This window comes from Melopsittacus undulatus, chromosome 7 (genome assembly GCF_012275295.1).
Source record: "Melopsittacus undulatus isolate bMelUnd1 chromosome 7, bMelUnd1.mat.Z, whole genome shotgun sequence".
Taxonomy (NCBI): domain Eukaryota; kingdom Metazoa; phylum Chordata; class Aves; order Psittaciformes; family Psittaculidae; genus Melopsittacus; species Melopsittacus undulatus.
In genome coordinates, this window is record NC_047533.1 from 72,776,343 (window position 1) to 72,913,954 (window position 137,612).

At 51.8% G+C, this 137,612-nt stretch overlaps 7 protein-coding genes across 7 annotated transcripts in view; all 7 read left to right on the top strand.

Annotated features, from left to right (window-relative positions):
- The first annotated feature begins 27,646 nt into the window (after positions 1 to 27,646).
- Positions 27,647 to 29,777, top strand: LOC101869726 (lung adenoma susceptibility protein 2 homolog). Its single transcript, XM_034064512.1, has 6 exons — positions 27,647 to 27,884; positions 28,057 to 28,254; positions 28,875 to 29,001; positions 29,220 to 29,322; positions 29,522 to 29,614; positions 29,748 to 29,777. The coding sequence occupies exons 1-6, from the start codon at positions 27,647 to 27,649 to the stop codon at positions 29,775 to 29,777; spliced, it is 789 nt and encodes a 262-aa protein (XP_033920403.1).
- Positions 29,778 to 46,086: 16,309 nt separating this feature from the next.
- On the top strand, positions 46,087 to 59,634 carry LOC117436455 (hydrocephalus-inducing protein homolog). Its single transcript, XM_034064513.1, has 11 exons — positions 46,087 to 46,266; positions 47,401 to 47,520; positions 48,130 to 48,264; positions 48,815 to 49,014; positions 50,758 to 50,882; positions 52,354 to 52,555; positions 54,051 to 54,222; positions 57,221 to 57,320; positions 58,405 to 58,523; positions 58,890 to 59,042; positions 59,620 to 59,634. Exons 1-11 carry the CDS (start codon positions 46,087 to 46,089, stop codon positions 59,632 to 59,634), a joined length of 1,521 nt encoding a protein of 506 aa, XP_033920404.1.
- Positions 59,635 to 60,008: 374 nt separating this feature from the next.
- Positions 60,009 to 67,679, top strand: LOC117436456 (hydrocephalus-inducing protein homolog). Its single transcript, XM_034064514.1, has 13 exons — positions 60,009 to 60,055; positions 60,885 to 61,062; positions 61,547 to 61,677; positions 62,417 to 62,550; positions 63,340 to 63,476; positions 64,325 to 64,452; positions 64,540 to 64,731; positions 65,127 to 65,276; positions 65,995 to 66,222; positions 66,492 to 66,602; positions 66,768 to 66,926; positions 67,496 to 67,626; positions 67,667 to 67,679. Exons 1-13 carry the CDS (start codon positions 60,053 to 60,055, stop codon positions 67,677 to 67,679), a joined length of 1,695 nt encoding a protein of 564 aa, XP_033920405.1. The 5' UTR covers positions 60,009 to 60,052.
- A 407-nt stretch (positions 67,680 to 68,086) lies between these two features.
- On the top strand, positions 68,087 to 73,232 carry LOC117436457 (hydrocephalus-inducing protein-like). Its single transcript, XM_034064515.1, has 8 exons — positions 68,087 to 68,174; positions 68,871 to 69,083; positions 70,419 to 70,582; positions 70,840 to 70,990; positions 71,237 to 71,467; positions 72,084 to 72,308; positions 72,774 to 72,925; positions 73,019 to 73,232. Exons 2-8 carry the CDS (start codon positions 69,057 to 69,059, stop codon positions 73,230 to 73,232), a joined length of 1,164 nt encoding a protein of 387 aa, XP_033920406.1. The 5' UTR covers positions 68,087 to 68,174; positions 68,871 to 69,056.
- An 18,311-nt stretch (positions 73,233 to 91,543) lies between these two features.
- LOC117436458 (olfactory receptor 14C36-like) lies at positions 91,544 to 92,476 on the top strand. The gene has a single exon (XM_034064516.1). The coding sequence runs from the start codon at positions 91,553 to 91,555 to the stop codon at positions 92,474 to 92,476; it is 924 nt and encodes a 307-aa protein (XP_033920407.1). The 5' UTR covers positions 91,544 to 91,552.
- A 2,316-nt stretch (positions 92,477 to 94,792) lies between these two features.
- LOC117436459 (hydrocephalus-inducing protein homolog) lies at positions 94,793 to 131,920 on the top strand. The gene is made up of 15 exons (XM_034064517.1): positions 94,793 to 94,871; positions 111,994 to 112,214; positions 113,283 to 113,402; positions 117,240 to 117,374; positions 117,924 to 118,123; positions 119,868 to 119,992; positions 121,463 to 121,664; positions 123,156 to 123,327; positions 126,861 to 126,960; positions 128,042 to 128,115; positions 128,527 to 128,679; positions 129,553 to 129,690; positions 130,519 to 130,696; positions 131,179 to 131,309; positions 131,819 to 131,920. The coding sequence occupies exons 1-15, from the start codon at positions 94,793 to 94,795 to the stop codon at positions 131,918 to 131,920; spliced, it is 2,130 nt and encodes a 709-aa protein (XP_033920408.1).
- Positions 131,921 to 136,170: 4,250 nt separating this feature from the next.
- LOC117436460 (hydrocephalus-inducing protein-like) overlaps positions 136,171 to 137,612 on the top strand; it is a 6,676-nt gene continuing 5,234 nt past the window's right edge. Inside the window, exons 1-4 of the mRNA XM_034064519.1 lie at positions 136,171 to 136,217; positions 136,383 to 136,541; positions 137,111 to 137,391; positions 137,568 to 137,612. The exon at positions 137,568 to 137,612 is cut by the window's right edge and continues 175 nt beyond it. Of these exons, the coding sequence (XP_033920410.1) occupies positions 136,212 to 136,217; positions 136,383 to 136,541; positions 137,111 to 137,391; positions 137,568 to 137,612 (491 nt within the window). The 5' untranslated portion in view covers positions 136,171 to 136,211. The remainder of the gene's footprint in view (positions 136,218 to 136,382; positions 136,542 to 137,110; positions 137,392 to 137,567) is intronic.

A 137,612-nucleotide genomic window follows, 5' to 3' on the forward strand; every position in this document is an offset into this window, starting at 1 on the left:
GTGTATATTTGTGGATATTCCAGAAGATGGGGGGCGAAGGGCAGCAAGCCTTCGCTCACATGAATACCCCTTAGATAATTGGAGAGATTTCCCTGGAACCCTAGGGAAAGATAAGCAAAAAAAAATGATAGAATATTGTACTAAGATATGGGGAGGGAAGACGGGTCCCCAGTAGAGGTCCCAGTCCCGGGGGCCCAGGTAGAGGTCCCCGGAGTAAGACAATGGGTTCAGAGTAAGAGTCGTAATTATAACCCAGAAAAGGATCCAAGGAGAGATCCTAAGAATAAAGCAGGGAGCAGCCCACCGGATGCACCACCGGACGGTCCCCTGGGGTTAATGATAAAGTACTGGGACATTCAGACCGTCCCAGGAAGGAAAAAAGAGTAAGGAAAAAAATGGTCCATTACTGTATGAAAGTATGGGCAAAAGAAAAAAAATTCGACCCGATATTTGGGTCCGCAAGACACAGTGGGTGTCTTGTACAAAAAGGTTTTATGCACAAGAGGCAGCGGGTGTCCTATGGTTTTACAATCACAGGAGGCAGTGGGCATCTTGTGGTTAGGGTCCTGCAAGACACAGTGGGTGTCTCGTAGAAAAAGTTTTGGTTTTTAGGCAGCAGACATCTGATGGTCTGAATCCTGCAAGATACAGTGGGTGTCTTGCAGAAAAGGTTTTGAGGATTTCAAAGGTATGTGCTGCATGAAAGTAATCTGACCATTCTGAATCAATCCATACTAAGCTGGGAAGACTGCAGGAGAATATGCAAAAGCTTAAAATTGTTGGAAGTGGATTGGATAAGGAGTTACTGGATGGTTCAGAGATATACCTAACCAAGGCCTTCTCCAGGTAACATGGATAGGTCTGTCATAAATAATAGAATAAAGAATTTACTCACTTTATAGAAAAAAGGGGGAACTGATACACGGGTAACCAATGTATAGGGAGGTAATACAGAGAAATCGTATAAGGGAGTTAAAAGAATTCCTATGCTTAAACAAAAGTATTGTCTGTCCTAAATACCTGCCATTGCCATCTTGCCAGGCATTGATGCTGCTGGAGGGGAAGAAGCAGATGCTAATTCTACTGACAAAAGCAGATGAAAGGTCCTGCTGATAAGCCAGGGAGAGGCAGACTGGGCGATCAAGCCTTAAGACCATGACAAAAGCACAAATGTTTGGTCCTATTAATAAGCGGCAGGAGAAGCAGACTGGCGCCGACTAACCCTAAGGCCATGTCTGAAGATTAAAAGGTGTAAAGGTTAAGAAGAGGGAGACTCATTTACTTCATCCTGAAACCCCTGCCCATGACCAGAAGGGGCACTGCGCAAGTGCAAAGGACCTTCTGGCTCATTATAATACGAAGCGGGGATAGATAATACATATGTATAGGCGGATCGGGTGAGCCCGGGTTTTCGCTATATCCCAAGTTTTGGGAGCCAGGACGGACTGCTAGGGGGGGGCAGGTGAAGGGTAAGCGAACCCACCAAGGTTTCTGCTGTATCTCAGATTCTGAGAACCGTGAGGAGAGTAAGCGGAACCATAGTGTGAGTGGGGGATCCCATGTGTAACTTTGTGTTTCTGTGTGACTGAGACGTAGCATAGCTACGAAGCGAGTGTGGAGTCCCAGTCCGCGGTTCCGTGTCTCCGTGAGGAGAGCGGCCGGAGACGGACGAAGCATCTATATTTTTTTGCACCTGTGTGTCCTGTCTAGTGAGCGGGGGCCTGGCTGCCCCTCCTGCTGTCCTGTCTGTGTAACCCTGTGTGTGTCCTGTCTGTGAGCAGCTTAGAAAAGGCGGAAGGGGGAGTGTCCGGCTGCCCCTCTGGCTGCTTTTTTTTTATCCTGTGCATCTTCTGTGTGTGTAGAGCCATTAAATTATAGATACCCAATCGGTAATTCTCTGAGAACAGAAATAAAAATGATTATTTGGTGGAAAAAGCCACAAAAGTTCTGGAGGGTAAAAAAGGAAAACTGGGAAAATATTTGTAAAAAAAAAAAAAGTATCAAAGAAAATTTGAAGAGGCATGATTGTAAAGGAAATTTTGCTGTAACCGAAACTATGATCTAACAACATGGGAGCTGATCTTCAGAACCCAGAGATATTATTGTACTGACCCCCTTAACAATATCATACAACTTGTGTGTAGGTGCTCTCATTTTTATAAGTGCATTTGCAGAGCACTGGGGATGAGAAGCTATAGAGATCTAGAAAAGATTGGCTGAAATGGGAGCCGGTCAGACAAGGAAATTCTGAAGAAAAGCCCATTGGGTTTACATTTTGGCACATTGGAAAGAACTGAGAGGGTCTTCTGGGGCCTCTGTAAACAAGAAAACGTTGGTAAAATATTGTAACCAATGCTGACCTTCATACACTTTAGAAGATCAGGAAAATGACCTAAAATGGAACTTTGAATTATTATACATTTTTATAATTAATGTTGTTTTTGAGGTGATAAGGAAAATGGAATGAAGTAATGTATGCAGATGTGACAGAGTGCAAAATTAATATACCTCTTCCTGATCCCTTAATTTTGGCTTTGGAAAAGGACAGGAAAAAACTAAAAGCTAAAGAGATGTTGTTTAAATTGTGATACTGGGGAAAAGATGTTAAGAAGTTAAGATGTTAGAAGGAGAGAGCTCGAGCAGCTCCTGTGTTTGAGCATGGATGGGTGGCCGGGATAGGCAAACAAATGGAAACAGACATGTTGATAGATGGGACTGAAGGGCTGTTGGATAAATGTGGACTGGGAGTAAAGGAGGAAACATGGAAAGTGGATAAAAAGAAAGCGGTTGCTTTAAAACTGGTGGAGAAGGAATGTTGAACAGAGGTGGGGGAGTAGGCTCTTCTGTGGAACCGGATCTGTGTGTGTGCTATGAGGAATCTGGACCCTGGAAGTGAGACTGCCCTGGAGGGGAGTGCCATGGGGGCGGCTGCAGTGAATGAATTAGAACTAGAATTACATAAAAGCTGGAAAGAAGAGAGTTTATCCCCTCGTTGGGAGGGACCATTTCTTGTTCTTTTAACTACAGAAACGGCGATAAGAGCTGCTGAAAAAAAGGTGGACACATGCGTCTCGAGTAAAGGACCCTAAAGGAATGGAAAGTTGTGACTGAACCCAGAGACGCCAAGCTGACCCTCTAGAGGACTTGGATAAGTAACTGAGAGAATTCATATTGACATCCTGTAAATCTGATATGAGAACATGAAGATATAGTTGAAATTATTTTAAGAAACCATAGGATAAGGGCCAGTATTAGTCCATGTCCTCCTATATGCAAACACTGCCAATTTGTATATTAGACCTAAGTGTCCCAATTGTTTTGAAGCATATTATTACTCATAGGAGAGACCATGAACAATTTTTGAGAAATCAATTACAGTTCTTTTTGCATTCGGTGTGAAATTACCACTTCGTTGGAACAGTTGTTGTGGGTCAAATACTACTGTCATAGTAGCCAACGGGGATATACCTTTAACCTACCAGAGAGGGCAAGACCGGAGGGAGTCGGTGCTGCAGCTGAAAAGGTCTGCCGAGGGCTGCAACCCCTGGGGCTGTGACCGCTGAGCACTATGATCCTGACCGGACCTCTTTTGGTGTCGGTTTCTGATAGGAACCATATGGGAAGATGCGGTGGCTTTTAAAAAACATTCACAACAACTATAGTTGAATGTATTACCACAACTAGATGAAGGAGAATAACCTCTAAAAACCTTGGTATATCACACTGTTTATGAATGCAAAGGACAAAGATAGGCAGTTGCATATATAATCAAACCCAGTATGAATTGTGTCAGGAAAAACAAGCAAAACTGTGTGTTATGATCCAAAGGAACTTCCAACCTTGTATTGGGGTAGAAATGAGAACAAATTCAGAAGGAAGGGAAATTAATTGGAACAAGTGAAGTTATAACCAATTTGAGTACCTCACTGCCAATGATTTTTGATGCATATGATATTATAGATGAGGAATTTAGATACTAATTGTGGAAGTCTAGAATGGAGGCAGTACTACAGTAGCCAACCAAAATATATTTGCCCAGGTGGATACCAATGTCATATAAATCCTGATTATGTACTTAATCAAACAGCTAGGTATCAGTCAATCACACCTCTGTGGAAGAAAAGGATGGTCTTGTGTATGCTGGGATACTGCAGGCTAGGGATGTGATTATCAATGTAAGACTTTACAAGCTTCAATAGCAAGAATGCAAACAAACAATAAACTGTACAACCCGTGTCTGCAATCCAATAAATTTAACTCTCATAGATTTGAAAAAAAAAAAAAAAAAAAAAAAAAATGGAAACAGAAGCAAGTAACTAAAATTGGACTTAAAATATATGGAACTGGGGAAGACCCAGCTGTGATTATTAGTATTAAGATCAAAAAACTGGAGTCCAATATGAAATTCTCACAGTTGCTAAAAAATCTCCTTGTAAATCTTGCTGAAAATATATCTAAAGCATTGAATGTAACTAACTGCTATGTTTGTAGGGGAACTAACCATGGGAAAGAGATGGGCCTGGGAGGTAATGGAGAGTAATATAAGCGACCCTACAATCTGGAAAAAATCGAAAAGGAAACAAAAGGAGACAACAATGGATCTTGCAAACTGGTATAATCGGAAAAAGTTGCTGGCAAAATTTAGAAAATGGTGTAAAACCAATAGGAAATTTACTTTGTGAAGGGGGGTTATATGTGGAAGAGAGCAAAGAAAGACTGGGGAAGATGGGGAAATCCCATAGAAATAAATCACCAATTCAGTAACTGGACTAATGAAACTAACATACCAAACAGTTGGCCTACTCCAAATGGATATTATTGAATCTGTGGTAAAATAACTTTTGCATTTTACCCCAAAATTGGACAGGTTCATGTATATTAGGAATGATCAGACCTAATTTCTTCTTATTAAGGAGAAAACAATATAAAAGAGAGTTACAAAATGGAAAGACAATGAGTGGCCACCTGAATGAATAATCTATTATGATTTGGCAACTTGGGCAGAAGATGCATCCTGGGGATACAGAACTCCTATATGTATGTTGAATAGAATTATAAGGTCACAAACTGTGGTAGAAAATAGTAGTAAATTAAAACAGAAAATGTATTAGGATTAATTGCAAAGCAAAATACTAAAATGAAAACTGCAATATATCAGAATCGCGTGGTTTTAGATGACCTGTTGGCTCAAGAAGGAGTGGTCTGTGGAAAATTTAATCTTAGTGATTGCTGTTTAGGATTAGATCTATTGTTCTTAAAAGAAGGAGGGTTATGTGTTGCTCTCAATGAAGAATGTTGTTCTTTGCTGACCATACTGGAGTAGTCCAGGACACCATGTCTGAACTCCGGAAAAGGTTAGATCAACGTAAAAAAGATCGTGAGGTGGGCAGGTCATGGTATGAAAACTGGTTTAATGTTTCACCTTGGCTAACCACTTTGTTGTTTGCTTTAGCAGGACCGCTTATTATATTGATTTGGGACTTATATTTGGGCCTTGTATATTACGCTATATTTTACGCTTTATTAGAGAACGATTTGACATAGCTAAGAGGATGAAGATTGTTGTGAATGTATTATGCCACATAGGGGCTACACTGATTGTAATTGTGAGATATTACCCTGTGAGTGTTCTGATAATGTTGGAATTGTGGAAAAAGGTTTATTTGCAATGCCGAGAATGAAAGCAGCATCTAATAACAATAATAGGATAAAAAGAAAAAAGGGGGGATTGTGAAAAAACTAACGAATAAGGTATTGTTTATTAAGATATATGTTAGGTATATATATGTTTAAACCCAATATAAAGGTTAGGCAACAGAAGATATGAAATTGCTTATGCACACAGTTAATGGACACAGCTTATGCAAGATATGATAACCGCAATCGCTTACACCAATTAAACCACAATCGCTTACACCAATTAAACCACAATCGCTTACACCAATTAAACCAGAAACCGTTTATGCAAACATAAGATGACCACAAGGTGTTACAGAAACTGGCTTGCAAGATGTTCCAGGAACTGGCAGAAATAAGACAAACCACTCCATATAAGGACATATAAATGAAGGGTCAACTATGGGACAAAGGAGGAAGACTTCTTACTTCAGCCTCACTGACCACCGGGAGGCAGAAGTCGACCCCCTAGCAACAGCTGAAGCATGCGCAGAGTACCTCAACTACGTCATGAACACGGAAGTAAAAGATGTATAGGGGGGGGCTGTTTGAACTGCTCAGTACGGCAGTAGGCGGAGCGCAGACTCCCCTGCCGTCCAGCGCTGGCTTTGCTCATATTCTACTTGCTATAATTAATAAAATTCTAATCGGATTATGACCTGTTGTGGTCTCTATTTATAACACTTTGAACACATCCCTCCCATAAGACCCTCAGTCATATTAGAGGTGTCCTGAGCCCCAGCAGGTCTGAGGTGCCCCAAGCCTCTGACTTCCCTGAGATTGGCTGTGGATTGGCCTGGGTTTCACTGCTCTCTTCTCCCCCACCCTCCTGCAGCCCTGATGTGGAGTTCTGTGGCTACTGCATCACACACCCCTCTGAAAGCAAGATCAGCTTCTGGATCCAGACCAGAGGTATGGGGTGTGCATTGCTTTCATGTTCAGAAGCCCTTCTTTTGTGGAATCCCCTCTGCTCATGTCAGGTTCCACCACGAGTCATTTCAATAAAGAAACACCACTCTTCTCCTTCTTCTCTGCAGGCACGGTACTGTAGTGCTGGGGTAAGGTAGATTCTGCTGTGTCCAGGCAGAGGTGATGGGTGGCTTCATCTGCCCCTAAATCAGCAGCAGTTTTGGAAAGCCAACCCCGAGTGTGCTGACATACAGAGCTGCAAGGAGATCATTTGCTTCTGCTTCTTCTTGCTTGTCTGGCAGCTTTGGTCATCAGGCTGTGAACCAAAGCTCTCTTGAAAAGTCTGTGCTGTCTTTTGACTTGCCTCCAGAGGGGTCTGTGTTCCCTGTTAATAGGCAGCACTGACAACTCTGAGCCTCAGGCCATCACTCCCTCCTCCCAGCACACCAGCCCCTTCAGCTCAGTCCACTGCAATCCATGTGCTGAGGCTGTTTCTTGCCAAGGGAACCCCTTCCCTGTGGGGGCTACCTGCAGGCTTGGCTCTGCCCTTCCTGCACCATAGCCTGGGCCTGAGCTCAGCTCTCAGGGTGCTGATGGTGAGCTGGTAGGAGGGAAGTGTGTGGCGTGTGCCTGGTGTAAGAGCCTGTTCCCATCATGGGGGAACAACCGCACTGCCCAGAGCGCTGAGGGAGAGAGCCACCAACCCCTTTGGACACCACTGACCATCTTCTTTCCCAAAGGGACCCTTCCTGCTGTTGAGCCATATGGGTGTTTGCTGACATGTACTCAACACCTTTGAGGTGAGACTGTTCCTGAAGAGTTCAGGGGCTTTTCTGTCTCTTGGTCTCAGAGGTGAGAGGAAGGAGCTGACAGCTGTGTTGTAGGCATGAAGAACCTACAGTTATCTCAGCCTTTCTCTGCCTGACCTGCAGCATGGCCTGGCTTCCTGTTCCTTGGAGTGAATGTAAAGCTCTATCACTTCTGAAGGTACCTGGAGCTCTGTCAGAGCTGCTCAGGATCCTCTGCACTGGACAGAGGAGCCACAGCACAGAGCAGAGTGGTGGCATGGGGTGTACGAGCCGCTCAGGTGTGTGCTGTTAACATTTGTTCTTTGTTCTTGCTTGCAGAGGAGTGTGAAGGAGCACAGGGCCCATATTTTCACCCTGCCTGACAAACCATCCACATGCATTCATCTGTATTGAGACGGAGACAAGCTGGCACTGCAGCTGATATGAGTCACTGCTGGTAAGAGTTACGGAGAGGTTTGATCTCTGCACATCTAACAGATAAAAATGATCAGGTTTTAAAAACACACGTTGTACTTTGCTGGCCTTGCCTCTGTGGTGATTGGGAAGTGCTGGTCCTGCACAGCTACCCTGTTTGCCTGTGTGTCTCCTGGGGCTTCATGCTTGGTGCTGCAGCGATGGGTGGTTAAGGATAGATTCTGCTGCAGAATGTTGATAATAGGGACAGATAAGTGGGAGAAAAGAAGCGGAGGGGACACACTCATAGGTGAGAAAAGAATAAGGATGTCCTCCTTGGACATCTTCCTGCCACCCAAAAGCAGGCTGATACTTGTTAGGAATAGAAATGGAAGGACCTAGGCAAAGAGGTAGGGTTCAAGTCTCTTGCCTTAGTGAAGCAGTTAAACTGATAACAGATTTCAGGGGTTTAACTGAAGTTCTGCCCAAAGTTCTCGAGCCTTCAGTAAAGGAGTGAATTTAATACTGAATTGTTCCCAGTGTGATTTGACAGCATCATGTGGCACATTGGTGATGAGTTGCTGCAGCATTTTCAAAGGAAGTTCAGGAATAAAAGATCCTATTTTTTGTGCTATTTCTCTCTGCAGTAAGCAGCAAGAAACCTCCTCTTTGTCCACTCCTACGAGGAGCAAGTTTGATCCTTTCTAGAGCGGTTCTCATTGAGATGATCTTTGTGTGAAATTTTCTCGCTGCCTCTTCCTCAGTGTCCCCTTGCAGCCGATGTGAGCTGTGCTTCACAATGTGCTGCAGGCGGGGAGCAGCAGCAGGAGTCCTGCAAGGCAGGAGCAGTGGTTGGTGGGCTTTGAGGAGCAGTCATGTCCCAAGCAGAAGGGGTGCGCGTTGAGAACGGGTAAGGGGAAAGGACCGTGAAAAGCTGAGGCTGAGTGAGCAAGAATGGTCAGGCCACGATGCTCTCCAGGGGTAGTGGATCGGCTCCTGACGTTTCAGGCAGGTCCCAGTGCATAAAGGAAGAGTTTCCCTGGGACTTGACTGAGTGGCCACTCCTCAGGCAGCTGCAGCAGCTGATAGAGGTGGATTAAAACCTGCTCGTCCCAGTACACGAGCAATTTTGGGTTAGGGTTAGCATTAAGGATAGGGGTTAAGTTTAGGGTTAGTGTTAGAGTTAGTGTTAAGGTTAGGGGCTTTAGAGTTAGGTTTAGGTTTAGGGTTTGGGTTAGGTGGTAGGGCTACGGTCAGGGGTAGCTTTAGCTTTAGGCTTAGGGGTAATGTTTAGTGCTCGGGCACTAAAGGGCAGGGATTGGGTTAGTGTTAGGTTTAGTCTCAGGGGTTCGGGTTATGTTTAGTGTTCTGGTTAGGATTAAGTTTAGGAGTTAGGGATAGGCTTAGGGGTTTGGGTTAAGGTTAGAATTAGGGATTAGGTTTTCGTTTAGGTTGAGTTTTATGGTTAGGTGTAGAGTGAGTTTTAGGATTAGAGGTTTCAGTTAGGTTTAGTGGTGAGGTTTTAAAGTTTGGCTGCTCCATTGTACCCAGTTTTCACCCCCATGGTGGCACTTGGTGATGGGGCAGCCAACCTGGCCCTGCCTGTTCACTGTCATCTGATCTCAGAGCTGCCCCCAGAGCATCCCCAGGGGCTCCCTGCTGCCTGGGCCTGGCCTGGGCTGAGCTGGGCTGGAGACTCCCCATGGCAAACACCGACTCAATACAAACCCCAGTGTGTCCATGGGACAGCCAACAGAAGGCTTCCAGCTCTCAAAACTCAGGTCCTGCCCTCACAAGCCAAAACCTGAATCAGCTCCCAGCCTCCATCAACTCAGCTTGGTTATCAGATGGGTCATTGCTTCTCCTTCAGCTTTTGCTCTGCAAGTAAGCTTCTTGACACCCAGTAAGCATGGCACAGCTGGTGGAAACACCAAGCAGTGCATTCCACCCACTTACACCTTGGTCTCATGTACTAACCCAGCCCTGGCAGCGGGATCTACGAGCTTTGTTTCATTTCTCACATCACAAGATGAGGAATGGGGAAGCAGGAAGAACCATGCCAGTTAAGTGGTTTCCAGCAAGGCACTTCTGTAAAGCAGTTTTAACACAGTACAACTGTGATCATGAAATTCGTCTCCGTGACCAAAGTGTTTGGTGGTTGTGCGTTAAGCAGCAGCTACTTGGCCATAGACAGAGCAGAATCCAAACAGCTCCAGAAGTACCATGCTTTTAGTATTACTGTAGGGAAGACCCAGAAGCAGTTTCTGTCTCTCCACTGTCCTTTCCAGCACGTTTCTGCAGTCCTGCAATGAAATTGCCACTGCTCAAAGCAGAAGCAAAGTGGAGGAAAACCAGTGAAATAATAATAATAAAGAGCAATAATAATAATAATAATAACTGTTGTTTGACCAGACAGCTGTGTTTGAACAGAAGCAAGTACCCACAAGCAGAGGGTGCTGGAAAGCAGCACCCTGTGCCCTGGCCCAGCAATCAAACACGGGGAAGGCAGATGTGAACACAGACTGTTTATTTGAAGTGGGGACATAAAAAGGGGATGGGGGTGTGGTGGGAGGTGGGAATTACATATTGACAGTTAAAAAATAGTAAAATGGTAGTAAAATTATGGTAAAAACGTCTTTAATTGTTACAACAACAGGGGTAGAAAAATGTGTAACAAAACCCCAATAAATATAAATAACAATAAACCAACAAAACAACTACAGTTGAACAACAAAAGAACAATATTAGAACAGGTGAAGAACAAACATAGAACAATAAAATCTCCAACGGATCTTCACAGCCGCGGACGTTTTGCTGCTGCTGGCCCAAAAGGCCACTCGGTGTCAGAGCGCTCCTCCTCCTTGGGGAAGAACAAAACCCAAAGAGGACAGGGTGAGTCACCCCCACGTCCATCCCCATTTAGAAGCGAGGAGCTGCTGGAACAGCTCAGCTGTAAACCCAAAGTGTTATTCCATGAAAGAACATTGAAGTATTTGTGGTTTGTCTGTAAATTCAGACTCCACAGAGTTTGGTTCACCCCATGCCGCCCTGGGCGCTGCCACCCAGCACGGTTTCTTGCTGGTGGCAGAGAAGGGGCCTGATCCCATCACTGTGGTCCCGCCTTGGGGCTGCTCTGGACCAGGAGCCCCGCAGCTGGGGGGCCAGCAGCACTGCCATTTACTGATGGGAATGATGGATGCCTGCCTTTAGCTGCTTGAGAGTTCCCTGGGTCCTGGATCTTGCCTGCGTCCAAGAGGCAGGGCTGGATGAACCTGCAAGCACAAAGGTTTGCTCAGGTCTCTGCAGCCGTACTCTGAGCTGGCACCAGGGCTACCACAATCCCTATCCCAGGGGGAATGGAAGGTTTGACATCCCCAGAGCCCAGCAGCCACCACCCCAGCCGGCTCCTACAGCACAGCCTGGCCCTTCCGCCATCCCCCAGCCCAAGGGGACAACACAACCCCTCAGCTCCTCAAGGCTGAAGCACCAACTCCCTCCCTACCAGGGGAAGCGATGCCTTCTGCAAGGCCTGAGGGGAGCTGCCCAAAGAAGGGTGCAGGAGTTCCAGGAAACCAACACACCATGACCAGGCTCAGCCAAGGAGGAAGAGCCTGGCCTTAGGGAGCTGGCAGCACCCACAGGAGCCGATGCATCCACTGCATCCAGAGGTGGCAAGCATTTCGGATTCCCCTCCACCCTCCGGGGCTGGGGACTGGGGCAGCGAGTGAGGGAAGAACCTTCCCTTGGCATGGCAAGGCTCTGCACAGCCCCAGCACCAGCCCCTCAGGGCTGCTGAGCCCAGGCAGCTCAGCCAGGTCTGGCAGGAAAGCTGCTGCCTAAATCTAAGCCTGCCCTTCAGCCCCGCAGAAGCCCCGTCCGCCCCGACTCACCTCCCAGCATGGGCGCGCTCCCACGTCTGGGCTGGCTGCTGTCAGGAAGGCTGCTGGGGCTGGGATCGGCTTGCCCAGAAACCACCCATGCTGTGGTCGCAGACGCTGCCCATGTGCGGCTGGTACCCGAGGAGCCCTGGGCGATGGCTGTGCCCAGGGACGTACCTTCCCCACTGGTGCTGGGGACCTCATCTGCTGGGAGGGAGCACGAAATCAGGACCCCCAACTTGCTGGATGGGACTGTCCCTTAGCAGAGCCTCCCAGCATGAACAGCTCTGGCCCTGGGGAACCCTGCACATCACCCTGGGCACTGCGGGGCACGAGGTCTCCTGCCCAAGCCTTCACCAGGCTCGAGGAGTTTCTGAGCCGAGGACCAGGCAGCACCGGCCCAGGAGCTTCCTCAGCCTTCACTGCACGGACACCCCCCCTGCCCTGGCAGCCCCCACCATGGCTGCCTCCTCCTTGCCATGCCCTTTACATTCCCACTCTACCCTTACCCTCCTTTTGCCCCAGCAGTCGGCACAACCGCTGCTGCGCTGCCTTCCTCTCCTCCTCTATGATCTCCACCGTGATGGGGTAGCCAGGGTCAGGCCCCGGGGGCTGCCAAGAGAGAGCAGGAGCTTAGTTCCTTCTCAGGGAAGCCGGCAGAGCCGCTCTGAAGGATGTGTGGAAGCAGCTGGTGCCAGAGCCGGGAAGCCGTGGTTCTGCCACAGCCACCGCAGAGCTCTGGTTCCCATTCGTTTTGGCCCCCAGCTTGGTGCTGAGGGCACGGCACCCTTGCCCAGCCAGTACCTGCTCCAGCAGTGGGCAGCACAGTCACGCACAGCCACCACACACTGGGCAAGGGAGAGCATCACTTCCCACTCAGCCAAGGATGAGAGCTCCTGCCCCAAGGCAGCAGGTCAGCCTGCCCCCAGCCCTGCACAAATTGCACTGGGCACATTCTGTCCCCAGACGAGGGCAAAAGAGCCTGCAAGGCAGCGACGTACCAGCACCAGTGGTTCATTATCCCAAGGCACCAGCAGGCAGATGCTCCTTCTGCGTGGCATTCCGTTTCCCAGCGATGGTGGTGGGCTCGGGGACTGCTGCCGCTTCTGCTCAGCCCTCTCGACAGCTACAGGAGGAGACAAGTCAGCTCAGCTCCCAGCAGGGGTGTTTGGCCTGTACCAAGGGGGCTCTCCCTTCTCACTCCACTCTGGATGCCCATCTCGGAGGGCAGAGCCAGGGACATGGCCTTAAGCCATGGACAAGGCTGCGATGCCCTGGGACAGCAGCTGGCCACAAGAGATCCACGGGGAAGCTGTCACAAGAGCCCCTTGGGGCTCCACGGGCCAGCGGCCCCATCCCACCTCCACAGACACTCCTTGCCTGCTGCCCATTGAACCACAAACCACACAAACTGCCAGATGTGGCCACATCTCGCACTGTGCCACAGGACCCTATCCATGGTGGGCACACGGGAGAAAACGCCACTGCCTCAGCACCAGCATGTTCCTGGTTTGCAGGGGACACCTCAAGCTCACCCCACCTGCAGACCTGAGCTACCTCGTGTCTTGCAGCTGGCCCGCACCAGTGGCCCACCCAACCCTGGCACAGAGCTGGGCCCCACCTACACTCACCTTCCTCCATCTGCACAGCCCCGGCCGCTGCCAGTGGCGGCAGCTCCATCCTCGCACCTCCTGTTCCCTGCACAAGCCAGAGAGAGCCAGTTAGGGTCGGCCCCTGCCCTGGGAGCAGGACGAGACCCAACACGCCAAGGACTCCCACAAGCATCCCTGCTGTGTTTCTTTGCTGTCTTTGCCAAAGAGCAGAGCTCAGGACAACAGCCTTGAGTCACCGCAGCAGCCTGAGCGTGGCTCCAGGCAGAGGAGCTGCTCCGCTCCCCTCCCCAGGGCCCCGGCTCGGGCAGCTCAGGGCAGCAGCAGGGATCCCGGCTGGGAGCCGCTGCTCCTCACAGAGCCCTGGTCGCACCCCCCCCCGTCCTGCTCTTCCACAGCACCGCAGGGGAACAAGGCTGCAGGGACGCTCATCAGCACAACACCAGGGCTTCCCCACAGCTGGGTGACCCAGCAGCCATGGCTCAGGGGCCTGGAGTGTCCCGGCTCCGGTGGAGAGCACGACTTGGCTACTGGGATGGCTGGGAAGGTGAACGCTTTCTTCCCGGCTGGCACCGACAAGTGGGTGCTTGCTGGATGAGCAGTACATTACCTTCCTGTTCACTCTGGCACCTCACAGCACACTCCTCTGCAGGACTGTGGGGACACCCCCACACGCATCCGCTTCTGGAACACAGGAAGAGACCAGCAGTAACTGATTTGGTCCTGGGGAGCACAGCCTCCTGTTCTCCTCATCACTGGGGAGTAAATCCCATCTCCCAGGCACTGGCTACCCAGCCCAGAGCCTCTCTTGCTTCAGTGCTGCTCAAACCCCCTCCAGAACGTCCATGGAGGGCAAGGTCTGAGCACCCCAAACTGGATCCACTCTGGGAGCAAGCGGCCCCCAGGCTCTTCATGACCGAGGCGATGGGGAAGGAGGATGCTGCTGGCCCAGACACAGCAAACCCTTCCCTCCTGACCCACCCTGGAGAAAACCTTTCCCTGCACAGCTGTACAGCTCCATTAGGCACAACTACATCCCCCTCTCACACCTGCAAGCCCAGCCCAGGATGTGAGCAGTGCTCTATCCCAGCTCAGCAGGTGCGTCCAAGTGGGAACCCAGGGCTCCCAGGCGCTGCTGCCTCCGGCTGAACAGCTGTCAGCACAGCCAAGAGATTTTGTCTTCCCCTTTTCCCTGGATGTGTCCCCCCCGCAGAGGGCAGAGTGGGGAGAAGCCAAGAGCTGCGCGCTGGGCTGCGGAGCGGGGCTGGGCCCATGGCGAGCCCCTGGGCATCTGACTGTCCCAGCGTACCGGCGGCACAACGGTGCTGGGGCTGCAGTGCGGCGGCAGCGGGAACCGGCGGCACACGGTCGGTGGCGGCTCTGCGGGGACACAACGGTCAGCGCCACCGTTAGCGGCGGGAGGATCCGATCCCGCGCTCCCCCCGCGCTCCCTCAAGGCAGCAGTGGCTGCACCGGGTGCTCTCAGCACAGGGGGTGCCTGCGGCCGAGCCTCCATTAGAGTCCATGGGGGCAGGAGCCGTGCGGGCCGGCAGGACCGTATCGCACACCAGGACCCCACTGCGCCCTGCAGTGATCCCAGCAGCACCACGCAGGGCAGCACCACAGGCAGAGCTATGGGCCCAGCACCGCCATAGCAGCGCCACCCATGTCCTTATCCTGCCCATATCCCTGTGCCACCAGCATCCCTGACAACCAGTGTCCCTGTTCCACCTGCATTCCTGACAACCCGTGCCCCTGTGCCACTCATGTCCCAGACAACCGGTATCCCTGTGCCACCTGTGTTCTTATCCCACCTGTGTTCCTCTGCCACCTGCATTCCAGACAACCAGTGTCCCTGTGCCACCTGTGTCCTTATCCCACTTGTGCCACTGTTCCACCTGTGTCCCTGTTCCACCTACATCCCTGACAACCAGTGTCCCTGTTCCACCTGAGTCCTTATCCCACCTGTGTCCCTGTTCCACCTGTGTCCTTACCCCACCTGTGTCCCTGTTCCACCTACATCCCTGACAACCCGTGCCCCTGTGCCACCTGTGTTCTTATCCCACCTGTGTCCCTGTGCCACCTGTGTCCCTGTTCCATCTGTGTCCTTCTCCCACCTGTGTCCCTGTTCCACCTACATCCCTGACAACCAGTGTCCCTGTGCCACCTGTGTCCTTATCCCACCAGTGTCCCTGCTCCACCCGTGTCCTTATCCCACCCCCATCCTCCCCCTCTCTCACCCGAGGCAGTTGCCGTGGGTCGGGGCGCTGTCCCTGAGCCCGACTCCTGTGGCCGGGCAGCCGATCCCGGCCCTGCTGAAGCTCAGGCGCCGGCGGACCCGGGCCCATGGAGGTGGGAAGCGGGCACTGAGGCTCGGCCGGCAGGGGGTTGGGAGAAGTCGGGGAGGGCGCTGGGGGGGCACGAACCGTGCGGGAGGGCGCCGGGCCGGAGGGCGCCTGGCGGGCGTGCGGGACCGCAGCACAAACCAGGCCCCCCCCCCCGCGCCCAGCGCCGCTCCCAGCAGCGATCCCTGCCCCAGGCAGCTCAGCAGCACTGCCAGCGCCAGGGGCAGCGCCACGGGCTCGGCAGCGCCATCGCTTCCGACCGCAGCGGCAACGGCCACCGGCCCGGAACGCGGGACCTCGGCACCCGCCGCCTTCTCCAGCTCGTGGCCCTGTTCCACCGCACCCCCGTTCCAGCCGCTGCTACTGACAGCCCTGGGCCACCCGCGGCCCTGACCCCCACTGGCCCTGGGCCACCCCTGTCCTTAGCCCACCCTCGCCTCTGTGCCTGCAGCTGCCACAGCCCTGCTGGGCCCTACCAGGCAGGCACCACGGCAGGGACCGTGACATGGACCCCACAGAGCACCATTCCCCTGAGCATCTCCCTGCCCATCACCCCCACGGGCCAGCTCAGGGGCACCCGACTTCCCGGGAGGGAGGGGGGGCACACAGGGAATCGCGCGTGGGAAATACGAATTCACTTCTCTGAACAAGATAACAAGGTTTTAGTAAGGGACAAAGTCAATAAGGCAAAAGCAAACAGCGCTGGGTGCGTGACTGTAGCCAGAGGCGCAAGTGATCAGTATTTGTTACAGGTTTATATGCTTTCACAATTCCATCAGTCACAGACATATTCATAATCCCTGCATATAGGCAGGGAACATTATCATTAAGTCCAGTAGTTTAGTATCATAAGTCTCCTCCCCTTGACATGTGCACACTGCTCTTCAATGATTGTGGGCAGGGGTCTTGAGGATGAAGTAAGGCGTCTTCCTCATGTGAGTAGGGGTCTTCAAGATGAAGTAAGCAGTCTTCCTCACAGTGTATTTTTCACCTTTGGCACAGTCGGACGCCCCAGTCATCACACAACTCGCTAACACCAGCCAGATCTGTAATGATTCTGATAACTAACACAGATTTAAAACACTGTGACCTTCCTGCAATACTTATAGCAGGACGGGCAGACAAGGAGCATCCCAAGGGAGCAGATGGTTGGGAGGCTGTCTCTGAACTAACTGGTAAGCACAAGGATGGTGTGAAATAACTCCTCCATGTCTAGTAGGGTCACTAAATCTTGTTATCCCACCACAGATTTACAACACAAACATTGTTCTTTACAACTAAAGACACTTTAGAGGACCAGTGTGAAACAGTTCACTCACCTTTACTGGGGCCACTAAATTCCACAGGCTAACAACATAAACATTGTTCTCTTTCTACAACCTAAGTTGAGCTACAAAGTACTTTAACTCTATATTTTACAGGCACTAGCTTTTCTTCTACCAAGCATGCAAACCCCCCCCCCTTCTTCTTTTTAACTTTACCGATTCTTCTACTATACGACTCCGGTTTGCTCATCTTATGTCTTTATTGAGCTTTGGTTTTGTTGCTATAAACTTGTATGGTTATATCCACATAACCACACCTATGATTTGCGAACGCCAATACATAGATGTGTTTATCACAGTACGGGTTCTCTGTGCGGTTTGTTTGGGGATTCTCGGTTCGTGTTTTCTTTCCGGGTTTCTCTTCTCTCCTCTCCTTCTTTGGCCCATGCCCCTTCCCTCCGTCTGGGTTCGGAACCCGCGGCAGGGAGCACAGTGGCAGCGAGGGAAGCTGTGCCCCGTAGGGACATTCCCTCTGCCGCCTGATTGCGCAGCCGCGGCCCTCTCAGACAGACATGGTGCCTCTATGGTGCCTCTATGGCATCTAGATGGAGTCTCTATGGTGTCTCTATGGTGCCTTTATGGTATCTCTATGGTGCCTCTATGGTGTCTGTATGGTGCCTCTATGGTGTCTCTATGGTGTCTCTTTGGTGCCTCTATGGTACCTCTATGGTGTCTCTATGGTGCCTCTATGGTGCCTCTATGGTGTCTCTATGGTGTCTCTATGGTATCTCTGTGGTGCCTCTATGGTGTCTCTATGGTGTCTCTCTGGTGCCTCTATGGTGCCTCTATGGTGTCTCTATGGTGTCTCTATGGTATCTCTGTGCTGCCTCTATGGTGTCTCTATGGTGTCTATATGGGGTCTCTATGGTGTCTCTATGGTGTCTCTATGTTGTCACTATTGTATCTCTATGGTGTCTCTGTAGTGTCACTATGGTGTCTCTATGGTGCCTCTATGGTGTCTCTATGGGGTCTCTATCTTGTCACTATTGTATCTCTATGGTGTCTCTATGGTATCTCTATGGTGTCTCTGTGGTGTCAATATGGTGTCTCTATGGTGCCTCTATGGGGTCTCTATGTTGTCACTATTGTACCTCTATGGTGTCGCTATGGTATCTCTATGGTGTCTCTGTGGTGTCTCTATGGTACCTCTATGGTTCCTATATGGTGTCCCTATGGTGTCTGTATGGTGTCTGTATGGTGTCTCTATGGTATCTCTAGTGGTGCCTCTATGGTGTCTCTATGGTGTCACTGTGGTATCACTATGGTGTCTCTATGGTGCCTCTATGGTGTCTCTATAGGGTCTCTATGGGGTCTCTATGGGGTCTCTATGTTGTCACTATTGTATCTCTATGGTGTCTCTATGGTATATCTATGGTGTCTCTGTGGTGTCTCTATGGTACCTCTATGGTTCCTATATGGTGTCCCTATGGTGTCTGTATGGTGCCTCTATGGTATCTCTATGGTGCCTCTATGGTGTCTCTATGGTGCATCTACGGTGCCTCTATGGTGTCTCCATGGGGTCTCTATGGGGTTTCTATCGTGTCACTATGGTATCTCTCTATGATATCTCTATGGTATCTCTATGGTGCCTCTATGGTATCTCTATGATGCCTCTATGATGTCTATATGGTATCTCTATAGTGCCTCTATGGTGTCTCTATGGTGCATCTACGGTGCCTCTATGGTGTCTCCATGGGGTCTCTATGGGGTCTCTATGGTGTCACTATGGTATCTCTCTATGATATCTCTATGGTATCTCTCTATGTTGTCTCTATGGTGTCTCTATGGTTTTTTTATGCTGTCTCTATGCAGTCTCTCTGGTGTCTCTATGGTGCCTCTGTGGTGGCTCGATGGTATCTCTATGGTGCTTCTATGGTGTTTCTATGGTGTCCCTATGGTGTCTCTATGGTGTCTCTATGGTGCCTCTACGGTGTCTCTATGGTGCCTCTATGGTACCTCTACGGTGTCTCTATGGTGTCTATATGGTGACTCTATGGTGCCTCTATGTTGTCTCTAAGGTGTCACTATGGTATCTCTATGGTGTCTCTGTGGTATCTCTATGATGTCTCTATGGTGTCTCTACGGGGTCTCTATAGGTTGTCTATGGTGTCAATATTGTATGTCTATGGTGTCTCTATGGCGTCTCTATAGTATCTCTATGGAGTTTTTATGGTGTCTCTATGGTATTTCTAAGGTGTCTCTATGGTATATCTCTATGATGTCTCTATGTTATCTCAATGGTGTCTCTATGGCATCTCTATGGTGTCTCTAAGGTGGCTCTAAGGGGTACCTATGGTATCTCTATGGTGTACCTAAGGTATCTCTATGGTGTCTCTATGGTGTCTCTGTGTTGTCTCTATGGGGTATATATGGGGTATCTATGGGGTCTCTATGTTGTCACTATTGTATATCTATGGTGTCTCTATGGCATCTCTCTATGCTGTCTCTATGTTATCTCTATGGTGTCTCTATGTTATCTATATGGTGTCTCTATGATACCTCTATGGTGTCTCTATGGGGCCTCTATGGTGCCTCTATGGTGTCTCTATGGTGTCTCTATTGGGTCTCTATGGTACCTCCATGTTGTCCCCATGCTGCCTCTATGGTGTCTCTATGGTGTCTCTATGGTGCCTCTATGGTGTCTCTATGGTGCCTCTATGGTGCCTCTATTGTGCCTCTATGGTGTCTCTATGGTGCCTCTATGGTATCTCTATGGTGTCTCTATGGAATTTCTCTATGGTGTCTCTATGGTATGTCTATGGTGTCTCTATGGTATCTCTATGGTGTCTCTATGGTGCCTGTACGGGGCCTCTATGTTGCCTCTATGGTGCCTCTATGGTGTCAGTATGGTATATCTATCGTGTCTCTATGGTATCTCTATTGTGTCTCCATGGGGTCTCTATTGTGTCATTATTGTATATCTATGGTATCTCTCTATAGTGTCCCTGTGGTATCACTATGGTGTTTCTATGGTGTCTCTATGGTATCCCTCTATGGTGTCTCTATAGTATCTGTATGGTGTCTCTATGCTGCCTCTATTCTATATGGTTCCTCTATGGTGTCTCTCTTGCGTCACTATGGTATCTCTATGGTGTCTCTATGGTATCTGTATGGTGTCTCTATGGTGCCTCTATTCTATATGGTTCCTCAATGGTGTCTCTATTGCGTCACTATGGTATCTCTATGGTGTCTCTTTGGTATCTCTATGGTGTCTCTATGGTCTCTCTGTGTTGTCTCTATGGGGTCTCTATTGGGTATCTATGGTGTCTCTATGGTGTCTCTATGGTGTGTCTATGTTATCTCTCTATGGTTTCTCTATGGTATCTTTATGGTGTCTCTATGGAATCTCTATGGTGCTTTTATCGTGTCTCCATGCTGTCCCTATAGTACCTCTATGGTGTCTCTATGGTGTCTCTATGGTATGTGTATGGAGTCTCTATGCTGTCTCTATGGTGACTCTATGGTCCTTCTATGGTGTCTCTATAGCGTCACTATTTTGTCTCCATGGTGTCTCTATGGTATCTCTATGGTGTCTCCATGGTGTCTCTATAGTGTCTCTACGGTGTCTCTATGTGTTGTAGATTCTGTCACATTTGTATATCTATGGTGTCTATATGGTGTCTCTATGGTATCTCTATGGTGTCTCTATGGTGTCTCTATGGTATCTCTCTATGGTGTCTCTATCGTATATCTATGGTGTCTCTATGGTGTCTCTATGGTATCTCTATGGTGTCTCTATGGTGTCTCTGTGTTGTCTCTATGGGGTCTCTATGGGGTCTCTATGGTGCCTCGATTGTGTCTCTATGGTGTTTCTATGGTATCTCTATAGCGTCTCTATGGTGCCTCTATGGTGTCTCTATGGTGTCTCTATGGTGCCTCTATAGTGTCTCTATGGTGTCTCCATGGTGTCTCTATGGTGCCTCTATGGTGTCTCCATGGTGTCTCTATGGTGCCTCTATGGTATCTCTCATTGGTGCCTCTATGGTGTCTCTATGGTGCCTCAACGGTGCCTGCGTGGTGTCTCTATGGTGTCACTATGGTATCTCTATGTGTCTCTATGGTACCTCTATGGTACCTCTATGGTGTCTCTATAGTGTCCCTATGGGGTCTCTATGGGGTATCTATGGTGTCTCTATTGTTCCTCTATGGTGTCTCTATGGTGTATCTATAGTGCCTCTACGGTGTCTCTATGGTGACTCTATGGTGCCTCTATGTTGTATCTATGGTGTCACTATGGTATCTCTATGGTGTCTCTGTGGTATCTCTATTGTGTCTCTATGGTGTCTCTATGGTGCCTCTATGGGATCTCTATGGTGTCTCTATGGGGACTCTATGGGTTGTCTATTGTGTCACTATTTTATATCTATGGTGTCTCTATGGTGTCTCTGTGGTGTCTCTATGGTACCTCTCTATGGTGTCTCTGTGGTGTCTCTCTGTTTTCTCTATGTTATGTCTATGGTGTCTCTATGGTAACTGTATGGTATCTCTATGGCGTCTCTACGGTGTCACTATTGTATATCTATGGTGCCTCTATGGTGTCCCTGTGTTGGCTCTATTGGGTCTCTATGGTGTCTCTATGGCATCTCTCTATGGTGCCTCTATGGTATTTCTATGGTGTCTCTATTGTATCTCTCTATGTTGCCTCTATGGTATCTCTATGGTGTCTCTATGTTATCTCTCCATGGTGTCTCAATGGTATCTCTATGGTGTCTCTATGGTGCCTCTATGGTGTCTCTATGGTGTCTCGGTGTTGTCTCTATTGGGTCTCTATGGTATCTCCATGGTGTCTCTATGGTATCTCTATGATGTCTCTCTGGTGCCTCTACGGTGCCTCTATGATGTCTCTATGGTGTCAGTATGGTATCTCTATGGTGTCTCTATGGTGCCTCGATGACGTCTCTATGGTGTCTCTATGGTGTCTCTATGGTATCTCTATGGTGTCTCTATGGTGCCTCTATGGTGCCTGTATGGTGCCTCTATGGTGTCACTATGGTGTCTCTATGGTATCTCTATGGTGTCTCTATGGTGCCTCTATTGTGCCTGTTTAGTGCCTCTATGGTGTCACAATGGTATCTCTATGGTGTCTCTATGGTATGTCTATGGTGTCTCTATGCAGTCTCTATGGGGTCTCTATGGTCTCTCTATGGTGTCTCTATGGTATCTCTATGGTGTCACTATCGTATATCTATGGTGTCTGTATGGTGTCTCAATTGTTTCTATATGGGGTCTCTATAGTGTCTCTATGGTATCTCTATGGTGTCTCTCAGGTGCCTCTACGGTGCCTCTCTGATGTCTCTATGGTGTCAGTATGGTATCTCTATGGTGTGTCTATGGCATCTCTATGGTGTCTCTATGGTGTCTCTATAGTGTGTCTATGGTATCTCTATGGTATATCGATGGTGTCTCTATGGTGCCTCTATGATGTCTCTATGGTGCCTCGATTGTGTCTCTATGGTGTTTCTATGGTATCTCTATAGTGTCTCTATGGTGCCTCTATGGTGTCTCTATGGTGTCATTATGGTATCTCTATGGTGTCAGTATGGTATCTCTATGGTGTCTCTATGGTATCTCCATGGTGTCTCCATGGGGTCTCTATGGTGCCTCTATGGTGTCTCTATGGTGCCTCTATGGTGCCTCTATGGTGTCTTTATGCTGTCTCTATGGTATCTCTCATTGGTGCCTCTATGGTGTCTCTATGGTGCCTCTACGGTGCCTGCGTGGTGTCTCTATGGTGTCACTATGGTATCTCTATGTGTCTCTATGGTACCTCTATGGTGTCTCTATAGTGTCTCTATGGGGTCTCTATGGGGTATCTATGGTGTCTCTATTGTGCCTCTACGGTGTCTCTACGGTGACTCTATGGTGCCTCTATGTTGTATCTATGGTGTCAGTATGGTATCTCTATGGTGTCTCTGTGGTATCTCTATTGTGTCTCTATGGTGTCTCTATGGTGCCTCTATGGGATCTCTATGGTGTCTCTATGGGGACTCTATGGGTTGTCTATTGTGTCACTATTTTATATCTATGGTGTCTCTATGGTGTCTCTGTGGTGTCTCTATGGTACCTCTCTATGGTGTCTCTGTGGTGTCTCTCTGTTTTCTCTATGTTATGTCTATGGTGTCTCTATGGTAACTGTATGGTATCTCTATGGCGTCTCTACGGTGTCACTATTGTATATCTATGGTGCCTCTATGGTGTCTCTGTGTTGGCTCTATTGGGTCTCTATGGTGTCTCTATGGCATCTCTCTATGATGCCTCTATGGTATCTCTATGGTGTCTCTATTGTATCTCTCTATGGTGTCTCTATGGTATCTCTATGGTGTCTCTATGTTATCTCTCCATGGTGTCTCAATGGTATCTCTATGGTTTCTCTATGATACCTCCATGGTGTCTCTATGGTACCTCTATGGTGCCTCTATGGTGTCTCTATGGTGTCTCGGTGGTGTCTCTATTGGGTCTATATGGTATCTCCATTGTGTCTCTATGGTGCCTCTATGGTGTCTCTATGGTATCTCTATGATGTCTCTCTGGTGCCTCTACGGTGCCTCTATGATGTCTTTATGGTGTCAGTATGGTATCTCTATGGTGTCTCTATGGTGCCTCGATGACGTGTCTATGGTGTCTCTATGGTATCTCTATGGTGTCTCTATGGTGCCTCTATGGTGCCTCTATGGTGCCTCTATGGTGCCTCTATTGTGTCACTATGGAATCTCTATGGTGTCCCTATTGTGTCTCTATGGTGCCTGTTTGGTGCCTCTATGGTGTCACTATGGTATCTCTATGGTGTCTCTATGGTATGTCTATGGTTTCTCTATGCAGTCTCTATGGGGTCTCTATGGTCTCTCTATGGTGTCTCTATGGTATCTCTATGGTGTCACTATTGTATATCTATGGTGTCTGTATGGTGTCTCAATTGTGTCTATATGGGGTCTCTATAGTGTCTCTATGGTATCTCTATGGTGTCTCTCAGGTGCCTCTACGGTGCCTGTATGATGTCTCTATGGTGTCAGTATTGTATCTCTATGGTGTGTCTATGGTATCTCTATGGTGTCTTTATGGTGTCTCTATAGTGTGTCTATTGTATCTCTATGGTATATTGATGGAGTCTCTATGGTGCCTCTATGATGTCTCTATGGTGTCAGTATGGTATGTCTATGGTGTCTCTATGGTGCCTCGATTCTGTCTCTATGGTGTTTCTATGGTATCTGTATAGTGTCTCTATGGTGTCTTTATGGTATCTCTATGGTGTCTCCATGGGGTCTCTATGGTATCACTATGGTATATCTATGGTGTCCCTATTGTGTCTCTATAGTGTCTCTATGGTATCTCTCTATGGTGTCTCTATAGTGTCTCTATGGTACCTCTATGGTATATCGATGGTGTCCCTATGGTGCCTCTATGGTGCCTCTATGATTTCTCTATGGTGTCAGTATGGTATCTCTATAGTGTCTCTATGGTGCCTCTATGGTGTCTCTATTGTGTCTCCATGGTGTCTCTATGGTGCCTCTATGGTGTCTTTATGCTGTCTCTATGGTATCTCTCTATGGTGCCTCCATGGTGTCTCTATGGTACCTCTACGGTGCCTGCGTGGTGTCTCTATGGTGTCACTATGGTATCTCTATGTGTCTCTATATCTCTATGGTGTCTCTATAGTGTCTCCATGGGGTCTCTATGGGGTATCTATAGTGTCTCTATGGTGTCTCTATGTAGTCTCTATGGTGTCACTATGGTGTCTCTATTGTGCCTATATGGTGTCTGTATGGTGTATCTATGGTGCCTCTACGGTGTCTCTACGGAGTCTCTATGTTGAATCTATGGTGCCTCTATGTTGTTTCTAAGGTGTCACTATGGTATCTCTATGGTGTCTCTGTGGTATCTCTATTGTGTCTCTATGGTTTCTCTATGGTGCCTCTATGGGATCTCTATGGTGTCTCTATGGGGTCTCTATGGGTTTCCTATTGTGTCACTATTGTATATCTATGGTGTCTCTATGCCGTCTCTATAGAATCTCTATGGTGTATTTATGGTGTCTCTATGGTATCTCTCTATGGTGTCTCTATGTTATCTCTAAGGTGTCTCTATGGTATATCTCTATGATGTCACTATGGTGTCTCTATTGTGTCTCTATGGTATCTCTATGGTGCCTCTATGGTATCTCTATGGTGTCTCTATGGTGTCTCTATGGTGTCTTTCTGGTGTCACTGTGGTATCTCTATGGTGTCTCTATGATGTCTTTATGTTATCTCTCTATGGTGTCCTATGGTATGTCTATGGTGCCTCTACGGTGCCTCCATGGTATCTCTCTATGATGTCTCTATGGTATCTCTATGGTGTCTTTATGGTGTCTCTATTGTGTCTCTATGGGGTCTCTATGGGGTGTCTATGGTGTCACTATTGTATATATATTGTGCCTCTATGGTGTCTCTATGTTATCTCTATGGTGTCTCTATGATGTCTTTATGGTTTTTCTTTGGGGTCTGTATGGTGTCTCCATGGTGTTTTTATTGAGTCTCTATGGGGTCTCTATGGTGTCTCTATGGGGCCTTTGTGGTGCATCTATGGTATCTCTATGGTGTCTTTATGATGTCTTTATGGTGTCCCTATGTGGTCTGTATGGTGTCTCTATGGTGATTCTATGGGGTCTCTATGGTGTCTCTATGGGGTCTTTGTCGTGTCTCTATGTTGTCTCTATGGGATCTCTATGGGGTCTCTATGGGGTCACTATTGTATATCTATGGTGCCTCTATCGTGTCTCTATGGTATCTCTATTTTGTCTCTATGGTGCCTCTATGGTATCTCTATGGTGTCTCTGTGCTGCCTCTATGGTGTCTCTATGGTGTCTCTATGGTATCTCTATTGTGTCTCTATGGTGTCTCTATGGTGTCACTGTGGTGCATCTATGGTATCTCTCTATGATGTCTCTATGGTATCTCTATGGTATCTCTATGGTGTCTCTATGGTGCCTCTATGGTATCTCTATGGTTCCTATATGTTGTTTCTATCGTATCTCTATGGTGTCTCTATGGTGCCTCTATGGTGTTTGTATGGTGTCATTATGGTATCTCTATGGTGTCAGTATTATATATCTATGGCGCCTCTATGGTGCCTCTATGGTATCTCTATGGTGTCACTTTTGTATATCTATGGTGTCTCTAAGGTGTCTCTATGCTATCTCTATGGGTCCTCTATGGTGTCTCTATGGTACCTCTATGGTGTCTCTATGGTATCTCTATGGTGTCTCTATGGGGTGTCTACGGGGTCTTTATGGTGTCTCTGTGGGGTCTCTGATATCTCTATGTTGTCTCTATGTTATCTCTACGGTGTCTCTATGGTGCCTCTATGTTGTCTTTATGGTATCTCTCTATGGTGTCTCTCTATGATGTCTCTATGGTATCTCTATGGTGTCTTTATGGTGTCTCTATTGTGTCTCTATAGGGTCTCTATGGGTTCTCTACGGTGTCACTATTGTATATCTATGGTGCCTCTATGGTCTCTCTATGGTATCTCTATGGTGTCACTATGGTATCTCTCTATGGTGTCTCTATGGTTTCTCTATTTTTTCTCTATGGTGCCTCTATTGTATCTCTTTGGTGTCTCTATGTTGTCTCTCTGGTGTCTTTGTGGTGTCTCTATGGGGTCTCTATGGGGTCTTTATGGTGTCTCTATGGTATGTCTATGGTGTCTCTATGGAGCCTCTATGGTATCTCTACGGTGTCTGTATGGTGTCTCTATGGTGTCTCAATAGTGTCTCCATCCTGTCTCTATGGTATCTCTATGGTGTCTCTATGGTCTCTCTATGGGGTCACTATGGTGTTACTATTGTGTCTCTATGGTGACTCTATGGTGTCTCTATTGTGTCTCTATTGTGTCTGTCTATGGTGTCTCTATGGTATTTCTATGGTGTCTCTCTGGTGCATGTATGGTGCCTCTATGATGTCCCGCGGGGCATGCTGGGAGTTGTAGGCGCAGCATTGTGCGGCACCGGTGAGGACTACAACTCCCAGCATGCCCTGCACGGCACCATTTTGTGGCAGAGTGCGGCCCTTTCAAACGGGCTCGGAGGGCAGAGGGTGATGGTGTGGGGCTGAGGGGGAGGATGTGGAGCTGAGGGTGCTATGGGGCAGACAGAGATGATGTGGGGCTGATGGTGCTATGGGGCTGATGTCAGGCTGGTGGGGTTGTTGTGAGAATGAGGGTGTTGCTATGGGGTTGATGGGGATGTGGGGCTGAGGGTGCTATGGGGCTGAGGGGGATGATGTGGGGCTGAGGGTGCTATGGGCCTGATGGGGATGATGTGGGGCTGAGAGGTGCTATGGGGTGATGGGGATGATGTGGGGCTGAGGGTGCTATGGGGCAGATGGAGATGATGTGGGGCTGATGGTTCTATGGGGCTGATGTCAGGCTGGTGGGGTTGATGTGAGAATGAGGGTGTTGCTATGGGGTTGATGGGGATGTGGGGCTGAGGGTGCTATGGGGCTGATGGGGATGCTGTGAGGCTGATGGTGATGCTGTGGGGCTGAGGGTGCTGAGCACCCTCTCTTGTACCCCCTCCCCCATTCCCGCTGTTATTCCCAATCCCATCATTCCTTGCCCCATGCTTCTCTTTGGGGCACCCATCCTGCCTCACGCAATAGATGCTGAGCAACCCCATTGGTGCCCATCATTCCCTGCAGCTGCACCAGGACCATTCCCACCTGGATAATGGCCGGAAAACCGGGATCAGCGCCCGCATCCCCGCTCTCCTCCCTCCTCGCTCCCTGCAATTCCCAACCCTATCCCATCCTTTACGGGCAGCGTTCCTACAGCTTCGCATCCGAAGCCTTGGACACCTACATTGAGGACTTCGACCGGAGCCAAGCAGATCCCTATGGAAGCTGCATCCATGGGAGCGTTCCCAAGGAAATCCGGCTTCCCAAGCACTGTGCCAAGGGAAAACACGGTAGGAAAGGATCCTTTTCCCCCCTTCTTTTCCCATTATTTTCCACATTCTTTTCCCATTCTTTTCCCATTCTTTTTCCCCCTTTTCCTCCCCTTCTCCCTCTTCTTCTCCTTCTTTTCCCCCCTTTATCCTTGTATTGGACTCATCCATGGATTATTCCTTTGTTTTCCAGGCCTGGAATCTTTCCCTTCAACAACAAGCTTGGAATTCTTCCCTTCCTTGTATGGGGGATCCCAGGATCCCGACTCCATCAGCCTGACAACAGAGGAGCTTTTAGCCGTTCCCCCCGATGGATCCCAGCCTTTTCCCCATCCCATTCCATCCAATCCTAGGAATCCAAGGGGAGAATCCCTAAAAACCTCCCCTCCGCGTTTGGGAAGCGCTTGGAATTCTCATAGGAATCCAGGCAGGAAAACACTGCCCAATGTCTCCAAAGGAAGCCCAAACCCTATGGAAAGGTTTTCCAGCACTTTTCCTTGTGGGAATGAACCCAGATGGCTCACAAACCACAGTGGATCCAGGATGAGTGGCATTCCCACTTTTCCCTGTCCGATGTGGCTCCGGAATTCCAACCTCTTCCGTGACCCAGCTCCGAATGGGATCAACCAAAGCCAAGCTTCCTCATCCCAGATCTGGAAAACAGGACCTCCCCATCCAGACAATTCCCACTTTTCCCTACCTTTTTCCTTGCATTCAAGAGGTGATAACGGGGAAGGAAGCTGCTGCTCTGACTTTACACATGGATGTATCCCAATGGATAACTCCTCTTCGGACCACGCTAAGGGAGGTACCTATGGATTCCATGGCTTTTCCATAGCAAACCAAGGGGAACACGACCTCTAATAGGGAAAAGCAGCAATTCCCACTTATTCCCATTCCCCAAACTCCTCAATACCTACTAAAAGAGTAGTTTGGGGCCTCCTTGTCTTACACCTCGTAGTAGTTTTCCATATGGATAATATGGATAACATGGATGCTCTTCTGTTTCAGAGCATCAGCTCCTCACCTTGGAGGCCATTCCAGAGGCTTGGAGCAGGGATGGAATCAGTACGGAAAGGGGCAGTATTCCTGCCACAACGGAGATCTTGGGATCATGGGAAGAGGCTCCGAGTGCTTTGTAAGGAACCAGAATCCCCCTTTCCCACCTGGAATGTTCCAATAGTCTCCCCCTTGGAGTATGGATTACGATGTGGGATGCACAGAAGCAATGGGATTCTTCCCAATGGATGCTCCGAGGGGAAACTGTGGGGCTCCCATCCTGCTGCTCTCTGCATCCCAAAGCCATTTCCAAAGGTCCTAAACCTCTTCCTTCTTCCCCATTCCATGTTCCTGGAGCGACCCCGTTGCATGTTGGGAGGCTATGGATGCTCCTCTGGCATTCCCAAAGGCAAACCTGATCCCTAAATTCCTGGAAGACTGCTTGAAGGACAGCTACAAGGTGAGTAAATGGGAAGAATTCCTAATATAGGGAAAACTGAGGGATTTTAGGAAGACTTGGATCCTCCATCCGCATCCGATGACCTCAATGTAAGGACATGGAGTGAAGCCAGAGGAATCCATGAGGAGGAGAACTTCCCTATGGAACCGGGATGGGAACATTCCAGGCACGGCCTCACCCCCTCTGCCTCCTCCTTTAGGTCCATGGAGGTCATTCCAGGCCTCGGGAAGCTCAGAAGCTGCTCCTGTTCCAGCTCCAAGCGATCCAAGCAAGTCTGAGCCAGAGGGAAGAGGTGGGAAAAGTCAGGATTCCTATGGAAGCATGGAATGGGATGGGTTGGAACTCATAGACTGGGGCCTACAACTCATGGATCTATGCCCTTGGAATTCCATGTTTTCCACCTGATTCCCTTGGCTCCTTTGAAGGTTCCTGGAGGAGAAGAGCCGGAATTCTGAGCGTTTCCTATGGAGAGGACTCCACTCATGAACTCCATCCATAAGTGAGTAATGGATACTCCACCTATGGCAATAGATACTCCATCTATGGCAATACCTACTCCACCTATAGCAGCAGAGTTAGCAATTCCATGGAATTCCATCCAGTCTATGGAATTCCTCAAGGATTAAGCATCATTCCATGTCTTTGAGTTGATCTACTACTGCCTTGAGGTCCAAACAGTGATTTAACCTCATAGACAGCATCTTAATGTATTTTAGAACCTCTCAACTCCACAAAGGTCACACATAGAGTTAGGAATTCCATGGAATTCCATCCAATCCATGGAATTCCTCAAGGATTAAGCATCATTCCGTGTCATCGAATTGATTTACTACTACCTTGAGGTCCAACCAGCCGTGTAAACTACATTGAGATGCTATTTCTAACCTCTCACCTACACCAAGCTTACACATAGGGATGGAAACTATGGAATTCCATGCAATCCATGGAATTCCTCCAGGATTAAGTATCATTCCATATCCATTATGGATAACACCACCACGGAACCTGCTCTCAAAGCCTTTCTTTACCCTCCTCAGGGCTTTACAGGGATGTCTCCAAAGCCTGGAAGCTCAAGCTGACCACCAAGGGGTCTCCTCATCCATTCCATAGGGAAAGGAATCCATGGAGCACATCCCTAAGGCTCTGGATAATGGAAGAACACAGTCACGGGATCCACTTTACCACCAGTACCTGCTCTTAAAAGCGATGGAGTATTCCTGGATTTGCTCCTGCTTTTCCGTGAGGGTTATGGGATGGGTTGGAAGGGACTTTCCCATCTCCATCCATAGGGATCTGCTAGAGGTTCTCCAAGCTGGCCTTGAGGGATTCAACCCATTCCCATGTCCCACTGCCCCTATAGGGAAGAGCTTCATTCCTGTATCTCATTGGAGACTGGGTTGGTTCTCTTCCTGCTTCCAGGGAATCCTGGTTCTTTTGGGAAGGGATGTGCTTCCCAAAGGCTGGAAAAGAGCACAGCCTCATTCCCTTCCATTTAATCTCCATTGGAGCATCCAAACCCCTTTAGTAGGACCTAAAGAGTGGAGTAAAAGGGTAGAGTTTTCCCCCTTTTCCCAGCCTAAATTGATGGAATGACATTGGAAAACTTGTTGTCATACTCTTGTTTCTTCCTGGAAACATGGATTGGATTGGAAAAGCTCAGAATTCCACCTTCATTCTTCCTTGGAGCATCTTCATGATATCCATACTCCTGTTTCTTCATGGAAACATGGAATGGGTTGGATTGGAGGAGTAGTAAATCCCTTGGGAATCCTCTTCTACTCCTCCAACCCATCAGCACCTTCATAGGGATGAACTTCCCGAGATCCCAACCTCATCCCAACTGGATGAGCCCCATTCCCTGCTTCCCTGAAGCCAGAGTTGATGCTTCCATAAGGAAGCCCCTTCCTAACTCCTCTTTTTCTCCTTGTGGCCACACTCCTGGATTTGATCATGGAATCATGGAGAGGAGCCAGAGCCGCCCAGTGTAGAAACATTTGGAATGCTGGCTCCATCCCATATGGACCAGGGGGGAAGAAGTGCTCCTGCTGAAGCTCCAATGGGAGAATGTGGCTTCGGATCCCCATCACTTTCCCATTGGCTCCTCCGAAGCCTGAATCCATCATTTTTTTGGGAATGGGTCACCCAGGGCCTGGATTCTGACTCCAAGCTGGAAAACACTTCCCTATGCCTTTATTTTTCCTGGGATTGCAATAGGGAATAGATGAAAGGAGCTTTGTTTTTCTAGGAAAAGAGGGAAAACTCTGACGTTGGCTACTGGAATCCATAGGGAAGGGGGTGGCTTTCCATATCCATGCTGGTTTCCCACCCAATCCCATTTGTTATCTGCATCAGGGACCAAAGGAGAGAGGCCAAGATCAATGTAAGGAATGTTGTGAATCCATCCCTATGGAGTTGGAAAGGGGGGGGGGGGGTGCTTTGGCTTCCCCTCCTCCTTGTGTTCCAGTGAGGAACCTCCTTGGTGGCCCCATTCCATGATTAAATTCCCTTTGGATTGGTGCTGGCTCTTTTGGAAGCATCAAGCTGGGAAGTGGAACCTACTCCAAGCTTCAGGAACGCCATTGGAAAGCATGGAAGGGCAGGGGGGCTCTGCAACCAGGCCAAGAGGAGGGTTTGGAGCTGGGTGGAGGGGCAGCTCTTTGCAATGGGAACATGGGAATGGGATCGTGGAAGCCAGGGGATGGAAGGAGGAGCCCCATGGCTGAAGGACCTCACTGGAACCTTACTTCAGGTTTACTCCCTTTAGTAGCAGGGGTCGCTTAGGCCCACAGGAGAACGCAGAACAAGGAACTACTCCATGGAGAAGATCCCCACCTCATCCCTTCCATCCAGGCTGCTTCCGTATGGAGCTATGGAAGAGATGGAGGAGGCCTCTGACAGTGTCGTGGTTCACTCATTGCCCCCTTTGCTCCCCCAGTTCCTGGAGAGTTAGGAAGGAGAATCCAAGGAATGCAACTCCTGCAGGTTGGGATAAGAACAGCTCAATAACCAAGGGATAACACAGATCACTCCTGCTACTACTACAAACAATAATGATAAAAGCAATAACAAGCGAAGAGAATCCAACACCTCACCAGCACCGACCCATAACTCACCCCACTGAGCACCGACCAATACCTCCTCCATCCCCCCAGAGCTCCAGCCCTTCCTGGTCTGTCCCGGTTCCATCCCGGCCATGATGTGCTATGGTATGGATACCTCTTTGGCCAGCCTGGATTGGGTATCCTATATCTCCTTCCTCCTTGGAAGAGAATGAGGATCACCAAGGCATTGGACAAAGCAAACACTGGAGCAAGAACTGCAACCGTTGGTGCTATCAGCACCATTCCCAGCCCAAAAGTCAAATCCCAGCACTGCACCAGCTACCAAGAAAGAGGAAAACAACTGCTCCTGCTCAAACCAATAGTGCCTTCAGCTACTTCAAGCCTTATCGCACCCAGCTGCTGCATCAGCCACCTGCCATTAATTAACAAGTGGGGCTCACAGAGTCAGCTCTGGGACAATGGACGCAGACAACAGAGCTGCAAGGACAATGTGCAGCCATGCCCCAAAAGACAATTGACCTAAAGACTGAGCCCAAGCCTCATCTATACTTTAGCTTAGGAAAGTCACAAAAGCTCCAACTCAACAGCAACCTGCTCCCGTCCCCTGCCCAAAGAGACCACTTCTTGAAGAACCTCTCTCCCACACCCACCTTACAGCTCTGTCTGACCCCTCCCCAAGCCCAGACTTTTACCTTAGCTTTCAGAGGGGCAGAGGTCCAAAGCCATCCTCCAGCAAAACCTCTTCTCACCTCACTGCCATATTCCTTCAGTACCCACATTCCTCTTCTTCATCTGCAAAAGAACACAGCAATGGTACACAGCTTATCAGTACCTTGACCAAAGGTGACCTTTGCCACAACTCCTCCTCCTGAGAACAGCCACAGAGTTCCACTGAAGCTCATCACCACCACCAAATATAACAGAGAAAAAAAACTAAGAATAAAAGAACAACAGGAACTTTACACAAAGATACTTATTGATGTCTGCACTAGTAAGTCTTGACATGCCCTGAGGGTCTTCATTCAGACAATACCACTCCAAAGAACTAAACCAAAACCAGGAAATGGCAACAGAAAGAAACCATAAAGCTCTAAGGCCACAAACCCCAAACAACAGGACAACACTTACCCCGATGAAAGCCAGGCACTAAAGGAGCTCTGCAGTGAATGGGCTTCATATACCCCGGGCCCCACCCACAACCCCTCCCTCAATGCCCTGCGGCAGGGGAGGAGCAAGCAACCAGCTGGCACAGAAGGAGCCTGATAAGTCACAGCCTGCTCTCTTTACCCCCATTTACCCCCAAAGAGCACCCAGACCCCATATACACACCTATAGCACCCATAGCATTCAGAACTCCATTTAACCCCCTATAGGACCCATAGCACAAACACCTTCATTTACCCCCCTATAGGACCCAGAACCCCATTTACCCCCCTAGAGCACGCATAGCACCCAGACCCCATTTAACCCACTATAGCACCCACCGCAACCAGACCCTCATTTAACCCCTATAGCACCCATAGCACCCAGGATCGCATGCACGCCCCTGTAACAGCCATAGAACCCATAGAACCCAGACCCCGATCTCCACCGTTATAGGAACCAGAACCCCATTTACACCCCTATAGGACCTATAGAGTAAATGGGATTCTGGGTGCTATGCGTGCTATAGGGGTTAAATGAGGGTCTGGTTGCGGGGTCCTATGGGGGGAAAATTGAGTTCTGGGTACTTTGGGTCCTATAGGGGGTAAATGGAGATCTGGGTGATATGGGTCTTATAGGGGTGAGAAAACAAGGAGTGACTGGCATACAGCTGGCACCGTTGCGATGCCAGCTGTGCGCTCAAGAGGCACAGCACCAGTATCCCCTCCTGGCTCTTCGGCTCTGGGCGCAGGGGACAAGTGTTCATGCCCCTCTCTGCTGCCCGGCAGCCGAGGGCAGGCACTGCATTATTTGGACGCAAATGGACTTTTGGGGTGTCCTGGGTTCATCCGTAGCAGTCATTTGTGTCCTTCTTGTATCTGGTGCAGTTCTGTGGTTTGAGTTCTGGGCTGGGAACAGTTGCTGATAACAAGCATGTTTTGGGGGTGTTTGTGTTCAAGGCTTGTTCTGGGCACATGCTCCAGCCAGGTGGAGGAGGTGAGGCCGGGAGGAAGGAGAGACAGGACACCTGACCCAGGCTAGCCAATGAGGTATTCCATACCATAGCATGTGATGCCCAGGATGCAACTGGGAGAGAGAGAGGAGGAGAAGTGGAGCTCGAGAGGAAAATGGAGGAGGGAGCACGCGGTGCTCGGCCGGGCAGGGTGGAGTGAGTTATGGGTCGGTGGCTGGTGGGTGTTGTATTCTTTTCACTTGTTATTGGCTGTGTCATTATTATTGTGTTAGGCCTTAGCTCTTAACAGTTCTTATCTCAACCCGTGGGGGCTACATTCCTTGGATTCTCCTTCCTAACTCTCTGGGAGTTGGGGGACTTGGTTTAAACCAGGACAGGGGGTTAAAGGAATTCCTTTGCTTAAATAAAAGTATTGTCTTTCTTAAGTACTTAACATGCCAAGGCATCGACTACTGATGAGGGGGAGAAGCAGATGCTCAGCTCTACTGATGAGGGACAAAAGCAGATGCTCAGCTCTACTGGTAAGACACAAAAGCAGATGCTCAGTTCTACTGGTAAGACACAAAAGCAGATGCTCAGCTCTACTGGTAAGGGACAAAAGCAGATGCTCAGCTCTGCTGGTAAGGGACACAAGCAGATGCTCAGCTCTACTAGTCAGGGACACAAGCAGATGTTTGGTTGTGCTGACAAGTGGGGCAGAAGCAGACGGGACATGGACCAACCCCAGCACAGCCCCAGCCCACAGGTGAGCTCCTCACCTCTCCGGCTCCTGCCCTTCTCCTGCTCCCTCTGGCCTATGGCCAGGGGACGGTGGCCCAGCAGGGCCTGGCAGCAGGAGGAGCGCCCCGGGGCATGCTGGGAGCTGTAGTGCTGGGGCTGCCGGCGGCCATGTTGGTGCTGGGGCTTGCAGGTTGTGCTGAGGGGAGGGCCGGGGCCAGCGCTGAGGTGAGCGAGCCCCTGTGGAGATGGAGACAGCCCCGCTGTGGGCACAGGCACCGGGCACCCCGACTGCCAGAGCGCCGAGAGCTGCCCCAGCCCGGCCTGCGGCCTGCAGCTGGCCCTGGGCCTGCACAGGAGGAAAGGGGAGAGCACAGAGAGGCAGAGAAAGAAGGGCCTGGGCTGAAGAGGTTCCCTGGCAGGACGGAGAGCGGGAGCTGTGGTGAGTGCCCGGCCCTTGGGGCCGTGTCTGCCTCTCATCTCTCCAAGCTCCCGCTCCCTTTCCCCTTGCTGTCATTGTCTCCCTTCCCCAGACCTCTCTTCTATTCCTGTGCTGTCCTCCACGTCCCTCTCTTCTCCAAGTCCTTCTTTCTCTGTCTCTCTACCAGCCCCTTCTCCTGCTTGCAGCTCATTCTGTATCCCACCGTCTCTGTCTTTCTCCCTGCCTACTTCTCCTCTCTCTGGCTGTGTCTGCTGCTCCCAGACCCTTCCTCCGTCACTCTGCAGGGCTTCTGATGCTTCTCTTTCTTTCTCCATCCCTCTGAGCTGCTCCTTGCTCCTGCACTTCTCTTTCTCTTAGTTGTTAGTCTTGTTTGTTGCTCTGGTTTTAGAATCCTAGAATAGTTAGGGTTGGAAAGGACGTTCAGATCATCCAGTTCCAAGCCTGTGCCATGGGCAGGAACACCTCACATTAAACCATGTCACCCAAGGCTCTGTCCAGGCTGGCCTTGAACACTGCCAGGGATGGAGCATTCCCAAGTTCCTTTGGCAGCCTGTGCCAGCCCCTCACCGCCCTCACAGGGAAGAACTTCTTCCTTATATCTAACCTAAACTTCCCCTATTTCAGCTTGAACCCATCACCCCTTATCCTGTCACTCTGGTCCCTGATGAAGAGTTGCTCTCCCACATCCTTGTAACCCCCCCTTCAGACACTGGAAGCTGCTCTGAGGTCTCCATGCAGCCTTCTCTTCTCCAGGCTGAAGACCCCAGTGTTCTCAGCCTGTCTCCATACAGGAGCTGCTCCAGCCCCTGATCGTTCTCGTGTCCTGCTCTGGACTTGTTCCAACAGCTCCGTGTCCTTTTCATGTTGGGAACACCAGAACTGCACCCAGTGCTGCAAGTGGGGTCTCAGAAGAGCAGAGCAGAGGGGCAGGATCACCTCCTTTGCCCTGCTGGTCACACTCCTTTTGATGCAGCCCAGGACACGGTTGCTTTCTGGGCTGTGAGCACACAGTCATGTTCATTTTCTCATTGACTGACACCCTCAAGTCCTTCTGGACAGGGCTGCTCTGAGTCTCTTCTGCTCCCAACCTGTAGCTGGGATTGCTGGGATTGCTCTGACGCAGGTGTAGGAGCTTGCATTTGGCTTGGTTGAACTTCATGAGGTTGGCATTGGCCACCTCTCAGGCGTGTCAGGGTCCCTCTGGATGGCATTCCTTCCCTCCAGCGTATTGACCGAACCACACAGCTTGGTGTTGCTAGCAAGCTCTCCCTGCCCCTATTTGTTTTTTACCCACTCACCTTTCCTCTACCCACCACGTCTTTTGATGATCTCTGTCAATCCCGTAGTCCTTACTTCTCTCTGCCCTGCTCCCTCTCCCACTGATTGCCTCTCTTCCTCTTTCCCTGCTGCTTCTTTCTCCATCTCTGTGCAGATCCCTACTCTTTTATTCTTCTCATGTCTTTCTTCCTTTCTTCCTTTCTTTCTCTCTTTCTCTCTTTCTCTCTTTCTCTCTCTCTTTCTCTCTTTCTCTCTTTCTTTCTCTCCCTTTCTCTCCCTTTCTCTCCCTTTCTCTCCCTTTCTCTCCCTTTCTCTCCCTTTCTCTCCCTTTCTCTCCCTTTCTCTCCCTTTCTCTCCCTTTCTCTCCCTTTCTCTCCCTTTCTCTCCCTCCTTCCCTCCTTCCCTCCTTTCCCTTCCTTCCCTCCTTTCCCTTCCTTCCCTCCTTTCCCTTCCTTCCCTCCTTTCCCTTCCTTCCCTCCTTTCCCTTCCTTCCCTCCTTTCCCTTCCTTCCTTCCTTCCCTCCTTTTCCTTCCTTCCTTTTCCTTCCTTCCTTCCTTCCTTTTCCTTCCTTCCTTTTCCTTCCTTCCTTTTCCTTCCTGGAAAGCAGCAGCTGGATGTGATAAGGCTTGAAGTAGCTGAAGGTACTATTGGATTGTGTTTTCCCAGTGAGGTTCAGGCCCTGATGCAGCTGACAGAAATGTGGCAGGCCTGGCCATTGAGCAGCTAATGCAGTGCCTGCCCTCGGCTGCCCGGCAGCAGAGAGGGGCACGAACAATTGGCCCCTGCGCCCAGAGCCGAAGAGCCAGGAGGGGATACTTCCTGATGTGTAGGCCTTCCCTTTGCACATGAAGGCAGCACGGGCAAGTGGGGTGCCAGGAGGAGCTGTGCTCCAGTGCCCATCACTTCTGAAGCAGCTCGAAGCCCTCCAGAGGCTGCCAGCATCTCTTTTTCAGGGGATATAACCAGCCTTGGATCCTGTGTATCCCCGACTCCGAAAGCCGAGGGGTCGACCTGGAGTCTGCGCTGGAGCTTTCTGCCAGAGGCTCCAGGTAAGCCCATTCTCCCCAGTGCGGTGCAGAGCACATTTCACATCTTGCCCAGTGCGCACTGCCCAAGGGCATGAACTGTCTCCTGGTTCATTTGTTCAGAGGCTGTTGTTGCTCAGGGCCCCATCTGCAATTGTTCTTCCTTGGGTCACTGATGCAGTTTACAATCAGACTGTCCTGTGGGTTGTGCACGGGCCCTGTGGGGCTCCTGAAGGGTGAGTGGGTCCTGCTGAGCACTCCTGGGCTCTCTAATCAATGGATCAGCTCATGGATGGCAATCGGGGAGTCTCTGTCAGTGCCGTCTTGCCACCAGTGCACTGCTGTGGTAGTGATTGGCACTTGTTGTTCTTCTCCCTTCAGCAGCCCCAGCACAGAAGGATCCTGTGAGAGACCAGGCAAGGCAGAGCTGCTGCATTTCCTCTGTCTCCAAGACAGCTCTACCAACAGCTCCTCAGTCACCTTTGGGCAGAGCCTGTCACAGGGGTTGGAGTAGCCTCAGTGCCTGTTGCTGACATTGAAATAGCTGTGCCACCTGTTGCTGAGGTAGCAGTTGTGGTGCCTGTTGTAGGGCTTGGAGTGGCTGCAGTGCCACATATCTTTTATTTGTATATGTGTGTCTGTATATTTCTGTGTGCCCTGTAATGTGATGAGGTGGTGGATTTTTGCTGGAAGCTTCAGCCCAGCCCTGGATCTAGGGCTTTTCTTTAGGGTATCTTAGAGCTGTCTGTGAAGGAGAAGGGGTATTGCAGCCCAGCAGAAATAATGGCAGAATCCCAGCCCCTCCAGCATGTCTGTGAAACCCTCCCACTGTCCCGCACAGCATTAGTCAGTGTCTCTTGCAGGACTGGTCCAGGGACATCTGAATCAATAGGCAGGAGCAGGACTGCAGCAGAAGTAGCATGAGCGCCTGGCAGAGTTGGACTAGGACTAGTAATTGGTAGTGAGGGTGCTAGTGTTTGGTCCAAGTGTGTGGTACGTGACTGTTTGTATGGTGTGAGAACCCTGTGTAAAACCACATTTGGGGTTCCCCAGTGTGTCTGGGATACTCTGCTATCAGGGCAGTAGAATCTCCATGAAGGTTTCATACAACTTTAGGATAATACTGCACAAGAATTGGGAAAAAAAGAAACGAAAACAAAGAAACCCCAACAAAACCAAACCACAAAACCTAAGTCAATGAAGAAATAATCAAAGCTTTTGTGCATTCTTTATAAAACAATCTGAACTCATTTGAGGTTGTCTGTTAAGAAGGAGGAAAAGAACTGTTAGAGCTGAACCCAGTGCAGTGATTGGGAGAAAACTCCAGGCACAAACTTGCCAACAAAGTTTTCAAGCTGACAAGCAGGTATTCTTCATTGCGGCGCCGGGAGACACGGGGGAGAGCTCCTCCTGCCGTTGTGTCCCCCTGTTGCTCCACAGGCCATCCTTATGTAGTCGCTGGGCATACATACATAGTCATGAGGCTACGTGTGGATTATGTTGTTTTCCAGAACGTTCCTCGCATGCGTACACAAATGTGGTGGTCTCTGAGGGTATTTACTTCTTCCAACAATCTTCATCACTTCTGGCAGAAGTTCTAATCCAGGTCCTGGAAGGATACCTGTCGGTAATAGTAAACTTGGGTATTACAGCACCTAAGGTGCCTGCCCCCTTCCAGCTGGGGGGGTAGAGTCTTATAAGCATTTTCTCCACATAACCAATACCATCCTTTCCATTTAGGAATGGGCCACCACTGAACCAGATTACCATCTATATCAATAGTGTGGTTGCAATTTGAATGGTGACCCACATCTGTGGCATTTGAACAAGCATGATCTCCTGCCCTGGTTCCTGGTGTAATACATCTTTTTGCACAGGTGTGATATTTATTGCCTGGATTAGGATTAACTATTCCAAATGTTAACCTTTCGTTTGAATACAAATTGCTAGTGTTCACCCACAGATTTGTCCATGAAACAGTGTTAGGAATTGGAACTCCAGTTCATGGGAGTTCCAGGCTTTCTCCTGATTTAGGCAACTGTGCACACACCCAACAGTCACTACGATTAAAAACTTCAGTACCATTTTGCATTAATTTCAGGTATAAATTCTGGTCCCAAGCTTGTGCACCAGTTATCATACGAGTCCAAATTACGACCGACGCAAGTTCATACGTAAGGGTCCTGAAGGTTCCATCTGCCACATCTCTGGTTCTGGTGCTTTCTTTATTCTTGAATTCTCTACCCGAGCAGGTTGTTCCTTTGTCTTCCCTGCTGTAAAGGTGGTCAGTGATATCTGGTACGTTCCGCTCCACTTCTGCTGTAGAGGATCTCCTGAAAAATTCTTAACATAAACCCAGTCTCCAGATCTGAAAGGGTGAATGGGATAATCCAAACCTCTTGCTCTTGTCCCTGCTACTCTCTTATTTATCTCCTCCAATTGTTTTCCCAGATTGATCAAGAACTCACAGAGATAGCTCTCTCCGACTTCCTGAAGACTTTCTGCCTTAAACTGGGACTGTTATGGTCTTCCATATAAAATTTCAAATGGGCTAACCTCTTCTTTCGACTGAGGTTTAGTTTGAATTCTTAGAGCCAGTGGTAACCTTGGTACCAATAGGATTTCATTTCCTGACATATTTTCCTAATCTGTTGTTTGATCAGATGGTTCATCTTTTCTACGTGCTCACTGGCCCGAGGCCTGTATGGAACATGTACTTGCCAATCAACTTCCACCTGATCCCGGAGGGATGGGAAGGAGAATGGAAAGAGTGTAACTCCCAGGGGCTGAGGTAAGTCAAGTAACTAAGGTATAACACAAACCACTGCTGCTACCACCAATAATAATAATAAGGATAAGGGAAATAACAAGGGAAGAGAATACAGCTGCTCGTGAGGATCAATGTTTACAGATATGTAAAGGGTGGGTGTCAGAATGATGTTTTTTTTCAGTGATATCCAGGGATAGGACAAGGGGCAATGGGTGTAAACTGGAGCATAGGAGGTTCCATGTGAACGTCAGGAAGAACTCCTTTACTGTGAGAGTGACAGAGCACTGGAAGAGGTTGCCCAGGGGGGTTGTGGAGTCTCCTCCACTGGAGATATTCAAGGCCCGCCTGGACAAGTTCCTGTGTGATGTACTCCAGGTTACCCTGCTCTTGCAGGGGGTTGGACTAGATGATCTTTTGAGGTCCCTTCCAACCCTTGGGATTCTGTGGAAAATGAAGATCTGCCCCTCTGCTCCCAGTGCCCAGAGGGGATGTGCTGGCAGTCAGCACGGAGGTCTCGATCCCATCAGAGCTGTAGAATCTGACAGTACCTGCATGGCAGAGAGCAGAGGCTCTCGTAAGGGATGCACTGGCTGCCCTGTTTAAAAATCAAAGCCCTGGCTTGGGTTCCAGCCCAGGAGAGCCTCTGCACAGCTGTTGTTTGACAAAACTCCCAGTGTTTTTGGCCAAAAACTTTCAGGTACAAATGCAATCAAATAGTTGACTAAGCAAAAGACAATCCAGTGGTCCATTCTTGAGCAGAGCAGTGATTGCTTTGGGGTTTTGCTTGAGTTCAGACAGTTGTGGCTGTGGCATGGTTGTAATGGGCCTGTGAAGGCACCTGCTTGGGGCAGGTAAAGCCACATTCATCTTTGCTTTTATTTCTTGGTGCCTGCTTCAGTTTGGAAGCTCGTTGCACAGCAGGGCTTGTGCCTGCAGCCTGCCCAGCACCTCTGAGCACAGTGTGCGTGCTGCAGGGAGCTGCCCCAGCTGCCTGTCAGCAGCAAGAGATGGGCCTGTCCCTCCAGTGCTTCCCAAGTGATAAATAACCCAAGCTGCTCCTTTCACAGCTTCTGAAGAGCCTGTGGGGCTTCGTAGGTGCTGGGGTTGTGGCCGGTGCTCCTGTGGGCTCAGGTTGAAAGGCAGGTCACGGGCTGGGCTTGTCCCCTCCCTGTGTCTCCTGGTCAGATCTTTCTCTCCCTTGCTTCAAATCACAGACCCACGTGCCGGTGTTTGAAGGTGCCCCACAGGAGAAGTATTAGCCCTGCTGTGGATGACCAGCTTGCTGCAAAGGCAGGAGCCCAGGAGCCCAGTCCTGCTGCAAATGGAGCTGCCACAGGATGTCTGAAGCTGCAGATGCCAACCAAGCTGTGGTGGAGCAGGTAAAGCACGTGAGGGCTGTTGTTTGTCTTGCTCAGGAGAAGGTGGAGGGAAGGAGCACTTGTGGCAGCTGGTGTGGTCCTTGGAGCTGACCATGGGAGGATCCTGCTGGGCTGTGGGTGGTCGGGTGTAAGCATGGTTTGAAATGTGTGTGATGGCAGGAAGTAAAGAGCTGCCATGTGCTCAGGCTCTGAAGGAAGCTCTGTATCTTGGGGGAGGAGAGGAGGAGCCTGTACTCCCTAGGCTGTGGTGTGTCTTGGTGCTGGGTGGCATGGAGAAGGCCCTGGCAGGAGGGAGAGAAGAGCTGGGTGTGAGGGAAGAGAGACTGAGCCCTGCTCTGGCTGTGTGACTTTGACTAAGCCCTGGTCCTGCAGTGTGGGGTTACTGTAGGATGTTTCTGTCCTCAGTATCATGGTGACTTTGATGGTTTTAGCTGCCAGTGGAGACATGAGGCCAAGGCAGTTAGGATTAAGGCAGTGTCAGCCCCAGGAACGACTGTTGAACCATTCTGTAGCTGCTGCACAGTTATCAGTGCCCCTGACATCTGTCCCCTTTCCTGTTTAACCTGAGACATGGTGCCAGTACCTTGCTGAATTGGGCACGAACCTCCATCCTGAATGCGCCCATCTTTCTGTGCCCTGTCTCCTGGCAGTCACAGCCTCAGTTGCTGCCCTGCTCGTGTCAGAGATTGCCCCTGAACTGTGAGTAACTTCTTGAATGTTCTGAAATCTGCAGCAAGGCAGCTGCTGGGTTAAATGGTTTCACAGTGTGAAGGGAGAAGAAGAGCAAGGAGGCATTACACTTGTTGGGCCCAAGTTACTTTTGTTTTGTTTTAAAAAGTGATGGAGGGAAAACAGTTCCTCAGTTCAGATTTGACTGCACAGCTGATGTCAGGGTCTCCAAACTGGGGTATTTGAAATGCTGTCTGGATTTAGGAAAGGAGGAGAGAAGCCTTTGCTTGAGCTCTCCAGTTTTCACCTGGGTTCGTGGCTGGACATGATGCGGGACATGTTTTGGAGTGTTTCCACAGGCTGGCTGCCTGGAGAGCCAGTTAGCACTCGGGGCTCATCTCCTCCCTGGCTGGTTTGTAAACCCCCAGATGCTGAGTGTTGGTTTCAAAGTGAGGGCTCCACGTTCCCCACCAAGCAGACGTGAGGATTTGCTTTGCCTGTGGCCGAGAGTCTCATGGGAAGGTTTTGTTTCTGGCAAAGGCTGTGCTGAAAACGTGTGAGGCTCCTGGCAGCTGAGATGCCCCAGGAAGCTGGGTGGCCTTGGCTGGTGCGTGTGCCCGTGTGCGCAGGCTGAATGGGTACAAAGTGATGGATGGGTGCTCAGCAGGGACAGCAAGAGGGGTCACCCCAAAGGCAGCCTGGCCATGGGCCTGGTGTGAGTGGGCTCCTCCTGGGCCAGCAAAGTAGGAATTAAATGGTTGCTTTGTAGTCAGTGTGGAAGCTTTTTTCTTTACTCCTGCAGCAGGGAAATGATTGGCTCATGTGCAGTGTATAAACCAATTTATCTACCGCTCACAGAGCGTGAACAACTGCTGCTGTAAGGTGCACTTTAATGGTGCTGCAGCCCTTCAGTGCGGGGCAGACATTGAAGGCGTAGGGGGTCTGCAGGGGTCTGCAAGGCTGTAACTTTAGCAAGGCCCTGCAGTGGCCGTGGAAGCCAGCAGAGGAGAGACAAGGCGGCCGACAGTGATAGCGAGAGAGCTCAAGGCAGGAAGCAGCAGGGTCTCCACTCCAGCCTGGAGCTGGAGAAATCCCAGAGCCACAAGTGGTGGTGGCCTTGGTGTGGAAGTGGTGCGGGAGGGTGAGCACGTTCTTTCCGGGGGGTGTGGACCTCTCCTATTGTGACATAGAGGGAGCTGCTGCTGCTCAGTGCACTGAGGCAGGAGCAGGCTTGAGCTACTGTCAGGCTCTGAGCTCTGCTTCGTGGAGGCACTGGTGAAACCCTGCCCTAGCTGGCAAAGCCAGAGCGTTGAGGAGAGGGGCTGGGCAGCCCAGGTGCCAGCCCTGTCCTTTGGTGCCCAGGTTCCCCTGGCTGTTGGCAGCCCAGCAGCAGTTCCCTGCTGTGCTGGTGGGCAGCATCCCCACCGAGGCGGCTCCTGTCCCTCCAGCTGCCCACAGGTGCCAGCAGTGCGAGGGCATTTGGGAGCCAGGGCCCTGCGGGGAGGAATCCTCCAGGAGAAGCGTCAATCACCCGTGCTGAGGTAGCGTCTGGCCCTGGGCAGGGAGGAGGCAGCTCCGTTGGCAGCAGGGATGGGGCAGTTGTGTGATAGCCGCAGGATTTAAACACCCCTGGGCTAAGAGCAGGGCTGGGCAGGTAGAAGGGCTTGAAGGGGCTGTGGAACTGCGGTGCGGCTTGCAGCGATGGTAGAGACTTGGAGCTAGGCTGTAGGTCCTGCAGCAAAGGGAGCCTTGTCTGTGTGAGGTGGGGAGCAGGGAGCCCCGGGGTGGTGGGCTGGAGGGGTGCTGTGTCCTGGGTGCTGGTTTGTGCTGCCCCTGCAGGGAGATGTGCCCGATTGCTCCGTTGTGCTCCTTTCCTGCTCCTCTGGGAGGCTGGTCCCTGCGGGCTCTGGGGCTGTGGAAGAGCCTTGCTCCAGGGCTCAGGGGAAGCTGCTGGGCTGGCCGGGCTGTGGAGGTTGGAAGCCCTCTGGAAATAAGCGTTGTGGGGGTGACGACAGGATTCGTTTCAAGTGAAGTGAAATCACAGTTTGGAGAATTGGGACGAATGAGGCAGTTAAGAGCCGGTAATAAACCCTGAAATCAGATGAATGTTGGATCATCCCCATGAGGTTTCTCCCCTGACAAGCAGTTCTTTCCAGCTTTAAAGGCCAGCTCTTGCTGCAGCAGGTCCTCCTGAGCAGAGGCAGTGCAGAGCTCTGGTGTTTGTTGCAAGAACAAAAGGAACCGGTAGCCTTGTTTCCTGAAGCTGCCAAGGGCCCAGCACCACAAACACCGTTTGTGCCGTGCTGTAGCTGTCTTGGGCGTAAAGGCATGAAGTGATTGCCTTGCGTGCAGGGTGTGGGGGAGAGTCGAGGGGCAGGGAATGGCCATCTTTGCCTAGATGCTGCCTTGCTGTGTAGAGCAAGTGCACACAACAGAGGTGCTGTGGAACACAGGGAAGCAGGAGGGAATATCCTCCTGGATTTTCTTTAGATTTGTGGTAATTGCTCCTGTGCCTTTGATGGTTTCCTGCTTCTTTCCTGCTGTGGCAGCCTGGAATGCCTGTAGGGAGCCTCGAGTTTGGGTGTTACCAAGTGACAATGAGGGCATCCTTCTGCATGGAGAAGTGCTCTTGGGCAGTGGAGTTGTTTCCTGCCTGGAAGGAGCCGTTTTTGCCAGCTAATCTTTGTAACTTCAAGCAGGCAAAGTAGCCTTGAGAAACTCTGGTTCTTAACCAGAGTCTTGAGCTCTGTGCTGAGTTAGTTAGAAACATCAGCAGGCTCCTTGCAGAAAGGGTGAGAAGTGCCAGCAGCCCCTGGTGTGTCTCCGTGGCTGGTGGGACTGCACCCAGAGCAAAAGGCTGTTTTGGCTCAGGGGCTGTCTGTTGTGGGGTTTTACATCTATGAATGGAGCCTAAATGTGGTCTAATGATGAGTGAGGGTGGGGAGGCCCTCCCTGTGTTCTGCACTTAGGAAGGATGCCAGAGGCTGGAGACACGGCTGTGTCCTTTGGGTGTGCCAGGAATGGCGAGGCCCTGGCACAGATTGCCCAGAGAAGCTGTGTCTGCCCCATCCCTGACAGTGTTCAAGGCCAGGTCAGATGGGCCTTGGAGCAAGCTGCTCTAGTGGAAGGTGTCTGTGGCCATGGCAGGGGGTTGGGAGTGGGTGAGTTTTAAGGGCCCTTCCCTAAGGTTGTGGGTTCCAGGCTTCCATGGGTGTGGGGTTTTAAGGTTCTGGGGTTGTGGATTGTCCAATTGTTGCTTCTTCCAGGTGAGCTCTGCGACATGGCCAGTGGCAAGACCCCCGGCCCATGAGGTCCTCCAGAAGGGCGGATGGATTCCAGAGCAGAGTGGTAGCATCTCGTAATCCCAAGCTGGTCAGAGAGGCAGAAGAGTCTCTCAGCAGCAAGCAAAGGCTGGCGAGGCCTCGGGAGATGAGGCGGCCCCGGACTGCCCAGCTTCGGGACATGGGTGAAGTCTGCCATCAAAAGGTAGCCTTTCCCTGGCCTTTTCCTTGCTGTTTGACGTGCTATTTGAAGAGGGCACGTGCTTGTGGCTGACTTGCCTCCAGCTCACCCAAGCAGCTTGGTGATTAGGTCCTGTTGTCATTTCCGACTGGTGGTAGTGGAGTTCTTTCTGCTGGGGGAAAGGCAAAACATGTGTTTGCAGTGAGCCATTGAAGTCCTGATCTGCAGGAAGCAATGGAACCTGTGCTGCAGTTGGTGGGTTTTGCTGGAGTTGAGCTACCATCGCTAAAGCTACTGGGGGTAGGGCTGGGGCAGGACACAAGGGCAGGAGCTGCTATTTCTCATCCTGCTGTTCAAAGAGCCACCTCTGGCTTTGTTGTAGTCAACTGCCACGTGCTTGGGGTCACAGGACTCCCTCAATGGTGGCAGTAGTGGCCTTTGAAGGCGGAGGACCTGTGACAAGTACTTAAGCTGTAAGAAACCCAATTGCGTCAATGCATGAATGGGTTGGAAGCAGCAACTTTAAAGCTCCTGGGGAGAGGGGATACGAATTGCAGCCTAGCTCAAGTTGCCCAGTAATGCTGGGGAAAGAGCTGAACTTCATCCCCATCCAGCATTCACCTCATTTATCTGTTTCCCAACTGCCCTGTTACTTTCTTGTTGGCCTTTCCTCCCTGGTACTGGTGTCTTCCGCCTGGTTTCTCGGCTCTCCATCAAAAAAAGATATGTGGGATGTGTGGGACTCAGTGTCGCTGTCCCAGAGGGAAGTTCACCCACAACTTGTTTCCTGTGGAGGCTCATGGAAACTGCTGGGTTTTGCTTGCTCCCCGAGTGCTGGTGGCTGTTCCAGCAAGTGTCTGGAGTTGAGCGAGCAGCTTAGCAGAGGGCTCTGCTGGAGGTGAGCGCTGCTTTGCCTTTTGGAGAAGGCAACCTGCAGAAAGAGCCTCCAAAAGAGCTTCTTAGCTTGAGGCTGCTCAGCATGGTCCAGAACCCTTTGCTGAGCTGAGAGCAGAGGTGGGTGAGCTGCCATCTCCTAGCGTGAGCTGGGCAGATGTAGTCACCAAGAGACTGTATTTACTGGAGATGAGTGTGGGATCTTCCTACGTTAATCTTTCTCCCAGCAGCTGAAGCTCTCTCTGCTCTGTCTTGCATCTGCAGTTCTCAGCCGTTGAGCGGGACCAGAGGTCGTTCCAGCCTTTCCCATCCGAGGTGGTGTTTGAGAACTACATTCCCCACCAGTTCTACATAGCATCGCTAGCTCTGAGGAACAAAGACAGGGTAAGTGCTGGGCTGTGGAGGTTGAGCACTGGGCTGGAGGAGGAGAGCAGTGGAATTCACATGGTGTGCAGCAGAGCAAGTTCCCTGCTGCAGTGCAGCGCATGCAGAATAAAATGTCTCACCAGCGTTATTCTGCAAGATGGGGGAAATGTTCCCATGCTGGGGATTCTGGTTTTGGCCGTGCACTGGTGGTATCTACCCAAAGGAGCTCTTTGAGCCAGCATGCTTCCCCTTGAAAGCCCTGGACTGATGGGATTGTCGAGGGCTGTGCAGTTCTTGCCTGCTGTCATGCTTTACCTCGAGTGTGCACCGTGTCCTGGTGGCTCTTTGGTCAGTCTTGGTTTCTGGCAGGCCATGTTTTCCTCTCTCAGCCTGTTCAGCCACCTGTGTGCAAGTGCCTGTCAAAGCACAGGGAAGAGCAGTGGAAAGAGGCTAGCTTAGCAGGAGCAGTTAAAGGGGATTCAAGTCCAGCCTTGTGTGTTCCGTGCGTGTACCTTCAGAGTTAAAAGTGTTTTGGGAAGGTGGTAAGGAGGCTGTCACGTGGCCTGTCCTGGTCCCTTCTCAAGTTTCCCCAAGTGACAAAATCATAGTTGTGTGTCTTTCGTGCAGGTTCCTCGTCTGCTGAACGTCATCCTGGGGAACTCTCCTTACTTTGAGTTGATCAGCCCGAGTGATGAGGACTATAAGGTAGCCCCGGGCACGTCTTCAACCTACCGCATCCTTTTCCGACCTGATGAGAACAAGGTGAGAGTGGAAGTCCCGAGAGATGATGCCTTGAGGGGAAGGTGAACCTGCAGGGCTGGATTCCAAAGCAGGCATCTGGTGTGGGTTTTGAAGAAGTGTCCTGGGTTCAGTGGGGTTGCACTGGATCTAGACCTGGGGGAGACTCTTTGCTGGTGCTGAAGGTTGTGCTCCCATAGGCTGGAGGCTCTTGCCTCTTTCAGGCTCTTTTGTCCTTCAGTGGTGGAATATTTAATGGAATGTCCGTTGGCTTGAGGGCTGAGAGTCTGCTGCCTGTGCATGGCCTTTTACTCATCTTGTGTTTGCTGCTTAAATGTAGTTGAATAGTCTGTCCTATCCTCAAGCAGCATGCCTCTAGAAAACTACAGAGGATCTGCCCCATGGTCCCTGGCTGCCCCTGCTTGTGAAATAATCTGTAATGAAAGGCCATGAAGGTAAAAAGTGCGAGTACATTATCGAATGCTACTGTGAGAGTCACAGAAACCAGCAGCAGTTCTTCTGGCACGGGCATGGTGCTAAAGGCACTGTGCTGAGCTTGTTTCTTTCCCTGCAGGATTATTTTGAGGAGCTTATCATCATCACAGAGAGGGAGAAGTTCTTTGTGCCTATCCGAGCCATAGGTGCCCGAGCCAGCCTGGACTTCCCTGAGCAGCTGAACTTCTCTGAGTGTCCAGTCAGGTTCAGCACCCAGAAGACTCTGCTGGTGCGCAACGTGGGGAAGCGGGAGGCTTGCTACAGCATCACCACTCTGAGGTAAAGGAGCTCATCTCTTGTGCAAAACGCTGTTGTGTGCTCATGGAGTTGTAAACAGTGAGAAAAAGGAGGCAGAGCATCTGAGGTGCTGGACATGGGCAGGACACGTGGGGTTTGCCATTGCTTACGGTGTTTTGAGAAAGCTCTGCAAGCAAGTTTTACAGTGCAGTGATGTCTCCAAGGCAGCATCTTGCAGATCTGATGCTGTTGGATTGGAAGAGCCAAGGTAGGAAGGCAGCTGGAGTGCTGCAGAAGGTGGTTTGTGGCAGAGGACAGCTCGAGGGGCTCAGGTCACGGAGCCCAAAGGCAGCATCAAGAAATGGGCAAGCAATGAGCTGGAGAGAGGCACTGAGGAGTTGATCAGCAGCTGTGTCTATATTAGCAAGCAGAGATCATAGATGAAAGCAATTGCTCTGGAGGCCCTGGCAATAAGAGTGTGTGGGCCAGGGCCTTTGTTTTCCCATGGGCTTGGTCTGGTGCCTGGGACCAAATATGCCTAAGCAGAATGAGCTCTGAAGTGGAGAGGAGCAGGTGGTGGCTTCAGAAGTGGACTACCAGAAAGCTAAGGAGGGAGCAGGTGAAAGATGCTCCAAGTGCCTGGTGCATTTGCAAAGGGTTGGGGGCCTTTTCTCCTGGAGCTGTCTCTCTCCCACATTTCCTGGAGAGGGCTCAAGTAGCTGAGTAGCTGGTTTGCACCCTTGTGGTCACAAATAACCTTCTGAAATGGTTCCATACCACTAGGAACCAAGTACACCCGGTCTCTGGAGGCCACAAGTTCACGGTAGTCTGGTGGTCCCGTCATCAAATGCCTGAGGTGAACTGTGTTGCAGACAGCCTGTCCTGTTCCTGTTGGTCTCAGAAGCCAGTCACTGGTTTTCCAGTTTGCTGCACTGGAGAGGGGAATGTGTTTGTGACACTGCATCCGCAAGGCAGGCGGTTCAGTTGGCTGGGAGTTGAGAGTTGCTCGGTCCCAGAGGTCTCAGCGCAGGAGCTGAGGTTAAGAACGCACCAAAGACCTGCTGCGTCTCAGTTGGTGCACCTGAGCTGCTTCAGTTTCTTCTCCAGATTCAGAAGACTTTCAACTTGTCTCCTGTGAAACACGAGGGTCTGAGAGGAGCTTCTGCCAAAGGCTGGCAAGGCTGTTTAAGCAGGCTGCTAGGGTGCTCTTTAAGCAGGCTGCTGCTTTTCCCTGTGGAGCTCCATGGGCAGGAACTTGTAAACCACTGTACAGTTTCCTTCTGGGATTTCCAGGCCTAGTTGTCACCACCACAATAAGTACCCAGTGAAGTCTAGCATCTATTTGCAATGCACTTGCCAACTACTCTATTGGATGACAGAGCATGTGTTGAGAGCTCCTTGACAAGGGTTTTAAGAGTTCCCGAATTTCAGCAATGAACTATTTTGGTCCTGATTTGCAATAAAGAAATGGGAAGCATTACAAAAGTTTAAGTGAGCTACACAAAAACCGTAGAATTGTGAGTAACTGGATGGCAGAGGTGAAGAGCTGAGAACTGTGTGCAGAGGATGGGGGGCTGAGGTCATGTTATACCACGGGATCCTCTGCAGGGTTCTTCTGCATGGGATTCTTCAGCAGGGAGAGTCACCCGCTCTGTTTCTGATCCTGGATGCTCTGGTTTTCTTGTACCGCCTGTGGTTTGCTTGCTCCTTGCTTGCACAAGAGAGCTGAAATGAACTAGACTGCAAAGTTAACGGAGGACCCAGATCTCTCTCTTTGTGTTGCAGCCCTTTCTCTGTGGATCCCTCCATTGGGACTCTTGGCGTTGGAGAAGCGATGCAAGTCACGGTGGAATTTCACCCACCAAAGACCGGTGTTTATACAAGTCCCATGATTGTTCACTATGACACTGGTAAGTGCTTGGTGCACCCTCGGTGTGTCCTTCCAAAGAGAGCAGTGTCTGCCATCATCGTCTGATGGCTTCATTGTCCTGTTGAATCCCTTCTGCAAGACTCCTTCACGCTGGGTAGAGCAAAGCTTCCATGCTGGCTGCCAGATATTGCTGTGCTGGAATATTTCAGCCTGTAACAAGGCAGCAGATCTTCCTAAGCACAGTGCACAGGGGGCGATGGGGAATATTCTGGGTGCTCCGTTGGGGAAGAAGGCATAGCAAGGAGCCTGATTGAAAAGGAGATGGCTTTTAATGTGCAAGAGAGCTGTCTGAAGAGCCTGCAACTTGTCCCATAGAGCTCTCCTGACTGGTCATTGCTTTTCATCCCGATGTGTTGTGTTACAGTTCCTGGCAAGGCCTTTGAGGTAGAGACCCTCTTCTTGTGATGTGATGTATGGGTACAGTGAGTGCTCTGCCGAGAGCTGGGCCACGCTGAGGTCTTGTGACTGTGAGGAGCAGTAAGTGTGGCAGCAGTAGCCATTAGGGTGCTCTGAGCATTGCTGTAGCCTGGGAGTGATTCTGTAGAAACCCCCTAGTGAGCAGCAGTTATTTAATGGTGAGGTTTAGGAAGAAGCTGCTGCTAGGGCTGGAGTCAGTAATGTGAGGGTGTAATAATGTCTGAAGGTGGGTGGTGAACAGGACCTTGGAGAAACCCTTGGGAATGGCTGTGCTGCTGTGCGTGTTGCTCCGATGCTGGAAGTCTCCAGCTTTCCAGCGGACACTTACCCTAGTGAAGGGACTCACTTCTCCAGTGGTGAAGTGGTAACAGCAGCACATTTGACAAGGGAGAATGTGCTGGCAGTGGTGAGGCACTTGGCTGTGAGAGCAGCAAGGAGCAAAAGAAGGAGTTAGCAGATGAATCCGAGGGCCCCATAGCACCCTGTTGAGTGCAGAGCTCAGCACAGAAGCTGCTCTGTACTTGCCATTGTTCTTTCTGCCCTTGTCCATTTCATTTCAAATGCTCCCGCTTGGTTTCTGAGATGAGAGCTATGGCCAATATTTGAGGAGCAGGAGATGAGGATGACACGAGAGTGGGGGCATCTCCTGCCTGCAGGAGAGCCTGGGCAAGCCATGACTGAGGTGGGCTCCTCAGCGTCACTGAGTGACTTGGGTGTAGAATTCCCTATGACCTGAGTGGGATGGCAGCCCAAAGGGCACCTGGGCACATCTGCAAAGTCTCACTGTAAATGCTGTCACCTTGGGGATAAATCTCCACGAACACCCCCCAAAATAAGGTGCCTAAGGTGGTGCCAGGACATCCTCATGCCATCTCATGTGCAGCTGTCAGGATACGATAAATGTCCTGATGTGGGGAACTGCTGATGCAGCTCAGAACTGCAGCTCTTTCTCCTGTTGCCTGCAGATTGCCCCGTTCCTTGTACTTCCATCAGCAAGTGAGATGAGCCAAGACTTTGCCTTTGCTTTGTTCCAGGTGAAGATGTTCACAAAAGCCTCTGTGGAACAGCTGTAAATGCCGACATCAGGCTTGACAAGAGCTCCTTGACAGTTGAGAAGACTTCCCTCACGCTGTCAAAGCAAAGTTCCCTGGTCATCCACAACCAGAGTGGCATCACGGCCCACTTCCAGTGGAAGCGTTTTGTTGATGAGGAAGAGGAGGAGCGGCAGAAGCTGAGGTTTGTTTGAGAGATTCCTCCCAGCAAGATAGATGCCCCAGGGGAAAACTAACACACAGCCTCAGAGGGCTCTTGGGGCTTTTGAAGGGATTAGGGCAGACAGAGCCATGCACAGCGTGGAGCTTAACCCTTGCCATTCCAGTCCCACCCGTGCTACAGCTGAGGATGATGTTTTGGGGAGAGAAGGTTGATTGCAATCACTGGCTTGCCTCAGAGGGCAAATTCACTGTTTGGGAGCCACAAACTATTGAGTTCAGAGCTGCGTGCACTGCAGAGGGTCCATGAGGCTGAGGCAGGTGTCAGCACTCGGTACCTGGGACTGCACTGAGCAGTAGCACTGAAGAGCTGCAGGTGGCACAACTCTTATGATACTCAAGCAGTTTGTTCTTTGCTAAGGTGTCAGGCTCCTTTTCCAGCCACACGCAGGATACAGTGCTCGGTTGGCCCAGAAGGTGGAGGCCGTCCTGCTGTAGGCTGGGGAATTGCCTTCCAGTGTCCTGGTTTCTGGCCCAAGGAGGTGTTTCTGGCCTTGCTCCTCAGCTGGGCAGATGTGGAGGGGGAGGGCTGTGCAGGGAAGGGAGGGCAGCCAGGACTTGGAAGTGCTTTTGGGCTTCAGCAACCTGTGTCATCCTGGTGGTGAGAGATGGGGCAGGTTCTTCCAAGGGTGCCTCTGGTGAAGCTTTGAAATTGCCATTTCAGGCAGCAGAGAAACACTGACAGCCTGGGGGGATGAACTGGAAATGAGACTTAAAAGCTTCTGTGACTTGGGGAATCCTTGTGCAACTTTTCAGGCTCCCAGTAAGGAGCAGCCACTGTGCAGCACTGCTCCCCTCTCATCTCCCGCTTGTGATCTCTAACCACTAGAATGATTTCTGCTGCAACCAGCAATAAAGGCAGAGGTTAACTGCATTGCAGCTCTGCAGAGGAGGCCAAAATGAGGGAAAAGATGAGGTGGTTCAAGTCTCAGCGTAGGGTTTGCATTCAGAGATGCTGACTTCTTTCCTGGGTGATGCTGGGCAAAGTCCCTTCCTCTCTTGGCACCTCTGTTTTCATGCACAGAAACACATTTGTGTCACTGAAGTGGTGGGATGCCAAACCCATTGGTTTGCTTTGGAAGTGCACCAGGATCCTCTGGCGCAAGGCAGTGCAGATACTGTCTTCTCATCCCTGTGGGTGCAAAAGGGAAGGGGAAAAGTGTGCTGCTGGTAACGTGCAGCTGAAACCTGGTTGCTTCTCCCCTCCCAGTGCAGGAGGCTTTTTCTTGAGGGCTGCCAGCTTTAAGAAACCTCTGATGAGCTTGTCAGTGAGGAGTAAAACTCGCTGCTGTGCTGGGAATAATGGGATCCATGGGGGAGCCTGTGTCTCAGGGTCAGCCCCGTGCTGAGCTGCTGCTCTTCCTCACCAAGTGCTTTGCTGCTCGTGCACGGACACGACAGGCTCTGCAAATCTGCTGCTTCTTCAATGATCTCCTTGGTTCGTCTCTCCCATGGCACAGGCTGCAGAGGCAGGAAGAGGACAAGCTGGTTGATGTTCCTAAGGAGCACGGGGTGGTCCCCCCTCTCAGAGAACACCCTTCCCTTCCCGTCTGCACCTCCCAGAGCCAGGGGACAGAGGTGCAGGGAGACTCCACGCCTTTCTGCAGTGATATTTTCACCATTGTGCCCATGGTAAGTGATGGCTGAGAACCTCCCTTCCTGCTCCTCGTCCTTCTCCTCTCTGAATGAGGTCCCTTGGCAGATCCCACGTCAGCTGCTCCATGTGCCAAGAGAGGAGACATCAGGTTTCTGGTGAGGCTGGGGGCGCTTGTTGCAGAAAGCATTTCTGAGCAGCAGCAAGAGCCGACCCCAGGCTGGGCTCTGCTGCAAGGCCTGTGACTCAAGGGCACTTCATGAGTGTCCTCACAGTGTTCAGAGGTATCAGTTACTTCTCTGTAAGGACACATTTCCACGTAGCGCATGGGGGTGAAGAAAGGCCACTGGTGCACTGTTAGTTCACATCCTGACCTGCAGAATGAAATGATCTCCTGTGGAAAGGAGTCCAAATTGAGCCCAAGTTTAATCGGGGGGACAGCAATCCATTCCTAAAACCTGGATGTATACCACATCTGAGTGTCCCTTCCAGTGCCGTCTGTGAGCCTGGACACGAGGCTGGCAGGTTTAAACAAGCTTTTTGAGTTCTACTGCAGATAGGTAGAGAAAACTGCTCACTTTCCTGGTGATGCAAGCAAAACCCCCATGTCCTTCAATCAGCCAGAGCCGTTGCTGTGGGTATTCACATGGTCTGAGCTGAAGAATGGCTGCTGTCTGAGCAGTGCAACATCCCTTCTCATCTTGGAGTGAAGCCTGGAATAATCCCAACCTCTTCTTTCTTTTCCAGTGGGTGAAACTAGTTTATGTTTTGATTTTGTTTTTGAGGAAGGGGCTGCTGTTCTCTTCTTGCTTGCTCCTGCAGCGCATGTAAGGCTGAGAGCCACCAGTGCCAGCACAAGTGCGGTCTCACAGCACTGTAGCTGGCAGCAGCACTGATGTGAGCAAGAGACTGTGTCAGAGCAGCAGGGATATTGGGGAGAGTGGGAGCTGCTGAGCTGAGCCTTCAGAGCATCCTGTGGTGTGTGAGAGCTGGTTCTGGAGTGTGCCCCAGGGCTCCTGCTTCATTCCAGTTGCTGTGTCTCCACAATGAGCTTAAGCTGCTCTTGAGCTCCTGAGGTGCATTAAGGGGAGGTCTGGAATTGTGGCTGAGTCCTGTCCACATCAAGATGGATGATGCAGAGACGTGAAGTGTAGCTTGGCCCCAAGCTGTGAGTGGAAACCTTTCCTAAATGGCCGTGTTCCTGTTAGCATGGTTTGCTCTAGGGCTGAATCAAAGCAGGCTCCTACAGGAGTCTCTCCCCTGCTGTCTTGTGCAGTGTTATCAGTCTCTTGATTTCCATGAATTCCATTCTTTATGGAACAATCCTTTTCCCATGGAGAGTCTTGCTCTTGAGCCTGTTAAGTGTTGGGTCAGTTCTCTTGGGATGGAGGCTATGAATGCAAGGCTCCAGTGGGGGTGCTGTATCAGGATTGTTCCTGAGAGCTGTGCTGATCCCTAGAAAAGGAGAGGCTTTAGTGCTAGCCCATAAGCTTGTTCCTCAGGTGCCTTAGAGAAGTCTAATCTGGCTGTGCCTTGGGACCCAGCAGCACCTTGGATGTATGGAGATGTGTCCCTTGTGATGATCGTGGTGCCTCACTGGATGGCTTTGTGGTGCTTGGTGGCCAGCAAGGCATCATCCCTGGCAAGAGGGTGTGTGCTGCACCCTCCTCTGATTAGCTTGTAAAGGAAGCAATGGCACGTGCCCAAAGCTCTAAGCTCCCTCCTGCACTAGTTAAAGAGTGTGTACAGAATGATGGCAGCAGTCAGTGTGGTCTCGGTATGGAGCAAATCATGCCCCCAGGGCCTTGGGCACTCGCAGTAACCCTGCTGGGCTCTCCTTTGCACTCCTCACTGTTTGAGATGCACCTTTGCAGTGTTCTCCAGGTTCTTGCTGAAGCTGTACTTTTTGGTGCAGTGGCAGCTCAGCGTTGTGATGTTGAGTTTGGGCTATCTGGGGCCGGGATCAACTGCAGAGTCAGACAGATGCCTTGAGGCCCTGAGCCAGCTCCAGCTGCCCTGGCTAGAGGAATGGGGATGCAGGAATGGGAGGAGGCCGGGGCAGCAAGGGCTTTGTGTCATGGGCAGTGTCTCCTGTCCCACATGGGGACTTTGTGCAGGTTTTGAGAAGAATCCAAGTGACTTTACTCTTTCAGACTTTTGCAGTTACTGGCGGTTGGTGTTTGAAAGGGTTCTTCTCTGCCTGTCCTTGCCCGTGTTCTCCTGACTCAGAGCAGGTTGTGCATCAGGGAACTACTTGCAGCTGCAGGCCAATAACTTCCCATGTTGTAGCTCTTTAATTTTTGTGGGGCTGTCCTCTAAGCTGTCAGTGCTGTGTCAGTGGCAGAACCGTAGCTAGTAAATACTGATGCTGCAGGAGTGCTGGAGGCTCCAGTCAGTTCAAGGCTCTTCTGGACAAATTCCTGAGAATAGCCAAGAGCAGAGTGGAATCAGAGCCTGGCTGTGCTGATAGAAAAATGACTCTGTTGTTTTTATCTGCTTCCGTCAACTCAATATTGAATTCCTGTAGAGCGTTATTACGGTTGCCAGAGGTGTAGCTACTTACGTCAAGTGTATTTGTAATGCTAGGGGCTGAAGGGCTGTACGAGGTGCCTTTGCTTAAGGCAGTTGGAGGAAGTGAGAGCCTATAGAAACCAGGGGTGCCTGCTGAAATGTGTGACAAGGCTTCCTGGGCCTGAGCACCAGTGCCAGGATCCTGTGGGAGAGCAGCAGAGAGAGAAGACCCTGAGGAAGCAGCAGACAGTTGCAGAAACTGGTAGCTGTGGCCCAGACTTAAATCCCTGAGCCAGAGCTCAGTCTCTTCTGAGGGTAACAAAAGCCCCTTCCGGGTGCCAGTAAAGGCGAGGGACTTTGGAAGGTGTTTCTGCAGCTGCTTCCAAGCTCTCCTCTAAATTCTGTTGACAAGTGTTGCTTGCTCCTTGCTCTTTGCTGATGCTCTAAATAAAGGCTTACAGGGCTGTAGTGGCAACAAGAATGTGCTGTTTGAAGATAAATGGTTTGCTGTCACTTCTGTTTCAGGAGGGAGATATCTTGCCAAATTCTTCACTTGAAATCAATGTGATCTTTAAGCCCAAAGAAGCCAGAGTCTACCAAGAGGCAGCCTACTGTGACATCTCAGGTACAGCTCCTTCCTCCTGCTCCTGTTCCCACAGAGGAGGTACAAACACTCTTCCAGCCCACTGGGATCTCGTGTAGCTCTGGAGGGCTCAAGAGGACAGTGCTGGCACATGCTGCTGTCCCTGCGGTTCCCGGTGGTCTCCTGTCTGAGGCCAGGGCTCAGGATGCCTGGCTCTGGCTTCCTGACCCCAGAAGAGACAAAGCAGTGAAGGAATAAGCTTTCCTGGCACGGGTTTGCCAGCATTTGCAACACACACAGCTTTAATGAAGGAGCACCAGGAGCCTGTAGACCATTTACCTCCAAGATGAGTCTTGGTTGCTGTGGCTCTCTCCTCCTCCTGGTGCTGCTCGCCTTGTGTGCAGAGTAGAATGGGATGGCAGTGAGATCTCGTCCAAAATTTGAGCCAGGATTCAGGCTTCAGTGGCTGAGAGCAGCTTTCAGACTGAAGATCTTGTGCTCTGTCATCTACTAGCAAATCTGAGGGAAAGAAGCCACCCTGGAGTTTGGCTGTAAGCCTTGAGGTCTCGGTTGCCTTTGCACCAAGGGCTGTGCACGTTAGCAGTACATGTCTGGCTTATGTGATCTGCTCAGTGAGAGGGCTGGTTTTCCAGGGCTGGAGGGATGAGACAAGGGGTGATGGGTTTGAGCTTAAACAGGGGAGATTTAGTTTAGATATCCAGAAGGAATTGTTTGCTGTGAGAGTGGAGAGGCACTGGAACAGGCTGCCCAAGGAAGTTGCTCCGTCCCTGGCAATGTTCAAGTTCAGGCTGGATGGGACTTGGAGCAGCCTGGTCTAGTGGAAGGTGTCCCTGTCCATGGCAAGGGGCTGGAAGTGGATGATCTTGAGGTCCTTTCCAACGCAAAGCCATTCTGTGGTTCTCTGAGACACCATCCCAGGGGGTTGGTTAGAAATGAGAAACCAGCCCCAAGGCTGATCTCCTGAGGGACGAGATGGGTCCCGTATCTTCTCCTGGAGCATCTGGAGGTGGTTCCATGCAGGCCAGGGACCGGCAGCAGCACTGAGACAACCTGGAAAGTGCTGGGTAGCAGAAGGAATTGCGCTCACAGAGATTTCCCTCCACAGGCTGTGAGACCAGGCTGCCCCTGTGCATCAGCGGGGAAGGCGTCGGGCCCCAGGTGGAACTCAGCTGCGACCAGCTGAGCGTCGGGAAGGTGTTTGTTGGCTCAAGCCACAGCTACGGGGTGAGCAGGACGGGTGGCAGGGCATGGGGTGGATCCGGATGGCTCGTGGGCAGCAGTGAGCCTGGTGGAGGTGTGGGATGGGTCTGAATCAAGTTGGTGGTGCTGAGCAGGTCCTTGCCACTGCAGGTCAAGTGGAGTGCTCTGTGTCAGGGGAATAAGGCCAGAGTGGCTCTGTTTGTGTGAAGTTATCCCTGCTTTGCATGAAAAAGCCCTGAGGCAGAACTTGTCCTGTTGTATTTGGCAGCAGCGCTCAGCATCTTCTGCCTTTTACAGATGTTAATTGCTAAAGTAGAAAAGAAGTGAGCCTTCAGTAAGTAAAGAGGATTCTTCATGTATTTCCATGTTGCTTTCTTGCTGCTGCTGCAGGTGCTCCTGCTCAACAGAGGAGTTCCTGAGGCTCCCTTCAGCGTGGTGTATCCGGAGAGAGCTCTGGACTCCTGCTACGAGGTGGCTCTGCGTGGGGAGGCCTCAGGCATCAGCTACCTCCTGGACACCACCGAGATCGACTGCGGGCTGCAGGTACCGCACGCTGCTCTTGTCAGAGCTCCTTGTCTCCAGCCATGACCGGTGGGCTGCTGCCCCCCCGGGTCGAGGGCTCTCCCCCCTTCCCAGCTGCTCTGCTGGCTCTGTGGCTCGGAAGTCCAGCGTTTGGGTGATAGCTCCAAGCTGGTGTTTAATGGCCATCTCCAGCCCAGCCCAAAGCTGGGAATCCCTCCTCTTGGAGGGAACTAACGCTGCCTCCTGGGACAGGCAGGATCCCAGTGGTGCTCTCCAGAGGGATGTGTCCCTCAGATGTCCATCCGCTGATGGGCTCCTAAAGCCAGAGGTGCAAGGAGATGCTCTCTTTTAATGCTCCTGATTCATCGGCCAAGGAGGCAGCTGACTTGGGCTTCCAGTCACTGTAGCTGGATAGAGTGTCCTAGAATAACCCTCACTGTACTTCTTTCCAGTTACAACCCCACAGCTGTTTCCAGCTGTTGGCCGTGTGTGCGTTGCCCTGTTCCATCTCCATTTTGGCTTGTATTTTGCCCACAAATACTTAGTGTGCAGGAGCCTTTTCTCCTTAAATGCCTCAGTGCCTCCTCCTGTGTTTCAGCTCGCTGTTGGGTGACACCTTCAAGTGCAGAAGGCTTGTGTCCCCTACTTGGTTTCTTCCTGATCTTTCCATGGTTGTAATTGCACCTCTGCCACAAATACCTGTCCCTGTGTAGGGCTCAGAGGTACCCTGCAGTCACGGGTTGCCCGGGTTAACCCAGAGAGCCCAGTGCCCATCTCTCCTGTGCGCTCCCTGCTTCTGGGCTGTGTTCCTTTGCTTTCGACCCAATGGAAGAGGAATGAAATTGTGAGCAGCAGACGTGTGCCTGTAACTTCCTGCTCTTCTGTCCTCTCCTCAGGTGTTTAACAAAGTCTCGGAAGCAGCAGTGACCCTGCAGAACAGTGGGAAGCTGGGATTTGCCTTTGTGGTGCTGAGCCCCGGCACAGGCACTGCAGCCAGCCCTCTGCCTGGCGTGCCCCTGGTCGTGCCCAGCATGGTGAGTAGCACAAGGGCTTCACCCGGCCTGTGTCAGGCTGCCCAGGAGAGAGTTTTGGGGGAAAATAGGGGGAATGAGCACACAACCCCCGTCCAAAACCAGGCAGGAGAGACGGGGCTGTGAGCGATTGCTGCAGAGGCAGAGGAGGTGCATCGAGCACAATCCTAATGGAGCCCCTGACTGGCCTTGGCCGCCACTGGCTCTGCTGTCCTACAGCAACCACCAGTGGGAGGCACGATGGTTGCGGGAGCTCTTTGGAGCTGAGTGCTGAGCTCTCTGGTTGTGCCATCACTGGAGCATCACTCCATCCCAGTTGTCATCCTGCCTGGGTGTCTTAGAGCTGGAGCAGTGTTCCTGCCTTGGTGCCCTTTTGCAATGGGAAGAGGAAGCAAAGGGCCAAGTGGCTTCCACCTTCCTCAGTGCTTGTCCGCCTGAGGGATGACACGCTGATGTCCTCTCCTGCAAGCTGCTGCCAGGAGCTGCTGGCCCTGCTGGAAGCGCAGGCCCTTCGGTGCTCTTCCAGAGCAGCTGGTGAAAGAGCTTTGGTTTGTTGTGCCTGGCTCTGGCTAGCAGAGGGTAAACCCTGTCAGCAGAAGAGCTGTGCTCATGCTGAGCAGAGGGCAGCCTTGCGAGGCCTCTGAAGGACATACTGCATCTTGGTGTAGGAGACTCGGGCGTTTGGGTACAAGAAAGCTGGAGGTGGTGATGTCTGATGTTTCCTTATGTATGAGAAGCTGTCTTGTGTCCTCAGACGTGTCTGTCGTGTGAGCCATCCCTCCACTGAGTCCTCTTTGGTACACTACCTCCCTCCCTCTTCTGTGCCCTGCAGGGTTACGTTGAACCTGGCAAGCAGCAAGTGCTGAAAGTCTATTACCTGCCAGGAGTGCCTGGAGTCTTCTGCAGGGCTTTCCAGATCCAAGTGGGTCACCTGGAGCCAGAAAAAGTCTGCCTGAAAGGAGAAGGGACCTTTCCCAGGATCCACTTGGACCTGCCCAGGAACATCAAAGGTGAGCACTGCCTGTCTGCTCGCCAGGAAGGTCACCTGGCTTTCCCCCATGCCATATGCCCATAGGGCAGCTCACAGGCACCTCCGCCAGGCCTGGAGGTTTCAGGGCTGTCAGGCAAACTCAGCCCTCTGGTTGCTTCCTTGGTCTCTGGCAGACGAGCCCGTGTGGCTTTGCCGCAGGAACCATCCTGCACAGCTTGCCAGCAGTATGCCAGAGGTCTGGGAAGACGAGGGCTGGGCAGAAAAGCACAGGGAAGCTGCAAGAGAGGCTGGCAGGGACTTTTGACAGGGTTGGGTTTGCATCACGTTGTGGGGCTGAGATGCTCCTGTGTGGCGAGAAAGACGGCTGGGGGTGAGAAGCAGCAGGATCGCCTTTCTCTCCATTGCTGGAGCAGTTTGTGTCTGCGTGTTGGGGGAATGGGGCTTCCCGTCTTCCATGGGATTTGTGCTGCCCCACTGCTATTGGTGGTGTTCTGTGCTTTCAGGCAACGCCAAATATGAGAAGATCCTCCAAAAGGCCCAAGAAAAGCTGGACAAAGGCAGCCAGAGAGATGAGGCCATTGCTCTGGGGGAGGCTGTGGCAGCCGAGCCCCGCATGGACGACTCGGGCACCATGGTGAGTAGAGCTGCTGCCCTGTCCCACACGTGCCACCCTCCTGCGTGTCACTGGAGCCCCTGCGCCCCACGGCCCTGTGCCCAGGGCTCTGCTGGCACTGGGTGCCTCCCTGCACAGCCCTGGCCACGGACTGTGTCAGCTCAGCGTGCCCCATGGGCTGCCCACCTCTGGGAGTTGTCCCTCCTGGACATGCACCAGCTCCTGACTACCCCAGGAGATGCTAAGGGCTGTGCTCAAGCAGTTGGGTTTATGGTGCTCTGAAGGACATTCAGGTCGGTGCTGGGGGTTTTGTTGCTCACCGGCCAAGCCCTGCCAGCTTTACAGAGTGTAAAGCAGCAGCCTGAATGCACCCTGAGGCTGTGCTGTGTTCTGGATCTCCGAGAGGCTCCAGCTCTCTCATGGTTCCCTTTCCAGGAGAGCTTTTGTCCAAGCTGCTTTGGCACTAACTGGGGGCAGGGACATACTTGGAGCTTTGGAAGGTTTCTGGCTTGTCTGTCCATGTGTCCAGATCAGGTAACTGGGCAGGTAGAGATAACTGGGCAGGTAGAGACACTGGAGTTCATTTCTTTGGAGCTATGATCCTGCCTGAGAGAGCAGGAAGTGTCCCAGACACTGAGCAGTGAGACAGAATGACTCCATCGCCTCTCTCAACAAGAGCAGGGTGGGATCCTCCACCTGAGACAAGCTTGTGCCTTGGGAAGGAGCTTTGCTAAGCAGCCCCTGTCTTTACTTTCCTCAGTGGGATGCTCAGCTGCAGATGCAGATGGAGGAGATGCTGATGGAGGAACATGCCGTGGAGCAGCAGAAAGCTCTCAGCTCCCGTCCCCCGGAGGACACTGCCTTTCACCAGCGTGTACATCGGAGGCTTCTCAAGTTAGTAGGGAGTCCTGTAGCCTGTGTGCAGGGGCCCCGAGGGTAACAGCCAGCAGTGCAGGCCTGCTCCTGAGAGCTCCTTGTGTCTCAGAGCTGGGAACAGCTGTGGACTTCAGAAGGGGCCTGATGCTGAGAGCTATGATGTGCTCCCTGTGGGCAGCTCGGTGTCCTCGCTTGCACAGTGCTCCCCTGAGCTCTGGAGGTGCTCCCCTCCCCACAGTTGATAGGTTCTGTTCTCAGAGCTGAGGGGTGCAGACGAGCAAGCCCTTGCAGACAGCACAGGCACCACCCCTGCTGACCAGCTCTGAAAGGGGCATCTCAAAGCTGGCATCTTTGTGCCAAGAAACAGACCCCACTATGCAGGAAGAGCAGGGAATGGTCCAGATCCCTTATGCACTTTTCCAAGTGGGATTGCCTGCCAAAGGCCTCTGCAAGGAAATGCTATGACAAGGTCCTGAAGCAGTTTCAGGCTTGGGCTGGACACCAGCTTAGCAGTTTGATTGAGACCAGTGGAGATGCAGTGGACTTCTCTGCAATGGCTTTTTGCAGCATAGGAACTGTGTCCAGTACCCACTTTAAAGTCACTCGAAGATCCCATTGGTGGCTGATAAATCCTAGGCCCTGCACTCCCCATGACTTAGCCAAGTGTTATTACTGGGTGCTCAGGTCTTGGGTTTCCTGGGCTTGGCTTGAGCTTTCAGAGCAGTGAATACAGAATTATCCACTCCATTTGCTTCTCCAGCCCACGCCATGCTGGGGTTTACAGAGTGTCCTTACTCCTCCTTTCAGAGCTGAGCTGCCCGAATACATCCTGGACCTTGGCTATGTTGTTCCCGGTGACATCCACACACACATGGTGAAGATCACCAACACTGGGCACTTCCCCGCATCTTTCCGTGTCGATGGATATGTCCTGTATAACACAGGTAACCCATGGTGGAGAGGCTTCACAGGGGCTTGAAGGAGCTACCTCTGACACATCAGCTGAAGCCATTGGACACGGGGAGATTTGAGTACTTCCTTGGACAGCATTTTCCTCCTTAGTACCCCCGTGCTGGGTGCCCTGTTCAAGAGCCTGACTTCTGGCGAGCAGTGCCCAGAGACCTGCTCTGCCTGTGGCTGCCCTAAAATCTGATTGCAGGGGCCAGAAGGGCTGATCACCTTGATCGCCTCTCAGCATCTTCTGCTCTTGGCTCCCGTGAGCATCATCCGAGTTTCTTTGTGCACTCTGAGGGTTTATGTTGCAAACAGATGGACCCTCTGTGGTTCGGAAGTGCTTTGTTTAGAGTTCATAGTGCCAGAGCACTTCTGCTCAGCCTTTATTGACCGGCCTGTGGGATCCTCTGCTCTATGGAAACAGGCTTCCCAAAGAGGCCTTGAGGTAAGGCTGCAGCTCCAGCACATGGTGACTGCTGTCTTTGCGGGGTGGCCAGTCGTCTCTTCTAAGCCACTGTCAGGGAACACCCCAGCATTTGGTATCTTAGGTGGCAATTCTCCTTTGGAGAGGTCTATGCATCCTTCCCTGAGATGCCTGATGAAGGAATTGCTGGAGTTCCTCAAGCAATGTGATTTCTTTTTACTATGTAACCCCTGGATTCTGGCTGTGAAAGTCCTTTTGCTTTGGGCAGTGCCAAAGGGAGAAGAGCAGCTTCTCTGGAGATGCAAAGGGGTCTTTCAGAGAGCTGCCAGCCAGGACACCCCTGTGGCCTTACCGTGCTTCTGAGCCATTTCCTGTTGCTTGCGTATCTCAGCTGCTTTATTTTGCTGTGTTCAGGCTTCAGCGTGTGCCTGGAGCGTGTGAAGCGCCTGCCCTCCTGTGAGAGCAAGACATTTGAAGTGTGCTTCGACCCACAAAGTGCCAACCTGCCCCTGGGAAAAGTGGATGTGCTCCTGCCCATCAAGGTACTCCAGCTTCTGGGGCAGGCAGCAGGTTGGGCACAGCAGCGAGTATCGGGTGGGCTCTCAACCGGATGCTCTGTCCTTCTCTAGGTCAGAGGAGGCCCCACATTCCAGGTCCGCCTCCGTGCCATGGTGGCTGAGCCGTCCCTCTGCGTGTCCAGGGACAGGCTGGAGTTCTCTGCTGTCCAGTGTGGACAGTGCCAGGAAGAAACCATCCAGCTCCACAACACGTTCCAGGTCCCCTGTAAATGGTCCATCAGCATGACTGATCCTGTTGAGGAGGTAAAGCACAGACAACGTGTAACACACAACTTCTCAGTTGGGTTCTCTTTGCCTTTCCTGCCTTTTGTGCCCCTCTGGCTGCCTGAGCACTTGGGCTGCAGCTCGCTTGAGGAAGCTTTTGAGGGTACAGAGCAAGGCTGGTTCACCTGGGCCTGTTCACTAGCTGATGCTTCACTTCTCTGCCATCTTCACCCATTCCTCCTCCTCTGAGGACACTGCCTCCCCATCTGCCTGCCCTGCCAGCATGTTTGCCCTCCAGTTCTAGGCAGTGGTGGCCACGTCTGGGTGGGATGAAGGTGCTTCCTGCACCGTGCCAGCATCTCGGAGCACTGCAGGAACCGAGGGTCTGTCCTCACAGACCAAGGAGACCTCACGCCACTGGTTTGTGTGCGCAGGTGGACAAACATCTGCCAGGGAGCGAGCACCAGAAGCTGCTGGAGGAGATGAAGTCTGTGCCCTGTGGCTTTGAGGTGCTGCCCTCAGCTGGAAGCCTCGCTCCAGGACAGCAGTGCCACGTCCAAGTCCGTTTTTCACCCACGGAAGAGGTGAGATTGGTGGGTGTCACGCCAGGAGGTCTGGCAGGGCAGTGTGGTAAGGGGAGGCCAGCCCAGGGAGCGGGGGATGAGCTCTGCCTCCACGTGGAGCTTCCTGTGCCTCAGTTTCCCCTGCACGTTCCCACGCAGTTCGGGAGTCAGCTTAAATGATGGAGCATTCCCAAAGGCAGTTTGCATGTGGCCACCGTGACTTGGAAACTGGTAGCGTGTGACAGGATGGACACAAGTGCTTCCACTGCCTGGGGACAGTCCCAGGGATCTCAACTTGCTTGTGGAGATTTCAGCGTCTCGTGTCTGGCTTTGACCAGAGGCAAGCACTGAGCAGAGAAGATGATCCTTATTTGTGTCCAGTGAGAGCTCAGGCTGCCTCTTGCACACAGCTGATGTTTGCCTGGTGCTGCAGTGCCAGGACTGTGTCTGAGGAAGCAGACCTTTCTCATGAGCGTTGCACTCCCCCATGCCCAGGTGAAAACCTCTGATAGCCCATTTTAGATCCACCTGGGAGCCAACTGTCCAGTTATGCTCCAGAGCAGGACTCGCTGCAGTTCCTGAGAGCCATGCAGATGCTGTAGCCCCTGCTCTAAGTAAATACCTGTTTTGGGTTCAGCTTGGAGGTGCTGACAAGACCCCTGACCCTGGGCGATTGTTGACTTGGAGGTGCTGTCAGCTGGGGCTTCACGGAGGAGCTTTCTGTGCTGCTTCTTTGCAGAAGTGCTACCGGGGCGAGCTGCAGATCCAGATTTGCCAGAGCAGCCAACGCCTGCAGGTGCCGGTCTTGGGACGTGGTCTGGAGCCACGGCTGGAGTCCATCCCCGCAGAGCTGGAGCTGGGACCGCTGCTGCCCCAGAGCCATGGGGAAGAGGGGACAGTGGTGGTGAAGAAGCCCTGTGAGGTTTACTCAGTGCAGTTTGAGCAGCAGCACCTTGCTGAGGAGCAGGTGAGGGGGAAGGTCTGTGCACACTCTGTAGATTCCCAGCGCTCCAGCATGGCCAGGCTTGTGCAGGGAGACGGGGGCAGTGCGCAGGGCAAATCCTGGTGGCCTTCCAGGGTTAGCCAGCTCTGCTGGCAGGCTGCAGAGGGACTTGGATAATCCCTGCCCCTGGGGGGAAGGAATGTGGGAGGGGATGGCTTGGCTGGGCAGCCTGCTCACATGGTGAAGGTCAAGAAACTCATCCTGCCTATGGTTTCTCTTCCTTCTGTGCACAGCCCCTACAGACACCGAAAAATGACAACAGCCCCAACAGCTTGTTGCTGCCTCCGTGTGCCCCGGGAGAGAAGCTGAATGCTGAGGCCCAAGGAAGGGGCATAAAAATGAAGGTGAGATGAAATCTAAAGGCTAAAACTCCAGGTGGCAACCGGCATGGTTTTCTCATTTCCTCCTCTCTTCCCCAGCCTCCCATGGTTTGGGTTTCTGCCACTAGAGTGGCAGAAAGCCTTTTCTCCTTCTTTCCTTTGGCTTGATATCAATCCCTACCGCCTCAGGTTGACGTTGTGGATCCACCAGGAAAGGTGGTGAAGCTGGGAAACGTCTGCATTGGACAGACGGTGAAGAAGATGGTCACCGTAGCCAACAAGAGTGCAGCCCCTCTCACCTTTAAGCTGAGGGTCACGTCCACTGTGCCAGAGTTGCAGGAAGCTGGGGTAAGGCCCGTTCCTTCTCTGCAGAGCACTTTGGTGTGCCTGCAGGGAGCGCTGAGCTGCTGTGGGTGGGAGCTAGTAGGTAATGACTCAGGTGTGGGCTGCCCTGGCTGCCTGTGCCTGCCCTGTCCTCCCTGCTGGCACTGCTCTGGCAGCAGATGCCTGCAGTGCGAATGCTTCAGCTGAGCTGGGTGCCAGGACTCCCCGAGAGCCAGAAGTGAGAAGGCGACACAATTCCTCTAGCCTGTTTTAGACACATCCATCAGGATGCAGCCATGTGTTTTAGATCTGGAAAGGTGAGGGAGGTGAATCTTGAAAGAGGGAGAGTTGCAGCTCTGTTGGAACGTATGTGAAAGCTTTAGAAGACAGAGTTGACCTCGCCGTGACCAGGTGGACACATGGTAGAAAACACCTTTGGTATTCCCTAGGAATGCCTAGGAGGGAATGAGTGGGACTGGGGCAGTGCTGGTGGGGACAGAAGAGGAATTGGAAGCCTCTTCCCTGAGTGTGGTGAGGGAGGCTCCACAGCTCGCTTGCCAGATGAAATAGTCTCCACTCGTTTCTTCGGGTAGGTTCTGTGCTTGAAGCCCAGCAAGGATCTAAAGCTGAAGGGCAGAGGAGACACCTGCAAAGTGGAGGTGACCTTCTCCCCGAAGCGCCGCATGCAGCCGTTCAGCGGGGAAGTGCTGCTGGAGTGCCACGGGCTGGTGCGCTCCCTCTGTGTGGTGCGGGGCTCCTGCCAGGGCAGCCTCGTGAGCCTGGACCAGGACCAGCTCAGCTTTGGAGCCGTGGTGCAGCAGAGCTACACGTGCCAGGCGCGTCAGTCATGCGGAACGCGGGCGACACGAGAGTCAGGTAAAGCAGTAGGTCCTGCCCAGCCTGAAGCCTTATTGCCAGGTGGCTCAGCGTCAGGCCTGAGATGTGGTGGGAAAGCCCACAAGAGACTTGGAGCCTCACACTGAGGCTTACACTGCCTTCACAGCTCCCCGTGGCTAATCCTTCTTTCCTGTCCTTGTGCTTTCCTCGGCAAGGTTTATGTGGGACGTGGAGAGCTTCAAGCCAGACTTTTCCATCAGCCCCACAAAGGGTTACATCAGCCCAGGGATGGATGTCCCCTTGGTTGTGACCTTCCGCCCCTCGAAGCTGAGTCAGGCTGTCCAGTACGAGGGGCTGCGGTGCTTCATCCAGGGCAGTGAGGCGCTGCGGCTTACACTGGCAGGATCCTGCGTGGAGGCCCCTGGCCCCAAAGAGGTAACGCAGCAGGGACAGGATGGGCCCCTGGACCCCAGCATCTGCACCACATCTCTCCCAGGGCAGGAACTGAAGGACACTTGTGAGCACAGACTCCTTGTGCTGGGGTATCCCAGAGAGAAACTGCTGGGCAGGATTGCCAGAATTCCTGAGCCCTGTCATTGCCTTTCTCCCCTGTTCAAGGTGCTGCTCCTCCAGTGAGCAGCTCAGCTGTCCTGGCTCTGCACTGCAGCACCCATGCCATGTATCCCAGCACTGCACCTGCAGCCACACTTCTCCCCCCTGCTGGGCCAGGGGAGGGCATTCAGCAGTAGGAAGGGGCAAGGCATCTGCATCCGGTCCCTGGGATGGGGCAGCCTGGGAGCTGTTGGCTCTTGCTCCCAAAGAGAGCGTGGAGCTCCTCTTCCTCCTGCCCATGAAGGAAGGGGCTGTGTGGCTGCAGATCTTGTCCTTGCACAGGAGTTTCCTTTCAGGACTCCCCGTTTCCTTTCACCCAGCATGCGAAAGGCTTGTTCTGCTCCCTTCTTCAAGAGCAACCAGCTTGATTTACTCCAAAAGCTATGGCCAAAGCGTAATTTTTGCATGTGACAAGGAAAAGCTGCTCCCTGTGCTCCAGGTCCTGGTGCAGAGCCAGCGTGAGAAGAGTGGGAAGGGTTGTGGGTACGACCCAGCAGCCTCTGTGCTCCTCTGTTACAGACGCTGACTTTCAGCTGCCATGTGCGTGAGAGGCAGAGCCAGACCATCCTCCTGTCCAACCCGAGCAGCGAGGCCTGGACCCTGCAGCCCATCATTGAGGGGAAATACTGGAAAGGGCCTGAATTTATCCATCTGGAGGCCAGGCAAAAAGAAAAGGTCTACCAGGTCACCTACAGACCCCTAACCATGAGCTCTGAGAACAAGAAGCACCAGGTACGTGAGCTGTGCCAGCGTGTGCTGACCCTCGTGGCATGACCCTTGTAGCTCACCCTGCTTTGGGCAGGAGGTTGGCCGAGATGACCTTCAGAGGTCCTGTCCAAGCTGAAGGTGTCCTGTGCCCTCTGTTGGAAGCTGGGTTTTGTGGTGGCTGGGGGCCAGGCAGGGGCAAAGGGCAGATGGGAACTCGGGCCTGACACCAAACGTGTTGGAGCAGCTGACCTAAAGAGCCAGGCTTTCTGAAGGCCAAGAAATGAAGTTTGTTCTGCGCAGCTCCTGGTGGCTGCTTGTGGCAGCCCAAGGGGCTCAGAGACCCCCACGCTCAGCGCACGGCTGCACAGGCTCTCCGAGCCCTGGGCACAACCACTTGTGCCTGTCCTTGTGCAGCTTGCAGGGAGCAAGAAGGGCAAAGCTGCCCTGCAGTTTCTCAGTGCCCTCCTGGCCGTGAACAGGCAAGTGGGAAACGAGAGAGATCTCTTGACAGTCATGCAGGAGCTGTGGGAGGAGCCCTTCCTGCAGGTCTCAGGCTGGGCACATGGGGGTAACTGGCCCCTCTGTAATGTTTTCTGTGCCATAAGGGGTCAGTTCAGAAGGGCTCTGGGGTGCTGGAGCTGCTGGGTCCTTGTCCCGCTCCAGCTGACCTTACAGTAGGCCAGAAATGAGGTCAGAGATTTCTGGTCTCCGTCTCCAGGGTGCTCAGCAGATCTGTGCCCTTAGGGTTGCACGTGCTCAGCATGTCTTTAACGTAGAGCCTGCGTGAGGAGTCTTGCAGCTTTCAGCTGCTGTGGAGGCAGAGGAGATGGCAGAGGCAGGTGTCTGGGATCCACGGGCACCCAGAATGATCATGGATATGAGCTTTCCATGGCCCACGGCTGGTGGGCCCCTGTTGTGCCAGCTTAGAGGCTGCTGTCTGGGCAGTGCTGTTGGGCTAAGGCCAGCAGGACTGAGGCAATGGAGCTCATGAGGGACGGGCACCCCCTGCCCAGGGCTGTCCCTGCATGAGCACAGGCTGGCAGGGACGTGCCCAGGTGAGTGTGGCCAGTAAGGGAGTGTTGGGATGTGCAGAGCAGCTCTGCTGCAGGGCCCGTGTCTCCTTGCTTTGCCCAGAGATGCTGCCTCTGTGTCCTGTAGCTGTGCCATGTCCTGTGGGCCATGCACCCACTCACAACCAGCTCTGAGCAGGTGCGATGCTGGTGCCTCCTCCTGCACGGGACAGGGCTGCAGGCAGAGCTCTGCCAGCTGGGCGTGCTGGAAGGTGCTGCAGTGAGAGCCTGAGGCATGGGGCTGGCCAGGGGTGCTCCAGAGCCGACTTGTCCTATTCGTTGTCTGTAGGGCTCCATCTTCTTCCCCCTACCGGACGGGACAGGCTTACGCTACCACCTGGAAGGAACTGCTGAAGCCCCCAGGTGTTCAGGGGCCATTTCCCGGCAGGTTCCATGCAGGAAGTGCCACACGGAGCTCATCCCTGTGTCCAACTGGCTGCACAGACCACAGAGGTGAGTCCAGCCCAGGAAGTCTGGAAGTGCCTGGAAGCTCCTTCCTGAAAGCTTGTCCCTCTCCTTGGCCGTGTCTGGCCATACCCACGTTCTGCCTGTGCAGAGGCACCCTGGAGGGCTTTCCTCCAAGGGGGATGAGAGCTGGTGCCCTGTGCCTGAGGCACTGAGGGTGAGAGGGGCTGTATTGTACCCCCACACGATGGGTATCCTATGGGAGTCCTTCGTGTTGACCTTCACTGCGTCCTTCTCACCCACAGGTTCCTGGTGGTTATTGACATGCTCAAACCAGAGAACCTGGAAAGCAGTTCTGTGCTGCAGGGGTGTTCCTACATGGACGTGCCAAGCTCTGCGAAGAAGGACTACCAGCTCACCTTCCTCTCCTACAAAGAAGGAGTCTTCAGGGCAAAGGTAAGTGAGGACACTGGTCTGCAGGGCCCTTCAAGGAGCTGTTGGCTCACCGAGAAGCTACATGCCTCTTCATACCTCCATGTGCACAGGTCCTATGAAATACCGCACGTGCTTTCTGTGGTCTTGTGCTCTTCCTCGGTGGGTGCTCACAGCCATTCCTGGAAGCAGGGTGCTGAGCTCAGTGGGCTCTTTTGGGTCTGTTTTCATGTGTGGAATGAGCAGCCCTTCCCTTTCTGTCTGATTTAGGTGACCTTCCTCAATGAGACAACCGGAGAGTACTTGTTCCACATGGTGACTTTCAAGGTGGTGGCTTCAGGACCCATGGGCACTGTTCAAATGAGCACCGCTGTTCGGCAGAGAGTGTCCTCCAGCGTCAAGGTGGACAACCCTCTGCCTGTCCCGGTGACGTTTGACATCAACTGCAAAGTGCCCGACGTCAGCGTTCCCCAGCACTTTACTGTCCCTGCACAGTCGAAGGTAGGGGCAAAGCTCCTCCGGCTCCCTCTGCTCTCCCTGCTCCTGGCTGGAGGGGATGCTCTTGAAGGGTGATGCCTGAAAGGAGCCATGTGGGGCTTCCTTCCGTGGTGGCAGCTCCCTGCTGATGATCTAGAGAGGGAGCAGTGTGTGAGAATATCCCCAGTGGGCATCATCCTGCGCTGGTGGAGCCTGCCCTGCTGCCCCCTGGAACACGCTGCAAGTGGGCCTCACGTGGCAGGTCCTTGTGCCACGTGCCCCTCATTTAGTGTGGTGCTTCCAGCTGTGAGTGGCTGCAGGACAAGCCTCAGCCCATGGCCAGGTTGTCTGCAGCCTGGATTGACAGGAAGTGGTGTGTGCCCTGGGGGAGCACAGGGGCTTTTTATGGTGGAAAGCTTCTGGCATCGTGCTGGAGGGCTGTGAGCTGTTGGGATCTGTCCCTAAGTGAACCGTCCCCCAGAAGGAGCAAGGCTGTGCCCGAGAGAGGGGAGTCAGAGCGGGGAAGGCAGCCCAGCCTTCTGGCACTGCCTGAGCACAGCAGGGACCAGCTGCCCCTTGTCAGGCACACGTGTTCCATGCCTCTGCCTGACAAAGTGGCTTTTTCCTTCCTTCCTCCCAGGTGGATCTTGTCTTGGAGTATCAGCCCCTGCAAACGGGTGAGAGCAGTGGGCAGCTGGTGCTCCAGAGCAGCGACTTGGGCTCTCTGTTTTACACCCTGCAGCTGAAAGCCACCTGGAGCAGGCCAGAGAAGCCCGTGTATTTCCGCACCAGGCTGGGCTCCCGTCAGACCATCACCACCAAAATACGGCATTTTGCCCAGCAGAAGACCGAGTACCTCGTACAGGTGAGCGCGGCTGCCGGGGCTCTGGCTGGGAGGCAGCTCCTCTGGCCAGCACCAGCCCTCTCCACCAAGGGCTCCAAGTGCCTCTGGCTTGGCGTGGCAGAGCCAGGGTGGCCATGTGAGCCCAGGGGTCTTCCCACTGGTGTGGGCTTGTCACCAGCTGCACTGTCCTCCCTTGCAGGCCCGTGTCTGCTGCCCTGGTTGGAGCTGCTTTTGCAGGTGCCACGGTGCCTGGGCTTGCTTCCCCCTTGCAGCCCAGGTCTGGCAGTCAGGCGTCTTGGGGCTTGGGTGCAGGGTTGTCCCTGCTGGGCACGTTTGCACAGTTCTCGTGCCCATTCCCCGCAGGCACTCACCAGGAGTGTGGTGTGGGTGGGCCAGGCCAGGGCCAGGGCACCATCGTGTTCTTCCCGAGGTGCTGGCTCTGCTGTTGTGACCCACCCCCCATGGTCTCTTGTCTCCCCTGCACAGACCGACTGTGCCGACTTCCAGACGGCAAAATCCATCAGTGCGGCACCCGCCAGTGCTGGGGGCTCGGACCTGAGCGTGGAAGTGACCTTTGAGCCCTGCCAGCTGGGCGAAGCCAAGGCCACGCTGCAGCTCAGCTCTGCTTTGGGTGGGCAGTACTGCATCCCACTCATCGGCCTTGCGCTGCCCCCTGAAGCCCAGGGCCCCTTCCTCATCCCAGCCGGCGGCACCACCTCCATCTCCTTCAGGAACGTCTTCCGGAAGGCCACGGCGTTCCAATACGCAGTGAAGCACCCGGGCTTCACCGTCAGGGCCCCCGAGGTGCTGCGCGCCAAGAGCAGCACCACCATCACCGTCTCCTTCGCGGGCGGCCCGGCTCCTGTCACCAGCAGGCTGGTGGTCTCCTGCCCTGGGGGCTCCTGGATCTACCACCTCCGGGGCCTGCCCTCCCCCCGCAAGTGAGCAGCTGCCCCCGGCCCTTCCTGCCACGTCCGTGCTCTCTGGAGCAAATAAATGTCATTTAACATCCTCCCACACGACGTCCTTGTCTCTAAATGGGAGAGACGTGAATTTGCTGGATGGACACCTGGTGGACAAGGAATTGGCTGGATGACTGCACGCAGAGAGCTGCGGTCAGTGGCTCTATGTCCAACTGGAGACCAGTGAGGAATGGTGTCTCTCAGGGGTCGGCGTTGGGGCAGACCCTGTTCAACATCTTTGTCGGTGACACAGACAGTGGGATCGAGCACCCTCAGCAAGTTTGCTGACGACACCAAGCTGTGTGGTGCAGTCAGCGTGCTGGAGGGAAGGGATGGCATCCAGAGGGACCTGGACATGCTGGAGAGGTGACCAACCTCCTGAAGTTCAGCAAAGCCGAGTGCAGCTCCTGCCCCTGGGTCAGGGCAATCCCAAGCACAGCTACAGGCTGCACAGAGAAGTGATTCAGAGCAGCCCGAGGAGAAGGGCCTGGGGGTCGGAACATGAGCTGGCTTCAGCATGGGCTTGAGCCCAGAAACCCCCTGTGTCCTGGGCTGTATCACCACCAGCATGACCAGGAGGTCAAGGGAGGTGATCCTGCTCCTCCACTCTGCTCTCATGAGACCCACACTTGGAGCACTGGGTAGAGTTCTGGTGTCCTCACCAGAAGGACGTAGAGCTGTTGGAGCAAATCCAGAGGAGGGTCACGAGGATGCTAAGGGGGATGGAGCAGCTGCTGTACAAAGGCTGAGAAAGTTGGGGCTGTTCAGCCTGGAAAAGGCTGCATGGAGACCCCATAGCAGCCTTCCAGCATCTGAAGGGGGCCTACAAGGATGCTGGGGAAGGGCTGGTAGCAATAGGACAAGGGGTGATGGGCTTAAAGTGAAACAGAGGAAGTTCAGGTTAGCTAGAAGGAAGAAGTTGTTCCCTGTGTTGGTGGTGAGGCACTGGCACAGGTTGCCCAAAGCAGTGGTGAATGCTCCATCCCTGGCAGTGTTCAAGGCCAGGTTGGACGTGGCTTGAGCACCATGATCTTGTGTGAGGTGTCCCTGCCTGTGGCAGGGTGTTGGAACTAGATGATCTTTAGGTCCTTTCCAATCCAAACAGTTCTATGATTCTGTTATTCTCTAAGATTCTTTGGGAAAGCATGGTTAAGACTTCAGGTGGTTCCCCTTAAAGGTAAAAAGTGGAGAATGAAGACCTTAGGCCCACTGTAGGAGAGGATCTGGTTCGAGACCATCTTAAGAACCTGAACGTGCACAAGTCCATGGGACCTGATGAAATCCATCTGCGGGTCCTGAAGGAGCTGGCAAATGAAGCTGCTAAGGCACTGTCCATCATATTTGAACAATCATGGCAGTCAGGTGAAGCTCCCGACGACTGGAAAAAGGGAAATACAAGCCCCATTTTCAAGAAGGGAATTACAGAGCAGTCAGTGTCACCTCTGTGCCTGGCAACATCTGGGAGCAGATTCTCTTGGAAGGCATGCTAGGGCACATGAAAAACAACCAGGTGCTTGGTGACAGCCAGCAGGGCTTCACTAGGGGGAAATCCTGTCTGATCAATAGGGTGGCCTTCTATGATGGGGCTACGGAACGAATGGACAGGGTTAGAGCAGTTGATGTCACCAACCTGGACTTGTGCAAAGCGTTCAACACTGTCCCACACGACATCCTTGTCTCTAAATTGGAGAGACATCAATTTGATAGGTGGAGCACTCGGTGGGTAAAGAACTGGCTGGATGGGTGCACACAAAGAGTTGTGGTCAACGGCTCAGTGTCCAGCTGGAGACCAGTAATGAGTGGTGTTCCTCAGGGATCGGTGTTGGGACCGGTCTTGTTGGACAGCTTTGTCGCTGACATGGACAGTGGGATTGAGTGCGGCCTCAGCAAGTTTGCCGATGACACCAAGCTGTGTGGTTCAGCTGATCCACCGGAGGGAAGGAATGCCATCCAGAGGGACCTTGACACACTTGTGAGGTGGCTGATGCCAACCTCATGAAGTTTAACCATGTCAAGTGCAAGGTCCTACACTTGGATTGGAGCAATCCCAGGCACAGCTACAGGTTGGGCAGAGAAGAGATTCAGAGCAGCCCAAGGAGAAGAACTTGGGGGTGTTGGTCGATGAGAAAATGAACATGAGCCAGCTTCAGTGTGTGCTTACAGCCCAGAAACCAACCGTATTCTGGGCTGCATCAAAGGAGTGTGACCAGCAGGTCAAAGGAGGTGATCCTGCCCCTCTGCTCTGCTCTCGTGAGACCTCACCTGGAGCATTGTGTGCAGTTCTGGTGTCCTCAACACAGAAAAAGGACATGGAACTGTTGGAACAAGTCCAGAGGAGGCCACAAGGATGCTCAGGGGCTGGAGCAGCTCCTGTATGAAGACAGGCTGAGAAAGTTGGGGCTGTTCAGCCTGGAGAAGAGAAGGCTGTGTGGAGACCTCAGAGCAGCTTCCAGTATCTGAAGAAGGCCTGTAAGGATGCTGGGGAGGGACTCTTCATTAGGGACTGCAGTGACAGGACAAGGGGTAACAGGTTAAAACTTAAACAGGGGAGGTTTAGATTGGATATAAGGAAGAAATTCTTTGCTGTGAGGGTGTTGAGGCACTGGAATGGGTTGCCCAGGGAGGTTGTGAATGCTCCATCCCTGGCAGTGTTCAAGGCCAGGTTGGATGAAGCCTTGGAAGATATGGTTTAATGTGAGATGTCCCTGCCCATGGCAGGGGGGTTGGAACTAGATGATCTTAAGCTCCTTTCCAACCCTAACTATTCTATGATTCTATGAAAGAGCTACATGGGAAAATAAATCTGATAGAGAAATTGGTCAAATAGGCAGTCCATTTTGAAAGCTGCAGATCTCAATGTGTATTTTGTAATACCTGCTACTCCACTGATGAGCTGACTCTTACCGTGGTGGAAGTGATCTTGGAATGATAATGGAATGTCCTGAAAGCATCAGCTCAATGCTTCAAGAGCAGCTGAAGCAAATGAGGTGCTGGTAATCTTCAAAGCAGGAATTCAAGATAAAACAGAAGGCACTGGTATGCCACCAAACCAATAGTGTGCTCTCAGCTGGAGTGCAGCATGTCACTTGACTCCCTCATCTCGCTTAAAGGAAAATGGAAATGCAGTACAACTGGAAGGAGTCTGGAAAAGAGTGGCAGGGGTTATTGTAGCCATGGAATAACTTCAGTAGGAGGAACCAACTTGTTTTCTTCATCCTGGATCTTTGCCCCATTTGGCCTTGAGGGAGAAGGAGGAATGAAAAAGTCTGTTCCTCTTTCTCTGTAGTTTTAAGACAATAAGCAGCATACAAAAGTTAACAGCAACTATTATTCACTGGCCCTCCCAGTAAGGAAACAAAGGAGTGTGGGATGCAGGTAATAAGTGGTGGGTGCAAAACAAACCCAAAGAACTGGTTCTGGACAGAGTATGTCATTGACATTGTTGCCACAGGGTGTTTCTGTAGGTTCAGAAAATATCAGGATGAACTGATAGAAGAACAATATGTTGGGTGTATGAAATAGAGAAACCTTTGTGTTAGGCTGTTCTGCAAGTGCATGGATGCAAAGAAGACATTCAGGGAGCTGTGCTACATACTGCCTTTGCTTTTTAAACTCCTTTTTCCCAAGAATTTAATTTCTTTGACTGATGTGGAGGTGAACGTTTGGTCTGAGCTAGTATCCCATTTTATAGGAGGGGCTCGGAAAGTGTACGTGAAGAGATGTCATAGGTTGTGACAATAAAGGGCCTTGAGCAGCAGGAATCCTAATTCAAAAGCACACAAAAGCTCTGAAAAATAAGAGAAAGTGGAGATTGAGGTTGTTCTTAATTATCCTTTAGTGTGTCCCGATAGACTAAATGGCATTTCTTTGTATTCTTAAAGACACAGCTCTTGCGTCTAGTGCTTTCAAACACTGTAGCCGCTAACTGATGGCTTCCTTGTATGTGAAGTTGTACCTTTTGAAAGCTAAAACAGAACATGTTTTATTAAAATCAAAACCTGTAAGTAACAGAAGGTAAAGGTGTCTTTAGTATTTAGTTGTTTATCTTCCTTGTTTACAGCTTTAGTTTACTGTTAACTGCTTTATGGGTAATCCTTGTCCCTGGCATTTGTGGAAAGAGATGGAGCTAACAGCTGTCACGTTTCCATTAGATAAGAACTGAAAGATCTGGAACAGAGGGCAAAGAAAAATCTTCTGCACTTATGGAAATAACACTTGTAGACATCATTTGTGATGTCTTGTTTCTTGCACTTGCAAAATGTTGTGTGGCTAGAAATGCCTCCTGTCAGTCATCGGTGTATAAGTTTGTAATAGTTTTGATAGCAGATTGTATTTACATGACGTGTTGCTTCTTCCCAGATTCTGCAGCAGGTGGTGCATGGGTGCAGTGAGAGCATGCTAGGGACAATGGCACTGACAGCTTGCCAGTTCATGGAAGAACCCGGAATGGCAGTGCAGAGGCATTAATCTAAACATCCTTCTAACAACAATAGCAAGTTTGAGGTAAGTTAGACCTGCAGTGTAGTACAGTGCATTTGCATGGCTTGAAGAGTTCTAAACCATCAAGGTGGTTGGAGCAGGAATGTCAGTGGTCCATGTGTTTACTTGTGGGACTTGGTGCTTGAAGCCCCTGTGAAATACCCGTTCAGCCTTGCTTTTGGAAGGGCTGCTGCTGGATGAGTGGGGCCTTGCCCTGTAAAGAAATAGGTTCAGTAAGTCACTTTTATTTAATCTCCTTCAATCATGTGAAAGTGAATAACTTCAGTGGTTCTGCTGTGTGTGTGTTTGCAGCAGATCATATTCTTAAATGGTCTCAGGGCCTTAATGAACAAATATTTCTAACCTTTCATCCCAAGGTTCATTTCCATTTGCCTGTTACTTCCTTGTGCTGTCAGATGAAAGCTGGGAGTGGAGTCTCATTTTTCTTGTCTCATCATTTTAGGCTATCTTATCCTGACACAAACAATTCTTATTTTCTTCTCTTGATATTGTTTGAAAGCCTTTTCCTAATACAGTTTAGTGAGTAATTGTTGCCTCTGGGCAGTCTTGGGGTTGTTCATTTATCTGCAGCTCTGACCCTCCTGATTTTTGTTGTTTAAAATGCATAGAAACCTTTAGGTTGTGGCAGTGGAGATCAGTATCAGCAACAATTACCACTTCTAATAAAACCCTAGCCATTAATTTTACATGCATGATGTACATGGCAAGTGCATGGCAATGTCCTTGGCCCTTCAGGACAGAGCAAATGGCACCAGATTTCTGTATGAGGGCAACCAAACCTGACCTGGGGCATTTCACTGCATCTGTCTCCTTCCTTGCTACTTAAGGGATAGTTTCCACCACCACTTACAGGAAAACATGTAAAAAATGTGGTTTCTTAGTTCATAAATTATCTTTTTTTTTTTTTTCCTTTATAAAGTTTTAGTCCAACTGAGAGGAAAACTAAAATAAAGCTTCTAAGACTGTTGGAAAGAGGGATTAGATCTGAAATAGTTTAATCTTCTTCAAATTCAGATGAACAAAAGTTGAGTCCTTAAAATCAGAGTTTTGTGCCTCCATCTGTGCTCATGAAGGTGTTTCTATATCTCTAATATTTGTTCAGATAAAGAGCACAGTTTCAAGAGTCCAAGTTCTGCACATGTCATGAAGACAAGGATGTCTCTTTAAAGAGAGAGTATGACCAAGCTTGTACGGGCACAGAAAGCCTTCCAGCAGCCCCGAGATCCAGGCTTTCACAACACAAACAGTCACAGCTATTTCCATCCCAAGTGATGCTGCTCACTTCCCCAAAGCAGGAACTGCTCAGGAGTCATCAGCTTTAACAAGATCTTCTGGGCTTTACCAAGGAAGTTTCCTAATCACCACAAAAGCCTCTCAGAAGACTTGGATGTGGCTTGCTCATTCTTCATAACAAGCCATCAGAGATTAATTAGATGGGGATAACAAGAAAGAAACTTTAGTCTTTCTTAACAAAGTTCACTTCTACAGCTGCCTTGCTTGACAAAGACAGCTCATGCCCAAAGCCACAGCTGCTCTGGGCACCCTGTGCCAGCGCCTCAGCACCCTCAGAGGGAACAGCTTCTGCCTCAGAGCTCATCTCAGTCTCCCCTCGGGCAGGTTCAAGCCATTCCCCTTGGCCTGTCCCTACAGGCCCCTCTCCATCTTTCTTTTAGCCCTTAAGGCACAGCCAGGTTTATGGAGAAAGGTTTCTCTCTTATTGCTCTCAAAAGAGCAAACCAACACTGGTATTTTCTAAGGAGTAATTCCCTATCCTTTTATGCAGAATATAAGCCCTGTTTTCAGGAAGTTAGTATCTGCTACCAGCAGCCTTTAGAAAAGCAAAAGCACAGCCAGGACACTGCCTACATTCATTTTGCTTTCCTATTCTGTCCAGAAAGTGGTTTTTCTACTGCATTAGAAATTACTGTTCAATAGAATTGATTGAGGCCAGGTTGGACACAGGGGCTTGGAGCAAGCTGCTCTAGTGGAATGTGTCCCTGCCTGTGGCAGGGGCTGCAACTGGGGGAGCTTTAAGCTCCTTTCCAACCCAAACCATTCCATGGTTGTATGAAAAGCTGCTTTCACCTTCCCACTTTTGAATGGGGTTTCCGAAGGATCCCAAACCATGAGCATGGTGAGCTGATGTTTCCCATTAGAGGCTTAAACTGGCTCTTCAGGCTGTGGCCTGTGTCTGCTCTGAACACAACCCACATTGGAGCTGTGTCTGCCCATCACTCTTCACTGCAAGTAGAGAGAACCATCCACTTTTCCCCAGAAGAAACCCCTGATATAGATGTTTAAAACAGAGCCAAGCTCAATCAAAGCCCCCAGATGTATCCTTGTCTCTTTAAGGGGAACCTTCAGTGAATAATAAGTCAGCTGCAACTGGGGTGGAAAAGAAGCTTTGCCTGGATGGACAGACATAAGGAGAAGAGGAAGTGATGGGGGAGTTCTAGACAACATTGAGAGTCTTTGAGCCATGAAACATGTTGGGCACATCTGAATACAACACAGGGTCAGAAGCATGGAGCATCTGTGTCATCAGCACCAGATGACATCCAAGGAAAAGCCAGCACTGCTCAGACAGGGTCTTGAAAGCTGTTCCTGGACCAAGCTGGGTAACTGCTTATCACAGGGCATGAAATTCCATTGTTCCTCGGTCGCATGGTGGCAACTTTCCATGGGGCGAGCCCATCCAGGAAGGCAAGATGCCCAGCTACATCCTAGGGAGGAAATAAGTAGATGGGCACATGAAGCTGAGAGCTGGTCTTGATAAGGTTCCCACCACCATGGTGATGGAGATGAGGAAACCAGGCACAAAGAGAAGCTTCTGCAGGTTGGTGAAGCCCAGGAGGACAAATGTGGTCACACTCAAGTGGTTTCCTCCAGTCACTCTCTTGGCAGCAGGAGACAAACATGGCAAGAGGTTAAATCACCTCTGACAGCTCAGAGGAACACACAATGCATGAGTTTAATGCAGTATTTGGGATTTCCTTTACAAATGCATCCAATTACTTGGAGATAAAAACATGATGGTTGAAGGTCCTAAATAATATGTTGGAAAAAATACCTTGATAAAATAATATCTAGTCATTCCTATATGGAAAAACTAATCTTAAGGCTTAAATGCTAAAGGCCTGGCTGGCCTGTTATGGAAAGAATTGGTCCTGCAAAACATAAGCATCTGCCCATGAACATCCACATTCCTTGTAAGAAGTAGGCGAGTTTGGGATGATTTCTTCCCTGTTTTGGGGGGGGGGTGTTTTTACATAAGGACAAGTAAATACAATCATGCCTTAATTTACCACATCAATTAGTGTTGCATTAAATAGAGAAAAGATCACTTTGGAGTGACTGTCTGACTCTGTGGTGATGTTTGGGTCAACTAAAGAGAGACCAGAAACCCTGATTGCCATTCCATGTACATGTAGCTTCAAGGGGAAAACCACCCCTCCTCCTCATCTGAATTGTACTTGCATATATTTCTTCCTCTGTTTTTATTTATATTTAAAGAACGTGTGTGCATATGAATCTATATGACAAGATGACGCTGCTCGTGTTATCCTTAAATATGCATTGACCTTAAAATGAGCAATGAGAAGACGACCTTAAAATACACATACTGCCTGTTGAGAAACGAGCATCACTCCTCCTTCCCCTCCCACTTCCCTCTGTCCATCAGCCCCTTTTCCAGCAAGATGACCATGTCTGCAGCACAATTCACCTTCTCCCTCCACCCTTCCCACAGCAGCTTTTCCTTCCCCATTCCCCAGCCTGTGCTCAGATGTTCATTGCAGGAAGTCCCTTGACCCACCACCAATGCTCTTCTCAGGGTGCTGTGGGTGCCTTTGCTGCAAGGACACATTGATGGCTCATTGCAGCTCTGTGGCCACCACAAGCACCGTGTCCCTCTCTGCTAAGCTGCCCCCAGCCGGTCCTGGTTCTTGGAGCAGCTCCTCCCCACGGGCAGGACTCAGCATTTCCCCTTTCTGAAGTCTGTGATTCCATCTGCTCATGTTATGAATGGGTTCAGAACATCCAGCTGAAGTTGCTGCACCCACCTCAGCAGACGGATGAAGACAACTGCTGTCTCCCATTACTAATGGCTCACACACTCAAAGTCCATCTCCTCATCCTCATGCATCTCCTTCACTTCTGGAGTACTTATAGGACTAAGTTACAGTTACATAAAGAGCAGGCATCTCAAACACACACCTTGCATCTGACAACACCCAAACCAGCCATTCTTAATAACACAGCTTGTCTAAGCAGTGCAAAACATCACCCATCCCACATCAAATACCCACATCTTACACACACACAAGCATCCCTGTCTCTGAGGTCTCTGCTTCGCTGACACATGCTGACACTGCAGGTGTCTGAACCTAGCTGGGATGAGTCCTGCCCATGGGTCTGTGTCCCATGGGTCTGTGTGTCTTTGCTCAACCCAACCTTCCCCTTCTCACTTTCACCCTTTGCCAAGATACAGGAAATGCAAACTGGTTTTTCTTGGGTTCAAAAACCATCAATGAGAATCCCAGACTGGTCTGGATTGGGAGGGAGATTAAAGCTCATCCAGCTCCAACCCCTGCCACAGGCAGGGCCACCTTCCACTGGAGCAGCTGCTCCAAGCCCCTGTGTCCAACCTGGCCTTGAGCACTGCCAGGGATGGGGCAGCCACAGCTGCTCTGGGCACCCTGTGCCAGTGCCTCAGCACCCTCACAGGGAACAGCTTCTGCCTCAGAGCTGAGACAAGGAGGCACAAAATAAAAGACAAACCTTCATTAAAAAGTAGAATCGGTTCTAAATAACATGAATTGTGGTGGCTTTGGAACAGGAGTCATAGAAAATATCTGAGGTACATGTTTCACAGAAGAAAGAAAGAGATAGAGTGCAGTTAGAGAACATAATGAGAACCCTTGTATAAGATAAGCCATTGTAGTTGATGTAGTTTTAGGCCCTTATGGCCTTAGTACAAACATAAATGTAAGAGAAAAGGATAGAAAACCAGGAAGTGTCGATAACTAGTATCTAAACCTTGCAGATGGCCAGGATGGGCTGCAGCTGAGCTAACTGAGCAGCAGAAGGACAGGATGATTACATGGGCAGTGTTCCCCAATCCATTCAGCTGGTGTAAGTATTGCCTACTGTGTGTGCTTCAAGGACTGGAGATTTCTCCAAATCAGAGCTAATCTCAACCCACCCCGATGTCTTTCCAAGCCATAAACAGTGATAAAGGCAGATGAACTCACCAGTGTTTGATGAAGATCTTGCTTCTTCCACCAGGACCTCAGCAGGGCTCTTTGCTCCAGGATAGCAATGGCATCTAAAAGAAGCCATTCTAATACCTCCCAATTCTCTTTCAAAAGCAAGAGAGAGACCTTGGCCATCAGCTTTAAAGGGAGGAAGACCAAACTGAGACTCTGCCTTTCATTTGTGCACTAAGGGAAACTAAGGCAGCTGTTTCCAGCTAGCCTAGAGAAGAGGTGGTACTCCATGTTCCTGGATCTTCCCATACATCTGAATTCCACACAGTGGAGAGGAGTTACCCCCAGTGCAGGATCTACATGTTTGAAACCCAAGTCCCCAAATCATTTCCAATCAACGGGGAGAACAAACACCACATTCCCCTTGCTTCTGGGTCTGTTCTAACCCACCAGCTAAAGGAGACACAGCAACACCCCCAAAATTATTTCCTTCACCCCCTTTTAAATACACATCCTACTAAAAGCCAAACATGAGTGTCTCTCCTTACCTATCTATGAGCCAAGGTCCCATGACAGCTGATGAGACTCAGGCCAATGCAATCAGCAGACTTCACCCAGATCTCTTCAGCTGGAGCAATGGAGGTGTCTGCATTGCAGTGAGAGGCATGAACCCCACCAAATCTCCCTCAACAATAAAGGGAGCTCATGGACCCAGTAAACACATAGGGGTGACCTGGTGCATTCAAATGTAAGCAGATAAGTCCTTGCCTAAAGACATTTGAGCTGACTCCTAAATCCAATCACTCAGTACTCAAAGAAGGGGCAGCAGCTCCTGCCCAGCATTTGCTCAGCTGCCTTTAAACCAGATTTAACTCCAATGAAAGCAGCTCCACCTGCAAGTGGAGAGCTGAAGCCATTAGGAGCTCATCAGCAGCAATGCCAGAAGCCACCTCATTGCCTGCTCATCATGACCCACCAGGAAGATGCATTGCAATGCTGCTGCTGCTTCTGCTTCCTAGAATGTCACCTTGTGTTTCCTCTGCTCTCCTGCTCAGATGATAACCCCATTGAAGGCAGTGGCATCCCTTCGACACAGCAAAACACTGCTTTCCTTAAATACACACAACAAGGAGCAAAAAGCTTTTGGTTTTGAGAGCAGCAGCTCCAACAGGAAGCCACAATGAGCAGAGCAATAGGGTTGTAGGCACAGACTTGTGTTGTTAAGACACGAAGAGCTCATGTTCCTGTTTAAACACTTGGTGTGATGAAGGAGAGACCAGCGGGACATAAAGTCGTTGAGTATTGTTGTAGAAGGCTGCAGAGAGACCTTCTTGTGGTCTTTCAATACCTGAAGGGCACTACAAGAAAACTGGAGAGGGGACAAGGGCTGTAGGGACAGGCCAAGGGGAATGGCTTTAACCTGCCAGGGGGAGACTGAGCTGAGCTCTGAGGCAGAAGCTCATGGTTGGATCTGGATGAGCTTTAAGGTCCCTTCCAGCCCAACCCAGTCTGGGATTCCAGGATTCTCTGCTGTACCAATGTGGGTCACTCTGCACTTGCCGTAGGTGCTGTGACGCCTGTTCCATTGCCCAGGCTGAGCTGTGACCCCTCGCATGCTGCACCTCCGCACCAAAGGCACTGAGGAAGAGCAGCCCGGGAGGGACCTCCCCGAGCCGGCTGGGCAGAGCCTGGTGCCCCCCCCTTGCAGTGACTCCCGCAGCACCCCTGGGTGCCCAGTGGCCATGGGCACGATGCTGCCGCCATCACAAAGCCCTGGCGGTCGCTGTGGATTTGCCCATTGTGACAAATGAGGCCCCCACGCTGAGCTGAGCGGGGGCTATTGAAGGAGCCAGAGCCCTGCAGGAACCAGTGCACAGGAGACCCCTCCTCTGAGGGTCGGGAGCTGCATCTGCCGTGGCTGCCCTGCACATCCAGGGCCGTGTGCTTTGACTTTGCCATCCTGTTTGAGTGTGGCTGCAAAGACATTGTGGGTGCTGCTGTGAAGGGAGGAGAAGCTGTCAGGAGATGTGCTGGTGCCATGGCAGCTGTAGGAGCAGGGATGGGTGAGGAGGAGCTCAGCCCTGGGCTTGTTGATGTGCTTGGAGCTCAGCTCTGCCTGCAGAGGTGCTGGGGGCAAAGCAGGAGCCTTGTGTGTGCAGGAGCTGCTGGGGTCAGAGGTGCTCAGAAGGTGTCAGGGCAGGAGAACTTCTCCCTCCCTCTCCGAGCCTGGGAAGTGCAAGGGTCACCCCAGATCCCAGGAACACCCCCTTAGTTTCATCCCCCCCTGGGCAGAGGGATGAGCTCATCACCAGCATCCTCACAGGTCAGATTTAGGGAGAACCCCCCAGCTGCAGCCCCAAAACCTGGTAGGGTCCCCCCATATCTGCGGTTCCCCCCTCCCCAGTTATCTGTGGGGTGGTCTCTGGTGGCTGTAGCCCCTGTTTGAGGGATCCATTTTGTTGTATAAATTTTGTCTTAGCCATATTCTGGTCCAATTAATGTTATTTACAATTGATTAATATCAGAGGCAATAAGCAAGCAGCGCTGAGTGCACCGGTGAGTCTCTGCTCCACCAAGCACGCACGCCGGAATCTTTGGGGTACAGTCTCTTATACTTCTCAGTCTTGGGTTTTAGCCAATCCTGTCGTCTCCTTTACCCGAATGTCGACGTGGCCCTTTCCTTTGTTCTGTGCTTGTTTGCTGGGGTCTTTCTCCGGTGAAGATGTTGCTGAACTTTCTTGGTAACAGATTAACACAAAAACACTTACAAGTTTAACTGTAGTCTGAACATCTTGTTCTTTACCTTGTATGGTTATTTGCCTGGTAGCCAGGTTTGCAGCATCCTGTAACAAGATGTATCTCTTGGTTCTCTAACCTCCTTAAGCCGTCAAACAGTTAAACAGAAGCAGCCTTTGAAAAAGAAAGTGATTGATTAGGAGAGATTATCCCTTTTGTTTCTCCTTCCCTTTCATCATTGTATTGACAGGAGCACTTATGGTAATCACGGTCACACAGGAGGGCTGGTTTCACACAAAGTGCAATGGGGACAAGGGCTCCTAAGTTCCTGACACCAATCATTCCTGTGTATTTCATAATTGATCTCCCAAATTACTCTGCCCCCTGCAGAGCTTGGGCACATTCCATGAACCTGAAAATCCCTCAAAACCTCCAGTTCCCTTCTGAACCCCAAATCCCCCCCTTTTACTGCCATGGGCCAACAGGGGCACTGAAGAGTCAGGGTACCCTGGCACAAATGTAACCCCTAGTTTTGAGACATTGGATGTTCTCCAAATCCCTGCACCACCTCGGGGAGCTTTGGGGATCCCCCCCAATGCCCAAATCCCCTCTGAACCCCCAAACTCTTCCCCTCAGCCCATCTCCACCATGGGGGAATGTTGCTCACCCAAGAGCAACTCAGGTGCCCTGGGAACCAGGTACCCCCCATTTTTGGCACATGGGAGATCCCCCAATAAAATGGGCCTCCTAGAGCAGGCTTTGGGGAACCCCACCCCCCAAAAAATTCCTTGAACCCCCAAATCCCTCCAACCCCCTAAATTTTTCCCATTTTTGGACACGGGGCTCCCTATGGCATCCAGTGTGATTTGTCTGCCCTGCAATTGATGGATCCCAATTTTTGGGTTATGGTAAGTCCCCCAAATAGCTGAGCCACCCGAGGTGTTTTGGGGATGAACTTGAATACCCCAAATCCCCCCAGGATCCCCCAAAATCCCCCCAAACCCAGAGCCTGCAGCTCTAAACCTCCCAAAGTTCAGCACAGTGGCACAGAGCTGCTAAAAAAGGGGTGTCCTGAAAAGTGGGGTGTCCCCAGCACCTGCCCTGTGTGTCCCCCAAGATGCTCTGGGACTGGAATGCACTGGTGAGACCCCAGCATTGCTTTGGGTTCAGTAGTGAATTCAGGGGGCCAGAGTGTGTAGATCCCCCAAAAGAGGCACCCCAATAAAGGGGCACCCCAAAACCACACTGCCCCCAAGCCCCTGGATGCACTCAAAGCAATCGTAGTACCTCAAAAATCCTGGGGTACCTCAAATCTCCCTGAAGCAGCCCATGAGCAGGCAGGACCCCCCCAGGTGGGGGCCTGGAGCAGCCTAAATGCCACCCCCATCCTTCCATCACCCCAGGCCCCCCCACATGAACCTGGGGACCCAAAATCCTGGACGGGCCCCACCAGACACCCTGCCCCCAACTGGGGGTACCCCAAAAAAGCTGCTCCCCCCCTCTAATGACACCCACCCCCAAACTGTTTCTTCTTGCCACCAAACCACATTCCATGGGGCACCCCAACTCCCCCCTCTCTGGTATCAGGGAGTTGGGGGGGGCAGCCCCAGAGTGGGACTTGACTGGGGTGTCCCACCAAAAAGACCAAGGAGGCCTAGTGGGGGATGAGCAGAAGCACCTTAGGCAGGGACTGGGAACGCTGGGAGAGACTGGGAGCACCCACAGCAGGTAGTGGGAGCATCGAGAGGGATTGGGAGTTGAGCGTGCCTGCAAGCAGGAAGACTTGTGGCAGGTACTGGGAGCACTGGTATTGAAACCTCAGCAGTATCTGGGGCCATAGTGGCCTCTATTGGCCTGTACTGGTGCAGACTGGTCTGTACTGCTCCATACTGGGATGTGTAAATTTGCAGATTACACCAAATCAGGTGGGAGCATTGATCTGCTGGAGGGTAGGAAGCTCTGCAGAGGGATCTGGACAGGCTGGATCCATGGGCTGGGGCCAATGGGATGAGGTTCAGGAAGGCAAAGTGCCAGGTCCTGCACTTGGGCCACAACAACCCCCTGAAATGCTCCAGGCTTGGGGAAGAGCGGCTGGAAACTGCTCATGGGAAAGGAGCTGGAGGTGCTGATTGATGGAGCTGAACATGAGCAGCTTGTGCCCAGGCAGCCAGGAAGCCTCCAGCATCGTGGGCTGGATCAGCACCAGTGCAGCAGCAGGGCCAGGGCAGGGATTGTGCCCCTGCACTGGGCACTGGGGAGGCTGCACCTCAAATCCTGTGTTCAGTTCTGGGGCCCTCACTGCAAGAGACCTTGAGGTGCTGGAGCGGGGCCAGAGAAGGGCAATGGAGCTGGTGCTGGGAAAGGAAACAGCACAGGAGGGTATTTTTAGTGAACTGTTGTTCTTCCTGATAAAACCTGTTGGGCTCCAGCATCTTGTTCCATGTTTTCCATGGTAATTGGAATGTATTTTTGTTATTAAAAATAGTATTTCATTTTCTGCTCCCCTGAGCTCCAAGAGAAACAGCATCAAGGGCCTCCCCTTGTGCCACAGCTTGGACCCTGTGCAAGATGTGACAAGAAAACCAGATGGGCTGGTGCTTCTGGAGCAGCTTGTGTCCTGCAGAGCCTTGTCTGGGACAAGGCCAGGGTTCTGTGTAAGCACTGCCCCAGGTCAGCCCAGCTGTGCTGTAGTGAAGAGCAGCACCCCTGGCTTCCGGGTGCAGAGTCAGGGCTGGGTGCGTGCTCCCCAGCCCCTTCTCTCCTGCCTCCTTTATCTGCAGTGAATCACAAACCATGTTCTCTTCAGGAATTCTTTCCCATGAGGCTGCTGGGACACTGGAACATGTTTCCCAGACAAGTCCCACATGCCTGTTGGGAATCTGGTCAGGAGTGCTCCAAGAATGGCTGGCACAGAGACCAGCAAATGTCATTGAATGTGGATTTATAAGAGCAGGATTCCACAGGATTTGGTGGCGAGGCCCCACTCCAGCACCTACAAGAAGAGATTGTGACAGACTTGGAATGATTTATACAGCATTGAACTGAAGTCATGTGCATAGAAACTGCAAACACAAAGGAATAAGGGAGACCCTCCTGTTGTGTCACAAGGTTCAGATTGGACCCCTTTGCTTTCTAAACTCATTCTCAGAGAGCAGTCTGGGTGCGGCTGGATCCCTTCTTAGTCTCAGGCCTGGTATTCATGTAAAGGATCACAAATGTCAGCCAGCAGCAGTTTGCATTTGTAAACTCAATCACAGGATCTCTAACAGCACTTGATCACTGAAGCTAATATACATGCACTTGCAGTTAAATATCTAACTTAACACAACACACTGAGATGGAGCTAGTTGGCTGTACACATATCTAGATGCATGACTATGTTAAAGTTGCCCTTGTTGCAGTGAAAAGGAAAAGCAGAGCACAATACTCACATCAGCTCTGGAAGTGCTCCTCAGCAGGCGAAGGGCTGAGTGTCAGTGAGCAGCAGGAACAGCCCAGGCAGATGATCCCCCTATTTCCTAAACCACAGAGTTTAGGGGCTCTCAGAGCTGTGTCACTCTGGGGGAGATGCCACTCACAGCCCATTGGGGTCCAGGAGAGCTCAAAGGGTCTCTCTCTTGAAACCACCATTTCCAGGGTCACCAGATGATGGGGCTTTAGTCATCAGTCCCATTTCATCCTGCTCTCAGTTCTGTGTCGGTTTCCCCAGGGCACAACAGCTCTGTTCCAGGCTGTCAGGGAATGACTGATCATCCTGAAAGAGCTGCTGCTATGATCAGGCAGTGTCCAACTTTCCTGCTCTCTGTGCTGCTCCCACCTTGGGCAGGCAACCAGAGCTCCTGGTGCAGCCAGGGAACAGCCAGCATCCGACTCCTTGCACTGTGCAAAGGCTGGGGCCGAACAGGAACTTCTGGGGAAGCAGAGGGCTCCAGGAAAGGAGAGGGGGGATGCATCAGCACATTCCATCTGGAGACTGAAGTCAGTCCATCTTTCTCAGAGTGGTGTGGTCTCCTCTTGTCTCTGTGCCTACAAACAGAATACTGCTGAATTCCAGTTATAAATTGAGGAAACTGTTTGGTTGCTTTACTCAAAAGTTAAGATTTTGTTAAATATGTTTAAGTACCGTTATCTATACGAGGAGGTTTCTGCAATAACTTCTCCAGATGATTTCCATGCTCTAATGTGGAGCAGAATGTTTAACAACAAACACAATAAAACAGAAATTAGTGAAATCATGGTGGGATGAAAAATTCAGCTTTGAAGTCCAAGTTGCTATTGGTGACCATCCAACCAGGGTATCCCACCAAGGATGTTCTCATGCTCAGTGTGTGGCCTTGCCAGTGACAGCTTAATGGTTTGACTCGATGTTCTCAAAGGGCCATTTTCAAACTAAATGATTCTGTGATTGTAAGAAAAGAAGATTTTTAGCCTTAAATCTCTTTCTGAGCAGAGCAATAACACTTCAGGAAGGCAGTGTGTCTGCAGCTGAGGGAGGGAGCATCAGTGCTTGCTTCAGGCTGTTTGCCATGGGGTTCCCCTGGAGCCCCAGGGAGTCCTGCAGGGAGCCCAGAGGGGCAGAGGCAGAGCCACCTTGGGCTGGGCCTCTGCTGCTGAGCTGGGACCAAGAGGAGACCTGTGAGCCTCAGAGAGCTTAAAGGCACTTGGCAGTGGAGGATGCTGAGAGCTCCCTGCAGGAGGAACCTTCCCAGCCCTGTGCATGGTAAGGCTGTGGGTGCAGGGCAATGCAGCTGCAGCTGCTGCAGGGATCTCCTCAAGCTCCTGCCTGGGACAGTCCATGGTATGTGTCAGGAGGACTCTCTTGGTTTCTGTGTGTAGATAAGGAGGAGGATGTGGTGCAGAGCAGGGCTTCCCTCTGCTCCATGGCAGGGACAGGACAAGGCAGGTCCCTTGTGCCGGGTTGTGCTGGCTGCAGGCTGTGAATGTGGGTGTGCAGCTCTTGTGCATGGAGAGGGTGCTGTGTGGGTCAGGGCTGCTCAGAGCTCCACATCACTCTGACTGTATTTGCACTGGGTACTGCTAAAAGACACAGAGGCAGCGTTTACCTGATGGGGAAGGATCCTGATCTCTGATGGTTTTGCTCTTGGTGGGCAGGTTGGGCAGTGGGAGCTGGGAATTCACTTCTGTGCTTTGGAGAAGGCACCAAGAGTCTTTTCAGGACTTGTGTGAGCTGCTCCTGAGCCCCTGCAGAGGCAGAGATGCCCCTGGGCAGAGCCCTGCTGCCGGGAGGGGTGTGCAGGGCAGAGCTGAGCACACAGCCCATGGGATGGGCTCTGGCAGCACTGAGAGGGAGCAGAGCTGGGCACAGAGCAGCAGCTCCTGGCAGGGACAGCTCCAGGCAGCAGAGCCATGGGCAGGGAGTGGGGGGAAAGTGCAGCCCAGGCCTGGGGAGGCTGCGTTCAGGCAGCTCTCTTGGTGTCTGCCTTCCACTGCAGGTGGCTGCTGGACATGCTCTGCTGGGCAAGGAGCTGACTCTCTCTACAAAGTGCAGGGCAGCTGAGAACCAGACTGATGGACACTGCAGCAACCTTGAGTAGGCACTAACCCACAGACAGCTGAGCCCTTCTGTCTGTCCCATGCTGAGATTCTTCACAGTTGCCTTCAGATACCTACATAGGAATTGTATCCCTGAAAAAGTCACTTGTCAGCTGTGACACTGTGAAAACAAACAAACCAACCTCAGAGACAATCATGACCAAGTCACTCTCAGCCTTTCCTCTGCAACATGAAAGTGTTCACAGTCGTGAGTGTGTAAATTGCACTTCTGTACCTGACATCCCTCCTGTCCTAACCCATCACTGCCTGTTTCTCCCATGACAGTGCCCATGCCCAGAGGCAGCAGATGTCCAACGGCAGCTCCATCACCCACTTCCTCCTCCTGCCATTCGCACACACGCGGGAGCTGCAGCTCTGGCACTTCTGGCTCTTCCTGGGCATCTCCCTGGCTGCGCTCCTGGGCAATGGCCTCATCATCACCAGCACAGCCTGCGACCAGCACCTCCACACCCCCATGTACTTCTTCCTGCTCAACCTCTCCCTGCTGGACCTGGGCTGCATCCTCACCACTGTGCCCAAATCCATGGCCAATTCCCTCTGGGACACCAGGGCCATCTCCTACACAGGATGTGCTGCACAGCTCTTTTTCTTTCTCTTCTTCATGTCAGCTGAGTTTTATCTCCTCACTGTCATGTCCTACGACCGCTACGTGGCCATCTGCAAGCCCCTGCACTATGGGATCCTCCTGAGCAACAGAGCTTGTGTCCACATGGCAGCAGCTGCCTGGGCCAGTGGGTTTATCTATGCCCTGCTGCACACAGCCAATACATTTTCACTACCCCTCTGCAGAGGCAATGCTGTGGAGCAGTTCTTCTGTGAAATCCCCCACATCCTCAAGCTCTCCTGCTCACATTCCTACCTCAGGGAGGTTGGGCTTCTTGTGCTAGGTTTCTCTTCAGCTATTGGCTGTTTTGTGTTCATCGTGGTGTCCTATGTACAGATCTTCAGGGCTGTGCTGAGGATCCCCACTGAGCAGGGACGCCACAAAGCCTTTTCCACGTGCCTCCCTCACCTGGCTGTGCTCTCCCTCTTTGTCAGCACTGGTTCCTTTGCCTACCTGAAGCCCCCCTCCATCTCCTCCCCATCCCTGGATCTGGTGGTGTCAGTGCTGTACTCGGTGGTGCCTCCAGCAGTGAACCCCCTCATCTACAGCCTGAGGAACCAGGAGCTCAAGGATGCTGTGAGGAAGCTGCTGACTGGATGTGTTTGATCAGCCATACACTGCCTGCTTTACCCTGGAAAGAGCTCCAAGTGTAGGTCATGACATGCCATGTCTGTCTGCTTTATGTATGTTTTCCTGTTTTAATTTGTGGTGATGTTGTCTTCATAAAAATGTCACTTTTCATTTCCTCCTGCTTAAGAAGCTACTTGTGTTTTGTGACCCACAGACTTTGTGTCTCTTGGGTCTCTTACTGTATTTCAGTAAAATAAAAGATCCTGCAGCAACTTCTTGTCTGTGCTATGTCCTCCCATGGCAGGAATGAAGGGGAATGAAAGCAGCTTTGTGGCTGCTCCAGCTCTGGGATGGCTGCTCTGTGCCTGCAGCAGGAAGAGCTCTTGAGGAGCGCAAGGGTCGGAGCTGTTGTGCTGGTGTGAGGAGATGGGATGGCATGGGGGGGGCTGCAGAGCTCTCAGGGTGTCCTGGGCAGGAGAGCAGGGGACACAGGGGTCCCTGCAGGGGACTGCCCTGCAATGGCCCAGGCTGGGGCTGCCTGGCTGGGAGCAGCCCATGGGAAAGGTCTGGGTGGGCAGGAGCTGGTCAGGAGGCAGCTGTGCCCTGGCAGCAAGGGAGGACAGCAGCATCGTGGGCTGTATGAGCAGGAGCACAGCAGGAGAACAAGGGAAGGGATGCTCTGGGATACTGCAGCCAGGTTTCACATCCCCAGTTCTCAAATGCTGTTGGCAAGCAGGAGTGGGTTTAGCAACAAGCCCTCAGGACAGGCAGCCATTGGAGCACTGTGTCTGTGGAGGGAGACTGAGGGAGCTGGACTTGTCCAGGCCAGAGAAGGGAAGGCTGATGGGGACCTGAGATCTTGGGAAGGCTGTTGGGGACTGGCTGCCTGTACTGGCAAGGAGGACATGGAGAATACAGAGCCAGGCTCCTCTCTATGGTGCCTGGAGGGAGGACAAAAGGCAATGGGGGATAGTGACAGAGGAGACGTTGAGCCACGACAGGAAACCTTGTTCCAATAGGCTCAGGCGAGTGCTGCATCCGGTCACCCAGAGAGGCTCTGCAGTCTCTGGCTCTCAGATTTTCCAGCTCAGACTGTATCAAGCCTTGAACCACTTGCTCTGACCCTGTTCCTGATGGGTTGGACTCGAGACCTTGTGGGTTCCCTTTCCAATCTCTGTTCTCTTATGATCCTACAATGATGTGCTTATGAAGAGTCACAAAGATGCTCTAAGAGCTGGAACACATCTCCAATGATGACAGGCTGAGAGAGCTGGAGGTGTACAGCCTGGAAAAAGTTGCAGGGAGACATCTTAGCAAGCTGCCCATACCTAGACAGAGCCTACAGGAAATCTGGAGAGGGGGGTTTTAAAAGGATGTGCAGTGACAGGGCAAGGGGGAATCATTTTAAGATGAAAAAAAAGATTTAGCTTGGATATTAAGTGGAAATCCTTCCCTGTGATTCTACTGAGGCACTGGCACTGAGTGCCCAGAGAAGCTGTGGCTGCCCCATTCCTGGTAGTGTTCAAGGCCAGGATGGATGTTAGTTAGCATTGCTCTCCACCACTACTTTGTCCATCTCTGATGTTCACAAGGGATGTCAGATAAAATCCAACTTGATTGTGAAGATCGCTCCTGATACTCATGATTCAGATGAGTCTGGGCTACACAAGAGAGGCTCGGCATGGCCTTAGAATCATTTTGTCTGTTGTTTATTTACTAGTATAACACTGCTGAGGGTTTTTTATAGGGGTATAAAATATTCTACATATGGCTGAAAATTGGAAGAGTGTTGGAACAGGGAGAAATTCTCAGCTCTTTATAGCTCAGAGCTGAGCCAGGAGAGCTGCAGTGTCCATCGGTCCTTTCCCATTTGCCCTGGGCTCAAACCTGCACTGCCTGTAAGATGCCTTCACACACAAATGGATCTGAAGAACCCCCACAAACACGTGTCCTGTGCTGAGAGCAGGGCAGCAGGGTTCAGAGGGCAGATCAAGGAGCTCTCATGGGGAGAAGCAAAGGACTGTGCCCAGCAGAGCATGTCCAGCAGCCACCTGCAGTGGAAGGCAGACACCAAGAGAGCTGCCTGAACGCAGCCTCCCCAGGCCTGGGCTGCACTTTCCCCCCACTCCCTGCCCATGGCTCTGCTGCCTGGAGCTGTCCCTGCCAGGAGCTGCTGCTCTGTGCCCAGCTCTGCTCCCTCTCAGTGCTGCCAGAGCCCATCCCATGGGCTGTGTGCTCAGCTCTGCCCTGCACACCCCTCCCGGCAGCAGGGCTCTGCCCAGGGGCATCTCTGCCTCTGCAGGAACCTCACACCTGGCACTCCATGGATCCAGCAATGGGGAATGGAGAAACATGGTCACCCCTGAGGAAGCCTTGAGAGCTTCTGGACTCTTCAGTTGGTTCCTGGTGGCAATGAGCAGAGTGCAGGGAGGTGAGGGAGGCTGGAGGGAAGTCAGCAAGAAGCAAGGTGATGGTTCAGGGCTTTAACAAACCCTTACAAGCAGGACAGAGCCCAGCAATGGAGAGCAGTTGATGTCTGTAGGTGCAGGAGGAGTAGGTGTTCCTGCAGTGTGGCTGCAGGCCCTGGACACACCAGAGGCTGTCTGAGAAGTTTCCCTGATGGGAACATGCCTCAGTGTGGCACATGGGGAATGCCCAGAGCTGGGGGTGCCTGAACACTGCTCATCTGCCCCATGAGCCGACCTTCCTGTCTCCCTCTCCTGCACTGCCCAAACTCGCCTGGAATGCAGGATCCATCCCTGAGCCTGGAGGATGCAGGAACCTCCTGCAGTCAGGTGTCTGCTGCAGGGGAAGTGCAAAGCTCCTGTGAGACACTGGTGAGTGCGGGCAGAGAGTGGGGTGTGCGCAGCAGAGAGGGGGCTACAGGCAGGAAGCTGTCCCAGATGAGGTGCCCTGTCCCCACAGCATGGGATACCTTGCACCCAAGGACAACACCTTTCCTCTTGGCTCTTGCCAGCAAGTTCTCAATCCAGACCATTGGCTTTTCCCACTGCTCTCCCATGGTGCTCAGTTCTCTATCCTGATGGCATCACCCATTCCTCAAGAAGCCTCCTTTAGATCAGCTTGATGAGGGATATTCACTCCACCTTATGGATTGACACTATAGTAGCAGCCTGCAACTACTGGAAATGTGTCTTCAGAGATGATGGAGGTTTTCTTGCTAGCAGGAAGAGAAGGAAACCTCTACAGAGTGCAGCCTGGAAGGTTCAGACTCCAAGTTAGGAAAGAGGAATGTGTGTCAAAAGGTGGACTTGTGGTGCAAGAGGTGACCCAGAGGGAGTCTGGCTCAGCCCATGGCTTTGTGTTTCAAGGCACAGACAGCCATGGGTGCAGAGATGGGACTGAAGGGACAGAAATGCCAGGGGAGAGCTGGCTGGGAAAGCAAGATGGGTGTCAGCAGCCTGAAGGGACAGAGGTGCAGGCATGGGCCAGTGCAGGACAGCCTGCAGCAGAGATGAGGGAGGATTCTGGCAAGGCTGAAAGGCTCCAGAGAACAAAAGGTCTCTGTCCCCTGCCCTATGGCACTTGCCTCTTTCATCAAGGCCTGGGAGGAGAAATTTCATTCTCAGGGTTTCAGGCTCTACTTCTCCAAGGGCTGTGCTCAGGGCTTGGCCTTTCTGCTTCATCAAACACACCAAGGGTGTTCTCACCATCAGACACCTGCACTTTGCCTTTGTCTGCTGTAATCACAGCCTACAGGTACTAGCTTTAATGAGTCCCTGGGGAAGCTTTGTCAGGAGCAGCCCTCAGTGGGGCACATTAATGCTGAAGGGACTTGGGGCTTTGTTTCTGACTTGGACTTCTTGAGAGGTTTCTTCAGTCTCCTCTCAGCACCTGAGGTTCATGGACTCAGCCCAAATACCCCATGGGGCTCATTAAACCCTGACGAGCCATGTCTCACCCTGTGCATTTTGTCAAGTCTTCCAGATTGTCTTCCAGGGAATTGGGAGGTTTCTGAGTGCAGGGAGATTACAAAGAGCATCTGATAAAAGTGATTTGAAAGGGTTTATTTTATCACTTTTCCGTTCAGAAATTCCTGTTCCATTGCCACTGATCCCGAGTGTCTCTTCCAGAGGCTGCACAGGCAGGAAAAGCAGCCCTTAATGTCCAGCGCTGCACTGAGCACCTCGCTCCTCACCTCCCCACCCAACATTGCTCTCAGCGTCCACCCGGGACTTGCACCACTTCTCCTCACACCGGAATTCTCCATTGGATCTGGTGTCTGATGCTGCAGCTCCTGTGCACAGCTCCAGCATGGAGGGAATCAAGGAAAAGTGTCCTACACAGCAAAATACACTCGGGCACCACGTGCCTGGTGCAAGCAGCAGCTCACGGGGTCCTGTTCCTGCACAGGGTAATCTCATGAGGAAGGGTTTAGAGACACAGGTGTGTAGAAAGTGTTGGCTTTGAACATGATTGAAGAGTTGTCCAAGGTGAAACAAGGGGAACACAAAATCACAAAATGGAATTTATAAACCTTTAGAATTAGTTTTAAGCAATGTTAAGTTCAATGGCTTTGTAACAGTAGCAGTGGAAAATTACTGAGGTGCATAATACATAGAAAAAAATAGAGTACAGATAGAGAACATACTGGCACAAGATAAATCGTTAGAATTGATGTGGTCTTAAGAAAAACTGTCTAGAAAAACAGGAGGCAGGGATAAGGAGTATCTGGCAATAGCAGGTGTCCAGGATAGGCTGTGGGTAAACTAACTGATAAGTAGGAGGATAGGGGGATTATTATGTCTCTGGTGCTAGTGAACCAATTAAACTGGTATGAGCATCTACTGCGCGTGCTTCAAAGGCTGCCAGAAGTGATGAAGATTGTTGGAAGAAGTAAACGACCCTCAGAGACACCACCACAGTTCTGTACGCATGCGGGGAGCTTTCTGGAAAGTGATGTAATCCATACGTAGCCTCATGAATATGTATGTGTGCCCAAGGGCTATATAAGGATGGCTTGTGTAGCAATAAGGGAGACACACGTTAGGAGGAGTTATCCCCCGTGTCTGCTGGCGCCGGAATAAAGAATACCTGCTTGTGAGCTTGAAAACTGTGTTGGCAAGTTTGTTCCTGGGGTTGTCTCCGTATCCATTTGTCACCCCAGATGGGACCCTCTCTGCTCGGCTGCAGGACCCGCTGAGGACAGGGCTCCCCTCGACTCATTGGGATCACTGCGGGAGCAGACAAGGACCATCTGCATCAAAGGTATTCTTCTCTTTGTATAGTCTGTAAGGTGCAGGGGGCATCTTGCATAAAGACTGCATTGGTAATTGGGTTGGTTTGGTAAACGTACGCAAGGTTTGGAAGCCTTCTGTAAGTCGAGATAAGAAATCTCGTAGGTAAAGGTGTATACCCGGCTGCTAGCGTCTGTTTGGTATACACCCTCAAGAAGCAGGGGGCTTCTGGTGGTTTGGGTCCTGCAAGATGCAGGGGGTGTCTCCTGGAAATGGTTTTGGATCTTGTGGTTTGTTCCAGTAAGGATTTTGGTCTTGTGATTTTGGTATTGGTGACAGGATGTTACAACTGTGTTATTAACTGTGGTTTGTTTGATAGAATTTTAGTCTCTGTCTGTTTCAAGTGTTGTAACTGTGTGCAGTGTGTCTGTGGGATCCTTAGTGTGTGTGAGTGAGAGATTGATAATGGAAAATCAGCAGAGTGAAGAGATCATGAACAAGAGTCCTTTAGGGTGCATGTTGGCATACTGGAAAGAACTGGGAGGGTCTCCTGGGGGCTCAGGAAATAAGAAAATGTTGTCCAGCTCTTTGGAAGAACATTGTAACCGATGGTGGCCTTTGTATACTTTGGAAGATCAGGAAAAATGGCCTAAAAATGGAACCTGAACTATAATACATTGTTACAATGAATGTTGTTTTGAGGCTGCAAGGAAAATGGCATGAAGTAATGTATGCCAATACGTTCTTCACTTGAAGAGACCACGTGGAGTGACAGACGCAATGCAAAATTAATATGGCTCCGCCAGATCCCTTAATTTTGGCTTTGGAAAAGGACAGGGAAAACCTGAAAGTGAAGATGGATGGAGAGCTGTTGTTCAGCTGTGACACTGGGGAAAGATGTTTAGAGTTAAAAACAGTAATCAGGAAGAGAGGCTGGAAAATTATCTATCACAGGTACCTGTGAGAGGAGCACCCTCTGCATCTGTCCTGTCTGATATTCATAAGGAGCAAGAGATCCCTGCACTGGCACCAAGTGGTAGATGCACATTCCCGGTTCAGAAAGGGTTGAACCAGCAGTGCTGTTGCAGAGGCATCTGCAGCCCCTGCAGAGCAGGGTGACTGTGAGGGGAAAAAAGGGAAACCAAGGGGGAAAGGAGGGGAGCTCACACAGCTCCTGTGTGTGAGCATGGGATGGGTGCTGGGACAGGCAGACAAGTGGGAACAGACGTTCACGGACGGGACTGAGGGGTTGTTGAATAAATGTGGACAGGAGGAAGCATGGAGAGCGTATAGGAATCGGGAACAGGTAGGAAAGGAAAAGCCGGGTCGTGCTATAGCCACAGCTGCGGTGGTTGCTTTAAAACTGCAGGGGGAGAGTTCGGATGCTGGAAGTGAGACTGCCCTTGGGGGGGGTAGTGCCATGGTGTGGCTGCAGTGACTGAATTGGAACCAGACTGACAGGGACCTGGGGAATCTACCCTGGCAGATCCACTGGTTAAAGTAAAAGTAGGAACTAGAGGACATAAAGTGGAATTTTAGTGGATAGAGGAGCAACTTATTTGGTGTTAAATCTGAGAGAAAAGAAGAATTTGTTACAGATGTGGGAGCTGCTGAGCACCAAGAAAAAGAGAAAAACTACCAACCAACCACAAAGGACCCGAGGCATCTTTCTGAAACCCTTAAAGTACAAACTGGGAAAACAAATAGGAATGCATAAATTTTTATGCATGCCAAATTCTCTAAAATCTTGATTAGGGTGAGAAGCAACATTTAAAGAAGGCAGAATGGAATTTAGAGTTAAAAACAAACAGTTAATTGCAGTTTTGAGTTTAGCTTTAATTCAACAGAAAAGCAAACAGGACCTCCCTGAAATAGAAGAAATCCTTAATCAGGTATATCTGGGAGTATGGGCATCTGAAGTTCCAGGTAAGGTGAAAAATGCTTTGCCTGTTAAAGTGGAAATAAAAAGGGAGGCCTGCCCAAGTAGAATAAAACAATATCCCTGAGAATTAGAAGATCAAAGGGAATTAAAAAAAAAAGTCATTGATAAATTTTAAAATATATATTATTAATTGAATGTGAATTGGAATATAATATTCTGGACAGTAAAGAAATAGGATGATAAAAGTTGTAGATTGATTCAAGATCTCAGAGCAGTCAACAAAACTGCAGAGGATATTTGTCCAGTAGTAGCTAATTTGTATGATTTATTGACTAAATTGAATAATAATCAGAAATGTTTTGCCATCTTGGATTTAAAGGATGCTTTCTTTTGCTTACCATTGGCCAAAGAAAGCCAAAATTTATTTGATTTTGAATGGGAAAATCCTGACACAGGAAGGGAAATTCAATTAAGTTGGATGGTATTACCTAAAGGATTTAAAACAGTCCAGCAATTTCTGGACATCAGCACAAGAACTAGGATCATGGAAGCCACTGCTCAGATGGGGACTCTGTTACAGTATGTGGATGAGCTATTAATTGCTACAGAAACAAAGGAAGAATGTATCCAGTGGACAGTAAAATTATTAACTTTTCTGGACTGAATGGTTATTGGGTATCCAGACAAAAGGCCCAACTAATCCAAACCCGAGTTTCCTACCTAGGTGTCCTGGGTTCATCCGTTGCAGTCATTTGTGTCCTTCTTGTACCTGGTGCAGTTCTGTGGTTTGAGCTCTGGGCTGGAACAGTTGCTGATAACAAGTATGTTTTGGGGGTGTTTGTGTTCAAGGCTTTATCTGAGCACATGCTCCAGGTGGAGGAAGGGAGTCCGGGAGGAAGGAGAGACAGGACACCTGACCCAGGCTAGCCAATGAGGTATTCCATACCATAGCACGTGATGCCCAGGATGCAACTGGGAGAGAGAGAGCAGGAGGGATGGAGCTCTGGAGGAAAATGGAGGAGGGAGCACGCGGTGCTCGGACGGGCAGGGTGGAGTGAGTTATGGGTTGGTGGCTGGTGGGTGTTGTATTCTTTTCACTTGTTATTGGCTGTATCATTATTATTGTGTTAGGCCTTAGCTATTAAACTGTTCTTATCTCAACCTGTGGGGGCTACATTCCTTGGATTTTCCTTCCTAACTCTCCAGGAGTTGGGGGACTTGGTTTAAACCAGGACAGGGGGTTAAAGGAATTCCTTTGCTTAAATAAAAGTATTGTCTGTCCTAAGTACCTAACATGCCAAGGCATCGACTACTGATGAGGGGGAGAAGCAGATGCTCAGCTCTACTGGTAAGGGACAAAAGCAGATGCTCAGCTCTACTGGTAAGACACAAAAGCAGATGCTCAGCTCTACTGGTAAGACACAAAAGCAGATGCTCATCTCTACTGGTAAGACACAAAAGCAGATGCTCAGCTCTACTGGTAAGGGACATTCAGATGCTCAGCTCTACTGGTAAGACACAAAAGCAGATGCTCAGCTCTACTGGTAAGACACAAAAGCAGATGCTCATCTCTACTGGTAAGACACAAAAGCAGATGCTCAGCTCTACTGGTAAGGGACAATTCAGATGCTCAGCTCTACTGGTAAGACACAAAAGCAGATGCTCAGCTCTGCTGGTAAGGACACAAAGCAGATGCTCAGCTCTACTGGTAAGGGACACAAGCAGCTGTTTGGTTGTGCTGACAAGTGGGGCAGAAGCAGACGGGACATGGACCAACCCCAGCACAGCCCCAGCCCACAGGTGAGCTCCTCACCTCTCCGGCTCCTGCCCTTCTCCTGCTCCCTCTGGCCTATGGCCAGGGGACGGTGGCCCAGCAGGGCCTGGCAGCAGGAGGAGCGCCCCGGGGCATGCTGGGAGCTGTAGTGCTGGGGCTGCCGGCGGCCATGTTGGTGCTGGGGCTTGCAGGTTGTGCTGAGGGGAGGGCCGGGGCCAGCGCTGAGGTGAGCGAGCCCCTGTGGAGATGGAGACAGCCCCGCTGTGGGCACAGGCACCGGGCACCCCGACTGCCAGAGCGCCGAGAGCTGCCCCAGCCCGGCCTGCGGCCTGCAGCTGGCCCTGGGCCTGCACAGGAGGAAAGGGGAGAGCACAGAGAGGCAGAGAAAGAAGGGCCTGGGCTGAAGAGGTTCCCTGGCAGGACGGAGAGCGGGAGCTGTGGTGAGTGCCCGGCCCTTGGGGCCGTGTCTGCCTCTCATCTCTCCAAGCTCCCGCTCCCTTTCCCCTTGCTGTCATTGTCTCCCTTCCCCAGACCTCTCTTCTATTCCTGTGCTGTCCTCCACGTCCCTCTCTTCTCCAAGTCCTTTCTCTGTCTCTCTACCAGCCCCTTCTCCTGCTTGCAGCTCATTCTGTATCCCACCGTCTCTGTCTTTCTCCCTGCCTACTTCTCCTCTCTCTGGCTGTGTCTGCTGCTCCCAGACCCTTCCTCCATCACTCTGCAGGGCTTCTGATGCTTCTCTTTCTTTCTCCATCCCTCTGAGCTGCTCCTTGCTCCTGCACTTCTCTTTCTCTTAGTTGTTAGTCTTGTTTGTTGCTCTGGTTTTAGAATCCTAGAATAGTTAGGGTTGGAAAGGACGTTCAGATCATCCAGTTCCAAGCCTGTGCCATGGGCAGGAACACCTCACATTAAACCATGTCACCCAGGGCTCTGTCCAGGCTGGCCTTGAACACTGCCAGGGATGGAGCATTCACAAGTTCCTTTGGCAGCCTGTGCCAGCCCCTCAGCGCCCTCACAGGGAAGAACTTCTTCCTTATATCTCACCTAAACTTCCCCTGTTTCAGTTTGAACCCATCACCCCTTATCCTGTCACTCTGGTCCCTGATGAAGAGTTGCTCTCCCACATCCTTGTAGCCCCCCTTCAGACACTGGAAGCTGCTCTGAGGTCTCCATGCAGCCTTCTCTTCTCCAGGCTGAAGACCCCAGTGTTCTCAGCCTGTCTCCATACAGGAGCTGCTCCAGCCCCTGATCGTTCTCGTGTCCTGCTCTGGACTTGTTCCAACAGCTCCGTGTCCTTTTGATGTTGGGAACACCAGAACTGCACCCAGTGCTGCAAGTGGGGTCTCAGAAGAGCAGAGCAGAGGGGCAGGATCACCTCCTTCACCCTGCTGGTCACACTCCTTTGGATGCAGCCCAGGACACTGTTGGCTTTCTGGGCTGTGAGCACACAGTCATGTTCATTTTCTCATTGACTGACAGCCTCAAGTCCTTCTGAACAGGGCTGCTCTGAGTCTCTTCTGCTCCCAGCCTGTAGCTGGGATTGCTGGGATTGCTCTGACGCAGGTGTAGGAGCTTGCATTTGGCTTGGTTGAACTTCATGAGGTTGTCATTGGCCACCTCTCAGGCGTGTCAGGGTCCCTCTGGATGGCATTCCTTCCCTCCAGCATATCGACCGAACCACACAGCTTGGTGTTGCTAGCAAGCTCTCCCTGCCCCTATTTGGTTTTTACCCACTCACCTTTCCTCTACCCACCACGTCTTTTGATGATCTCTGTCAATCCTGTAGTCCTTACTTCTCTCTGCCCTGCTCCCTCTCCCACTGTTTCCCTCTCTTCCTCTTTCCCTGCTGCTTCTTTCTCCATCTCTGTGCAGATCCCTACTCTTTTATTCTTCTCATGTCTTTCTTCCTTTCTTCCTTTCTTTCTCTCATTCTTTCTCTCTTTCTCTTTTTCTCTCTCTTTTTCTTTCTCTCTCTTTCTCTCTCTTTCTCTCTCTTTCTCTCCCTTTCTCTCCCTTTCTCTCCCTCCTTCCCCTTCCTTCCCTCCTTTCCCTTCCTTCCCTCCTTTCCCTTCCTTCCCTCCTTTCCCTTCCTTCCATCCTTCCCTCCTTTTCCTTCCTTCCTTTTCCTTCCTTCCTTCCTTCCTTTTCCTTCCTTCCTTTTCCTTCCTTCCTTTTCCTTCCTTCCTTTTCCTTCCTGGAAAGCAGCAGCTGGGTGTGATAAGGCTTGAAGTAGCTGAAGGTACTATTGGATTGTGTTTTCCCAGTGAGGTTCAGGCCCTGATGCAGCTGACAGAAATGTGGCAGGCCTGGCCATTGAGCAGCTAATGCAATGCCTGCCCTCGGCTGCCCGGCAGCAGAGAGGGGCACGAATGCTTGGCCCCTGCACCCAGAGCCGAAGAGCCAGGAGGGGATACTTCCTGATGCGTAGGCCTTCCCTTTGCACATGAAGGCAGCACGGGCAAGTGGGGTGCCAGGAGGAGCTGTGCTTCAGTGCCCATCACTTCTGAAGCAGCTCGAAGCCCTTCAGAGGCTGCCAGGATCTCTGTTTCAGGTGGGGTAGAGCAGCCTTGGATCCTGGGGATCCCCGACTCCGAAAGCCGAGGGGTCGACCTGGAGTCTGCGCTGGAGCTTTCTGCCAGAGGCTCCAGGTAAGCCCATTCTCCCCAGTGTGGTGCAGAGCACATTTCACATCTTGCCCAGTGCGCACTGCCCAAGGGCATGAACTATCTCCTGGTTCATTTGTTCAGAGGCTGTTGTTGCTCAGGGCCCCATCTGCAATTGTTCTTCCTTGGCTCACTGCTGCAGTTTACAATCAGACTGTAATGTGGGTTGTGCACGGGCCCTGTGGGGCTCCTGAAGGGTGAGTGGGTCCTGCTGAGCACTCCTGGGCTCTCTAATCAATGGATCAGCACATGGATGGCAATCGGGGAGTCTCTGTCAGTGCCGTCTTGCCACCAGTGCACTGCTGTGGTAGTGATTGGCACTTGTTGTTCTTCTCCCTTCAGCAGCCCCAGCACAGAAGGATCCTGTGAGAGACCAGGCAAGGCAGAGCTGCTGCAGTTCCTCTGTCTCTAAGACAGCTCTACCAACAGCTCATCAGTCACCTTTGGGCAGTGCCTGTCACAGGGGTTGGAGTAGCCTCAGTGCCTGTTGCTGACATTGAAATAGCTGTGCCACCTCTTGCTGAGGTAGCAGTTGTGGTGCCTGTTGTAGGGGTTGGAGTGGCTGCAGTGCCACATATCTTTTATTTGTATATGTGTGTCTGTATATTTCTGTGTGCCCTGTAATGTGATGAGGTGGTGGATTTTTGCTGGAAGCTTCAGCCCAGCCCTGGATCTAGGGCTTTTCTTTAGGGTATCTTAGAGCTGTCTGTGAAGGAGAAGGGGTATTGCAGCCCAGCAGAAATAATGGCAGACTCCCAGCCCCTCCAGCATGTCTTTGAAACCCTCCCACTGTCCCACACACCATTATTCAGTGTCTCTTGCAGGACTGGTCCAGGGACATCTGAATCAATAGGCAGGAGCAGGACTGCAGCAGAAGTAGCATGAGTGCCTGGCAGAGTTGGACTAGGACTAGTAATTGGTAGTGAGGGTGGTAGTGTTTGGTCCAAGTGTGTGGTACGTGACTGTTTGTATGGTGTGAGAACCCTGTGTAAAACCACATTTGGGGTTCCCCAGTGTGTCTGGGATACTCTGCTATCAGGGCAGTAGAATCTCCATGAAGGTTTCATACAACTTTAGGATAATACTGCACAAGAATGGGGAAAAAAGAAACGAAAACAAAGAAACCCCAACAAAACCAAACCACAAAACCTAAGTCAATGAAGAAATAATCCAAGCTTTTGTGCATTCTTTATAAAACAATCTGAACTCATTTGAGGTTGTCTGTTAAGAAGGAGGAAAAGAACTGTTAGAGCTGAACCCAGTGCAGTGATTGGGAGAAAACTCCAGGCACAAACTTGCCAACACAGTTTTCAAGCTGACATCAGGTATTCTTCATTGCGGCGCCGGGAGACACGGGGGAGAGCTCCTCCTGCCGTTGTGTCCCCCTGTTGCTCCACAGGCCATCCTTATGTAGTCCCTGGGCATACGTACATAGTCATGAGGCTACGTGTGGATTATGTTGTTTTCCAGAACGTTCCCTGCATGCGTACAAAAATGTGGTGGTCTCTGAGGGTATTTACTTCTTCCAACAATCTTCATCCCTTCTGGCAGAAGTTCTAATCCAGGTCCTGGAAGGATACCTGTCGGTAATAGTAAAATTGGGTATTACAGCACCTAAGGTGCCTGCCCCCTTCCAGCTGGGGGGGTAGAGTCTCATAAGCATTTTCTCCACATAACCAATACCATCCTTTCCCTTTAGGAATGGGCCACCACTGAACCAGGTTACCATCTATATTAATAGTGTGGTTGCAGTTTGAATGGTGACCTACATCTGTGGCATTTGAACAAGCATGATCTCCTGCCCTGGTTCCTGGTGTAATACATCTTTTTGCACAGGTGTGATATTTATTACCTGGATTAGGATTAACTATTCCAAATGTTAACCTTTCGTTTGAATACAAATTGCTACTGTTCACCCACAGGTTTGTCCATGAAACAGTGTTAGGAATTGGAACTCCAGTTCATGGGAGTTCCAGCCTTTCTCCTGATTTAGGCACCTGTGCACACACCCAACAGCCACTACGATTAAAAACTTCAGTACCATTTTGCATTAATTTCAGGTATAAATTCTGGTCCCAAGCTTGTGCACCAGTTATCATACGAGTCCAAATTACGACCGACGCAAGTTCATACGTAAGGGTCCTGGAGGTTCCATCTGCCACATCTCTGGTTCTGGTGCTTTCTTTATTCTTGAATACTGTATCCGAGCAGGTTGTTCCTTTATCTTCCCTGCTGTAAAGGTGGTCAGTAATATCTGGTACGTTCTGCTCCACTTCTCCTGTAGAGGATCTCCTGAAAAATTCTTAACATAAACCCAGTCTCCAGATCTGAAAGGGTGAATGGGATAATCCAAACCTCTTGCTCTTGTCCCTGCTACTCTCTTATTTATCTCCTCCAATTGTTTTCCCAGATTGATCAAAAACTCACAGAGATAGCTCTCTCTGACTTCCTGAAGACTTCCTGCTTTAAACTGGGACTGTTATGGTCTTCCATATAAAATTTCAAATGGGCTAACCTCTTCTTTTGACCGAGGTTTAGTTTGAATTCTTAATAGAGCCAGTGGTAACCTTGGTACCAATAGGATTTCATTTCCTGACATATTTTCCTAATCTGTTGTTTGATCAGATGGTTCATCTTTTCTACGTGCTCACTGGCCCGAGGCCTGTATGGAACATGTACTTGCCAATCAACTTCCCCCTGATCCCGGAGGGATGTGAAGGAGAATGGAAAGAGTGTAACTCCCAGGGGCTGAGGTAAGTCGAGTAACTAAGGTATAACACAAACCACTGCTGCTACCACCAATAATAATAATGATAAGGGAAATAACAAGGGAAGAGAATACAGCTGCTCATGAGGATCAGTGTTTACAGATATGTAAAGGGTGGGTGTCAGAATGATGGTTTTTTTCAGTGATATCCAGGGATAGGACAAGGGGCAATGGGTGTAAACTGGAGCATAGAAGGTTCCATGTGAACGTCAGGAAGAACTCCTTTACTGTGAGAGTGACAGAGCACTGGAAGAGGTTGCCCAGGGGGGTTGTGGAGTCTCCTCCACTGGAGATATTCAAGGCCTGCCTGGACAAGTTCCTGTGTGATGTACTCTAGGTTACCCTGCTCTTGCAGGGGGTTGGACTAGATGATCTTTTGAGGTCCCTTCCAACCCTTGGGATTCTGTGGAAAATGAAGATCTGCCCCTCTGCTCCCAGTGCCCAGAGGGGATGTGCTGGCAGTCAGCACGGAGGTCTCGATCCCATCAGAGCTGTAGAGTCTGACAGTACCTGCATGGCAGAGAGCAGAGGCTCTCGTAAGGGATGCACTGGCTGCCCTGTTTAAAAATCAAAGCCCTGGCTTGGGTTCCAGCCCAGGAGAGCCTCTGCACAGCTGTTGTTTGACAAAACTCCCAGTGTTTTTGGCCAAAGACTTTCAGGTACAAATGCAGTCAAATAGTTGACTAAGCAAAAGGCAAACCAGTGGTCCATTCTTGAGCAGAGCAGCAATTGCTTTGGGGTTTTGCTTGAGTTCAGACAGTTGTGGCTGTGGCATGGTTGTAATGGGCCTGTGAAGGCACCTGCTTGGGGCAGGTAAAGCCACTTTCATCTTTGCTTTTATTTCTTGGTGCCTGCTTCAGTTTGGAATCTCCTTGCTCAGCAGGGCTTGTGCCTGCAGCCTGCCCAGCACCTCTGAGCACAGCGTGCGTGCTGCAGGGAGCTGCCCCAGCTGCCTGTCAGCAGCAAGAGATGGGCCTGTCCCTCCAGTGCTTCCCAAGTGATAAATAACCCAAGCTGCTCCTTTCACAGCTTCTGAAGAGCCTGTGGGGCTTCGTAGGTGCTGGGGTTGTGGCCGGTGCTCCTGTGGGCTCAGGTTGAAAGGCAGGTCACGGGCTGGGCTTGTCCCCTCCCTTTGTCTCCTGGTCTGATCTTTCTCTCCCTTGCTTCAAACCACAGACCCACGTGCCGGTGTTTGAAGCTGCCCCACAGGAGAAGTATTAGCCCTGCTGTGGATGACCAGCTTGCTGCAAAGGCAGGAGCCCAGGAGCCCAGTCCTGCTGCAAGTGGAGCTGCCATGGGATGTCTGAAGCTGCAGATGCCAACCAAGCTGTGGTGGAGCAGGTAAAGCACGTGAGGGCTGTTGTTTGTCTTGCTCAGGAGAAGGTGGAGGGAAGGAGCGCTTGTGGCAGCTGGTGTGGTCCTTGGAGCTGACCATGGGAGGATCTTGCTGGGCTGTGGGTGCTCGGGTGTAAGTGTGGTTTCAAATGTGTGTGATGCCAGGAAGTAAAGAGCTGCCATGTGCTCAGGCTCTGAAGGAAGCTCTGTATCTTGGGGGAGGAGAGGAGGAGCCTGTACTCCCTAGGCTGTGGTGTGTCTTGGTGCTGGGTGGCCTGGAGAAGGCCCTGGCAGGAGGGAGAGAAGAGCTGGGTGTGAGGGAAGTGAGACTGAGCCCTGCTCTGGCTGCGTGACTTTGACTAAGCCCTGGTCCTGCAGTGTGGGGTTACTGTAGGATGTTTCTGTCCTCAGTATCGTGGTGACTTTGATGGTTTTTAGCTGCCAGTGGAGACATGAGGCCAAGGCAGTTAGGATTAAGGCAGTGTCAACCCCAGGAATGACTGTTGAACCATTCTGTAGCTGCTGCACAGTTATCAGTGCCCCTGACATCTGTCCCCTTTCCTGTTTAACCTGAGACGTGGTGCCAGTACCTTGCTGAATTGGGCCCGAACCTCCATCCAGAATGCGCCCATCTTTCTGTGCCCTGTCTCCTGGCAGTCACAGCCTCGGTTGCTGCCCTGCTCGTGTCAGAGATTGCCCCTGAGCTGTGAGTAACTTCTTGAATGTTCTGAAATTTGCAGCAAGGCAGCTGCTGGGTTAAATGGTTTCACAGTGTGAAGGGAGCAGAAGAGCAAGGAGGCATTACACTTGTTGGGCCCAAGTTACTTCTGTTTTGTTTTAAAAAGTGATGGAGGGAAAACAATTCCTCAGTTCAGATTTGACTGCACAGCTGACGTCAGGGTCTCCAAACTGGGGTATTTGAAATGCTGTCTGGATTTAGGAAAGGAGGAGAGAAGCCTTTGCTTGAGCTCTCCAGTTTTCACCTGGATTCGTGGCTGGACATGATGCGGGACATGTTTTGGAGTGTTTCCACAGGCTGGCTGCCTGGAGAGCCAGTTAGCACTCGGGGCTCATCTCCTCCCTGGCTGGTTTGTAAACCCCCAGATGCTGAGTGTTGGTTTCAAAGTGAGGGCTCCACGATCCCCACCAAGCAGACGTGAGGATTTGCTTTGCCTGTGGCCGAGAGTCTCATGGGAAGCTTTTGTTTCTGGCAAAGGCTGTGCTGAAAACATGTGAGGCTCCTGGCAGCTGAGATGCCCCAGGAAGCTGGGTGGCCTTGGCTGGTGCGTGTGCCCGTGTGCGCAGGCTGAATGGGTACAAACTGATGGATGGGTGCTCAGCAGGGACAGCAAGAGGGGTCACCCCAAAGGCAGCCTGGCCATGGCCCTGGTGTGAGTGGGCTCCTCCTGGGCCAGCAAAATAGGAATTAAATGGTTGCTTTGTAGTCAGTGTGGAAGCTTTTTTCTTTACTCCTGCAGCAGGGAAATGATTGAATCATGTGCAGTGTATAAACCAATTGATCTGCCGCTCACGGAGCGTGAACAACTGGTGCTGTAAGGTGCACTTTAATGGTGCTGCAGCCCTTCAGTGCGGGGCAGACATTGAAGGCGTAGGGGGGCTGCAGGGATCTGCAAGGCTGTAACTTTAGCAAGGCCCTGCAGTGGCCGTGGAAGCCAGCAGAGGAGAGACAAGGCGGCCGACAGTGATAGCGAGAGAGCTGAAGGCAGGAAGCAGCAGGGTCTCCACTCCAGCCTGGAGCTGGAGAAATCCCAGAGCCACAAGTGGTGGTGGCCTTGGTGTGGAAGTGGTGCGGGAGGGTGAGCACGTTCTTTCCGGGGCGTGTGAACCTCTCCTATTGTGACATAGAGGGAGCTGCTGCTGCTCAATGCACTGAGGCAGGAGCAGGCTTGAGCTACCGTCAGGCTCTGAGCTCTGCTTTGTGGAGGCGCTGGTGAAACCCTGCCCTAGCTGGCAAAGCCAGAGCGTTGAGGAGAGGGGCTGGGCAGCCCAGGTGCCAGCCCTGTCCTTTGGTGCCCAGGTTCCCCTGGCTGTTGGCAGCCCAGCAGCAGTTCCCTGCTGTGCTGGTGGGCAGCATCCCCACCGAGGCAGCTCCTGTCCCTCCAGCTGCCCACAGGTGCCGAGCAGCGCGAGGGCATTGGGGAGCCAAGGCCCTGCGGGGAGGAATCCTCCAGGAGAAGCGTGAATCACCCGTGCTGAGGTAGCGTCTGGCCCTGGGCAGGGAGGAGGCAGCTCCGTTGGCAGCAGGGATGGGGCAGTTGTGTGATAGCCGCAGGATTTAAACACCCCTGGGCTAAGAGCAGGGCTGGGCAGGTAGAAGGGCTTGAAGGGGCTGTGGAACTGCCGTGCGGCTTGCAGCGATGGTAGAGACTTGGAGCTAGGCTGTAGGTCCTGCAGCAAAGGGAGCCTTGTCTGTGTGAGGTGGGGAGCAGGGAGCCCCGGGGTGGTGGGCTGGAGGGGTGCTGTGTCCTGGGTGCTGGTTTGTCCTGCCCCTGCAGGGAGATGTGCCCGATTGCTCCGTTGTGCTCCTTTCCTGCTGCTCTGGGAGGCTGGTCCCTGCGGGCTCTGGGGCTGGGGAAGAGCCTTGCTCCAGGGCTCAGGGGAAGCTGCTGGGCTGGCCGGGCTGTGCAGGTTGGAAGCCCTCTGGAAATAAGCGTTGTGGGGGTGACAACAGGATTCATTTCAAGTGAAGTGAAATCACAGTTTGGAGAATTGGGACGAATGAGGCAGTTAAGAGCCGGTAATAAACCCTGAAATCAGATGAATGTTGGATCATCCCCATGAGGTTTCTCCCCTGACAAGCAGTTCTCTCCAGCTTTAAAGGCCAGCTCTTGCTGCAGCAGGTCCTCCTGAGCAGAGGCAGTGCAGAGCTCTGGTGTTTGGTGCAAGAACAAAAGGAACCGGTAGCCTTGTTTCCTGAAGCTGCCAAGGGCCCAGCACCACAAACACCGTTTGTGCCGTGCTGTAGCTGTCTTGGGCGTAAAGGCATGAAGTGATTGCCTTGCGTGCAGGGTGTGGGGGAGAGTCGAGGGGCAGGGAATGGCCATCTTTGCCTAGGTGCTGTCTTGCTGTGTAGAGCAAGTGCACACAACAGAGGTGCTGTGGAACACAGGGAAGCAGGAGGGAATATCCTCCTGGATTTTCTTTAGATTTGTGGTAATTGCTCCTGTGCCTTTGATGGTTTCCTGCTTCTTTCCTGCTGTGGCAGCCTGGAATGCCTGTAGGGAGCCTCGAGTTTGGGTGTTACCAAGTGACAATGAGGGCATCCTTCTGCATGGAGAAGTGCTCTTGGGCAGTGGGGTGGTTTCCTGCCTGGAAGGAGCCGTTTTTGCCAGCTAATCTTTGTAACTTCAAGCAGGCAAAGTAGCCTTGAGAAACTCTGGTTCTTAACCAGAGTCTTGAGCTCTGTGCTGAGTTAGTTAGAAACATCAGCAGGCTCCTTGCAGAAAGGGTGAGAAGTGCCAGCAGCCCCTGGTGTGTCTCCGTGGCTGGTGGGACTGCACCCAGAGCAAAAGGCTGTTTTGGCTCAGGGGCTGTCTGTTGTGGGGTTTTACGTCTATGAATGGAGCCTAAATGTGGTCTAATGATGAGTGAGGGTGGGGAGGCCCTGCGTTCTGTGCTTAGGAAGGATGCCAGAGGCTGGAGACACGGCTGTGTCCTTTGGGTGTGCCAGGAATGGCGAGGCCCTGGCACAGATTGCCCAGAGAAGCTGTGGCTGCCCCATCCCTGGCAGTGTTCAAGGCCAGGTCGGATGGGCCTTGGAGCAGCTGCTCTAGTGGAGGGTGTCTGTGGCCCTGGCAGGGGTTGGGAGTGGGTGAGTTTTAAGGGCCCTTCCCTAAGGTTGTGGGTTCCAGGCTTCCATGGGTGTGGGGTTTTAAGGTTCTGGGGTTGTGGATTGTCCAATTGTTGCTTCTTCCAGGTGAGCTCTGCGACATGGCCAGTGGCAAGACCCCCCGGCCCATGAGGTCCTCCAGAAGGGCGGATGGATTCCAGAGCAGAGTGGTAGCATCTCGTAATCCCAAGCTGGTCAGAGAGGCACAAGAGTCTCTCAGCAGCAAGCAAAGGCTGGCGAGGCCTCGGGAGATGAGGCGGCCCCGGACTGCCCAGCTTCGGGACATGGGTGAAGTCTGCCATCAAAAGGTAGCGTTTCCCTGGCCTTTTCCTTGCTGTTTGACGTGCTATTTGAAGAGGGCACGTGCTTGTGGCTGACTTGCCTCCAGCTCACCCAAGCAGCTTGATGATTAGGTCCTGTTGTCATTTCCTACTGGTGGCGGTGGAGTTCTTTCTGCTGGGGGAAAGGCAAAACGTGTGTTTGCAGTGAGCCATTGAAGTCCTGATCTGCAGGAAGCCAATGGAACCTGTGCTGCAGTTGGTGGGTTTTGCTGGAGTTGAGCTACCGTTGCTAAAGCTACTGGGGGTAGGGCTGGGGCAGGACACAAGGGCAGGAGCTGCTATTTCTCACCCTGCTGTTCAAAGAGCCACCTCTGGCTTTGTTGTAGTCAACTGCCACGTGCTTGGGGTCACAGGACTCCCTCAATGGTGGCAGTGATAGAATACAGTGAAGCAGCAACTTTAAAGCTCCTGGGGAAACGGGATACGAATTGCAGCCTAGCTCAGGTTGCCCAGTAATGCTGGGGAAAGAGCTGAACTTCATCCCCATCCAGCATTCACCTCATTTATCTGTTTCCCAACTGCCCTGTTACTTTCTTGTTGGCCTTTCCTCCCTGGTACTGGTGTCTTCCGCCTGGTTTCTCGGCTCTCCATCAAAAAAAGATATGTGGGATGTGTGGGACTCAGTGTTGCTGTCCCAGAGGGAAGTTCACCCGCAACTTGTTTCCTGTGGAGGCTCATGGAAACTGCTGGGTTTTGCTTGCTCCCTGAGTGCTGGTGGCTGTTCCAGCAAGTGTCTGGAGTTGAGCGAGCAGCTTAGCAGAGGGCTCTGCTGGAGGTGAGCGCTGCTTTGCCTGTTGGAGAAGGCAACCTGAAGAAAGAGCCTCCAAAAGAGCTTCTTAGCTTGAGGCTGCTCAACATGGTCCAGAACCCTTTGCTGAGCTGAGAGCAGAGGTGGGTGAGCTGCCATCTCCTAGCGTGAGCTGGGCAGATGTAGTCACCAAGAGACTGTATTTACTAGAGATCAGTGTGGGCTCTTCCTTCGTTAATCTTTCTCCCAGCAGCTGAAGCTCTCTCTGCTCTGTCTTGCATCTGCAGTTCTCAGCCGTTGATCGGGACCAGAGGTCGTTCCAGCCTTTCCCATCCGAGGTGGTGTTTGAGAACTACATTCCCCACCAGTTCTACATAGCGTCGCTAGCTCTGAGGAACAAAGACAGGGTAAGTGCTGGGCTGTGGAGGTTGAGCACTGGGCTGGAGGAGGAGAGCAGTGGAATTCACATGGTGTGCAGCAGAGCAAGTTCCCTGCTGCAGTGCAGCGCATGCAGAATAAAATGTCTCACCAGCGTTATTCTGCAAGATGGGGGAAATGTTCCCATGCTGGGGATTCTGGTTTTGGCCGTGCACTGGTGGTATCTACCCAAAGGAGCTCTTTGAGCCAGCATGCTTCCCCTTGAAAGCCCTGGACTGATGGGATTGTCGAGGGCTGTGCAGTTCTTGCCTGCTGTCATGCTTCACCTCGAGTGTGCACCGTGTCCTGGTGGCTCTTTGGTCAGTCTTGGTTTCTGGCAGGCCCTGTTTTCCTCTCTCAGCCTGTTCAGCCACCTGTGTGCAAGTGCCTGTCAAAGCACAGGTCTTGAGTCTTCTCCACTTTGTGCTGGAGTAAGTTGTAACTGCTGGCATTAGCACTGCAGGCTGGGTGTTTTGGAAGAGCAGTGGAACAGGCTGGCTTAGCAGGAGCAGTTAAAGGGGAGGACTTGAGGTGCCGCTTGAAGCTCCTGCTAAGCTCAGTTCAGTTCTGCTGAGGTGTTTCTAAGCCAGCATGGCTGTGCTTTCCCTTTGGAGAATCCCAGCACAGCCAGGGTAATGTGGTCCTGAAGGTGTCCAGCTTGAACTGGAAAGGTTGTGATCCTTTTGAGATTTCCTGAGAAAATTGAGCAGGGAAAAGCTGAGCGATGTCAGCAATTTTGTTCTGCTCTGCTGTAAAGGGGGAAAAGGAGAACTTTTGAATTTCAGTTGGGGAAACATTTGCTCCAGTGAGACATGTGCCAAGAGCAAGCCGGTGGGAAAAGACAGGAGGCAGGGAAGGGGCTGAGTTCAGCATCCTGTCCCGGAGCACTTTCTTCTGCACAGGGATTCTCTTGCTGCGTAACAGGAAGTGTGCTGGAAGCAGAGAAAAGTCAGAAACAGGCATAATTCCGGATCCTGTTGCGTAAGAAAGAGCAAGATGTGTGTGTGAGAGGAGGGCACGGGGGGAGGTGGAAGTGTGCAGGTGAATTAACCCCCTCCTCAAATCTCCCTGTTGGGAGAATCAAAGGACGGGACAAAAGGAGTGACACTGTTAGGGCTTAATGTGGGGGGAGGAAGAGCAAGAGAAGGCAAAGTATCTCCTGAGATGACAGGTTTTACAGGGGTGTGGTAGAGCATGGAAGACCCTTTGGCAAGGAAGGATGAAGGTGTGGTCCCTCAGGTACTGCCAGAGAGTTCTGTGTCATTCCTGGTGTAGCTTGGCAATACTGGGAAGTTGCAGTGTGGGTACCTATGGCCAAGGGAAACGACTGGTGTGGTTCACAGTGACTTTGGGCAATCTCTGCTGTAGGTGTGCCCTTTGCTTATTATAATGGGCCTCAGTTTCTCTTTTCCTACTGCTCTGCTTCATTCCCGCTGTGTCTTTTGGCTTCAGCTGCTCCCTCAGCCGTGCAGCACCTCAGATGTTTGCCTTTGCCAAGTACCAGCGAAGAGGCAAAAGTGAATTTGCTCTATTTGTTCTTCCCAAGTGGAAAACAACATCTGCATTGATGTTGGTGCCATTCCCAATAAAACGTAATAGACTGGTACAGCTGCAGTTTGGGTTTTATATGCCCTGTGAAGGGGAGGCAGTGTGTACGCTGTTGATTTTACCCAAAATGAATTAGTTTTGAAGCTAGTACGACCTCAGGCATTGGACAGCCCTGGTGTAAAAGGAAGACCAGGTCTAAGGAAAACCCTTGGCATATTGAAATGCACAAAAATAGAGCTGATAATCCCAAGAGAGTTTCTTATGTTGTAATTTTGCTGGGTTTTGGTCATGTCCTGGAGAAAAGGAACATTGTGCCAGGTCTGTCTCATGAGTTTCCCAGATCCCTCTGAATCCTACTGATGTCTCCTGCATGACAGCTGAGGTTGTCTGCTTCCTAAAACTGCAGCTAGCAGCAAAGTGTAAGAGAGGCAAAGTGTAATGGAGCCCAGTAGGTGCTCTGTAAGCAGTCCGATAGGGAAGTGCTTCACTATGTGCTTGCTGCTCTTGCCTACTTGCTGTCGAATTGCTTTCCTGTCTTCAGGCTGCTCCTCAGCACCCTCAGAGGTGTCCTGGGTGGCTCTTGCTGAAGATCTTTGCCACCTGGGCTCACGTCCCAAGGGACTTGGTGACCAGAACGTGTGGCTGCTGTGGGAAGAATGGGCTCCTGGAGCTTGCTGCCCCAGGGCATTGCTGGGAGCAAAGGGTGTTTAGAGCATTGAGGGCTGCCTTGGCCATGGGTTCTCAGGCTTGGGTGGGGGGTGCAGAATGAGCCTCCATTTGTTCCAAGCCTCGTGTGCTCATCAGTGGAGCTGCCTGTCATTCAAACTCTCCTTGTTCTACTTTCTGAGCTGACACTGGGTGCTGGGGAGTTGCTGCCTGTGTGCTAGAGAATGCCTGTTTGCTGTCTCTGTGCCTGTGTGTCATGGTTTGAGCATGTTTTGAGGGTGTTTTTGTTCAAGGTTTTTTCCAGCCAGGGGGAGTCTGGGAGGAAGGAGAGACAGGACACCTGACCCAGGCTAGCCAATGAGGTATTCCATACCATAGCACGTGATGCCCAGGATGCATACTGGGAAAGAGAAGGCTGGAGGGGAGGGCTCTGGAGAAAAATGGAGGAGGGAGCACATGGTGCTCGGCCGGGCAGCGTGGAGTGAGTTATGGGTCGGTGGCTGGTGGGGTGTTGTATTCTCTTCACTTGCTGTTTGCTGTATCATTATTATTTGTAGTGGTAAATGGCAGTAGGGGTTTTGTGTTATGCCTTAGCAATTAAACCGTTCTTATCTCAATCCGTGGGGGCTACATTCTTTGGATTCTCCTTCCTAACTCTCCAGGAGTTGGGGGATTTGGTTTAAACCACGACACTGTGGTATCCCAGAGGACAGACACTTGCAGCAGGATGCTTGCAGGAAGGGCTGGCTATGAGGAGGGACAGCCAGAAATGGGGCTCTCCTGCAGCAGCCAGAGGCCTGGCTGCAGTCACCAGGCAGCAAGAGCCTCCAGAGAGCTCAGGGTGGCTTTCAGTAATGAAGTGACACTGTGAGGCAGTGCTGGTCATGTATCTCAAAGCAGAAAGTGCCTTTGAGGACCATAATAGATAGGCACAGGCTGGGGGGGTTGTCTGGCTTTCCATCATACAGGCACATTGGGTATTCTCATCTCTGCAGCAGCCTTTCCTTGTCTTATGGATCTCCCTTGCTGCTTTGCAGCCCCCTGTAAATTCTCTTAGCCATCTGCTTCTTGCTGGGGTTGTTCTTTTGTCTTCCTGTGCTCGTCCTTTTGCTCTTGAGGTAAGCTTTTCTTCTCAGGAAGGCCAGAGTGTCTGTGATCTCCTTCTCTTTCCAGCCCACCCCCATGACTAGCACCGCAGCTTGAAAAGCCCACTCCAGCTTGGTGTGTGTGTCAGAAGTGACTTTCTTCCCCCCGTATAACCCACGCTGGTTTGCCTTCAGATAATAGATTCCTCCTCCAGAGGCATGATCGCATGGATGTGTGCAGGCAGAAACAAGCGTGTTCTTTGGGCCTGTTGAATACGCAGATGACCTGAGGTTCTGCATCTCCTTCCTGCTTCCTTCACAGCAGGACATGTTGTTCCTACTGCCTCTGTCCTGCAGGTCTGTAGCTGAGCAGAAGGGATTCAAGTCCAGCCTTGTGTGTTCCGTGCGTGTACCTTCAGAGCTAAAAGTGTTTTGGGAAGGTGGTAAGGAGGCTGTCACGTGGCCTGTCCTGGTCCCTTCTCAAGTTTCCCCAAGTGACAAAATCATAGTTGTGTGTCTTTCGTGCAGGTTCCTCGTCTGCTGAACGTCATCCTGGGGAACTCTCCTTACTTTGAGTTGATCAGCCCGAGTGATGAGGACTATAAGGTAGCCCCGGGCACGTCTTCAACCTACCGCATCCTTTTCCGACCTGATGAGAACAAGGTGAGAGTGGAGGTCCTGAGAGATGGTGCCTTGAGGGGAGGTGAACCTGCAGGGCTGGATTCCAAAGCAGGCATCTGGTGTGGGTTTTGAAGAAGTGTCCTGGGTTCAGTGGGGTTGCACTGGATCTAGACCTGGGGGAGACTCTTTGCTGGTGCTGAAGGTTGTGCTCCCATAGGCTGGAGGCTCTTGCCTCTTTCAGGCTCTTTTGTCCTTCGGTGGTGGAATATTTAATGGAATGTCCGTTGGCTTGAGGGCTGAGAGTCTGCTGCCTGTGCATGGCCTTTTACTCATCTTGTGTTTGCTGCTTAAATGTAGTTGAATAGTCTGTCCTATCCTCAAGCAGCATGCCTCTAGAAAACTACAGAGGATCTGCCCCATGGTCCCTGGCTGCCCCTGCTTGTGAAATAATCTGTAATGAAAGGCCATGAAGGTAAAAAGTGCGAGTACATTATCGAATGCTACTGTGAGAGTCACAGAAACCAGCAGCAGTTCTTCTGGCACAGGCATGGTGCTAAAGGCACTGTGCTGAGCTTGTTTCTTTCCCTGCAGGATTATTTTGAGGAGCTTATCATCATCACAGAGAGGGAGAAGTTCTTTGTGCCTATCCGAGCCATAGGTGCCCGAGCCAGCCTGGACTTCCCTGAGCAGCTGAACTTCTCCGAGTGTCCAGTCAGGTTCAGCACCCAGAAGACTCTGCTGGTGCGCAACGTGGGGAAGCGGGAGGCTTGCTACAGCATCACCACTCTGAGGTAAAGGAGCTCATCTCTTGTGCAAAACGCTGTTGCGTGCTTACGGAGTTGTAAACAGTGAGAAAAAGGAGGCAGAGCATCTGAGGTGTTGGACATGGGCAGGACACGTGGGGTTTGCCATTGCTTACGGTGCTTTGAGAAAGCTCTGCAAGCAAGTTTTACAGTGCAGTGGTGTCTCCAAGGCAGCATCTTGCAAATCTGATGCTGTTGGATTGGAAGAGCCAAGGTAGGAAGGCAGCTGGAGTGCTGCAGAAGGTGCTGTGTGGCAGAGGACAGCTCGAGGGGCTCAGGTCATGGAGCCCAAAGGCAGCATCAAGAAATGGGCAAGCAATGAGCTGGTGAGAGGCACTGAGGAGTTGATCAGCAGCTATGTCTATATTAGCAAGCAGAGATCATAGATGAAAGCAATTGCTCTGGAGGCCCTGGCAATAAGAGTGTGTGGTCCAGGGCCTTTGTTTTCCCGTGGGCTTGCTCTGGGACCAAATATGCCTAAGCAGAATGAGCTCTGAAGTGGAGAGGAGCAGGCGGTGGCTTCAGAAGTGGACTACCAGAAAGCTAAGGAGGGAGCAGGTGAAAGATGCTCCAAGTGCCTGGTGCATTTGCAAAGGGTTGGGGGCCTTTTCTCCTGGAGCTGTCTCTCTCCCACATTTCCTGGAGAGGGCTCAGGTAGCTGAGTAGCTGGTTTGCACCCTTGTGGTCACAAATAACCTTCTGAAATGGTTCCATACCACTAGGAACCAAGTACACCCGGTCTCTGGAGGCCACAAGGTCACGGTAGTCTGGTGGTCCCGTCATCCAATGCCTGAGGTGAACTGTGTTGCAGACAGCCTGTCCTGTTCCTGTTGGTCTCAGAAGCCAGTCACTGGTTTTCCAGTTTGCTGCACTGGAGAGGGGAATGTGTTTGTGACACTGCATCCGCAAGGCAGGCGGTTCAGTTGGCTGGGAGTTGAGAGTTGCTTGGTCCCAGAGGTCTCAGTGCAGGAGCTGAGGTTAAGAACGCACCAAAGACCTGCTGCGTCTCAGTTGGTGCACCTGAGCTGCTTCAGTTTCTTCTCCAGGAAACGGGATTCAGAAGACTTTCAACTTGTCTCCTGTGAAACACGAGGGTCTGAGAGGAGCTTCTGCCAAAGGCTGGCAAGGCTGTTTAAGCAGGCTGCTAGGGTGCTCTTTAAGCAGGCTGCTGCTTTTCCCTGTGGAGCTCCATGGGCAGGAACTTGTAAATCACTGTACAGTTTACTTCTGGGATTTCCAGGCCTAGTTGTCACCACCACAATAAGTACCCAGTGAAGTCTAGCATCTATTTGCAATGCACTTGCCAACTACTCTATTGGGTGACAGAGCATGTGTTGAGAGCTCCTTGACAAGGGTTTTAAGAGTTCCCGAACTTCAGCAATGAACTATTTCAGTCCTGATTTGCAATAAAGAAATGGGAAGCATTACAAAAGTTTAAGTGAGCTACACAAAAACCGTAGAATTGTGAGTAACTGGATGGCAGAGGTGAAGAGCTGAGAACTGTGTGCAGAGGATGGGGGGCTGAGGTCATGTTATACCACGGGATCCTCTGCAGGGTTCTTCTGCATGGGATTCTTCAGCAGGGAGAGTCACCCGCTCTGTTTCTGATCCTGGATGCTCTGGTTTTCTTGTACCGCCTGTGGTTTGCTTGCTCCTTGCTTGCACAAGAGAGCTGAAGTGAACTAGACTGCAAAGTTAACGGAGGACCCAGATCTCTCTCTTTGTGTTGCAGCCCTTTCTCTGTGGATCCCTCCATTGGGACTCTTGGCGTTGGAGAAGCGATGCAAGTCACGGTGGAATTTCACCCACCAAAGACCGGTGTTTATACAAGTCCCATGATTGTTCACTATGACACAGGTAAGTGCTTGGTGCACCCTCGGTGTGTCCTTCCAAAGAGAGCAGTGTCTGCCATCATTGTCTGATGGCTTCATTGTCCTGTTGAATCCCTTCTGCAAGACTCCTTCACGCTGGGTAGAGCAAAGCTTCCATGCTGGCTGCCAGATATTGCTGTGCTGGAATATTTCAGCCTGTAACAAGGCAGCAGATCTTCCTAAGCACAGTGCACAGGGGGCGATGGGGAATATTCTGGGTGCTCCGTTGGGGAAGAAGGCGTAGCAAGGAGCCTGATTGAAAAGGAGATGGCTTTTAATGTGCAAGAGAGCTGTCTGAAGAGCCTACAACTTGTCACATAGAGCTCTCCTGACTGGTCATTGCTTTTCATCCCGATGTGTTGTGTTACAGTTCCTGGCAAGGCCTTTGAGGTAGAGACCCTCTTCTTGTGATGTGATGCATGTGTACAGTGGGTGCTCTGCCGAGAGCTGGGCCACGCTGAGGTCTTGTGACTGTGAGGAGCAGTAAGTGTGGCAGCAGTAGCCATTAGGGTGCTCTGAGCTTTGCTGTAGCCTGGGAGTGATTCTGTTGAAACCCCCTTGTGAGCAGCAGTTATTTAATGGTGAGGTTTAGGAAGAAGCTGCTGCTAGGGCTGGAGTCAGTAATGTGAGGGTGTAATGATGTCTGAAGGTAGGTGGTGAACAGCACCTTGGAGAAACCCTTGGGAATGGCTGTGCTGCTGTGCGTGTTGCTCCGATGCTGGAAGTCTCCAGCTTTCCAGCGGACACTTACCCTAGTGAAGGGACTCACTTCTCCAGTGGTGAAGTGGTAACAGCAGCATGTTTGACAAGGAAGAATGTTCTGGCAGTGGTGAGGCACTTGGGTGTGAGAGCAGCAGGAGCAAAAGAAGGAGTTGGCAGATGGATCCGAGGGCCCCATAGCACCCTGTTGAGTGCAGAGCTCAGCACAGAAGCTGCTTTGTACTTGCCATTGTTCTTTCTGCCCTTGTCCATTTCATTTCAAATGCTCCCGCTTGGTTTCTGAGATGAGAGCTATGGCCAATATTTGAGGAGCAGGAGATGAGGATGACACGAGAGTGGGGGCATCTCCTGCCTGCAGGAGAGCCTGGGCAAGCCATGACTGAGGTGGGCTCCTCAGCGTCACTGAGTGACTTGGGTGTAGAATTCCCTATGACCTGAGTGGGATGGCAGCCCAAAGGGCACCCGGGCACATCTGCAAAGTCTCACTGTAAATGCTGTCACCTTGGGGATAATTCTCCACGAACACCCCCCAAAATAAGGTGCCTAAGGTGGTGCCAGGACATCCTCATGCCATCTCATGTGCAGCTGTCAGGATACGATAAATGTCCTGATGTGGGGAACTGCTGATGCAGCTCAGAACTGCAGCTCTTTCTCCTGTTGCCTGCAGATTGCCCTGTTCCTTGTACTTCCATCAGCAAGTGAGATGAGCCAAGACTTTGCCTTTGCTTTGTTCCAGGTGAAGATGTTCACAAAAGCCTCTGTGGAACAGCTGTAAATGCTGACATCAGGCTTGACAAGAGCTCCTTGACAGTTGAGAAGACTTCCCTCACGCTGTCAAAGCAAAGTTCCCTGGTCATCCACAACCAGAGTGGCATCACGGCCCACTTCCAGTGGAAGCGTTTTGTTGATGAGGAAGAGGAGGAGCGGCAGAAGCTGAGGTTTGTTTGAGAGATTCCTCCCAGCAAGATAGATGCCCCAGGGGAAAACTAACACACAGCCTCAGAGGGCTCTTGGGGCTTTTGAAGGGATTAGGGCAGACAGAGCCATGCACAGTGTGGAGCTTAACCCTTGCCATTCCAGTCCCACCCGTGCTACAGCTGAGGATGATGTTTTGGGGAGAGAAGGTTGATTGCAATCGCTGGCTTGCCTCAGAGGGCAAATTCACGTTTGGGAGCCACAAACTATTGAGTTCAGAGCTGCGTGCACTGCGGAGGGTCCATGAGGCTGAGGCAGGTGTCAGCACTCGGTACCTGGGACTGCACTGAGCAGTAGCACTGAAGAGCTGCAGGTGGCACAACTCTTATGATACTCAAGCAGTTTCTTCTTTGCTAAGGTGTCAGGCTCCTTTTCCAGCCACACGCAGGATACAGTGCTCGGTTGGCCCAGAAGGTGGAGGCCATCCTGCTGTAGGCTGGGGAATTGCCTTCCAGTGTCCTGGTTTCTGGCCCAAGGAGGTGTTTCCGGCCTTGCTCCTCAGCTGGGCAGATGTGGAGGGGGAGGGCTGTGCAGGGAAGGGAGGGCAGCCAGGACTTGGAAGTGCTTTTGGGCTTCAGCAACCTGTGTCCTGGTGGTGAGAGATGGGGCAGGTTCTTCCAAGGGTGCCTCTGGTGAAGCTTTGAAATTGCCATTTCAGGCAGCAGAGAAACACTGACAGCCTGGGGGGATGAACTGGAAATGAGACTTAAAAGCTTCTGTGACTTGGGGAATCCTTGTGCAACTTTTCAGGCTCCCAGTAAGGAGCAGCCACTGTGCAGCACTGCTCCCCTCTCATCTCCTGCTTGTGATCTCTAACCACTAGAATGATTTCTGCTGCAACCAGCAATAAAGGCAGAGGTTAACTGCATTGCAGCTCTGCAGAGGAGGCCAAAATGAGGGAAAAGATGAGGTGGTTCAAGTCTCAGCGTAGGGTTTGCATTCAGAGATGCTGACTTCTTTCCTGGGTGATGCTGGGCAAAGTCCCTTCCTCTCTTGGCACCTCTGTTTTCATGCACAGAAACACATTTGTGTCACTGAAGTGGTGGGATGCCAAACCCATTGGTTTGCTTTGGAAGTGCACCGGGATCCTCTGGCGCAAGGCAGTGCAGATACTGTCTTCTCATCCCTGTGGGTGCAAAAGGGAAGGGGAAAAGTGTGCTGCTGGTAAAGTGCAGCTGAAACCTGGTTGCTTCTCCCCTCCCAGTGCAGGAGGCTTTTTCTTGAGGGCTGCCAGCTTTAAGAAACCTCTGATGAGCTTGTCAGTGAGGAGTAAAACTCGCTGCTGTGCTGGGAATAATGGGATCCATGGGGGAGCCTGTGTCTCAGGGTCAGCCCCGTGCTGAGCTGCTGCTCTTCCTCACCAAGTGCTTTGCTGGTCGTGCACGGACAGGACAGGCTCTGCAAATCTGCTGCTTCTTCAATGATCTCCTTGGTTTGTCTCTCCCATGGCACAGGCTGCAGAGGCAGGAAGAGGACAAGCTGGTTGATGTTCCTAAGGAGCACGGGGTGGTCCCCCCTCTCAGAGAACACCCTTCCCTTCCCATCTGCACCTCCCAGAACCAGGGGACAGAGGTGCAGGGAGACTCCACACCTTTCTGCAGTGATATTTTCACCATTGTGCCCATGGTAAGTGATGGCTGAGAACCTCCCTTCCTGCTCCTCGTCCTTCTCCTCTCTGAATGAGGTCCCTTGGCAGATCCCACGTCAGCTGCTCCATGTGCCAAGAGAGGAGACATCAGGTTTCTGGTGAGGCTGGGGGCGCTTGTTGCAGAAAGCATTTCTGAGCAGCAGCAAGAGCCGACCCCAGGCTGGGCTCTGCTGCGAGGCCTGTGACTCAAGGGCACTTCATGAGTGTCCTCACAGTGTTCAGAGGTATCAGTTATTCTCTGTAAGGACACATTTCCACGTAGCGCATGGGGGTGAAGAAAGGCCACTGGTGCACTGTTAGTTCACATCCTGACCTGCAGAATGAAATGGTCTCCTGTGGAAAGGAGTCCAAATTGAGCCCAAGTTTAATCGGGGGGACAGCAATCCATTCCTAAAACCTGGATGTATACCACATCTGAGTGTCCCTTCCAGTGCCGTCCGTGAGCCTGGACACGAGGCTGGCAGGTTTAAACAAGCTTTTTGAGTTCTACTGCAGATAGGTAGAGAAAACTGCTCACTTTCCTGGTGATGCAAGCAAAACCCCCATGTCCTTCAATCAGCCAGAGCCGTGGCTGTGGGTATTCACATGGTCTGAGCTGAAGAATGGCTGCTGTCTGAGCAGTGCAACATCCCTTCTCATCTTGGAGTGAAGCCTGGAATAATCCCAACCTCTTCTTTCCAGTGGGTGAAACTAGTTTATGTTTTGATTTTGTTTTTGAGGAAGGGGCTGCTGTTCTCTTCTTGCTTGCTCCTGCAGCACATGTAAGGCTGAGAGCCACCAGTGCCAGCACAAGTGCGGTCTCACAGCACTGTAGCTGGCAGCAGCACGATGTGAGCAAGAGACTGTGTCAGAGCAGCCGGGATACTGGGGAGAGTGGGAGCTGCTGAGCTGAGCCTTCAGAGCATCCTGTGGTGTGTGAGCTGGTTCTGGAGTGTGCCCCAGGGCTCCTGCTTCATTCCAGTTGCTGTGTCTCCACAATGAGCTTAAGCTGCTCTTGAGCTCCTGAGGTGCATTAAGGGGAGGTCTGGAATTGTGGCTGAGTCCTGTCCACATCAAGATGTGATGATGCAGAGACGTGAAGTGTAGCTTGGCCCCAAGCTGTGAGTGGAAACCTTTCCTAAATGGCCGTGTTCCTGTTACATGGTTTGCTCTAGGGCTGAATCAAAGCAGGCTCCTACAGGAGTCTCTCCCCTGCTGTCTTGTGCAGCGTTATCAGTCTCTTGATTTCCATGAATTCCATTCTTTATGGAACAATCCTTTTCCCATGGAGAGTCTTGCTCTTGAGCCTGTTAAGTGCTGGGTCAGTTCTCTTGGGATGGAGGCTGTTGTGGTTTAAATCAAGTCTCCCTACTCCCGGAGAGTTAGGAAGAAGAATCTAAAGAATGTAACCCCCACGGATTGAGATAAAAATGGTTTAAACTAAATCTGCACAGTTCCCCCTCTGTTCCCCTTCCCCCCCCCCTCTCCTTCCCACTCCCGGAGGGATGGGAAGGAGAGCTGGAGGGATACAACTCCCACGGATCAAGGTAAAATCAGTCCAGCAATCAAGGTATAACAGAAGTAAACTACCGGTACCAATAACAAATCAAAGTTAGAGGAGACAAAGAGAGAGAGAATATACGATACCACCCGCCGCCACGAGGCCAGCAGCCGGAACCCCTTAGCCGGAAACCCCAGCCCGAGCTTCCCCTTCCCTTCCCGAGCTCAGCCCGGCGTGTTAACTCCTTCCCTCCCGGCTAGCTTCCAGTCCCCTCCCCAAGCAGGACGTGCTGTGGTATGGAATACCTCCCCGACTAGCCCAGACCAGGCGCCCTATCTCTCCCTCCTCACTGGCAGAGCATGAGCTACTGCTGAACCCATGACAGAGGCTATGAATGCAAGGCTCCAGTGGGGGTGCTGTATCAGGATTGTTCCTGAGAGCTGTGCTGATCCCTAGAAAAGGAGAGGCTTTAGTGCTAGCCCATAAGCTTGTTCCTCAGGTGCCTTAGAGAAGTCTAATCTGGCAGTGCCTTGGGACCCAGCAGCACCTTGGATGTATGGAGATGTGTCCCTTGTGAGGATCGTGGTGCCTCACTGGATGGCTTCATGGTGCTTGGTGGCCAGCAAGGCATCATCCCTGGCAAGAGGGTGTGTGCTGCACCCTCCTCTGATTAGCTTGTAAAGGAAGCAATGGCACGTGCCCAAAGCTCTAAGCTCCCTCCTGCACTAGTTAAAGAGTGTGTACAGAATGATGGCAGCAGTCAGTGTGGTCTCGGTATGGAGCAAATCATGCCCCCAGGGCCTTGGGCACTCGCAGTAACCCTGCCGGGCTCTCCTTTGCACTCCTCACTGTTTGAGATGCACCTTTGCAGTGTTCTCCAGGTTCTTGCTGAAGCTGTACTTTTTGGTGCAGTGGCAGCTCAGCGTTGTGATGTTGAGTTTGGGTTATCTGGGGCCGGGATCAACTGCAGAGTCAGACAGATGCCTTGAGGCCCTGAGCCAACTCCAGCTGCCCTGGCTAAGGAATGGGGATGCAGGAATGGGAGGAGGCCGGGGCAGCAAGGGCTTTGTGTCATGGGCAGTGTCTCCTGTCCCACATGGGGACTTTGTGCAGGTTTTGAGAAGAATCCAAGTGACTTTACTCTTTCAGACTTCTGCAGTTACTGGCGGTTGGTGTTTGAAAGGGTTCTTCTCTGCCTGTCCTTGCCCGTGTTCTCCTGACTCATAGCAGGTTGTGCATCAGGGAACTACTTGCAGCTGCAGGCCAATAACTTCCCATGTTGTAGCTCTTTAATTTTTGTGGGGCTGTCCTCTAAGCTGTCAGTGCTGTGTCAGTGGCAGAACCGTAGCTAGTAAATACTGATGCTGCAGGAGTGCTGGAGGCTCCAGTCAGTTCAAGGCTCTTCTGGACAAATTCCTGAGAATAGCCAAGAGCAGAGTGGAATCAGAGCCTGGCTGTGCTGATAGAAAAATGACTCTGTTCTTTTTATCTGCTTCCGTGAACTCAATATTGAATTCCTGTAGAGCGTTATTACGGTTGCCAGAGGTGTAGCTACTTACGTCAAGTGTATTTGTAATGCTAGGGGCTGAAGGGCTGTACAAGGTGCCTTTGCTTAAAGCAGTTGGAGGAAGTGAGAGCCTATAGAAACCAGGGGTGCCTGCTGAAATGTGTGACAAGGCTTCCTGGGCCTGAGCACCAGTGCCAGGATCCTGTGGGAGAGCAGCAGAGAGAGAAGACCCTGAGGAAGCAGCAGACAGTTGCAGAAACTGGTAGTGTGGCCCAGACTTAAATCCCTGAGCCAGAGCTCAGTCTCTTCTGAGGGTAACAAAAGCTCCTTCCGGGTGCCAGTAAAGGCGAGGGACTTTGGAAGGTGTTTCTGCAGCTGCTTCCAAGCTCTCCTCTAAATTCTGTTGACAAGTGTTGCTTGCTCCTTGCTCTTTGCTGATGCTCTAAATAAAGGCTTACAGGGCTGTAGTGGCAACAAGAATGTGCTGTTTGAAGATAAATGGTTTGCTGTCACTTCTGTTTCAGGAGGGAGATATCTTGCCAAATTCTTCACTTGAAATCAATGTGATCTTTAAGCCCAAAGAAGCCAGAGTCTACCAAGAGGCAGCCTACTGTGACATCTCAGGTACAGCTCCTTCCTCCTGCTCCTGTTCCCACAGAGGAGGTACAAACACTCTTCCAGCCCACTGGGATCTCGTGTAGCTCTGGAGGGCTCAAGAGGACAGTGCTGGCACATGCTGCTGTCCCTGCGGTTCCCGGTGGTCTCCTGTCTGAGGCCAGGGCTCAGGATGCCTGGCTCTGTCTTCCTGACCCCAGAAGAGACAAAGCAGTGAAGGAATAAGCTTTCCTGGCACGGGTTTGCCAGCATTTGCAACACACACAGCTTTAATGAAGGAGCCCCAAGAGCCTGTAGACCATTTACCTCCAAGATGAGTCTTGGTTGTGTGGCTCTCTCCTCCTCCTGGTGCTGCTCGCCTTGTGTGCAGAGTAGAATGGGATGGCAGTGAGATCTCATCCAAAATTTGAGCCAGGATTCAGGCTTCAGTGGCTGAGAGCAGCTTTCAGACTGAAGATCTTGTGCTCTGTCATCACTAGCAAATCTGAGGGAAAGAAGCCACCCTGGAGTTTGGCTGTAAGCCTTGAGGTCTCGGTTGCCTTTGCACCAGGGGATGTGCACGTTAGCAGTACATGTCTGGCTTATGTGATCTGCTCAGTGAGAGGGCTGGTTTTCCAGGGCTGGAGGGATGAGACAAGGGGTGATGGGTTTGAGCTTAAACAGGGGAGATTTAGTTTAGATATCCAGAAGGAATTGTTTGCTGTGAGAGTGGTGAGGCACTGGAACAGGCTGCCCAAGGAAGTTGCTCCGTCCCTGGCAATGTTCAAGTTCAGGCTGGATGGGACTTGGAGCAGCCTGGTCTAGTGGAAGGTGTCCCTGTCCATGGCAAGGGGCTGGAAGTGGATGATCTTGAGGTCCTTTCCAACGCAAAGCATTCTGTGGTTCTCTGAGACACCATCCCAGGGGGTTGGTTAGAAATGAGAAACCAGCCCCAAGGCTGATCTCCTGAGGGACGAGATGGGTCCCGTATCTTCTCCTGGAGCATCTGGAGGTGGTTCCATGCAGGCCAGGGACCGGCAGCAGCACTGAGACAACCTGGAAAGTGCCGGGTAGCAGAAGGAATTGCGCTCACAGAGATTTCCCTCCACAGGCTGTGAGACCAGGCTGCCCCTGTGCATCAGCGGGGAAGGCGTCGGGCCCCAGGTGGAACTCAGCTGCGACCAGGTGAGCGTCGGGAAGGTGTTTGTTGGCTCAAGCCACAGCTACGGGGTGAGCAGGACGGGTGGCAGGGCATGGGGTGGATCCGGATGGCTCGTGGGCAGCAGTGAGCCTGGTGGAGGTGTTGGATGGGTCTGAATCAGGTTGGTGGTGCTGAGCAGGTCCTTGCCACTGCAGGTCAAGTGGAGTGCTCTGTGTCAGGGGAATAAGGCCAGAGTGGCTCTGTTTGTGTGAAGTTATCCCTGCTTTGCATGAAAAAGCCCTGAGGCAGAACTTGTCCTGTTGTATTTGGCAGCAGCGCTCAGCATCTTCTGCCTTTTACAGATGTTAATTGCTAAAGTAGAAAAGAAGTGAGCCTTCAGTAAGTAAAGAGGATTCTTCATGTATTTCCATGTTGCTTTCTTGCTGCTGCTGCAGGTGCTCCTGCTCAACAGAGGAGTTCCTGAGGCTCCCTTCAGCGTGGTGTATCCGGAGAGAGCTCTGGACTCCTGCTACGAGGTGGCTCTGCGTGGGGAGGCCTCAGGCATCAGCTACCTCCTGGACACCACCGAGATCGACTGCGGGCTGCAGGTGCCGCACGCTGCTCTTGTCAGAGCTCCTTGTCTCCAGCCATGACCGGTGGGCTGCTGCCCCCCCGGGTCGAGGGCTCTCCCCCCTTCCCAGCTGCTTTGCTGGCTCTGTGGCTCGGAAGTCCAGCGTTTGGGTGATAGCTCCAAGCTGGTGTTTAATGGCCATCTCCAGCCCAGCCCAAAGCTGGGAATCCCTCCTCTTGGAGGGAACTAACGCTGCCTCCTGGGGCAGGCAGGATCCCAGTGGTGATCTCCAGAGGGACGTGTCCCTCAGATGTCCATCCGCTGATGCGCTCCTAAAGCCAGAGGTGCAAGGAGATGCTCTCTTTCAATGCTCCTGATTCATCAGCCAAGGAGGCAGCTGACTTGGGCTTCCAGTCACTGTAGCTGGATAGAGTGTCCTAGAATAACCCTCACTGTACTTCTTTCCAGTTACAACCCCACAGCTGTTTCCAGCTGTTGGCCATGTTTGTGTTGCCCTGTCCATCTCCATTTTGGCTTGTATTTTGCCCACAAATACTTGTGTGCAGGAGCCTTTTCTCCTTAAATGCCTCAGTGCCTCCTCCTGTGTTTCAGCTCGCTGTTGGGTGACACCTTCAAGTGCAGAGGGCTTGTGTCCCCTCCTTGGTTTCTTCCTGATCTTTCCATGGTTGTAATTGCACCTCTGCCACAAATACCTGTCCCTGTGTAGGGCTCAGAGGTACCCTGCAGTCACGGGTTGCCCGGGTTAACCCATAGAGCCCAGTGCCCATCTCTCCTGTGCGCTCCCTGCTTCTGGGCTGTGTTCCTTTGCTTTCGACCCAATGGAAGAGGAATGAAATTGTGAGCAGCAGACGTGTACCTGTAACTTCCTGCTCTTCTGTCCTCTCCTCAGGTGTTTAACAAAGTCACGGAAGCAGCAGTGGCCCTGCAGAACAGGGGGAAGCTGGGATTTGCCTTTGTGGTGCTGAGCCCCGGCACAGGCACTGCAGCCAGCCCTCTGCCTGGCGTGCCCCTGGTCGTGCCCAGCATGGTGAGTAGCACAAGGGCTTCACCCGGCCTGTGTCAGGCTGCCCAGGAGAGAGTTTTGGGGGAAAATAGGTGGAATGAGCACACAACCCCTGTCCAAAACCAGGCAGGAGAGACGGGGCTGTGAGCGATTGCTGCAGAGGCAGAGGAGGTGCATCGAGCACAATCCTAATGGAGCCCCTGACTGGCCTTGGCCGCCACTGGCTCTGCTGTCCTACAGCAACCAGCAGTGGGAGGCACGATGGTTGCGGGAGCTCTTTGGAGCTGAGTGCTGAGCTCTCTGGTTGTGCCATCACTGGAGCATCACTCCATCCCAGTTGTCATCCTGCCTGGGTGTCTTAGAGCTGGAGCAGTGTTCCTGCCTTGGTGCCCTTTTGCAATGGGAAGAGGAAGCAAAGGGCCAAGTGGCTTCCACCTTCCTCAGTGCTTGTCCGCCTGAGGGATGACACGCTGATGTCCTCTCCTGCAAGCTGCTGCCAGGAGGTGCTGGCCCTGCTGGAAGCGCAGGCCCTTCGGTGCTCTTCCAGAGCAGCTGGTGAAAGAGCTTTGGTTTGTTGTGCCTGGCTCTGGGTAGCAGAGGGTAAACCCTGTCAGCAGAAGAGCTGTGCTCATGCTGAGCAGAGGGCAGCCTTGCGAGGCCTCTGAAGGACATACTGCATCTTGGTGTAGGAGACTCGGGCGTTTGGGTACAGGAAAGCTGGAGGTGGTGATGTCTGATGTTTCCTTATGTATGAGAAGCTGTCTTGTGTCCTCAGCGTGTCTGTCGTGTGAGCCATCCCTCCACTGAGTCCTCTTTGGTACACTACCTCCCTCCCTCTTCTGTGCCCTGCAGGGTTACGTTGAACCTGGCAAGCAGCAAGTGCTGAAAGTCTATTACCTGCCAGGAGTGCCTGGAGTCTTCTGCAGGGCTTTCCAGATCCAAGTGGGTCACCTGGAGCCAGAAAAAGTCTGCCTGAAAGGAGAAGGGACCTTTCCCAGGATCCACTTGGACCTGCCCAGGAACATCAAAGGTGAGCACTGCCTGTCTGCTCACCAGGAAGGTCACCTGGCTTTCCCCCATGCCATATGCCCATAGGGCAGCTCACAGGCACCTCCGCCAGGCCTGGAGGTTTCAGGGCTGTCAGGCAAACTCAGCCCTCTGGTTGCTTCCTTGGCCTCTGGCAGACGAGCCCGTGTGGCTTTGCCGCAGGAACCATCCTGCACAGCTTGCCAGCATATGCCAGAGGTCTGGGAAGACGAGGGCTGGGCAGGAAAGCACAGGGAAGCTGCAAGAGAGGCTGGCAGGGATTTTGACAGGGTTGGGTTTGCATCACGTTGTGGGGCTGAGATGCTCCTGTGTGGCGAGAAAGACGGCTGGGGGTGAGAAGCAGCAGGATCGCCTTTCTCTCCATTGCTGGAGCAGTTTGTGTCTGCGTGTTGGGGGAATGGGGCTTCCCGTCTTCCATGGGATTTGTGCTGCCCCACTGCTATTGGTCGTGTTCTGTGCTTTCAGGCAACGCCAAATATGAGAAGATCCTCCAAAAGGCCCAAGAAAAGCTGGACAAAGGCAGCCAGAGAGATGAGGCCATTGCTCTGGGGGAGGCTGTGGCAGCCGAGCCCCGCATGGATGACTCGGGCACCATGGTGAGTAGAGCTGCTGCCCTGTCCCACACGTGCCACCCTCCTGTGTGTCACTGGAGCCCCTGCGCCCCACGGCCCTGTGCCCAGGGCTGTGCTGGCACTGGGTGCCTCCCTGCACAGCCCTGGCCACGGACTGTGTCAGCTCAGCGTGCCCCATGGGCTGCCCACCTCTGGGAGTTGTCCCTCCTGGAGATGCACCAGCTTTTGGCTACCTCAGGGAGATGCTAAGGGCTCTGCTCAAGCAGTTGGGTTTATGGTGCTCTGAAGGACATTCAGGTCGGTGCTGGGGATTTTGTTGCTCACCGGCCAAGCCCTGCCAGCTTTACAGCGTGTAAAGCAGCAGCCTGAATGCACCCTGAGGCTGTGCTGTGTTCTGGATCTCCGAGAGGCTCCAGCTCTCTCATGGTTCCCTTTCCAGGAGAGCTTTTGTCCAAGCTGCTTTGGCACTAACTGGGGGCAGGGACATACTTGGAGCTTTGGAAGGTTTCTGGCTTGTCTGTCCATGTGTCCAGATCAGCTTTGATAACTGGGCAGGGAGAGACACTGGAGTTCATTTCTTTGGAGCTATGATCCTGCCTGAGAGAGCAGGAAGTGTCCCAGACACTGAGCAGTGAGACAGAATGACTCCATTGCCTCTCTCAACAAGAGCAGGGTGGGATCCTCCACCTGAGACAAGCTTGTGCCTTGGGAAGGACCTTTGCTAAGCAGCCCCTGTCTTTACTTTCCTCAGTGGGATGCTCAGCTGCAGATGCAGATGGAGGAGATGCTGATGGAGGAACATGCCGTGGAGCAGCAGAAAGCTCTCAGCTCCCGTCCCCCGGAGGACACTGCCTTTCACCAGCGTGTACATCGGAGGCTTCTCAAGTTAGTAGGGAGTCCTGTAGCCTGTGTGCAGGGGCCCCGAGGGTAACAGCCAGCAGTGCAGGCCTGCTCCTGAGAGCTCCTTGTGTCTCAGAGCTGGGAACAGCTGAGGACTTGAGAAGGGGCCTGATGCTGAGAGCTATGATGTGCTCCCTGTGGGCAGCTCGGTGTCCTCGCTTGCACAGTGCTCCCCTGAGCTCTGGAGGTGCTCCCCTCCCCACAGTTGCTGGGTTCTGTTCTCAGAGCTGAGGGGTGCAGACGAGCAAGCCCTTGCAGACAGCACAGGCACCACCCCTGCTGACCAGCTCTGAAAGGGGCATCTCAAAGCTGGCGTCTTTGTGCCAAGAAACAGACCCCACTATGCAGGAAGAGCAGGGAATGGTCCAGATCCCTTATGCACTTTTCCAAGTGGGATTGCCTGCCAAAGGCCTCTGCAAGGAAATGCTATGACAAGGTCCTGAAGCAGTTTCAGGCTTGGGCTGGACACCAGCTTAGCAGTTTGATTGAGACCAGTGGAGATGCAGTGGACTTCTCTGCAATGGCATTTTGCAGCATAGGAACTGTGTCCAGTACCCGCTTTAAAGTCACTCGAAGATCCCATTGGTGGCTGATAAATCCTAGGCCCTGCACTCCCCATGACTTAGCCAAGTGTTATTACTGGGTGCTCAGGCCTTGGGTTTCCTGGGCTTGGCTTGAGCTTTCAGAGCAGTGAATACAGAATTATCCACTCCATTTGCTTCTCCAGCCCATGCCATGCTGGGGTTTACAGAGTGTCCTTACTCCTCCTTTCAGAGCTGAGCTGCCCGAATACATCCTGGACCTTGGCTATGTTGTTCCCGGTGACATCCACACACACATGGTGAAGATCACCAACACCGGGCACTTCCCTGCATCTTTCCGTGTCGATGGATATGTCCTGTATAACACAGGTAACCTGTGGTGGAGAGGCTTCACGGGGGCTTGAAGGAGCTACCTCTGACACATCAGCTGAAGCCATTGGTCACGGGGAGATTTGAGTACTTCCTTGGACAGCTTTTTCCTCCTTAGTGCCCCCATGCTGGGTGCCCTGTTCAAGAGCCTGACTTGTGGCGAGCAGTGCCCAGAGACCTGCTCTACCTGTGGCTGCCCTAAAATCTGATTGCAGGGGCCAGAAGGGCTGATCCCCTTGATCGCCTCTCAGCATCTTCTGCTCTTGGCTCCCGTGAGCATCATCCCAGTTTCTTTGTGCACTCTGAGGGTTTATGTTGCAAACAGATGGACCCTCTGTGGTTCAGAAGTGCTTTGTTTAGAGTTCATAGTGCCAGAGCACTTCTGCTCAGCCTTTATTGACCGGCCTGTGGGATCCTCTGCTCTATGGAAACAGGCTTCCCAAAGAGGCCTTGAGGTAAGGCTGCAGCTCCAGCACATGGTGACTGCTGTCTCTGCGGGGTGGCCAGTCGTCTCTTCTAAGCCGCTGTCAGGGAACACCCCAGCATTTGGTATCTTAGGTGGCAATTCTCCTTTGGAGAGGTCTATGCATCCTTCCCTGAGATGCCTGATGAAGGAATTGCTGGAGTTCCTCAAGCAATGTGATTTCTTTTTACTATGTAACCCCTGGATTCTGGTTGTGAAAGTCCTTTTGCTTTGGGCAGTGCCAAAGGGAGAAGAGCAGCTTCTCTGGAGATGCAAAGGGGTCTTTCCCAGAGCTGCCAGCCAGGACACCCCTGTGGCCTTACCGTGCTTCTGAGCCATTTCCTGTTGCTTGCATATCTCAGCTGCTTTATTTTGCTGTGTTCAGGCTTCAGCGTGTGCCTGGAGCGTGTGAAGCACCTGCCCTCCTGTGAGAGCAAGACATTTGAAGTGTGCTTCGACCCACAAAGTGCCAACCTGCCCCTGGGAAAAGTGGATGTGCTCCTGCCCATCAAGGTACTCCAGCTTCTGGGGCAGGCAGCAGGTTGGGCACAGCAGCGAGTATCGGGTGGGCTCTCAACCGGATGCTCTGTCCTTCTCTAGGTCAGAGGAGGCCCCACATTCCAGGTCCGCCTCCGTGCCATGGTGGCTGAGCCGTCCCTCTGCGTGTCCAGGGACAGGCTGGAGTTCTCTGCTGTCCAGTGTGGGCAGTGCCAGGAAGAAACCATCCAGCTCCACAACACGTTCCAGGTCCCCTGTAAATGGTCCATCAGCATGACTGATCCTGTTCAGGAGGTAAAGCACAGACAACGTGTAACACAACTTCTCGGTTGGGTTCTCTTTGCCTTTCCTGCCTTTTGTGCCCCTCTGGCTGCCTGAGCACTTGGGCTGCAGCTCGCTTGAGGAAGCTTTTGAGGGTACAGAGCAAGGCTGGTTCACCTGGGCCTGTTCACTAGCTGATGCTTCACTTCTCTGCCGTCTTCACCCATTCCTCCTCCTCTGAGGACACTGCCTCCCCATCTGCCTGCCCTGCCAGCATGTTTGCCCTCCAGTTCTAGGCAGTGGTGGCCACGTCTGGGTGGGATGAAGGTGCTTCCTGCACCGTGCCAGCATCTCGGAGCACTGCAGGAACCGAGGGTCTGTCCTCACAGACCAAGGAGACCTCACACCACTGGTTTGTGTGCGCAGGTGGACAAACATCTGCCAGTGAGCGAGCACCAGAAGCTGCTGGAGGAGATGAAGTCTGTGCCCTGTGGCTTTGAGGTGCTGCCCTCAGCTGGAAGCCTCGCTCCAGAACAGCAGTGCCACGTCCAAGTCCGTTTTTCACCCACGGAAGAGGTGAGATTGGTGGGTGTCACGCCAGGAGGTCTGGCAGGGCAGTGTGGTAAGGGGAGGCCAGCCCAGGGAGCGGGGGATGAGCTCTGCCTCCACATGGAGCTTCCTGTGCCTCAGTTTCCCCTGCACGTTCCCAAGCAGTTCGGGAGTCAGCTTAAATGATGCAGCATTCCCAAAGGCAGTTTGTATGTGGCCACCGTGACTTGGAAACTGGTAGCGTGTGACAGGATGGACACAAGTGCTTCCATGCCTGGGGACAGTCCCAGGGATCTCAATTGCTCGTGGAGATTTCAGCGTCTCGTGTCTGGCTTTGACCAGAGGCAAGCACTGAGCAGAGAAGATGATCCTTATTTGTGTCCAGTGAGAGCTCAGGTGCCTCTTGCACACAGCTGATGTTTGCCTGGTGCTGCAGTGCCAGGACTGTGTCTGAGGAAGCAGACCTTTCTCATGAGCGTTGCGCTCCCCCATGCCCAGGTGAAAACCTCTGAGAGCCCATTTTAGATCCACCTGGGAGCCAACTGTCCAGTTATGCTCCAGAGCAGGACTCGCTGCAGTTCCTGAGAGCCATGCAGATGCTGTAGCCCCTGCTCTAAGTAAATACCTGTTTTGGGTTCAGCTTGGAGGTGCTGACAAGACCCCTGACCCTGGGCGATTGTTGACTTGGAGGTGCTGTCAGCTGGGGCTTCACAGAGGAGCTTTCTGTGCTGCTTCTTTGCAGAAGTGCTACCGGGGCGAGCTGCAGATCCAGATTTGCCAGAGCAGCCAACGCCTGCAGGTGCCGGTCTTGGGACGTGGTCTGGAGCCACGGCTGGAGTCCATCCCCGCAGAGCTGGAGCTGGGACCGCTGCTGCCCCAGAGCCATGGGGAAGAGGGGACAGTGGTGGTGAAGAAGCCCTGTGAGGTTTACTCAGTGCAGTTTGAGCAGCAGCACCTTGCTGAGGAGCAGGTGAGGGGGAAGGTCTGTGCACACTCTGTAGATTCCCAGCGCTCCAGCATGGCCAGGCTTGTGCAGGGAGACGGGGGCAGTGTGCAGGGCAAATCCTGGTGGCCTTCCAGGGTTAGCCAGCTCTGCTGGCAGGCTGCAGAGGGACTTGGATAATCCCTGCCCCTGGGGGGAAGGAATGTGGGAGGGGATGGCTTGGCTGGGCAGCCTGCTCACATGGTGAAGGTCAAGAAACTCATCCTGCCTATGGTTTCTCTTCCCTCTGTGCACAGCCCCTACAGACACCGAAAAATGACAACAGCCCCAACAGCTTGTTGCTGCCTCCATGTTCCCTGGGAGAGAAGCTGACTGATGAGGCCCAAGGAAGGGGCATAAAAATGAAGGTGAGATGAAATCTAAAGGCTAAAACTCCAGGTGGCAACCGGCATGGTTTTCTCATTTCCTCCTCTCTTCCCCAGCCTCCCATGGTTTGGGTTTCTGCCACGAGAGTAGCAGAAAGCCTTTTCTCCTTCTTTCCTTTGGCTTGATATCAATCCCTACCGCCTCAGGTTGACGTTGTGGATCCACCAGGAAAGGTGGTGAAGCTGGGAAACGTCTGCATTGGACAGACAGTGAAGAAGATAGTCACCGTAGCCAACAAGAGTGCAGCCCCTCTCACCTTTAAGCTGAGGGTCACGTCCACCGTGCCAGAGTTGCAGGAAGCTGGGGTAAGGCCCGTTCCTTCTCTGCAGAGCACTTTGGTGTGCCTGCAGGGAGCGCTGAGCTGCTGTGGGTGGGAGCTAGTAGGTAATGACTCAGGTGTGGGCTGCCCTGGCTGCCTGTGCCTGCCCTGTCCTCCCTGCTGGCACTGCTCTGGCAGCAGATGCCTGCAGTGCGAATGCTTCAGCTGAGCTGGGTGCCAGGACTCCCCGAGAGCCAGAAGTGAGAAGGCGGCACAATTCCTCTAGCCTGTTTTAGACACATCCATCAGGATGCAGCCATGTGTTTTAGATCTGGAAAGGTGAGGGAGGTGAATCTTGAAAGAGGGAGAGTTGCAGCTCTGTTGGAACGTATGTGAAAGCTTTAGAAGACAGAGTTGACCTCGCCGTGACCAGGTGGACACATGGTAGAAAACACCTTTGGTATTCCCTAGGAATGCCTAGGAGGGAATGAGTGGGACTGGGGCAGTGCTGGTGGGGACAGAAGAGGAATTGGAAGCCTCTTCCCTGAGTGTGGTGAGGGAGGCTCCACAGCTCGCTTGCCAGATGAAATAGTCTCCACTCGTTTCTTCGGGTAGGTTCTGTGCTTGAAGCCCAGCAAGGATCTAAAGCTGAAGGGCAGAGGAGACACCTGCAAAGTGGAGGTGACCTTCTCCCCGAAGCGCCGCATGCAGCCGTTCAGCGGGGAAGTGCTGCTGGAGTGCCGCGGGCTGGTGCGCTCCCTCTGTGTGGTGCGGGGCTCCTGCCAGGGCAGCCTCGTGAGCCTGGACCAGGACCAGCTCAGCTTTGGAGCCGTGGTGCAGCAGAGCTACACGTGCCAGCGCGTCATCATGCGGAACGCGGGCGACACGAGAGTCAGGTAAAGCAGTAGGTCCTGCCCAGCCTGAAGCCTTATTGCCAGGTGGCTCAGGGTCAGGCCTGAGATGTGGTGGGAAAGCCCACAAGAGACTTGCAGCCTCACACTGAGGCTTACACTGCCTTCACAGCTCCCCGTGGCTAATCCTTCTTTCCTGTCCTTGTGCTTTCCTCGGCAAGGTTTATGTGGGACGTGGAGAGCTTCAAGCCAGACTTTTCCATCAG

Coding starts and splice junctions, on each gene's coding strand:
- LOC101869726 (XM_034064512.1), top strand. CDS start 27,647: ATGGCCGGAAAACCGGGATCAGCGCCCGCATCCCCGCTCTCCTCCCTC. Junction 29,002..29,219: donor GAAGAGGCTCCGAGTGCTTT/GTAAGGAACCAG, acceptor ATGTTCCTGGAG/CGACCCCGTTGCATGTTGGG. Junction 29,323..29,521: donor GCTTGAAGGACAGCTACAAG/GTGAGTAAATGG, acceptor CTCCTCCTTTAG/GTCCATGGAGGTCATTCCAG.
- LOC117436455 (XM_034064513.1), top strand. CDS start 46,087: ATGAGGTCCTCCAGAAGGGCGGATGGATTCCAGAGCAGAGTGGTAGCA. Junction 50,883..52,353: donor GATTGTTCACTATGACACTG/GTAAGTGCTTGG, acceptor GCTTTGTTCCAG/GTGAAGATGTTCACAAAAGC. Junction 57,321..58,404: donor AGCCTACTGTGACATCTCAG/GTACAGCTCCTT, acceptor TTCCCTCCACAG/GCTGTGAGACCAGGCTGCCC.
- LOC117436456 (XM_034064514.1), top strand. Junction 62,551..63,339: donor GTACATCGGAGGCTTCTCAA/GTTAGTAGGGAG, acceptor TCCTCCTTTCAG/AGCTGAGCTGCCCGAATACA. Junction 65,277..65,994: donor GTTTTTCACCCACGGAAGAG/GTGAGATTGGTG, acceptor GCTTCTTTGCAG/AAGTGCTACCGGGGCGAGCT.
- LOC117436457 (XM_034064515.1), top strand. CDS start 69,057: ATGAGCTCTGAGAACAAGAAGCACCAG. Junction 69,084..70,418: donor CTGAGAACAAGAAGCACCAG/GTACGTGAGCTG, acceptor CGTTGTCTGTAG/GGCTCCATCTTCTTCCCCCT. Junction 70,991..71,236: donor AAGGAGTCTTCAGGGCAAAG/GTAAGTGAGGAC, acceptor TGTCTGATTTAG/GTGACCTTCCTCAATGAGAC.
- LOC117436458 (XM_034064516.1), top strand. CDS start 91,553: ATGTCCAACGGCAGCTCCATCACCCACTTCCTCCTCCTGCCATTCGCA.
- LOC117436459 (XM_034064517.1), top strand. CDS start 94,793: ATGGTCACCCCTGAGGAAGCCTTGAGAGCTTCTGGACTCTTCAGTTGG. Junction 113,403..117,239: donor CTCTGAGGAACAAAGACAGG/GTAAGTGCTGGG, acceptor TCTTTCGTGCAG/GTTCCTCGTCTGCTGAACGT. Junction 123,328..126,860: donor TTTTCACCATTGTGCCCATG/GTAAGTGATGGC, acceptor CTTCTGTTTCAG/GAGGGAGATATCTTGCCAAA.